Genomic DNA, 121,490 nt, shown 5'->3' on the forward strand with positions numbered 1-121,490 from the left:
GGAATAGCGCCCCTGCATTGTCATCTGCTCAGCAGGGAGCCTGCTCCCCGCTCTCTCTCTGCCTGCCTCTCCCACTACTTGTGATCTCTGTCTGTCAAATAAATAAATAAAATCTTAAAAAAATAATAAACAAACAAACAAAAAAACCCTGGATTCAAATCCATCTGAGATTGTGATACCCTGTACAAAATTCCCAACCTGTCTGAGATTCAGTTTCCCTCTTTATGCAGTAGAGATAAAATACATGTTTCATAAATGTGTAGCAGACACAGAGTAGCAGCATAACAGCTGTTATTACAGCTGAGCCAAGAAGAAATCTGTGCAGAACTAAACATGCCAACTTGAGTTACATACTTCAATTCTCTGAGTTCCGGTTTTCTCTGTACCATGGTTGTTGGGAGAATCCAGATTTTGTTAAGTTCTCAACAGATAGTAGGAGCTCAATAAATTGTGGTTTATCCTCATCCACTACTACAAAATGGGCCAACTACCAAAGAATAAGAAGGCATTGCCTATTGTAAATGGTTACTCCTTTACCTTAAAAATACTCATTTTTACATTTTTTTTTTTTACTCAGAGACACAATGCTCACTTCTTGGTTTTTCATCTTATAAACATTGCTACCTTTCATGAAAAGCAAATAATTAGCTAATAGACTAGAGATCATTTATTCATCTAAATGAAATGCTTTCTAGTATGCCGCATCATCTTTTTTCATGTTTAAATTGTCCTAGAAAATCTAGTTAATGGGTGAAGAACTTTGTGAAAATTCATCTTTCAGATATCATGGAGTTTGGCTGGGACCCAAGAGAAGCCAGGAGTGAAGTAATCTCTCAGTGGGACATAAACATGTTGTTGTTGTTGTTCTGTGGCTGGTTGTGGGCAGGTTTTGTCTTTAGGATTCAATGAACTTGAATTGATCACTGCTTTTGGGGGGTTATTGAGATGAGTTCTCCTACAAAGGTACAAAACCTAATGATGAGTATTAGGCTTATGCTTCACAGGATTGGTCTAATGGTGGTAGAGTGGGGATTTGCAAGGAGAGAGAGAGTTGAGAGGGGTGGATTTTTAGGGGGGTTGGGTACTTCCCAAAAAATGGTGGAGCATACTGGTTATCACATTAGGATGCTTAGGGCAGCCCTTTTGGGTCACTGATTAGAGAAAGAACTTGTTTTTAGAGAAAGCTTTTGTTTTTACTATCTGTAAATGTTTCAGAGTGAGCCCTGGAACGATTTTCCTAAATCATCCCTATCAGCCCATCCTCTGATATAATCTATATTTCCTCCCTCCAGACTAAGAAAGGCCACTCATCTTCCTGTAACTGGCATGGTGCAGAGTCCAGGCCATCTCCTTCTGAATATCAACAACAGATACCCCAGAAACCCAGCTGGAGACCTTTTCATCTAAACCCCAGTCAGGGTTTCATGAAGTGAGATAGCCATAAGATGGCTTTTTTTCAGTTTGGTTCTATTCAGTTCCTCTTTTGCTCTAGCACGGGGCAAGTTCAGGTTTCCAGGATCGTGGCTGATGCCAGCGTGGTCAGTATCTCTTTTCCAGAATATACATTTCCTACCTACCTTATGTCCTCTACCTACCACTAACCCTGGGAGCAGTGGCAGGACTTGGCCCATCACATTCTTCTCTGCTGTTGGCTTTAAGATGCTCAGGTTGTGGCTAAAGGTATGTTTGGAGGGAGGGCTTGGTTAAAACACAAATAAGCCAAATGGTAAGGGAGTAGCAACAGAAACTGCCCAGAGTTTGAGAAGCACCAGAGGAGAAATCTTGCCTTTCCTTCATGCCACTTCTCTCTGTCGGAAATGTGGGATTTGGTCAGACAGTTCTGTGTAGTTCTTTAACACTAAGCACTGAGTGTGTTGGGCACTTACATTTCAGAAAAAAAGAAACCTTTAGAGCAGAAACACTTATCCCCATGCCTTCTTTGCCCTGTTGCAGTGAAGGGCACCACTATTTCTTACTGTGATCATCAGAAATCCAAAACCATCCTTGATTCTTCCTTCTCTTTTACCCCTCTTTATCAACTGACCACCATATCCTATAGATTTTCACTTCTTAAAATAGTTTTTAAGACATTACCTGGTCAGTGGTTTTCAACTAACAGTGATTTTGCCCCTAGTGGATGTTTCACAATGTCCATGGACATTTTTGATTGTCCCAGCTGGCAGGGACACCAGCCCTCCAATCCAGATCCAAATGCCAATAGCAGTAAGCTTAAAAACCCTCCTTTGCTTCCCTTGTTAGGACCATGAAATGGGCTCCTAACAGATCTTCCTATTTCTATTTTCTCTGCCCTCCTACCCAGTTGGTAATCTTCCTCCAGCCAGAATCTTTTAAACACATAAATTTGACCATGTCATTTTCCTGCTTATTTAGTGTGTTTGCATTGGCTCTTAGGAGAAAAACAGGAACTTGGCCTTTATCTGACCTGTGGCTCCTTCTCTAGCTGGCTCTTCAATATTTTCTTTTCATCTCCCTCTGTTCCAGTCACACTACCCTTCCTGGTCCATCCAATCTGTTGTCCTGGCTTCACACCTTTACGAAAATTCTCCTCTGCACATCCTATTCCCCTGACCCTTACCAGCCCCAGCAATCGCTCTTCATCTTTCTGCTCTCAGTGAAAATGACACATGCACACAGAAATCACCTCTGACTGCCCATCCAATTAGGTAAAGACTGATATAGGAAAGATATTGGGATTCGGAGCTGACGGCCAAGAAAAATTTTTTTGAGACATCTTTGGTGCAAAAGGTGGTTTTACTAAGGCACACCGATTGGACCTGTGGGCAAAAAGAGCTTCACTGTGGTCATGAGCAGTGGCCAGTTGTATATTTTCAAGTGGGGAGGGGGTTAGGGATAGCAAAAGTCTCTAAAAAATTTGCAAGCAAGGTTTCCAAGACCTTGAGGGGGCTAGCTATTGTTAGAAAAAGGTCATTTATTATTGTCCAATAAAACCTTAGTCATGAGACCCTTCAAGTGTATATCACTGAGTTATATGTTTGGGAGGTGATCGCCAACACATATCTTGGAGGGTAGAGATATAAGAGGTTTCCAAAGGAATTTTCATATATTAAAGCAGACTTACAGGATCCAGAGGTCAGGCTAAGGTTGCATTTTGCCCTTAGCAAAGTACTAACATTGAGGCAGCTGAGTTTCTAGAAGAATGTCACTCTGCCTGTTTCCAGGACTTGTCAATGGGCTGTAAGTAATAAAGAAATTTAATTTTTCTATTGCCTTTGTTTCCCACGTCAGGGACCTCAACATAAACATTTACTCACAGTACCATACCCCTCTTCTTCCTAGTTCAGTCTATAATTCTGTGTTGGTGTAGTGAAGTGGACGTCAATCCTCCCCTTCCTGGATTCCCAACGGTCTCTAAGTTCCAAGAAGGAAGAGATTTTATCTGTTTGGCTCATTATGTTGTCTCAAGTGACTAGTTCAATGCATGGGAGATATTCAGTAAATATTTGTGAATGAAAAGAAGGAGAAAAAGTGGCCAGACAGGAAAGAGAGACCAAGAAGAGAAGGGGAGGGCAGGAAAGAGGAGAGGAATGGAAGGGGGAGGAGGACAGAAGGGAGGGAGAGAAGAGAGGGTACATGAGGGAAAGGAAGAAACCAGGACTAGATGCGGGCCTTTCGGTCAGGTTGCTTCCTGAAGCTGTCTGCCTCCTTGAAGTCGCGGAGGACCGATTGGAATGTAATACAGTAATTAAAGGCTCGGGGCTCTAGATTTAGATAACACCCGGCTTTAAGTCCCCTCAACTTCGCAGCCTGGGGCACGTTCCCTCTCTCCACTCCACTTTGCTTATCTGCAGATGGGACTGATGGGTGATTTGAAGATTAAATGAAATAATGCCTGCGTGTCGCTTGGAACAACGTCTGGCGTGGTCAGCACACAATATTAATCTCTGCTATTGATATTATTAATATTGTAATTATTTGGCCGAGACTAGGCTTCTGGGGCGCCTACGCCGAGGGGCCCGCCCCTCGCTTCGCTCGCCGCTCTTCCATTGGCTGAGACGCGGCAGCGCTTCCACCAATCCGCTAGGCTCGAGACGAAGCAGGGCTACGGGACAGAGCCAATGGGAGCAGGGGTTCCAGTCTCCCGGATACCGTGGTAACGGCGGACGCTTTGCGGGCGCCGCGACTGGACCTCCAAGTAACGGCTTCAGAGCGGAGCAGGGCTCGGACATTTCCTACCCAGGACCCGGCTGAGAGAAACACGGCTCATGTCGCAAGGCCGGGAGCGAGAGGAGAACGTCTGCACCACCGTCGGCGCGTCCCTGTCTGTGAGGTGCGGCCGTCCGCCGCCGGGCGACTGACTGGGGTCTCCCGGAAACTTGCTTCTGACCGAATCCCCTCACTACCCTCTTCTTCCTCCTGTTCTTTAGACCTGCTCTCCCCGAAGCTTGGACCTCCTCTTTACCCCCCTCCCCGCCTCCCCCCCCCCCGAGTTCTTCCTGCAGACTGCCTGGGTGACCTCTTGTCTGCATCCCCCGTCCCCCTATTCAGGGACCACATCCGGCTGTGTGCTCACACCTCCTCCCCCTTTTCTGCGACCTTCCCCCTCTCTCCCTAACCCCTAGTTGTCCTCCTCTCCTCGTTCCTGCCTTCTCTTTCTGGCTCCGTACTCCATTTCCCCCCGACCTTTCATACATAACCTTCCCCCCCACCCCACCCCCCCGCACACACACACACACACACCCCCATCCTACCATCCCGTCCCAATCATCTTTGATGAGCCCCCGTCCCCCCCCCCATCAATTTAGGGCCGTCAATCCCTTAGTCCCTTCCTTCACTATCCACTAACTTCGGAGTTATTTGCACTTTTATGGTTTTTGAAAAGCGTAAAGAGCTGCACAGAGCGGGTATTTCTTGGCTTCCACAGCTGAGTTTCCTGCAGTAACTTCCACCGGCCCCGGCTCTGCTCTCTAGGCTCTGGAAGTCGCTCACCAGACGAGTGTCCCTTTCTTTCCTTCCCCACCATCTTGAAGCATAAATTTAATATATTTTTAAAAAGATTTTATTTATTTGAGAGAGAGAGACAGTGAGAGAGAGCATGAGAGGCGAGAAGGTCAGAGGGAGAAGCAGACTCCCCGTGGAGCTGGGAGCCCGATGTGGGACTCGATCCGATCCGGGGTCTCCAGGACCGTGACCTGAGCCGAAGGCAGTTGCTTAACCAACTGAGCCACCCAGGCGCCCCATTAATTTAATATTTAAATAAAAGTAGAATCAGGCTTTCCTTCGGAAGCATACACCCCCCACACATCCCTTCCTTGAAACATGCGTTCCTTTTGTGTCCTAACCTTTTGACTCGTGTTGACTTGATTCCATTTATTGTCTACATTTATCTGTATTTTTTCGATCTGAAATAACAGCATACACCCTTCATCTTGGTAAAGAAACAGTTTTTTATGCTTGGCTCACAACTACAAAGCAAGCTGCCCCATTCAAAGTTGTGTGTTTTTTTTTTTTAAAGTTATGTTTAAAATCAAAACTAATGATTAATAGAACAACCTTAGCCTGACACGCTGTTTTCTATTCTATCCAGATCTTTTCTCTCTTTCTGTGGCTTTTACTTTTTCAACACCCCAGAAGTCCTTCTGAGACTTTCTCAGGTTTGATCAGAGGATTTGCTTCACTGAAAAATTTCTCTGAAGAAGGCTGTGAAGACCTAAGACTAAATTTCTGTAGTGCCTGCGTTCAAAGCGGTCTCACAGCCAATATATGTGTTCTTTTATCTTAGAGATGGTTTTGGGCACAAAGTGTGTGGGAGTAGAATAGATGTGTTTCAAATATTTTAATGCCTTTTTGTTCACTTTGTATAGAAAAAAAAAAAAGTATTGGAAATGGTGACATTTTTTTTTCCCCCAAAGATGGGTCCAAGGATTCCCTAAGCAGAATGTTCATTTTATCAACAAGAGCACCATCTGCTACCCTTGTGGGAATTTTGTAATATTTATTAATATCGAAACCAAGAAAAAGACTGTACTCCAGTGTATGAATGGAGTTGTGGGTGTCGTGGCAGCTAACGTTCCTTATGAAGTTGTGGCTTTTTCTGACCGGAGGCTCAAACCTGTCATCTACATATACAACTTTCCTGGATTGACCAGAAGGAACAAATTAAAAGGTAACCTGCAAGACTCTTCATCTGCCATAACTGAAGGGTTTTGTTATGTGATGAAATCTAGTTCTCATAAATGAAAGAAGGGTGTTTTATGCGTACTTTTGTTTTTCACAATACACACTTTTAAAGAAGGTATCAGGCTGATCAGAGAGAATTTAACGAAGTGGGCTACAGCCTTACCACTCAAAAGTCTATGGTCTCCTTACCTTCAACATTGGTGTCACCTAGGATGCCTCTTATAAATGCAGAAATGGCTCTCATCCCAGGTCTAGTGAATCAGAATCTGCATTTTTTTTAAATATATTTTTTTAAGATTTTATTTATTTATTTGACAGAGAGAGATTACATGTAGGCAGAGAGGCAGGCAGAGAGAGAGAGGAGGAAGCAGGCTCCCCGCTGAGCAGAGAGCCCGATGTGGGACTCGATCCCAGAACTCTGGGATCATGACCTGAGCTGAAGGCAGCGGCTTAACCCACTGAGCCACCCAGGCGCCCCCAGAATCTGCATTTTAACAAGATTCCCTGGGTGAGGAAGCATGGGGCTAGAAGACTATTACAGCACTAAATGCAGTTTAGTGCTTTTTCAGAATACTTTTTTTTTCCTTTTCTGATGATTCATTGAAAATCCAAGTAAACTGATACCATACAAGTTCTAAAGTCTCTGAGCCTCAATTTCCTTAGGTGTGGGGATAATGGTAGGATCTACTGTTAAGGCTTTGGTGATAAATGAAATTATGTATGAATATATAGGTTACATATATATTTGATATATCAATTATATGTCATTTTGACACATATAATTGATATGTCAGTGTGACACACACACATATATATCAATCATTGTTACCCGCCACTTATTATTATTGACTTATTCATGGATACAGCTGACCCACAATGGGCCATTGCACATACTGGAGTTTCCATCTAATGATTCCCTCATTTAACACATCATGGGTAGAAAGCTCAGGAGAGCTTGAGGCTGGTCTTGGTTATTTAATAAGCCTTATGGGTCAAATAAGTCTTTGGATTAAGCCAGGGAGTTTACATATAATTTATAACATCTATGGGGAAATTTGTGTTCTCAACATTAAAACATTAAAACAACTTTTTTTTTTTTTTTTAAAGATTTTACTTATTTATTTGAGAGAGAAAGCATCAGAGGGGAGAGGTCAGAGGGAGAAGCAGACTCCCTGCTGAGCAGGGAGCCCGATGTGGGACTCGATCCCAGAACTGCAGGATCATGACCTGAGCCGAAGGCAGTTGCTTAACCGACTGAGCCACCCAGGCGCCCCTGAAACAACTTTTAAGGCATATATTCATATATTCATATGTTGGTAGCTGTCCAGATGGACTGTAATTACTCTTCATCTTTAACATTTTGCTTATTTGACTGTAGCCCTGTCCAAGCATTTAAAAGTTAATTCAAGGGGCACTTGGGTGGCTGGGTGGGTTAAAGCCTCTGCCTTCAGCTCAGGTCATGATCCCAAGGTCCTGGGAACAAGCCCTAAATCGGGCTTTCTGCTCTGCAAAGAGCCTGCTTCCTCCTCTCTCTCTCTCTGCCTGCCTCCCTGCCTACTTGTGATCTCTCTCTCTGTCAAATAAATAAATAAAATCTTTAAAAAAAAACCCTAATTCAAACCAGTAGCAAACACTTATATTTATAAATAATGAAACACTTATAAATAATGAAACTCTGAAGGTATTCACAATAAAATGATGATTAAGTCATCAAGGATACCTATTGTTACCACAATTATTTAGTATCAACCTGAAATTTCTAGCCAATGCAATAAAATATGGAACAGAAAAAGTATAGCTATGGAAAAGGAGATTATGGGTAATGCAAAAGTCTACAAGGACTAATGAAAGAATGCTATTAAGATGCTGGTTTCAAAACACCCCCACAAGTAGATAATTTAAATACTTAGAAATGATTCAGGAAGAAATGTGAGTGACCTCAGTGAAGAAAACTACAAGAATATCATTGATTTAAAATATTTAAGTATATACAGATATATTCCTGGATGGAACGCCTAATATATAGTTCTTCACAGAAAATGATTCCTAAGTTTATCATGTTTTAGAGAGCAAGGAGGACTTAAATGATACTGAAGTTCATCTAGAAGAGCAAAAATTAGAGAACAGGAATAATTGAAAAAAAAAATGATGGTAAGACAGGGTCCTTTAAATATTATGCTATAGGGATTAAAAGTGTGGTATTGGTGCAGAGATCACCACATCAGTGGAAGAGTTGAAGACAGGGCATGGGCTTGAATATTTAAAAGCTAAGTATACTCTCCCCTCCTCCCCAAAATAGATAATATAGATTATTTAATAATTTAACATTGATGTTAAGAAAACTGGGGGCACTTGGGTGGGTCAGTGGGTTAAGCCTCTGCCTTCAGCTCAGGTCATGATCTCGGGGTCTTGGGATGGAGCCCCGCATCAGGCTCTTTCTGCTCAGCGGGGAGTCTGCTTCCCCCAGCCCGGCCCCCTGCCTCTTTGCCTACTTGTGATCTCTGTCTGTCAAATAAATAAATAAATTCTTAAAAAAAAAACTATTTGAGGGGCGCCTGGCTGGCTCAGCTGATGGAACATCCAACTCTTAATCTTGGAGTCATCAGTTCAATTCCCATCGTGGGTGTAGTGATTACTTAAATAAATAAATAAATAAATAAACCTTTAAACAATTATTTGAACAAAAGTATCAAGTTGGATATTCATGTTATACTGTACATCAAAACATACATCAGACAAGAGTTCAATATAAACAACAAACCCATTTGAGAAGCAGAGAGTATGGGAATATTGAAATGATTTCAGGATGGGGAAGAACCTTTCACACAAAGGAAAAAAAAATAGAAAAACTGACTGATTACATGTCAATTTAAAACTTAAGAACATCAAAAATACCTTGAAAAATTAATGGGCAAAAAATAAACTGAGGAAGATATTTGGGACAAATACGATCAAGTATTTTCAGAGTGTTTAGGAAACAATAAGAAACAACCAGACATCCCATTAGAACAATGGAAAAAGTAACTGCCCAAACTACAAAACTACATATCAAAAAAACTAATATCAAAGATATTCTCTCAATATTTACTTAAAAACTTAATGTTTGAGCCAAGATCAAGTTTTTCTGCTTATCAAGATTACGAATTTTTTTAAAGGTTTTATTTATTTATTTGACAGAGAGAGGGATCACAAGCAGGCAGAGAGGCAGGCAGAGAGAGAGGAGGAAGCAGGCTCCCTGCTGAGAAAAGATAGCCTGATGCTGGGCTCCATCCCAAGACCCCGAGATCATGACCTGAGCTGAAGGCAGAGGCTTAACCCACTGAGCCACCCAAGCTCCCCAAGATCATGATTTTTGAAAGCTGATAACTGCTAGGCAGAGTGCAGTGAAATTGGTAGCACACTTTCTTGCTGAAAGGGGGAATAATTTTTTTTCTTCCAAGTTTTTATTTAAATTCAAGTTAATTAACATACAGTGTAGTTTGGTTTCAGGAGTAGAATTTAATAATTCATCACTTACATGTGACACCCAGTGCTCATCTCAAGTGCCCTCCTTAATACCCATCACCCATTTAGCCCATCCCTCCAAAGTGGGAATAATCGATATGATCTTCCTGGGAAGTAAATATTACCATATTTAACCCAGTTAAACTCAGCTGAGGAACTAGAATTCAATTTTAAGGAAATCAGAAATATAGTCAAAGATTTGTATGTGCTGGAGTTAATAGCACTCTCATAATAGCAAAAGATTAGGAACTTCTACATCTCCAGTAATATGGATATGGTTAAATAAGTTAAAATATCTCATAAAAGAGTATTATATAAACATTAGAAATCACATTTTTGAAGAATTATTATTGATAAAATGCTCAATATAATGTAAATAGGAGTGACACTGTATGACCCAAGTCTTTTAAATGAATTGTTGTATATAATATTTAATCCATAACTGTTACAGTTATAAAAAGCAACATTTTTTTCAAGGTTATATTTAAAGAAAAAATATACATTTACAGGTAAACACAGAAGAAAATACGAGAAATTTACCAAATTTTATAGTGATATTACAGAGGATATATTTTCTTGTAAAGATTTATTTTTTTATTCAAATACCATGTATTTTTTAGAATTGAAAATAATAAAATGAAAAAGTAATAATATTCAGTCATGAGATGAAATATCTATAGGAAGGATAGAAAATTATTCTATTGAGGCCTCTATCCCATAGAAAAATATTTATTTTTGCACTGAATGCTCAATAAATACAAGTTTTCTATGTTGATCAGACTATGCTAAATGAATTCAATAAATGATGAAGTTTAGAATTTTATTACAGTCAGTTAAAGTGAGAAGGGCAAAAAAGCAAGAAACAACCATTAAAAGTACATAGAATAAAAAGAGATACGAATGTCAAAAGACAGACATGGGAGAAGACAGAGCTGGGAGCTATGGAACCACACTGAAGAACAGCAGATAGAGGGCAAATCAGATCCTCATACGCAGGAGGGCAGAAGCATCCTCACGATGCACATTTTAAACATGTTGTTACTAAGACTTGAATTTCTGTTTCATGTCTTCAACTACAGGGACAAATGTGAAAGAACTTTTTATAGCTGTTCCAAGAACTGGAAGATACTGAACAAAGGGCCAGCTGTGGCCCAAGGTGTAGAGATCAGGAAGTAAGCTAGGATGATTACAACACCCCAGAGTATTTAAAGTTGTTTGAGTAACTCTTCTAATTATAATGTTTCATATATTTATGGAATACATAATTATTCTTGGGTCATTTCAAATCACACTGGGACATACACAGTACAGTATGCTCAATTTTGATTAAAGTCTAGAGACAGTGACCTTATGGTCTTAATTCATTTTAGTATATTTAAATTTTTTTTTTTTTAGGTAATCTCTATGCCCAACATGGGGCTTGAACTCACAACCCCAAGATCAAGAGTCACATGCTCTACTGACTGAGCAAGCTAGGCACCCCAGCTCTAATGCCTTTAAAAAAAGAATCTTAAATTTGCTCTTAGTTTTTGTTCATAGTCTTAGAAATCAGGTAGGAGATCTGTTATTCCAAGAGCTAAATGCCTTTGAATTATGTGAAAACCATTAGATAAGGGAAATAAACTGTAAGACTAGTTAATCTGAACACTATAATTAAATCCTTGTAATGGATTTTATATTTTAGGCAATGTTCTTCTAGACTACACTTTACTTTCATTCAGTTACTGTGGCACCTACCTGGCTAGTTACTCCTCTCTCCCAGAATTTGAACTGGCCCTTTGGTAAGTTACAGCATGCTGTAGAATTCCTTTCATTGGATTTCATTTTAGTCTTGTCCTTCTAGGTTGTATTAAAAGACATACATGTGAAAAATCTGGAATGAGGGAAAAAAGTGGAAGGAATAGAAGTTCTGTTCAGAAGGCTGAATAACATTGCAACTTTGAGACATAAAATTTGGCAGGGCAAAAGCTATATGAGAGCAAATTATAATCTTTTTGTTGATGTGTTATAATGTTTCCTTTGTTGGGTAAAGAATAATAAAGGCATAAAGTTTCATCTTCCCTTCAAATAAATGGTAGCTTTGAGTGGTTTGCCTGTTTTCTACTAATGATGAAATTAAGATGTGTTCTCTATTAGAGCTAAATTGGAAGTAATTGTTTTTAGAGACTTTAGAACAGTTATATGTTCAGAGAGTGGAATATTACACCACATTTGCCAGCTGCATAGGAAATACCTGTGGATAAGACACATCTGTGGTCTTTGCTGGGCCTTTCATAGGGCCAACCTCAAAGCCGTACTCACTCTTCTGTCTATAATATAAACTCCTGTGGGAGGTATAGTTTTTCTTTTAAGGGGAAGTACAAACCATTTTGGGAATGATTGAGGATATACCTTACACACCTGCATTTCTTATCCCAAAATATAATAATCTAGGTTCAGAGAACCATATTCAGTTTATGTAGTTTCTTTTCTAAAAAACAGCTTCCTCAAGGTATAACTGACATATTAAAAAACTGTTCATATATAAAGAATATCATTTGGTAAGTTTTGACTTGTGTACACACCCATGAAACCATCACCATAATCAAGATAATAAATATATCTGTCACTCCAAAGTTTCCTTGTGTCCCTTTCTGATCCTTCCTTGTAGGCCCTTCCACACACCCTTACACCATTCCTGCCCCATCCCTCAACCCCTGCCTCCAAGTAGCCATTGTTGTATTTTCTATCACTCTGGATTTGTTTGCATTTTCTGGAATTTTATATACATGGAAGTCATCCATTATGGACTTTTTTTTTGGTCTGTCTTTTATGCTGCATAATTACTTTCTTTATGTAGCATAATTATTTTGAAATTCTCTTATGCTGCGATATGTATCAATAGTTCATGCCTTCCTATTCATGGAATGAATATACTACAGTTTATTTATTCACTCACCTATTGATGGATAGATTAGTTTGCTGGGACTGTCCTTAACAAAGTCCTACAAATTGAATGGACAAAACAACAGAAATTTATTGTCTCACAGTTCTGGAGTCTTGAAGCCTAATATCAGGGTGTAAGCAGAGTTGGTTTCTTCTAAAGGCTATGAGGAAGAATCTGTTCTAGGCCTTTCTCCTTGGCTTGTGAATAACTGTATTCATGTTCACATGGTGTTTTCCTTGTATATGGGTCAGTCTCCATATTTCCCCTTTCCTTTCTATAAGGATGCTCATCCTACTGGAGTAGGACCACACTAAATGACCTCATTTAACTTAGTAAAGACCCTATTACAGTCACATTCTGAGGTACTGAGGGTTAGGACATCAGCATATAAATCTGACACAATTCAACCTATAACAGTACTGGAAGGATGAGTGGGAACCAACCTGTGAAGATGAGGAAGAAGATTCTAAGCAGAGAAAAGGTATGTGCAAATGCCATGAGGTCAGAGAAAAGAAATGGCAGATTTGAAGATTTAATTAAGAGATCATAATGATGGCAACCAGAGATTAGCTGTGAGAGGCAAATACCTAGAAGTTGCAATTGCTGGGTTATAGGGTAGTTCTATTTTTAACTTCCTAAGGAAGCACCATACTGTTTTTCAGAGTGCCTGCACAAGTTTGCATTCCCACCAACAGTGTAAGAGGGTTCCCCTTTCTCCACATCCTCACCCACACCTGTTTCCTGAGTTGTTATTTTTAGCCATTCTGACCGGTGTGAAGTGGTATCTCATTGTGCTTTTGATTTATATTTCCCTGATGCTGAGTGATGTTGAGCATGTTTTCATGTGTTTGTTGGTTATTTGTGTGTTTCCTTTGAAGAAACACACATGTTCATGTCTTCTGCCCATTTCCTGATTGAATTATTTGTTCTTTGGGTGTTGAGTTTGATAAATTCTTTATAGGTCACGGATACTAGCCCTTTACCTGGTAAGACATTTGCAAATATCTTCCCTCATCCCCTCAGTTGTCTTTTGGTTTTGTCAACTGTTTCCTTTGCTGTGGAAAAGCTGTTTATCTTGATGTAGTTCCAATAGTTCATCTTTGCCTTTGTTTCCCTTGCCTTTGGAGACATGTCTAGCAAGAAGTTTCTGTGGCCAAGGTCAAAGAGATTGCTGCCTGTGTTCTCCTGTGGGATTTTGAAGGATTCCTGTCTCACATTTAGGTCTTCCATCCATTTTGAGTTTATTTTTATGTATGGTGTTAGGAAATGGTTCAGGTTCATTCTTTTGCATATGGCTATCCAATTTTCCCAGCACCATTTGTTGAAGAGACTGTCTTTTTCCATTGGATAGTCTTTCCTGCTTAGTCAAAGATTAGTTGAGACAAAGTAATACTTTTAAAACACATAGGTATTTTGCTTTCTTAGGTACAGTATAATGATAAGCATAATCATTAATAAATTTTATGTTTAACACCATGGATTAAATAAATTGTATTGTGAATTAAGATTGTTTTCAAATAATTAGATAATTGTTCTCAAGATGTGAAATTCAAATGAATTATTTTTTTGCAAAACAACATTTCCCTCTAAGGAACTGGGAAGCAGGTGTCATTTTGTGTAAGAAGTCACAACCTGGTGTAGATGTAAGCCAGATGACTTTTAACCCTATGAACTGGCGCCAGCTGTGCTTATCAAGTCCAAGTGCAGTGACTGTGTGGACCATTGAAAGATGTAATGAAGAGCATCATCTCAAAGCGAAGTAAGAGACTTAGCTATTACAGAGCAAAGTGGAGATCTTAGTTTGCATGCATGTAATGTTATTGCATCAATTTGATGAATTAACTGGCTTTACATGTACATATTAAACATCTTAAGTTATAACATCTTTCTACATATATAATTACGGAGTGGTTGTTTGCATTTTGCAAGGATTCTTTATGACTTGATCTCTTAATGAGTTTCTTTTAAATCTCAAGGCATTCCCAAGCTTTTCCCAACATGGTTTAATTTGTCAGAATTTTATTCGCTTTTGGTATTTCAAAACATGCCTATTTATAAAAAGGACAGTTATGAATTTTGATCCGGTTACTTTGATGCCCAATTGTAATCTCAAAAATAAACTTTTAGATACGGAAAGCATATATTATTCCTTCAGCCACATAATCTATAAACAGAGGGCAATTGCATATGGTGGCGTCCTGGGAGTTACCTGTTTAAATAGCACTGGGTCAAAAAGAAAATTTATGACCAGTGCCATGGTGATTGATGATAATGGTGTGTTTTTTAAGGAGAGTTCAAAGACTCAAGGTGCCTCTAAACTTACTATTCCCAATATATTCCACCATGTTAAAGACTAATTTGATATTGGACATGTATATTCTTGAAATCGCAATTTTTGAAAAGTTGCCTTCTTAAGAAAAATTTGAAGTTGTTTAACTGGAGAGCCCTAAAAAAGACACATCTTTGTGTTCAGTACTCTTCATGTCTCAATTTCTTTTTTATAAGAACCCAGCGAGTAGTCAAATCTGTCTTTAGGCAGAGACACTGATAAAATGGGTAATGTCTCTATCATATCCTTGCCAGGTGGGCAAATAATTTATCTTGGCATTCTCTCCTTTTGCTTGCCTTAAATATTCTCCTCTAGTTCTGAATGATGAGTTGTGATTTTTCTATAAGCGACTGAAATGAGAGGCAAAGTAAGTGGACTGTCCTTGTTCAGAAAGCAAGCAGGATTAGAAAACACTCAAGCCTTAATTGGGACATAACCCCATCATAAACCTAGGAAGATCTATAGGTTTATTTTGGCTCACATTGATTTTTATTTGAACTAATTGCAAATTTTAGTATTTGAGAGATTTCTCATGAATATCCAGACTATGATAGATTCTTGAAATTTTGGAACCGGAATTCTCAACAAACCCTCTTAGTTGGAACTGAGTGGTACCTCTACCACCTTTAGGAGGGAACGTACTTTCCCATTTGTCACAGTCCCCCACCTGGCCACAGCTCATTTGCCTGGTCCTGCCAGTGTTCAAATGTATAGTTCCTGCTTTAGATTTTAACTTTGAAAATTTTGGAAAATTCCTATGTACTTAATTTATAACTGCACTATTGTCCTTTTGTGATATATATTTTTATATCTATTTTTTGGTGTTTAACTGGTTTGTTTGCTTGTTTTTAATAAGTTTTAATACCTCCCCACCTTATTTATCACCAATATGTAGTAGTTACATCCGTGACTCGTTTTTGTTAATCTGATTATTCTGATTTCTCTTTTTTTAAAGGTCAGTAAAACTTCCTATGGAAGATGGGTCATTTTGTAATGAAACAGATGTAATTTTCCCCACCTCATTGCCCAAGGATCTTATCTATGGACCTGTGCTCCCACTGTCAGCCATTGCTGGGCTAGTAGGAGAAGAGGCAGAAACTTTCAGGGTAATTACCTGGCACCTCTTCCTGTTTGCTTATTTGATTCTCATAACCATCCCGTGAGACATGCGGGTTAGAGAGGATCATCCTGGTTTTCAATACAGATTAGCCTTGGCAATGATAAGAAATGAGGACTTTGAAGTTTTGAGTTTGGTTAACTGGAAGAATGGCAATGATAACAGAAAGAAGGGGCCCAGATCTGATTTCAGCTTTAGACATATTGAATTTGGGGTGCTGGGAGGGCATAGATGCCAGGTGGAAATTGGGCAAGCAGACCTATTGCTGGGATGGAGAAGGTAGGACTGGAGACTCTGATGCCAGCAGAATCATTACCCCAGAGGGGTTAGTGGAGCACTGGAATGGGAGAGGGATGATAGAAAAAAGACTAAAGATGTCAGGGGAGAGAGCCAGAGAGGAAACTGATTTGCTAAGAATCGAGAGTTAGAAGACAGCTCTGACAAGGAACACACAAGTAGGAAAAAAATCCAGGAGAGAAGGCGGCCTTGGAAAATAGTGGAAGAAAGTTTCAGTGGGAGTTTATTAACAGCTATACACTCATTCATTCAACATATTTATCAAGATTTAAAGGACAAGGAAGCTCAGTGCTACAAACCGGTCAAGAGTGGTCAGGCAGAGGGTGCTGTATATGCAAAGGCCCTGAGGGAAAGAAAATAAATCTGTAGGTTTGAGGAGCTAAGAAAACCTGTGGGGGCTGCAGCAAAGTAAATGAGATGGAGTGGGGTGCAGGTGCAGCGCAAGGGGTAGGCAGGGAGCAGAGATAGCACATGAAGGTCCTTTGGGAAACAGGAGCTTGATTCTGCTGAGCCTCTTGAACTTATGTTACGCTAATATTTGTGTTAAAACTCTAAGCCAAGGAAGGAATTAGAAGCTCCCAAATATTTTGGCCACTGCAGAGAGTTAAGCCATAAATGTTAAAAATAACTCAGTGTTGTAATTAATTTGTTTAAAATTTCTGAGAGGCAAGAGATTAGGTTGTGTATGCTCTTAGTATTTCCTCTAAAGCTCTAAAGGATGATCATTGTTCACTTTTTTAATACAGAAAATGACTGAATCCTTTTCATAGCACAAATCGCAGCCTTAGAAATACAACCAAACTCAGCCACAATGGGGCAGCAAAGTAAATACAAATAGATCAGCCATCAAGGTTTGCAACTTGAAAAAAAAATGCTTCTATGTTTAGTCTTTGATGCCTAGGAACCCACATTTTCAACTATCTAAAATCTTTTCTTCGCCATAAATTTCGTAGGCGCCCTCATCTTTCACAATTTGCACAACAGGATGAACCCCACCTAAAATGTGTAAAATTCAGTCATCTGTCTTTGTCATTTGAAAAATGCTATGAAATGCCTTCCTTAAATACTTGAATGTGGAGTAAGCATTTTTTAAATGCTCATAATAGACAGACATCTTTGTTTCCTAGGATTTTTGGTACTCAGTGCATTTTAATCTTTTTCTGAAAACAGAAATTTAATGCTAAAGTTCTACATTTTAAAATCACATGGGGAATATTAATAAAGCCATATAGTTTACATTTACATTAGAAATTAATTTTTCCAATATTTATTTTTTACCTTATAGATAAGTAAGGTGAGAAAAATGGCTAAAATACTGATTAATGTCTGTACAGTTAGTGAAAGCATAACCAAAAATCTCAAATATCTTGATTCTGTTCCTTTGAATGACATTTCTTGTGACCTGGGTATCAATGAATGGCAAAGAAATCAGTACTAAACTAATGCATATAAGAGTCTTAAAAATTGACAGGCTGTGGACTTTCACAAGACTACAAACATTAAATACTCCCATTATGTCTCTCTTAGCTAACACTATAAAGGCACATTATACGCCTTTAAATAGGCCTGCATCACATTATACAACTTATTTAAGGCAAGTGAAACAGTATCTAGCAGTAGCATGGGGGAAATCAAAGGCAGATGTTATCTGGGGAAAAACAAGATCCAAGATAATGAATTTGATCTCAAGTGTACGGTTTTCTTTTTCCATCTACCTTTTTGTTTTTTAACAGAAGTCACTAAATAGGAATTTCTTTTATAAACTGAAATATGTTGAAGCATATTTGGATACTTACATTTTTTTAAAGCAATAATATTAAATTGGATTCTAATTTTTCATGTTCAGTCTTCAAGTGATCAGAATGTTTGATTTATGAGTCCGGAGAGCTAAGCAAGGTGGTGTTACCAACAAATATGTTTAAATACTCTTGGCACATTTTTCTTTTAAAAGTTTTAGAATTTTTAGAGTTAAAAATTATTGCTTCTGCTCACATAATCCATATTGTATCACTTTCATTTTTAAATAGCTCAATAGAACATATTTATTGATGAAAGAGAGTAATAGAAAGATAAGCCCATGTTTATCTTAAAATAAGAAAAGTCAAACACAATACCAGTTTAACATTATATAGCCAGAGAAGTCCAAATTTTAAATCTTCACCTTCTGTTGCATACACATAGGTCCACTGGTGTGAGAACCAGATATGTGTGTTTTTAAAAAGATTTTTGAATCTGTTGCCATAATGTAAGAATCTGTCCCCTTGTGATATATAATCTAAGGTTAGATGTCATCAAGACAGCCCAAGAAACTTTTAAATAATGGCATCCAGTGAGTAACTTCCCTGTGAGTCAAATCTCAATTAGATACCACAAAAATGTTATTAATCAGCAGTAGTTTAATCCTCTTGGGTTGTTTTGCCCCCCTTTCTTGGCCCATAGGGTGGCCAGATTATTAATCAAGTATTTGTTTTCTAACAATCCAAGACTACCAGGGCGTGAAGTATGTCAATCATTGACCAAAGTTAATATATCCTTTAAAAGAATTATCATGGTGATGGCTGCTGTATATGATTTTTGCCTTAGTCATATTTCAGGGTCCATTCCAAATGGTAATTCTCTCTCCACCCTTTCTTCATGCCACCAAGAACCTAGTGCTTTCTCATCAATGCTCCCATAATACTTAACACCCCTCTACTATGATCTACCATGTTTTCTGATTCTGTTATTTGTTCATACTTCTTTTCCCTCAACAAGTGATTATCCTATTGAGAAGAGGGATCACTTAAGATGTTACACAATGCCTGATATATAACCAACATCCCATAAATATTTGTTTAAATATAAGTTACATAACAAGTTTATATTTGCTGAGAATCTAGTAGAAATGGTTACTTTGGCAGCACCATACCTGCTTTACCTTGAATCTACAAACCAGTCCTAAATGAATAGTATATAATACATTATTTAAATTATTGAGTATTTATTAGAAAGATGGCTTGCATATATTGAGGAGTTTTTAATTGAAAAATGATTGGTTATATATATTTGCAGTATTCCCCAACTTCTGGTTTATTTTTCTCCATAGTGATTTTCAGCATATGATCTTCTACATATTTAACTTCTTTTTTAAAAAATATTTTATTTATTTATTTGACAGACACACAGGGAGAGAGGGAACACAAGCAGGGGGAGTAGGAGAGAGAGAAGCAGGCTCCCCACAGACCAGGGGCTGGATGCAGAGCTTGATCCCAGGACCCTGGGATCATGACCTGAGCTGAAGGTTGATGCTTAATGACTGAGCCACTCAGGCACCCCTATATTTAACTTCTTAACTTATTTTTATTCTGTTTGCCCTGAACAGGATGTAAGCCCCATAAAGGCAGGGATTTTTTTTTTTTTTTTTTTTGGTCTGTTTTGTTCACTGCTACATCCCTGTGCCTAGAACAGTGACTAGAATGTAGTAAGTGTCCGATAAATATTTGTTAGGTGAATGGAAGGGTCAACAAAAGAATGCAATAAACATGGAGCTCTCAGGGGACTTAAAAATTCTGTTAATTTGGCCAATAGCTTATTAAAGATGTTTTCTGTTCCAGTGGGTATAAGGATCCTAAAGAAAGCAAAGCATTATGTTATAGCTAATGTAATTCTAAATAATGCTATAGCATAACAAAAAGCTCAGATGGTTCTAAATGCTATGTTCTCAATATAAAATAAGTAAACTAGTACATTTGACTTGTTTAACTAAAAAGGAAGAAGTGCTATTATTATGATATCCTGAATTCAGAATTTTAATCAGTGCTGTGGGGAGCAAATGCCCTAAAAAGCTGCCAATGACAGGCTTTTGTTTGGCCCCAAGCTAAGAATGTTCTTGTATACTTTTTACAGAGGTGTTTAAAAATATAATAGGGACATGTGACAGAGACCTATGTGGTCCACAAAGCCTAAAATATTCACTGCCTTTTCCTTTACAAGAAAAGTTTGCTTTAGATCCTAGATCCTTGTTATTTTTACTCCCCAAAGCCAACTTCTTTGAGGTACATTGCATAGATTTTCTGCATTTCTCCTTGAGTTTTCCATGATATCAAAACCACAGAGGATGTTTCATGAACCCCATTAGAAAGGCCCCCAGAATCAGACGAGTGTCCTCTTCTCATTTCCCGTAAAAGCTAACTAACCAAAGGATCTAGGCCAATCTCTCCATAACCACTCCAGAAAAATCATATCCAGGGCACCTGGGTGGCTCAGTGGGTTAAAGCCTGGAATAGAGCCCTGCATTAGGCTCTCTGCTCGGCAGGGAGCCTGCTTCCCCCTTTCCCTCTGCCTGCCTCTCTACTTACTTGTGATCTCTCTCTCCCTCTCTGTGTCAAATAAATAAATAAAATCTTGAAAAAAAAAAAGAAGAAAAATAATATCCACCCTCTCCCACCGCCACGCAGATGAAATGTTAACAAAAATCTTCCTCAAAAAGGGTGATTTTAGCTAGACAATGACTTCCTTAGACTCAAGACACCAAAAAACTCTACCAAGAAACATTGTAGATGTTGCTACTCAGAATTTTCATGAAAATCTGTGACACTAGAACTCCACATGTGCTGACAAGACTATCTTATATATTCTTAGTGAGTTAAAATATAGAGAGATAAATGGAGAAAGGAAGGATAAGCTCTCTTAGATCTTGGCAAATGGCAGGACCAATGAATGTATATAGGTCCATATTCATTTATTTCTTTTTGGAAGTTACTCTCTTAGGTATTTCTCTGGCTCTTAAACCATGTATGCTGTCTTAACACAAGGTTTCTTATCTTTCTCTGAAGCCTAAAGATGATCTATATCCGTTGCTTCACCCATCTATGCATTGCTGGACTCCAACAAGTGACATATATGTTGGCTGTGAAGAGGGTCATCTTTTAATGATTAATGGAGAAACCTTGAAGGTGACTGTACTTAATAAGATAGAAGACACAGTACCAAAGGGTGAGAAACTGCTTTACTTCATTATTCCTAGAAGTGTAGCCACTGGTGATCGTCTTACACTTGAAGATGGCTCTTTGTTCCCTATTTTTCTCCTCCTTAGAGCCATCTTTGATTCTTTCTTTCCTCTATCCCACAGTTAGTTACCAAGTCCTGTGGGTGTTCCTCATAGCTAGTGTTTATTGACTATTCTATGCTCTAGGCATTCTCCTGTACTCTGTATGTATATTTCATGTAATCCTCAAAACACTTTATAGAAAGATATGTTTTCATTTCCATGAGACAGGTGGGAAAAAATGGATGCACTGAGAGAATAAGAAAAAATGCCCCAATTCACATAACTAGTAAACTGTAAAGCTGACTCCTAAACCCAGACAGTAAAGACAGTAAGACTTCAGAGTCCAAGTTCTTAGCTCCTATGCTGTATCGTTTTCCATACATAAGCCTGTTCTGTTTAGTCGGCAAATTATGCCCTTTCCTAACCTCCACCTTTCTCAGGGCCTTTTTTCACAGTGACTTTTTTTTTAACTGCCATCTTGAAAATTACCTCTCTGTTCCTTGGTTAGAAACATGGTTAGAGTTTGATCTATTCTCCTTAGATCTGGTGTCCATTCCTGGTCCCATCAGCTGTGGCCAGGGTTGGGCCTTAGTCACAGAAGCTAATGTCCACTCAGTAGGGCTTAGGTGTAGACCTTTTGAGAAGGAAACCTTACAGGGAAAGCTCCCCAATCTGTCCAATGTCCTCTCCATTCCAGTTCCTTTATTATTTCACAGTTTGATTTCTGCACCAACCTTAGGACTGACCTCATTGGCCTTAATCTATAGTAACCCAAAACAGGCATCTCATTTGCAAACAGGCATCTCATTGCAATTCAAGGAGTGCTCTGCCTTGATTCCAAGCCCTCTCTAATTTGTTCCCACCTGCTCTATTCATATTCTTTCTACTCCCCAGGATGAGTTTTCTGATCTAGCCAGTCATTTCTTCTTGTCATTTCACAGACCTGCCTCCTAGCTCACTCTCTTGCCAGTTTTCTCTCTGAATCCTTATGCTTCTACCTCAATGCCACCTTCTACAGCAAGTTTTCTCCAGGACAGTGCCCCTCATCTACTCCTGCTCCCATTCCCTGGTTATGACTTCAATGGGGCCATTAGGTTTGACTTTCCTGCCCCCACCATGGCTTCACTTTACTGTCACTTATACCCTCCAGGCTAAATTCTCTCTAATCTTGCATCCACAGTGCCATCCTAACCTTAGGGCAAATTTCTGTGCCCCTGTGTGGGATTCCATTAGACTCACTTCCTTCTTACAGCCTCAGCCTTTGATGTCACAATTTCCTGTGTGCATGTCTGTCTTTCCCACCAGGTATTAATTCTTTGAAGTTAAGAACTGTGTTACTCATCCTTGGGCTCCACAGTTTAATCCCAGAGACAGCTACAGAGTAAATTAGTGCCTATATGTCTTTTGTAAAATGAATTCTAAAGCAATGTTTCTCATTTCCAAGCTGCTGTCACATCTGTGATAGATTATACACAATTTAGGACTTATTCATGTATAGTCTTATATTGTTTACTATTTCCTTCTTCTATACTATTCCTAATAATTTTCATGGTACATTATAAATGCTTTAGTGTAATTATCTGTCTAACCTCTACAATGTGGAAGACACTAATCAAGGTTCCTCAGAGGTGACGTGAATGGCAAATACGTGATCTTATAATTTTCACCCTCGAGGGATTTATTTTTATTAAAGAGAATTAAACAAGTAGATAATTATAGCCAGGTAGATTAAGATCATTTTATTCAAGGGAAACTGAACAAAGTTCTGTGGGAATTCAAATGAGGGAAACAGGCCAGGTTAAGTCATTTTGAAGATGGCATTTGAAATGGCCTTTGCAGGATGGGTTCACAGGCAGATGAGGGTAGGTAGAGTTTCAGTCAGTGGTGTCTGCAGAGACAAGAAAAACTGGAGAAGGTTAAGACACAAGAAGTGTCCAGTCTGTCTGGAGCATTGAGTGTTACATAGGGTAGTGGGAAACAAAGGGACATACATACCACGTCTGACCTTGAATGTCCAGCTCAGATGTTTATACTCAATTCAGCTGACAGTGGGCAGACATAAAAAAAACTCCTGAATGGACATGTACCCCAAATGGAATTGTGTATGGGCAGATTACTTTAGCCATCATTCAAGAAAGGATGACCCTAGAAGCAGGTGGCTATAAGCATCAGGCTCCTAGACTAGGCCTTGAGTCATAAGAACCTGGATTCTAGTGGTACTTGGATTGGAAAGGAAGGAACTTCTGGGAAGTAAATAGTCTTTGAAGGAAAGGACAGTATGCTTCTGAGCATCTGGCATGATGCCAAGCACGTAGTATATAGTAAGCAAATAATTTGATGGTTGCTCTCTGAGCTTTTGATCTTGTAGTTCTTATGGTTTAGCTACATAAAAGTTATTACTCTTTTGTTCTTCTTCCCCAGGGACAATATTTTATTAATAATGATTATTCTTATAGAAAATTTTTTCTTTTTACTTTATTTTTATCCATTTTTATTTATTTACTGAGGTTGGAATTTACATACATAAAATGTATAGTATAAATCTTAAGTATGCAGCTTGACAACAAGTTTGGTTTGGTTTATTTTTTCCTGGCGTCTTAAAATCTCTGACAATGCTTTCCTAAAATAAGAAAATATATTAGCTATATAATTCTGTAATGTTAGTTACATGGATCTGATGATACAGAACTTTAAAAAACTCATGTGATTTACATTAGTAATCAATGCTGAACAGTTTTATTATTCATTGTTTGGAAGGCATGATAGCACATATTCTTTTTTTTTTTTGATAGCACATATTCTGATAGGAAGTTGATTTTTGGAAAGTGTTACAAAGAAATGAATAGTCCTAGGAAAGCAAAGAGATTAGTTACTTTGTATTGCACTTTTAATTATGTGTCACCTGTTTTACCTTGCTTTTCTTTTCCAAAAGAGGGAAGAAATCTTATCAGTCCAGTCACCATGGTATATCAGAAGGGAGGCATGCTGATTTCTGGAATTGTAATGTATTTTTGTCTTCAAAATTAATTGCTTTAAAGAATATATACAATTTTCATTTGCTGTTACTTATTATTATGCGTCACAATTTGGGATGTCAGGTTCTGTCAGCTTATTGTTTTCTTTTTGGATACTATTATAAAACTTTTTATATGAAGAATTTTTCAAATGTATATAAAAGAAAGAACAGTATAATGGACTGCCATATATCTAGACAATTGCAAAAAATAAAAAATAGAATTAAAAACTCTGGAACCCCAGAATACCCAACGCCATGCCTGTTTGTACACTTAATATATTAGGTTGTCAGACACAAATAGAACCTTTTGTCTAAGCTTCACTTAACCGCTTGTGCATACTCATTTAGCTTACCTGTATTATACTGTTATTGTTAATACTAGAATTAGCATTAATGGCCTTCATTTATTTAGTCCTTACTTTGTACCAGGCACCATGCTAGGTGCTTTGCTCGTATTATCTTATCAGTTCTCATAATGACACTATCAGTACGAATATTGACATCTTCCTTATACAGAGGAAGGAGCCAAGCCTTACAGAGTTCACCATCCAGTAAATGGAGTCACTGAGGCTTGAACCCAGCTGTGTAAACTCCAAAGTCTTTGCTCTCATTTATTAGAGCATACAGTCTCAGTTAAGTATGAAAAGGGGTCAGACTACAATGGTTTTACAAGGTATTATAGCAATGCTAAGGTTTGGAGCTCACCCACACTAAAATCTCAGGTCTACCTGTAGATGTCCCAAGACGTACTCTCAGCTGGTAATCCATCCCCCTCCGCTGCAGTCTTGCAACAGACCATCATCGACCATCATCTTGCCCCCCTCCCCGCCACTGCCACCATACTTCCTACATTTAGTTTGCATTTATGGCCTTTTATGACTCTTGTCCTTCTCAAAGTCACCCTTGGCATTTTTTACTTTTATTTTCATTTATTTATTTATTTATTTATTTATTTTCAGAGACAGAGCCATAGGGAGGGGCAGAGGGGAGAAGGAGAGAGAGAATCTTAAGCAGGCTGTATGCTCACCACAGAACCCAACACAGGGCTCCATCTTATGACCCTGAGACTATGACCTGAGCTAAAATCAAGAGTCAGGCGCTAAACAAACTGAGCCACCCAGGTGCCCCTCACCCTTAACATTTTTTCAAACCTAGTTTAGGGAGGTCTGGCTGACTCAGTCAGTAGAGCATGTGACTCTTGCATTGGGGTTGTGAGTTCGAGCCCCACATTGAGGATAGAGATTACTTAAAAAATAAAATTAATGGGGCACCTGGGTGGCTCAGTGGGTTAAGCCTCTGTCTTTAGCTCAGGTCATGATCCCAGGGTCCTAGGATCCAGCTCCACATCAGGCTCTCTGCTTAGCAGGGAGCTGACTTCCCCCTCTTTCTGCCTGCCTCTCTGCCCACTTGTGATCTCTCTCTGTCAAACAAATAATCTTTAAAATTTAAAATTAAATTAATAAATGAATAATAAATTATAATTCTTTCTTAATTTTGTAATTAATATAATAATTATATACCATTATAATTTAAATTAAAATAAATTATATTGATCAAATAGTTAATTTTATTAATTATTAAATATTTAATAAAATAATTATTAAATAAATGAATTAATTAAATTAAATAAATCAAGTTAGAAATAAAATAATTATAATTTATAATAATTATAAATATAAAATATTATAATAAATATATGATAATAAAATTTTAAAAACCCAAACAACTAGTTTAAAGGAATTGTTTGAGCATCTACTCTATAAGAAATGGAGAATGATGATGAGTTTGGAGAAAGCACCTTGCCTGTTTTATCCGCCAGGTCCCAAGTATGTGAACCCAGCCACCTCACTAATGCATATACTTTAGTTACAGTGGGGTCCAATCTAGAAATGATGGATTAATTTGTCCAAAGCTTCTTCACTACTGTGAAAACTATTCAAATTCCTCTTGAGAAGAGTTAAATGAGCCTAAATTTGTTTATGGCCAACCAGCTGATTTTTACTAGATACTTGCCCTCCTTCTAGCACTATTAAAGAAATACAAAAGGAGGATATAAAAGGAATAAACAGCACACTCCCTACCGTTGGGTCATTTAGGGAGAAAAGAAAGACATATAATAAAGATTAAATAATATACATTAAGGCCAGTATTCCTTGAAGTAAGGAGACTGCTATATATAAGCCACATAATGAACTGCTTCATTCGCCCTACCTCCTGTATAATGAAGAAAGTGGTAAAAAGATAGACGCTAGGTGGATGGAACTAGAGGGTATTATGCTAAGCAAAATTAGAGAATGACAAATACCATATGATTTCACTTTTATGTGGAACTTAAGAAACAAAACAGATGAACATGGGGAAGGGAAAGAAAAATAAGATGAAAATGGAGAAGAAGGCAAACCATAAGAGACACTGAACTCTAGGAAACAAACTGAGGGTTGCTGGAGGGGAGGTTTGTGAGGTAAAAGTGATATGTGGGTAATGGGCATTAAGGAGAGCACTTGAGGTAATGAGCACCAGGTGTTATATGCAACTGATGAATCACTAAATTCTACCTTTGAAACTAATAAAAAAAATTTCTAACTTTATTAAAGGCATTACTTGGGAATTAAAATATAAATGTTAGGGAAGTTCAAAGAAAGTAGAGATCCATAAATTTTAGCCACAAAATTTTGTGTCACAGAAGAGATAAAATTGAAACTTGGCCAGGAAGGGTGGTTAAAAGTTGCCTAATAGAGATAAGACTAGGCATTCTAGATAATGTAAACATTGAAGATGATTCCAAAAATAAACTATGGATGGTAGTCAATAAGTCTTAGCTCATTTGACATGGAAATTACACTCTGCATTGACTGAGACTGATTTTCTTTGTTTATCTCATTGTTTTTGGTCTCTAGGATGGCTTTGTGTATTCTTTTATTATTAAAGATTTAACTTACAAAGTAGAGGATTTTCTAGAGATTGAAGATCCTGTGGTACATATGATGTTTTCTCCAAATTACTGCATGTTGCTGATTCAAACAGACAAGGTATGCTAGATGGTGATTTCTTTCTTCCTTTTTTTTTTAAAGATATTTATTTATTTATTTATTTGACAGATCACAAGGAGGCAGAGAGACAGGCAGAGAGAGAGAGGGGGGAAGCAGGCTCTCCTCTGGACAGAGAACCTGATGTGGGTCTCGATCCCAGGACTCTGAGACCATGATCTGAGCCAAAGGCAGAGGCTTAACCCACTGAGCCACCCAGGTGCCCCAGATGGTGATTTCTTGATATACAGTTTTCAAATATTATTATCATTGCACTATGGGAATGAAGGGCATAGTGCTTCATAGTGATACTCTACTATTCAGGACTCTTAGTCACAAATGAAAAATACCTAACGTAAAAGATCTAAATAACAAAAAGTGTTGTGTTTATTCATTTTTTTGTTTGTTTGTTTTTTTTGTTTTTTGTTTTTTGTTTTTTGTTTTTTTTTGTGCATGTAAGTAAAAGGGCAAGGAGTTAATCTGAATCTAGTGGCTCCTGACATTTTTTTGTGACCATCTCTTGGTTCTGTTTTCTCTCTGCTGTCACCCTTCTCATGAAGATTCTCCTGGAAGGTGTGCAGAGAGCCTCCTGCAACTCTAGTTTATATTTCTACCCTGGTGGTGACCCTAGTGGAAAGACACCATGAAAAAATGTCCTGGAATTTAGATTCATTGTACTTACTTGGTCACCTCTCTACCCCTGTGGCAATTACTATGTCCAGGAGGATTCTAAGCTGTCATTGGCCAGGCCTGTGTCACATGTCTACACTTGAACCCTGTATAGAGTCAACCCAACCAAACATTGACTGAGATTGGGGTCATGGATGGTTTTCTAAGGAAAATATGGGTTCTGTAAAAGAAGAAGGGAAGGGGAATAAATGCAGAATAAAATGAAATGTCCATCTCAATTATATTGTTAGACTCCTAATTAATGGAATGACTCTCAAAAGTCAGGGTCAACAGTAGTTTATATTGTTAAGCAGTGACTTTAGATGGATTATAAGGAAAGATCAATGATTTTCTGCCTAAAGGAAACTTAAATTTAACTATGGAAAGATATCATTTGCTGGTAAATACCTGAAGTTAGAACAACTGGCTAACTGTGTTTTAATAAATAACAAATAAATGAAAATCCTAGAATACCTATAATGAACAGGAATCAACAAAAAAAATGTAACATAACGTAAGGGAGAAAGACTAAAATAGGACTTCTAAAAGAGAAAATATACTGAAAAAGTAAAAATTAAATGAATATGTCTGACAGAAGATTGGACACAGCCAAAGAGAGAATTAGTGAATTGGAGATAGATCAAAAGAAGTTATCTAGAATATAGCCCAGATACACAGGAGGGTAGGATATACAGAAGGGAGGGTACAGTGTATGTTTGATTAGAATCCCAGACTGGAGAGAGAGTGAGGTATAGACAATATTTAAAGAGAGATTTTCCAGAACTGATTAAAAACACGAATTTACAGATTCAAGAGGTCCAGTGAATCTCAAGCGGAATACCTAAAAAGTTAAACACACTTAGATTTAACAAGGTGAAACTGTTGAAAATGAAAGACAGAAAATCTTAAAAACAATCAGAAAGAAAAACAGATTATTTCAAAGGAATTTCAATTAGACTAACAACTGACTCCTCTGTGACATAATGTAAGTAAGAAATAATGGAATGCTACCTTCCATGTAGAGCAGAAGGCATCAGCAAACTATGGCCCTGTAGGCCAAAACCAGCCTGCTGCTTGTTCTTATAAATCAAGTTTTATTGGAACACAGTCACACCATTCATTAATGTATTGTCTCTGGCTGCTTTCACACTACAATGGTAGAATTAAGTAGTTGTGAGAGATCATGTGGCCAACAAAGCCTAACATATTTACTGTCTGTCCATTTATAGAAAAAGTATGCTGATGTAATGAATGAAATAAGGTAACTACCACCTGGAATTCTATACCCAGTGAGATTACTTTTCAGTATAGGGGTGAAAAAAAGATAATTTCGATGTTCCAAAACTGAGAGTTTGTCAGCAACCGACCATTACTAGAGAAAATTCTAAAGAATGTACTTCAGTCAGAAGGAAAAGGATCCCAGTTGGAAGATTATGTTGCAGGAATGAATAGTAGTGTGGAGAAATGAACACTGCCTGTATAAAACAGCAAAAATAATGTGAGGTTGGGTTTAATAATAACATTGAATTAAAATCCCAGACAGAAATAATGTAAACTGAGGGGAAAGAGTAAACGGATTCAAGTGTTTCAAGTTCATTATTTACTTTTCCTGGGCAGAAGATAAAGGTTTTAAGTAACCTTGTGGTATTTATAAATTAAGTATGCATATTGTAACTTCTAAGGTAGCCAATAAAGAACTGAAACAGTAGATGAAATGTCTATGCTATAGATGGGGAAAGCGGAATGTTTTTAGAAAGCAACCCAAAACAGAGTAAGAAAGGAGAGAAAAAGAAAAATAAAACAAATAAGAAAGCAGAAGCATAAATTAAAATGTAATATTTAAACTCAAATATTAGTAATTACAGTAAAAGTAAAACAGATAATAGATGTAGTTAAAAGGCAAAGTTTGCAATACTGGATTAAAAAAAAGCAAAACCCGGTTATGTACTGTTTACAAGTGACACAGCTAAAGCATAAGTGTACGGTAAGATTGAAAGTAAATTTAAAAAGTACAGTAATGTTGAAAGTAAATTTAAAAATTGAAAGTAAGTAAAAAGACAGAAAAAGATCTAACATGAAAACATTAATAGAAAGCTTTATTAAATATCAGATAAAATAGACTTTCTGGCAAAAAATATTACTAAAGATAAATGGGTTTATTTCAAAAATATTAAAAGATTAAATTCAGTAGGAACATATCAACACTTAATATATATAGGTACTAAGTAAAATAGTCCCAAAATATATGAAGCAAAATGTGGCAAAATGACGAGAAACAAAGTTGTAATCTCAATGGGAGACTTTAATACACTTTCCCCAGTACATGATGGAATAAACTGTATCCCCAACACAGCAGGCAAAGTGAGAACAACTTTTCCATTTTCTTTTCAGAAGCTTCCAGTGATTCCCCATGTTATTCTGACCAAGAGCCAGCATCTTCACTATGCTTTACACTCCCTTCATAATGTGGATTCTACTTACCCCTGGGCCTTATCTCCCCCCTACCCTGCTTTCTGTTCACCCTGCTCCAGGCATGCTAGCCATCATACTGTATTCTTTTTTTTTTTGGTAAGATTTTTTTTTTTTTGTAAGATTTTATTTATTTATTTGACAGACAGAGATCACAAGTTGGCAGAGAAGCAGGCAGAAAGGGAAGAGGAAACAGGCTCCCTGCTGAGCAGAGAGCCCAATGATGCAGGGCTCAATGCCAGGAGGACCCTGGGATCATGACCTGAGCCAAAGGCAGAGGCTTTAACCCACTGAGCCACCCAGGTGCCCTGTCACGCTGTATTCTTTAACTCACCCAGCATGTTCCTCCCTCTGTGCACTGGCTACTCTCTCTGTCTGGAATGTTCTTCCCATAGACTCCACATGGATCCTTTCTTTCCTCATTTCCTTCAAGTCTTTTAAGTCATCTCTGTAAAGCCTTTCTTGGATAACTGGTTTAGAATTTCATGTTCTTATTTTGCCATGTCATATCCTCTTAACCTGCTTTATTTTTTGATTCTTAGAATTACTGCTGTTTATTTAGATAGCTTGTCCATTGTCTGAATCCCTCAGCAGAGTGTAAGCTCCATGAGGACAGGGAATATTTGTCTGTTTTGTCCTCCGATATAGGCCCAGGATCCAGAGCAATGCCTGGTGCAGTGTCTCATTCAATATTTGTTGAAGGAATGAGTACAAGGTAAAATCAGTGAATATCTGTCAAATTTAGACTCTACAAAGTTGAATTTTTTTAGATAAACAAGAACAGAAATACTCACACTTAACTCAAACTTGAAAAACTTGCTGTTAGTTGAAAACAGACTTATTGCTACTTGTGTGCTCACACCATATTACAGTTACTTGGCAGAGAGTCCCAACTGACAGGATAGTTTTGTTTTGTTTTGTTTTGTTTTGAGGTGAATTGGCAGCTGAGAATTACAAAAAATCATGAAGTAACATCTTCAGCTAAACCTCCACAATTTCCTCAAAGGCTTATTTAAAAGTTTGTATCAATGCTCACCATGGTCTAGTATGTGATGACTTAGTTCGTCTCCACAACTTTCCAGGTTTTCCACACTTTCCAAGTTTTTTGTATAAATAGACATTATTTTTGAAGTCTGAAAAGATGTTTTGTTGTGTTTTATAACTTAAAAACCAAGTATTTGGATTTGGAGAAAAGAAGAAAGCCCCATTTATTGATTATTTTAAATGATAAATGAATGAATGAATTGATAAACAAACAAATTAAGCATCAAGATTTTAAGCTCCCCAAGGTCAGGGCCTTACTTAAGTTAATCTCTAATTTCCAACACAGTGCCTTGCTCACAGTGGACATTTAATAAATACTTGTTGAACTGCATATATAACAATTACATCTTTTCTTTCTTTCTTTTCTTTTTTTTTGGTATATTTAACAGGGATCTGTTTATATTTACACTCCTGGTGAGAAGCCAACCTATGAAAAAGTCCTAGAGGCTTGTGATGGGAAATTTCAGGCAATTGACTTTATCCCACCCGGAAATGAATACTGCATGGTAAAGAATACTTTATTATCGCACAGTAGGATTTTTAAAAATGATTTTTGAAGATCTTGTGCAACCTTATACAAATAGGAGGCAGAGGGAGTTCTTGAGGATGTGGAAGAAATGCCAACCACTTCCATCATCAAATATACTCCCCAGTTAGATGACATCATTGTATTGTGACTTCATAATATTAAGTGTCTGAAAACAGTCAAAGCAATTGAAATCTTAGGAACCATCCTGTTTATACTCACCATCCAAGTTTTTCAAGTCACATCTTTCAACACATTCATTGCCAATGAGTTATCAAAACTCATTAAACAATTACTGCTTACCCTCTTTCAGAGTAGTACAGACCCTCTGAGGATGAAAATGAAATGCAATACCAGTCAAAATCCTAGCAAGTTATTTTACAGATATCAATAAACTGATTCTGAAATGTATGTGAAGAGGCAAAAGACTCAGAATTACAAATACAATAATAATCTAGTCAAAAAATTGGGCAGAAGACATGAACAGACACTTCTTCAAATAAGACATACAAATGGCTAACAGACACATGAAAAAATGTTCATTATCATTAACCATCAGGGCAATTCAAATCAAAACCACATGGAGATACCACCTTATGCCAGTTAGAATGGCAAAAATTGACAAGGCAAGAAACAACAAATGTTGGAGACATTGTGGAGAAAGGGAGCCCTCTTAAACTGTTGTTGGGAGTGCAAGTTGGTATAGTCACTTTGGAAAACAGTGTGGAGTTTCCTCAAAAAATTAAAAATAGAGCTACCCTATGACCCAGCAATTGAACTACTGGGTATTTACCCCAAATATACAGATGTAGTGAAAAGAAGGGCCATATGCACCCCAATGTTCATAGCAGTAATGTCCACAATAGCCAAACTGTGGAAAGAGCTGAGATGCCCTTCAACAGATGTGTGGATAAAGAAGATGTGGTCCATATACATAATTGAATATTACTCAACCATCAGAAAGAACGAATACTCAACTTTTGCATCAACATGGATGGGACTGGAGAAGATTATGCTAGGTGAAATAAAACAAGCAGAGAAAGTCAATTATCATATGGTTTCACTTATTTGTGGGATATAAGAAATAGCATGGAGGACATTAGGAGAAGGAAACAATCTGAGGGTTTTAGAAGGTGGGGGGTGTGGAAGGATGGGTGAGCCCAGTGATGGGTATTGAGGAGGACACGGATTGCATGGAGCACTGGGTGTTATATGCAAACAATGGATCATGGAGCACTACATCAAAAACTAATGATATACTGTATGGTGACTAGCATAACATAATAAAAGAAAAAACATATACAATATTGAGGAACAAAGTATAAAGCTAACACTACCCAATTTCAATATTTACAAAGCCACAGTAATCAAGTCAGTATAGTGCTGGTGAAAGACTAGACAAATAGATGAATGGAACAGAATAGAGGATGTAGAAATAGATCCGCATGAATATAGTTAACTGACCTTTGGCAAAGGAGCAAAAGCAATTCGATTGAGAAGGCTTAGTCTTTTCACCAAATCGTTGCAGGAGCAACTGCACATCCACATGCAAAATCATCATCATCATCATCACCATCTAGTCACAGACTTTATACCTTTCTCAAAACTTAACTCACAATGGGATATAGACCTAAATATTATAGACCTAAATGTAAAATGAAAAATAGAGAAAAAGATCTAAGTGATCTTGGGTTTGGCAATGACTTTCTCAATACAACACAAAACATAATCCACAAAAGGAAAAATTGGTAAGTTGGACTTCATTAAAATAAAAAACTTGTACTCTGGGAAAGACACCCTTAAAAGAAAGAAAAGAAAAGCCACAGATTGGGAGAAAAGTCTTTGCAAAACCTGTATCTGATAAAGGACTGGTTTCCAAAATGTAAAAAGAACTCTTAAAACTCAACAATCAGAAAATAACCAACTGCAGTAAAAAATGGGCGAAAGATCAAGCACTTTGCCACAGAAAATATACCAAAGGCAAATAAGTATATGAAAAGGTGTTTAACAGTATTTGTCATTAGAGAATTGCAAATGAGATGACACCACACACGTATTAGAATGTCTAAAATCTAAAACACCAGCAATATCAAGTGCTAGCAAGTATACGAAGCAACAGAAACATTCATTGGCTATAGGAATCAAAATGATACAGCCACTTTGGAAGTTTGGCAGTTTCTCACAAAACTAAATACATTCTTACTTTATGATTCAGAAACTAAGCTTCTTGTTATTTACTTAAATTATTTGAAAACGTATCCCCACACAAAAACCTTCACATGAATATTTATAGCAGCTTTATTCATAATTGCCAAAAGTTGGAAGTAACCAAGATATCCTTTAATAGGTAAATGGATAAACTGTGGCATATCAATACTATATTATTAATAATATATTTCAGCACTAAGTAATAGTGCTGAATATATGTAATATTATTCAGCACTAAGAATAAATGAGCGATTAAGCTATGAAAAGACATAGAACAGCTTTATTTACATTAAATGAAAGAAGCCAATTTGAGAAAGATGTATGATTTCCTCTATATGATATTCTGGAAAAAAGAAAATCTATGGAGATAGTATGGGTCACCAGGGGCTCAGTGAGGGAACGGAGAATTTTTAGGGCAGTGTATTGGTATGATACTGTAATGGTGGATACATATCACACACTTGTCAAAACCATAGAATGGATATCCATAGGATGGGTAACACAAAGGACGAATCTTAATGTAAACTATGGGCTTTATCAATAACAATGAATCAATATTGGCTCATCAATTCCAATAAATTTACCACACTAATGCAAGATCAAAATAGAGGAAATAGTATGCATATGTAGGGGGGAGGGTATGGCAACTCTCTAGTTTCTGCTCAAATTTTCTTTAATACTAAAACTGCCCTTAAAAGCAAAGTCTGTTAGAGTCATCTGGGTGGCTCAATCAGTTAAGTGTCTGACTTTTTTTTTTTCTTAAGATTTTATTTATTTATTTGAGAGAGAGAGAGTATGAGAGGGGTGAGGGTCAGAAGGAGAAGCAGACTCCCTGCTGAGCAGGGAACTGGATATGGGACTCGATCCGGGACTCCAGGATCATGACCTGAGCCGAAGGCAGTTGCTTAACGAACTGAGCCATCCTGATGCCCCCCGCCTTTTAAAGATAAGTGTCTGGGTGCAGCCACTCTGGAAAACATGGAAGTTCCTCAAAATGTTGAAAATAGAACTGCCCTATGACCCAGCAATTGCACTATTGGGCATTTACCCTAAAGATACAAATGTAGTGATCCAAAGGGGCACATGCACCCGAATGTTTATAGCAGCAATGTCCACAATAGCCAAACTATGGAAAGAACCTAGATGTCCATCAACAGATGAATGGATCAAGAAGATGTGGTATATATACACAATGGAATACTATGCAGCCATCAAAAGAAATGAAATCTTGCCATTTGCGACAACATGGATGGAACTAGAGCATATCATGCTTAGCGAAATAAGTCAAGCGGAGAAAGACAACTATCATATGATCTCCCTGATATGAGGAAGTGGTGATGCAACATGAGGGCTTAAGTGGGTAGAAGAAGAATCAATGAAACAAGATGGAATTGGGAGGGAGACAAACCATAAGTGACTCTTAATCTCACAAAACAAACTGAGGGTTGCTGGGGGGAGGGAGGTTGGGAGAAGGGGGTGGGATTATAGACATTGGGGAGGGTATGTGCTTTGGTGAGTGCTGTGAAGTGTGTAAACCTGGTGATTCATGATTCACAGACCTGTACCCCTGGGGATAAAAATATATGTTTATAAAAAATAAAAAATTAAAAAACAAAAAAGATAAGTGTCTGACTCTTGATGCCAGACTCTTGATCTTAGGGTCTTGAATTCAAGCCCCATGATTTGCTTTTTTTTTTTTTAAACAAAGTCCGTTAATTAAAAAAAATACACATCTAATTTCCTATTTCTAGCTTTATTCATTAAACAATAATCCTGTTCAATTTCCAAGTAACTCAATTATGTTATATGGGAAAAAATTATTTTACTTTTCTAATCTTAGTCATTATGTTACTTAAATTGTATTAAACATACTAGTTTAAAATAAGATAATAGTTATTTTTTGTTCAAATCAGAAGTACTAGTGTTGTGAGTGTCATTATAATCCATATGAGTGAAATGAAATTTTATACTAAATCATCAGAGTTACTGACATACCGTAAAGGGATTTAGAACATGGTTCCATAACAGAGTCTTATATTCCATTTTGAGTTTTCTTTTTCTTTTTTTTTAATAGACACTCACACATTCAGGGGAAGTTTGTGTTTGGTATACAGAAGATGGTACTTGTGCCAGCAGGATTTATCTGAATACCCCGGTAAGTGTGCCTTATAAACGGATTAAAATATTAAATTCTAATCCAATTTGTGTTTTCATAATTACATGTCAAGTCTGTGGAAATACTTGTTGCAGGTGCCTTATTGCATTTTTACCCTATATATTTAGAATAATTCTTGTGTATAAAATGTATTCTACAGCCCAGAGGGTAGAACATAAGGTGCTGAGTTGGAGTACAGGAATGTTTTTCTGCGGGGGAAGCTATTTTCGAAGTCCTAGTGGTTTATAGCTCACTCGTGCTAAAACTTCATTGTGCAGTAGCAGCGTCTCTGCTCCAGAGTCCCTCTCCCAGGGAGCCAAGCTGAGGGAGGGGCCACCACCTAATAATAGCTCCTAAGAGGGAAGGAGTGCCAGAGAGTCTTGAACTAGCAATTAGTTGCTTTTCCTCAGACATAAATCACCCCCTTGGCTATAACTAATTAAATGGCCCCATCTAACCTCAAGGAGGTCAGTTAGAAATGAAAGAAAATTGCCACTCTAATCAGCTTGAGACAAAAATAAAAAAGTGGGGGTTATTGGCTTAATCAGCTATAAAGTATAGGACTTGTCTGGCCTCAGATGTTACTCAGTCCAGCAACTCAAATGATATTACCAAGGATCTTGTTTTTCTCTCTATGTCTCTAGTTTCATCTTAGGCTTCTTTTCGCGATACCCAAATGCCACAGGTGTCAACCTCACAGGTGTCAGACCATCAGAGAAGAAAGCCTCCTCCAGTGGGAAGAGGAAGAAAAGAATTTTCTCTTTTCCATCAAGCTAAATGTCTTCTAATGTCTTAATAACATCTCTGAACTAATCACTGTGGACAGGGGAATGAGAAATGCTAATTGGCTTAAGCTCAGCCTTGAAAATGGGAGTCAGATCTGTTCCTCTGAACTCCCAAAATAGGAGAGATGGTTTCTCAGTAGATATTCAAGAAATTTTTCCAGAAAGAAGGTGTTTGGATACTGGGGAATAAACCACAGTTGTTCACAACACTCGCCAAAGGGTGATACCATTATTTCTGCCACGTTCATAATACATTTTACATAAAATAATGCTTTAAATTAAAACATGAAAGAACCAAGAAATGATGGCAATGCTGTTTCCCCCTTATATTGTCATCATTTGTTGTATTACACAGTTGTACATGAGGTATGGATCTTGGATCTTGGTAGTAGGTATGGAAGTTACAATCCTTTCCCTTTATAAAATTAAAATCTCAATTATAAAACAAGAGGAAGCTTCATACCTCACATAAGAAAATTATAAGACACAAAAGATACACAGTTCAATGGGATATATAAAACTCACCTTGACAAGTAAATATAAAAATTCTTATACTCTGGTGACAAGAGCTCCTATGTATTCATTTCTATTAGAACTACTAGAACTATAAGAAGTCTTAAAACTCATCTGATCACACCTCCTTTCACAGACGAGAGACATACAAATGGTTAACAACCCACTCGAGAGTTTCTACAGTCTGGACTTAACCTTGCTCTTCTTGGCTAAGGAGAGAGATAGGCACCATGAGAAGGTCTGCTTTCTGCACCAGAGATCTTGTCTTCACCTGAGTGAAGGGGTGAAGCTCAGACAGCTTTCATACTTAATTTAACAAACCTTCATTGAGCTCCAAACCAGGCATGGTATACTCATGTGGATCAGCCTGAGTTGGGGATAATGGCTGGTTTTTCCTTACTGGAGAAGACTGATGCCTTGTGGGATATTGATAAGTACACTTGACCCAGCAATGCTGAGGCCAGATTTCCCTGCTATGCCTGGGACTGTGTTCCTCATGAACATTTCAGGCAGCAGGCTTCAGAGAACTTGGCCCAGTACTATGATGGGAGGATATCTGGGCACTAGCAGCTTCCCTTGATGGTATTTGCTAAGGTACATAAGACCCTTCCAGATACTGCTGTCCATGGTTAGCCTTAGCCTACTATTGCCCTGAAATAGAAGATAATTTCAACAGATTATTTTGAGAAAACACACACACACACACACCCCATTAAAGACTTCCAGTTTAAAAAAAAAAAAAAAGACCCTTGCCATTTTGTTTACAGTTGCGCATGAGATACCACTGAAGACTCAGGCTTTAAAATTCATCTTGAAAATCAAATGAAAACCTCCTTGGTTGAGCAACTGTGCATTTTAATGAGGCTGGATACCTGAGTTCTCAGCTTCATCATCAGCTACAGGATCCTGAGGCAAATTGCTCTTCTTCTCTTGGCCTCCATTTTCTCTTCTACAAAAATGATTATCTCTTAAGGTCTTTTCTATTTCTAATGTTCTTTGATTTTACTCAAAACAACCTACAAAGTATGATTATAGAGAATGAGGCCGATTGCTTAAGTGTCATGAAAGCAAATGTATTCTCTTAGACATCATGTTCCATAAGTGATTGTGAGATGAGTGGGAATCTGTGATGCAGCGCTTTGGTTCCATAGTGTGGTAATACGGTTATTTTCTTGTCTTCCTCCATCATACCAGCCTCCCAGGGTCTACTACTATCCAACAGATGAATGCTGATTTTTAAAAATCACTAACATTCGGTAACTATGTCCAAAAGATGCTACGAATGTATTTTAAATTTTGTTTTTTCATTATGGTTGGTATAATCATTTCATAATCATTTGGGGATAAAAATGAAGTCATGGTTTAAGGCTCAAGAAATGTCTTTATATTTTTGTGATTCTAATGTTAGGATAAAAGAATAACATGTAGAGAATCGTGTGACTTGTGCAGTCGATTAGCTCAGGAATGCTGCATGTCTAATTTGTAATACCATACAATACTTGCTGTGCTCCTCGTTCAGAGGACTTTTCAAATAAACCGTAGGTTCTTATGTGTGGTAAAGCTTCATGTTCCGGCACAGTGAAGTTAAGCATCTGGAGTTATTTTAAACAGGCAACAGTGTTGGCTTGCTCTCCTTCCTCCCTCTCTGCGGCTGTGGGCACCACGGGGGGCTCCATCCACTTTCTCGATGTCAGGGATGCTGAGGCCCCTAAGGCGGTTCACAAGGCCTTCCCCTCAGAATGGTCTGTGCAACACCTCCTGTAAGTACTTCCTGCTTCCTACTTCCAGCGATATTGTAGTGGTTTGTCTGTCAAATTCCAGTAAAGCCATAGCTTTTTTTTTTCTTTTTTTTTTTAAGATTTATTTATTCACTTGAGGGGAGAGGGGTAGAAGGCAAGGGAGTTTTAAGCAGACTCTGTACTGAGCACAGAGCCCGATGGGGGAGCTCTATCTCACAATCCTGAGATCATGACTGGAGCTAAAACCAAGAGTTGGACGCTTAACCATCGGTGCCACCCAGGTGCCCCAAGCCATAATTTCTTTCAAAAATAAGTTTTATCTGTTTTGTTTTGAAAATGAACACATTGGCCAGAGGAGTGCATAGCAAAAAGTCTCCCATTCTTGTCCCCAGACACCCAGTACTCCTCCCTGGAGACAGCCTGTTCCCAATTTCTCATTTCTTCTTTCCAGAGATAGTCCACCCATAAATAAGCAGAAAGGTTACACTTCCTTTTAATTACACAAATAGCTGTCAAGCACTTAAAATGTGCTATATAGTTGGTTCTATCGACCATGAGATGGATGTTCTTGTCTCCGTTACAGAGCAGGAAGATGAGACACAAAGTGTTTAAATGACTTGCTTCATGTTACACATTGGAAATGGCAAATGTCAGGAGCAGACCCAGGCATTGGGCTCCAGAATCACTGCCCTTGCCTTTATTTTTTTCAAGTTTTTATTTAAATGTCTTTGCTTTTAAACAGACAGCAAACCATATACAATGTTCTATACCTCTTTTTCTTTCTTTTTTTCACTTCAGGGTTATCTCTTGGACCATGTTTTCTCTTCACACATAAAGACCTTCCTTATTCTGATTTATGGCTATATAATATTCCATTATATGGATATACTATAATTTTTAATTTTTAATTTTAATTCCAGTATTGTTAACGTACAGTGTTATGTTAGTTTCAGGTATACACTATAGTGATCAACAATTCTATTACACACTACTCAGTGCTTACCATGCCAAGTGTTCTCTTTCATCCCCATTACCTGTTTCGCCCTTCCCCCACTCATTTCCCCACTGGTCACCATCAGTTTGTTCTTTTTAGTTAAGAGTCTGTTTCTTGGTTTGCCTCTCTCGCTCTCTTGTTCCTTTGCTCATTTGTTTTGTTTCTTAAATTCCACATATGAGTGAAACTATATGTTAATTGCCCTTTTCTGACTAACTTATTTTGCTTAGTATTATGCTCTCTAGTTCTATCCATGTTGTTGCAGATGGCAGGATTTCATTCTTTTTATGACTGAGTAATATTCCATTGCATGGACTTACACCACATCTTTATCTACTCATCTATCCGTGGCACTTGGCCTGCTTCCAAAATTTTGCTATTGTAGATAACGCTGCAATAAACATAGGGGTGCCTGCATCCCTTGAAATTTGTGTTTTTGTATTTGGGGGGTAAATACCCAATATACCATAATTTTTAAAAGATTGTATTGATGGGCATTTAGATGATTTCACATCTTTTGAAGTAATACTTTCTAGAAGACAGCACAAAGACATTGGATTTAAAACCCTATGTCGCCATTATTCATTCTTTTGTTAATTTATCGAAATAGTAAGTATTATCAGAACTGACATTTGTGCCCTGCTTTACAGTTTGAGGTGCTAGCAGACAGTGTAGCTTATTGAATGTGATTCTCACTACACCGGTCAGAAAGGTATTAAGCATGTCCCTGTTCCACAAATGAAGGAATGCAAGTTCAGAGAAGTGAAGAGAGAAGCCTTTGGAGAATTGCCCAACAAGCACCTGGAGGAGTGGGGTTTCCACCCACCTCCTTGTTTCCTACAAGAGGCCTCCTCCCTCTCAGGGGGAGAGGATCCTCACCTGCCTCCATCTATGCATTTGTTGCCTCAGATCCTCTTCTATTATTCTAATTTGGATCTTCTCATTTTTCTAATTTCATGAAGGTGCTGGAACATTTCCCTACTTTCTTCCTCCCCTTGTGGGGCACTGGTACTGCAGAGGGCTGCGATGTCACACTGATCACTGGTGTGAGAGCTGTTTATTTCCCCTGGAAATACCTTTCACTTATGATGAAATGCTTACCCAGTGCTACTGCATCTTCTTGACTGTGCACTTACAAGCTACAGTTTGGAAACCGCATTAACCTAGAATGTCATGATTGCATTTATATGTCATCACTTAGCTTTTTTTTATAAGATGGAATAGTATTAAAAGTCACAAATCATAAGAGTGACTAGCTTTGAGTGTATCTCCATGCTGTCATCTAGTAAATTTGTTTACCATCTTATTAGTGAAACAAAATTGGATCCTCAGATTTCTTTTCTTTCTTTTCTAGTTATGACCAGCAAGGGATCTATCTGTTAGCTGGGACATCAGAAGGCTACATCTTTGTTATCAATGCCAATCCATCAAGCTCGTTCCAGATCCTTGGATTTGTAGGTACTACGTGAAGTGCTTATTAATTTAAATTATTGGTCACTTCATTCCAAAGAATTTAAAATTGTGGAAATGGAGCTCTAGTGAAACAATTATTTGTGGTATATTTTCTAAAAAAAGAGACATTTAAATAACAGTTGTAAGTTACATAGGAGAATGCCTACATCATATTTAAAGGGTTTTTGGTACATCTACTTGGTTAAATAGATGTTAAATAAACCTTCTTAAATAAATTAATGAATTTAGATATTTCTAATGTTAGACATTATATATAGTATATATATATGCATATTATATACATTATATACTGTATAATATATGTGTATATTATATGCATATATATAATGCTAGATATTTCTAATGTCATTACAAAATGAAGTTTGGTTGATTTATCCATGAAATATATTTTTAAATATTTCTATTTAATAAAGATATCTAAAGAAAGCTTTAATACATACATCTTTAATATTTCCTCTTTAAACAAGATTATATCCAGCTTTTTCAGTAATGCCATCCCCATGCGCAGGGAAACTATAGACCTGGCAGGTGAGGTAACACTTATATGATAAATAGTAAGACCTAATACTTTTTTTTCTGACTTAAGGACCAAATATACATGTATGTTTTCCCCAAAACATATTATTAAATTTATTATTGACTTTTTAAAATTAGGTGTGTTAGGTGTAAAGTTAGATGACTATTAGGTGTAAAAATGCCGAACCTAGGCCAGTGGTGGGATGGGAAGGTTGAGGAGTCAATTTAGTGCTGGAGGAATAAGCAGAGTGCCGTGTGGTCTCAGAGGAAGAAATAATTAATTATGCCAAGTGTGAGGGAAGGAGTAGGGGTAGAGGAGAATACAGATAAGGAGGTGTAGAGGATTGGGGGTGAGTTCTCTTAGGTTGTAAGTTGTGGAAGATAGGGCATATTAGTAATCCAGCTCAAGATAAAAGACTGAGCAAAGGCACTTGGAATGGCAGGAAGTCTGGTATGATAGGTTAACAGAAAAGTTTACTAGATGATGAACATGGCAATGAAGTCTGAAAGAAGACAAAGGTCTTGAATATCATTCCAAGGAGTCTGGACTTTTTTCTGTGGGTAATGAGACACAATCAGAAGTTTTCAAGATGAGACAGGTATGATTTGACTTGAGTTTTAAAGGACGACTCTGCCACAAGTGTGAAGGATAGAGAGAATGGAATAAAAAAAGATGAGTTAAGAAATAATTAGAGTAGCTCAGGCAAGAGGTGATATGAATCATAACAACAGCCAACATTTATTGAGGGATTCCTTGACATGTGTTAGTCAGTGTTCTAAAAACTTGGCATGTGTTAATTTATTTAACGCTTACAGAAAACTCTCATGAGGTAGAGACCATTACTATCCCAATTTACAGATGACAACTGAGGCACCATCAAGTACTTCTTCAGAGTCATGTAGTTCAGTAGTTGTGGAGCCAGGACTCAAAATCAGGATGTCTGTCCTCAGGCTTTTGCTCTTCTCCACAGTGCACACACCGAGCAGCAGTCATAGAAAGAGAAGAGAGGGGACAGCTCTAAGGGATGGAATTGAGAGAATTTGGTGCTCCATTAAATGTGAAAGGGGAGGGTCAGCAATGACTCCAAAATGTCTAGCCCATGATTTCATCAAATGAAGTAAAAACTCAAGACAAAAGTTTGAGGGTTAGTGTGAGATGACAAGCTCCATAGAGTTGAAACTAATAAGCTCTTTAGTGGGGGATATTTAGCTGATGTTTGGAAATGGAGATTTTTAGTTCAAGTCTCAATGATAGAATTCTGATCTTGAAATTATGAAAGCTGATGAGATGGCTTAAGAAGACAGAGAAAAGCAAATCCAATTGCTTAATGGGACCAAACAGTTAAGCTAAATATGTAAATTTGAAGGCCTAGAGCATGGTAGGACCTATGGCTTACCTCAGAGTGAATGCACATCCCGCCTAAATATTCCATTTTTTAATATATCTGGTCAGTCAGAGTGTGGGATGGGAAAAGCAACTTCCACTGAAGTATGGACCAAGGAAGATGGCGCCGTGAAGCAAACAGGACAGACCAGAGTAATGAGAGCACTGGGAGTCACCCACTCCAGAAAGAGCTTGAGCGAGGAAGGCTGGATGAGGGTGTGGACTGACATAAACTCAACTGCAGTGAGGGCTGGCGGTCAGAAAGTGAAGTCAGGAAGTAGCAACTCCTGTTTTAAGGAGTTTGGGGCAGAAAAAAGAGAATTGACATAGATGGCAACTGTGGTGGGAAAGCAGGCTTGCAGCAAGGACTCAATTTGAGAACCGGGGAGTCTTGAGAGCTGAATAGAAGAAACCATAAAAGACACAAGAAGATGTGATCCTTGAGTGCACATGGTCTAATAGGAGATTGGTGGCATGGACTCAAAATAAGAGATGCAAAGGACTGCATTTTGTTTGTACAAAAATGCCTTTCGGATAAGAACATTGAGGTCCACTTTATGTCAGATTTCTTTGGTCTTCTTTGCTATGTCGGGGGAAAGATCATCTGCTGAACACCTGAGGGGAGGGGCAGATAAAGTGGACACATATAAAACAGCCCCTGTGGGAAGGGGGAGTAAAGACTTTGGAGAGAGCTGAAGGTGTGCCCCAGGCATGGCACCTTCCAGAGACCTGATTTCCAGGGGGGCAGACTCATCATGCCATGGTCATTTCCACCACCCCTGCAATATCTTGACTACAGATGCAAAGAACTCTTGATGCCTGAGTTGACCCAATATCAGGAGTGGACGAACAGGCCACAGAGGAGCATCGAGGGGCTGGAGCATGGAGGTGCTGCTGATGGGGTGAACATCACAGACTCCAGAGGTTTCCTTGACAGGGAAAGAAGCTGAGTCGCACTGAGTGGGCTTCAATCTGCCAACCCAGATATCTAATCATGACAGTTCCTCATCATTCATCAAAAATGTCCCCATCACTTATACTTAAAGGTCACTTTAAATATGCAGTAAATAAATTAAAATCTAAAGATTTATGGAAGGCAGTTCTATAATGTGGTATCTTACTTGGGAAGATAAAAGATCCTTTTAACTTATGAAAGTTCACTTAGGATGATTTCTGTTTGCTTTCAGAGGTGAGCAAAGACATTTTACAAATATCCACAGTGTCTCTTTTGGAAACAGACATAGTAGAAGTGATGGTGCTTTCCCCACTTCCAGAAACAGGAAGAAGCAGATTGGAAATATTTACTCTGCCTAAAATACTACCGCGAGGTAAAGAAAAATCAAGCAAACAATTTTGTGCTAGGCCCAGATGAGTAGTTGCTTAACTTTTTTTTTTTCACCTTGTAATTACATTTTTCTTCCATTTACCATGTGAAGAGGTAAAATGGCCATCTTTTGTGCATCTTACAAAGTAAAATTGATGTAGCTGCTAACAATGTGAAGTGGACTTTCCTCTAGGCCTTGTCATTCGTATGAACATATCTTATTACAAGAGAAGAAAAACAGGATCAACTGGCACTTTTGTCAGACTGATATGTCATTTTGATGTCATTTGATATTTGATTGATAACTCTTGTTTTGTGGCTTCTAATATACATAGTAAACTTCAGACAGGTTACTGTGTAGTTACTTCTACTGATAGAATTGTAGAAAGCTTTTTGGATAAAGAGGTCTGATAAAATAGAGACTTTTAAATAACAAATATAATTGGGTAGCTAGTTTGCAAATACATAATTATAGAGTATAAAAGAGTGGAAAACCTCCAAGTATTCTTTTGTCTTAATTGAGAATCTCAGTATCTTTTAATATGTCTCTACTTAATTGAGTAAATTAGCCAAGGCCTTAAAAAGGATATTTTATGCAGTATCAGTCATTTAATACTCAAGTAGTTCTTTTTTTTTTTTTAAAGATTTTATTTATTTATTTGTCAGAGAGAGAGCGAGCGAGAGCGAGCACAGGCAGAGTCAGAGGGAGAAGCAGGCTCCCTGCCGAGCAAGGAGCCCGATGTGGGACTCAATCCCAGGACACTGGGATCATGACCTGAGCCGAAGGCAGCTGCTTAACCAACTGAGCCACCCAGGCGTCCCGTCTTTTTTCTTTTTTTTTTTTTTAAATACTCAAGTAGTTCTAATGAAGTTCTAATGAAGTTGTTTTGAATCATTTATCCTCTCAAGAGCCTCTGCATTATTGATTGAGCATTTAAATTTTTATTTCATTTTGTATTCATAATGATTACAAAATAAAATCAATGTACAGTGCAAATGATCTTTCTTCTTCTTCCCCAGATCTTACAGTTTCTGCGAGCTTTACTGATGAAAGAGGGAGACTGAAAGATAAGCTCATTCACAGGTTCCAGTATGAGATAGAACACAGCCTGTCCTCCGCCGTGCTGGACTTTCAAAGTCAGCAAGTATATGGCTTCTGTAGCCAAGTGTCGTACATCTGCAGCTACCTTCTTCCTGAAAAAGTACGCCAATACTTAAGTGTGCTCTTATTTAGCTTAGAAACCAAGATTCACACACTTTGCTAATTAGACACAATCCCTGCTTTAACATTATAGTCCATTTAACAAATGGCTTTATTATAGTAGCATAATATTCTTGACTTAGATACATTGTTAGTATTATTTGTTAATCTGTCATACATACCTTTGAGCACCATCATACTTGTGTTACATACATCCTACTTGTCAGATTAACATGCAGGTAACACTATTATTTTAGTGTAATTAAATACAACATAGCCTCAGAACATCTCTTCCATAGGGGTCAGGTGTCGGCAGTTTTCCATGGAACTTTGCACCTGAGCCATATGAAACTTTGCACAAAATAGATAAACTATGTTTCTGCCATCCTTACATTACACTCATTGCAAGCATCTCTCATATGATACCACTCCTGCTACACACACTGGCCCAGACTATCTATCCCCCTTCTCTCTAAACTCTCCTCTCCAGGGTAGCCAATGTCAGCAAGGTAGGAGACACAGATACACCAAGAACGAAGAAATGTTTGTGGCAAGGAGAATTCAAGGAAAGCTTTACAGAGGAAGTAGTATTTGAATTGGCTTTTGAAGAATAGGTGAAACTTAGACATGGAGAAATATTGTGTACAATCTTGGCAGGAGATGGGAGTTGCTGTAGAGGGAGACAGGTTGGTGGAAATGGAGTGGGGAAGGGCATTCCAGACAAAAGTCATGGCATGTGTAGGGGCTTGGAGGTGGAAGTACATGAGGGAATACTGACTCACTTAACTGCACTTGAGCATGGGGATATGTGAAAAGAATTAGTAAAAAATAAAGATTGTCAGGGATGCCTGGGTGGTCCAGTCAGTTGAGCATCTGCCTTCAGCTCAGGTTAAGATCTGGGGGTCCTGGGATCAAGCCCGTGTCAGGCTTCTGCTCAGCAGACAGTCTGCTTGTCCCTCTCACTCTGCTCCTCCTCCCTGCTTGTGTGCTTGTGCTCTCTCTTTCAAATAAATTAAAAAAAAAAAAAAAAAAAGATTGTTGGTGTGGGCTGGGATATTTAATGGTAGCTAATGTATAAAGACTCTCTTAGTTGGTTAGAACAAACTTTAATTTGCCAACAGATGAAAATGTGGTGCAAGAAATGTGGTATGTTGGTTTATTTCTATTGGCAGTGTTTGCAGATTTGAATCTGACCATATATGCACAAGTGCAAGCTTTAAGTGCAAGCTTGCTGCTCCCCTGATCTTTTCTATAATGGGGTCATGTTATTTAATTGGCAGGTACACAGTGGTATTTGCATTCTTAAGCCATACCAAAGAGTGCAAAGCAAACACTATGGACCCGGAATGCTCTCTCTGTCTTCACATGGGTTGTGGCTTATAACAATAGCTAAAGGTGGAATTCTGTGTATCCGAGATGTTCATACTTTGGTAAGCTACCCTTTTTTTTTAAATCTTGGGGTGCTTATCTTAATCTCATATAAAGAACAAAGGCCATCGGGGAAGGAATTTGGCTTCTTTATTAATTTATTTAATTAAATAATTTAATTTGTTAATTAATTCATAATTAATTTGTAAATTAATTCATAACTTATTTATCACTGGTGGTAGTATTGACGTAAACATTTTATAGGTGATTTTATGTACTGAGGTTCGGGTTTCCAAGGGAGGAAACCAGTAGGTCAAGATCTGCCAATAAAGAGCTTGGGACAGAGATACTGTAGGTGAGCTGCAGCCCAGCTCCATCACCACTTGGTTGTGTATCTTGGAGACTCACTGAGCTTCAGAGGCTCATCTGTAATATTGGGGGAACCGTCTATGTTCTCAACCTGTGGGATTCTGATGAGAGCCGGGGAGAGGGTATATGCAAAACTGCTTTGGAAATGGTGCATTGTGGTGCAAACCTAGGGATTATTACTCCTGTCTCCCTGGCCTAGAGCGACTCTGGACTGATTGCTGCTACTCTCCCTCCCCCAACCCAGTTCTTCAAGGGATGCTGGAAGAGCTTAAGGGAGAGGGTGTGGCCCTTACTGAGCTTTCCCTCATCACTTGGAAATCTCAACATCACCCATAGTGCTACCAGTTCTGATTTCCATTGAGAAAATGAAAATAGTTTCTTCTCTCCCAGATGCGGAGGATCCTTTTCTAGGTTTTGAGACCAAGTTGTACTGGTTATCAGTATACTTTAATGAGGTCAGTGATTCTTACCCAGGGTTCTGCCCCACACACCTGAAACCTTGCAACTACTACTTGAAACTCTCCTTACAGATCCACAGATAAACTGGGCCCTGGTATGCACATCTGGCTCTCCTTGTGCATCTGTGTAAGAAACCATATTTGGACTACAACTGGGCAAAACTGATACCATTATTACATGGGAAAAATCTTGAATCATTTAGAGATTATTTTGAAGTTGACAATTTGCAAACTTTGCTACATTGTCTCTTATTCAAATGATTTATAATAGATGTTACTGCTGATGGTGGCATGGCATCAGAATTCTTCTGGGTAATTCTATGTAAAGCACCTCATATATGAGGTTATTCATGGCAGCACTGTTTATAAAAGCAGCCTCATGACTACCAACGGAGGACTGGCTAAATAAATAATGTTATATAAACAATATATAAAGAAAATATGGAATATTATGCAGACTGAGAAAATCTTTATGCCACAATATGAAAAGAACCTCAACATCTACTTTTAATAAGGAAAAGCAAGGCGCACAATAAATTATGCTACAACTTATGTTTAGAATTATGTCTACGTAAAAATTTGTTCATATACTTTAAAAACATCTGAGAGGATATTAAAAGTATTAATTATGCCGATCGGCTTTGGGAGGTGGCTGGGGAATGGAGACAGGAAGGAGATTTCACGGCATACTCTTAGTTTTTGAATCTCGATCCATTTGAATGTATTACCTATTTAAAAAGTTAAATTAAAATAAAATCATGGTTGAGAACCAGTATGACACAAAAATCCCAATTTTTAGTCAAGAAACTTAAACTGTTGCTCTGTGTAACAGATATGTGATATGTTTTGTTTGGGTTCTATGTGAACTGGTTTAGCATCCTCCATGGGGGGCATATTACCCTCCATTCTTCACAGTGCCTTTTCCTCTCTCAACCACTCATCACACAGAAATGAAACCCACCTTACTCTTGAAGGCATCTGAATCTGCCATTTCTGCTCACTCAAGTCCCCTCCCCTAACTTCATAGTCCTCAGCAAGTTGCTTCTGTGTGTCTAGTTTTCCTATTACAAATTGGTGATAATAGTCTCTCTCCCTCCATTCAACACAGATGAGAAAGTAAATCAGTATCAGTGAGCATGTTTTGAACTAGGGATTTTCAGTACTATGTATTACTAAGAGACTACTTCCATGCCAAATAAAAATTTGCTGTTAGCAAATACAAAAAGATTTATCCATAAGCAAAAGTACATGTGACCCTCTTAGAAAAACCATATGGTCAAATTGCATTTGTAATTTCTGCACTTTGTTCCTAAAACTATTAAGGAAATATTTGCTCGAAGTCGGAGTCATTCTCACCAGGGGCATGGTATTCAATCAGTGAGAATTTCAATGGATGGACAAAACATTCTGGTGAATGGGAGAGATGATGGCACCCTTGTTTACCTAAAATGGAGGTGTGTATGGTATACAGTAAGCAATATTATGCGGTATAGTGTTTTAAAATAAAGATTTTGTTACTATTTATGTATAGCAAGGCCATCATAACAGGAGACAACTGCCATAGAAAAAATTATTATATTCACTGCCCAAAAGAAGGAGGTTTGCCAACATATGTGGCAGAGGAAGGCACCTAGGTGGATAACGAGGCAGAAAGAACAAAGGACATATGGGCAAAAGCCTTATTTTGGTTTCCACAGGAAGGAGCAGACAGGTTTAGCATTAGTTAGTTTGGTTAATTTCCGCTGGTTCTAGGGCATGGGTGCTGGCCCTGGTTGTCTGATATTTGGTCCAGGGGTGAATAAGGTAGGGAAATGGCAACCCTGAGTTGGAGGTGAGGGCTCTGGATTGATTGGCTTGCCTTTGAGAGGTGGCTCCAGGTTGAGTGGTTTCCTATTTGTACCAATTGGTGGGTCTTGGAAGGGGCAGTCCCACCAGGGTCAGCAGGGCCACAGATGTCAAAGCATCAAAATACAAAAAATAACAAGACATAGTACATATGAGATGATAGTCCTCCCTTTCATAACACCTGTTGGAGGAGTACAATGAATGAGGACCATCGTGAAGAGTAGATCATTTTTTTAAAATCTGACATAGATTTATATGCATGTTCACACACAGGTAGATCTACTTCCCTAGCAGGACTTTGCTTAGACAATATCAAATTATGTAGAATTTGCTTAGGTTAAAATTAAAATTCTAAGTAAAATACTGCTTGAGCATATAAATGATGACCAAGGGATAGAGAGCCTAAAGATGACAATCTGGACTTTATATGTTGTCTTGTTTGGCCTATTGATGGATATCATTAGTTAATGTGCAATTTATTGCTGAAAAAAAAAATCTCATGGTGCTTCCTATGATTAAAAAAGTAACAAAACAGGGGTGCCTGGGTGGCTCAGTGGTTTAAGCCTCTGCCTTCAGCTCAGGTCATGATCTCAGAGTCCTGGATTGAACCCTGCATGGGGCTTTCTGCTCAGCGGGGAGTCTGCTTCCCCCCTCTCTCTGCCTGCCTCTCTGCCTACTTGTGGTCTCTCTCTCTGTGTCAAATAAATAAATAAAATCTTTTTAAAAAAAAGTAACAAAACATGGGACACTGAAAATGTTAAATATTTGTAAATGTTAAATAGAAAAGTAAATGAGATTTTACATCATAACAGTTTTGGTCATCACTTATTTCAGAGACTCATTTGAACACTGCATCTTCATGCCCATTTTTTGCATGGAATCTGAGTAAAATACTAACTTGTCTCTCATATATAAGTCCTAACACATCCTGTACAGTAAGTGAACAAACAGCATCTCCAGCAATAACGAACAAATGCTGGAGCCCTCTTTCTAGAAGTAAGGACATTTCCATCCATGGGTCATTAATCATGTGGACTTCTGACTCAAAACAAAGTAGAGCTTGAAACCTTGGTCCAGGACTTACTAACTTGTGACCTCAGGCACATAATAATACCCTCTCTAAATCATCTATAACAATGTGCCCAAAGATGGGGTCTGCAGCAACTGTAAACTTGTTAGAAATGCTTATTTTTGGTCCTTTCCCAAACTTTCTGAATCAGAATCTCTGTGATTGGGGCCCAGAAATCTGTTTTTAACAATCCCTCACCCATGCAGTACTGATATGTCTAAGGTTTGCAATGCCCTGGCATATTGCATGGGAGTGATGCTTCCTTCAGTGGCGGGTGGGGGTTATGAGGAACAAATATGACAGTGTGATTATGTATGGGAAGCAGTAAAATGCCTAGTATATTCTAAGGCTCCACCAGAACAATGGCTCTTCTGTACAGCGGCCAAGGCAGGTAGGTACAGAGGATGTGTAGGGTAAGGGTCCAGGGACAGTGTGAGAAGAGGTCACCTCAGAGAGGTCAAGAGGACTATCATGTCCGGGAGCCTATGAAAGGACTCACCTATCTAAGAAGTAGAGTCCTAATAACTACAGGGCACTGTGGAGAATTAGCCCCATATTTCTTTGTGTAGAAATGGTTAGGTATCTGGAAATAATGCTGCTAAAATGTGACTTTTTAAAATTGGATTTTGTAGTCCTTTTCTCTTCTTTTATTAATATAGGCGGCTTGGAGGAAACCTAGCCAATGACATTATCCATTATTCCCAGAAACTTTCAATTTCTCTGAGCAACACCATGAATGAGGAGAACGATTATTTAAGTATACAACAAGGACAGTCCTTGAATTTGGAATCAAAATCTGAACATCCAGTTGAGTTCCAATACAGCGTTTGTCCTTCCTTCCTTCCCCTTTTCCCTCCACCCCCTCTCTCTTCCTTTCGAAATCAGATATCAGTTTTCAAGGAGGAATGGGGGTGCCTGGGGGGCTCCGTGGATTAAGCCTCTGCCTTCGACTCAGGTCATGGTCTCAGGGTCCTGGGATGGAGCCCCACATTGGGCTCCCTGCTCAGCGGGGAGCCTGCTTCCCCCCTCTCTCTCTGCCTACTTGTGATCTCTCTGTGTCAAATAATAAAATCCTTAAAAAAAAAAAAAAAAAGGAGGAATGGATGGTGCAGGAGGGCAAGAGGATTTTTTTTTTTTTCTTTTAAGTGTAAAGACCCCAGGCAGGAAGAAAAGACTGAGATCCTAAGTACAAATGGCAGGGCCAGGCTTGATAGGCAGGAGCATGTGGTCTGCAATGACAGGAAGGAAGCAAAGAGTGATTTGGTGAATGTGTGCCCTGTCTGATCATTTTTGTTTTCTCAGTGAAAGGTGTGACTGACCTAAGGACAGACTGATATGAATTAAATTAATAAAATATTACATCTTGGGCAGGCAAAATTTTGGGTATTATTTTAAAAATGCAACAAGTGCAAAGAGATCCAAAGCAATTATATGAAGTGGAGTGGGAGGAAAAGCATTTTAATTTTAAGAAATGTCTGTCTTCTTCTAAGATAAATGAGACTATGAAGCCAAGCATTGATTCATCACAAGAGGAATTAGTCCAAGTTGATAACATAAAGGAAATTCCCTGGATACAACAAAAAAGTGAAGAGGTATTTATAAAACATAGGAGGACATTTGAAATAATGCTCCGTATTTGTGCCAAATAGATTAGTTTCCTATGAAAACCCATTGGAAAGTTAGAAAGTAGAATGAGATACCACTGGGCAGAACATTACATCATACAAGTGTAATAACTTTCCTGAAAGCAAACACCCTAATCTAGCCCAAGCTTTTAGATGAAGTTATTAGCTTTAGGAACAGTGCTTAAGCTAATATGAAACAAAACAAACATGTCTAGGGAAGCCAAAGTGAAGAATGATCAGATACTTCATGTCGGGGTGAATGTTGGGGGCTGTTGCAAAGTTGATTTGAAGAAAACAGGTGAACCAGGAACAGGAGAAAGGACATGGTGGCTTTAGATGTGCAGGAAAGTGACAAAACTAGCAGCTCGTGTCTGAATTTAGCTTGTTAGTTTCACTCAAGTTCCCAATAAAATAGCTGACTGGTTGCTTTTGTCAGCTATTCTCTATTTAATTTTTTCACTATTTATCTTCTTTCCTTTGGCCTTTGAAATGACATCAGTTGCAAGTTGCTTCCAGGGTCACTTGCACAGCAGCATTGGACTTAAGCAAGGCAGTGCAGGGGCAGTATTTCATGCACACTCCATATTCTTAGTCTTTACAAAAGTTGTTTCCAGAGAAGTACTACCTGTGTATCTGTGTACCTCTGTGTGCATCTATCTGCCTATCCGTCGTACAACTATAATTTCTCTTGCCTGCTTAAGTGATGTACTTGTTCCATTTCAGGCCATCAAAAATGAGGTGAAACGGTTTTCCAGAAAAAGGAAAGAGATAAAAACAGGAATCAAAGCACTTGCTAAAACTGTAAGTGGTGCGAATTCATAAATGAATATACTGGCCCTCGGTCTAAAATTCCTTTTTTGAACTTCATTTTATCCAACACCGCATGAGGAGCTGTACTCCTTTTTAGTAAGCTCGGTCTTCTGAAGTGCTGTAACATGGTGGAATCTGTCCCATTCCACACCATATGTAAACAGTGGTTTTCTTCTTGGGCTTTCTGACGCTGGGTCTCCCTTCTTTTTTTTTTTTTTTAAATACATATTTTTATCAAAGTTACATGTATACACTTTTACAGGTTAAATAATGAGTTATATAATTAAAAATAGTGTTTTTAAAACAGCACCTGCCCTACTTTTCTTCTCTATGATTCCTGTACTCCCGAGATAAGTGTTTTCAATTCTTTCATCATTTTTTTTGTTTGGGTATTTACCTTTATCTTTCTAAATGGTTTTTTTAATCCTGTTTTTTCTTGATATTTCTATTTTGGCACTAACTGTGGACTTCCCGGTATGGAAGATGAGTAGGTTCTTTTACACCCCTTCCCTACAACATACACATAAATCCGTATCAGTATGCACACTAGTAGAGTTACATAAATACTCTCAAAGCTGAGCCACATGGTATGTTATGATTACATTTCCGTTTTTACAATCATATTTTCCCTGGAATAATTGCCTTTGTTTTAGAGTAAGCCTTTCTATGTACCTACTCACTGATTTAGACCCTCTGAAAATGCTAAAAACTCTTCTTAACACAGTCAGATACCTGAGGTAGTCAAGCTGTCAGTGGTTTGTTTGTTTTTATGACCTCCTTTTCCATCTTCCAGCTCTAGTCTAAGCACCTTGCTCCCTAGACCAGGTACATGTCTGAGGGAGCATGAGTCCTAGGAACTCCTCTTGTCTATACGTCTGGGAAATCCTCTGCCCGCTGAGTTGGAGCCCCTCTTTCCAAGGCCCAATGCATTTTTCTTTGTTTTCTTGATGTACATCTTCTAGTAGTGTCCTAAGCAGGACTGCTGTGTTGTTGCCTGCTGGTAGCTGTGCTTCTGGAAAGGTAATGCAGTGTGGATGATGCCTGTCCCCTTAGAGTTCTACAATGCTTTGTCTCCGTTCTTGGGAAAGGGCATGTGGGAGGGATATTTTTGAAACTTGGCTTTTCTTAAAATTTCTTTATCCTACTGTCACACTCATTTGATAGCTTGCCTCAGTGTTCCTTGATTTTCCCTCAGAATTTTGAAGGCTTGCTCCATCATCTTCTAGCTCTCAGTGTTTGCTTTAGAGAATCCAGTACCTTTCTGATTCCCAGTTCTTTCTAGGTAACCAGGTTTTGTCTCTGCAAACTTACAGGATCCTTTATCCCAGCTGTTAGGAAATTTCACAATTATGTACCTTGATAGATTTGATGGATATTTTTGGTTTGCTGGTGCAGATATATTCCCCACCCCCACCCTTCTCAGCCCCAACAGGCTGGCCTTTGTGGATAGTATCAATGTGCTATCTTGTCTCTCGCTTCCGGCTGGGCATAGTCAGTGAGGAGCAGCGGCAGATCAGAGGGCAGGGTCTTTATTCCTTCAGTGGCCTCTTTGTAGTATTATGATTTGGCAGTGACAGCCAGCCCTTTCCTGCAACTACCGATCTCTCCAGGTTCCAGTAACTACTCCCAACCCTACGCTTCACACATAGGCGTAGTAATCACTTCTGTGTTGCTACCCTGAGATGCTTTATCATGCCTTGTTGGTTTCCTTTACCCTGACAATACTTTTATAAAAGTCCCTCTCCCCAGTTATCCCATTTGGGTGTGTCATCTGTTTTGTACCAGGACCCTAGTTCATTTGCTAGTTTTTGTCTTTCTTGAGTGCTAGACATTGGTGAGCACTTTCTATAAAAAATCTTTGTCCTTCAGTTCTGGGAAATGTCCTCAAATTTTTCTTTGGGAATTTCCTTCTCTTTGTTTGATTTTCCTTATTACTAATTGGGTTGACTATCCTCTCTTAACTCTAAGAGACCTTCCTCTTCTGTGAATTCCTTATTCATATCTTTTGCCTATTTTTCTATCATGTGGTTGGTCTTTTTCCTTTCGATTGGGGAGTTCTTTTTTATTTTTATTTTTAATTTATATTTGTCGTAATTAAGGCTAGTTAAGCTGTGATAATAACTAAACTCCAAAAATCGAGTGTCATAGGGATTGGAAGTTTATTAACTGGTCCTTAACTGCTCTATTCCATGCAGTTGTTCAGAGACGCAATGGAGGAGATCCTGCTGTCTTCAGCAACGCCTTCTGAGGTTGCCTTTTTTGAGCTCAACACAGTCAGCTGGGAGGGAGAACAAGCACAGAAGTGTGCAAGGGGAAAATCTAGAGCTGGCTTTACTATCAGGTTGAACCATGTGAAATCACAGTTTTATATGGTTCAACCTACAAATACTACAAATATTTTATGTCTTGTGCCTTACCTTTTACAATGTGCCTTTTAAAATGCAGAATTTATAAGTTATGATCCAAATGTACTGATATTTTATTTAGAGGTTTTGTTCTCTATATCTGATTTTAAAAAGGTCTTCCAAAGTCTCACAATTTTTTTTCTAATACTCCTTTTATTTCACCTGTAATTTATTTTCATGAGTGGTGTGAGGTATGGATCTAAATTTATTTTTTCAAATGACTAGCCCATTTCGCCTGTGCTTTTTATTGAATGTACCACCTTTTCTCCAATGACTTGGGAGTACTTCCTCTGTCAGTCCCTAGATTCCCATATATGCACTATTGTTTCTGGACTCTCTATTCTGAAATAGAGTATTGACCATTTCCCAGGAAAATTCCAAACTATTTTGATAGCTTTGATATCACATTATAAAATATTTTTATGCCTTGAAAGGTAATTCTCCCTTTACTCTTCTTTTTCAAAAAAGAAAAATGTTGGCCTTTTTAATGCACATTTCTTTTTCTTTTTTTTTTTTTTTTAAGATTTTATTTATTTATTTGCCAGAGACAGAGGGAGAGAGAGCGAGTGAGCACAGGTAGACAAAGAGGCAGGCAGAGGCAGAGGGAGAAGCAGGCTCCCTGCCGAGCAAGGAGCCCGATGTGGGACTCGATCCCAGGACCCTGGGATCATGACCTGAGCCGAAGGCAGCTGCCTAACCAACTGAGCCACCCAGGCGTCCCAACACATTTATTTTTCTATTTGAATTTTAAGATTGGTTTGTCAAGCTCAATGTAAAACTCTGATTTGACTCTGAGAATACATTGCTTACCTTTGATTTGGGTAAGAATTTATTTGCTATTTCTGAAAGTTTATATACACAGAATATATATAAAAATATATGATATAAATCTTTAAGATATTTTATTTAAACTCAATCTAGTTAATACATAGTGTATTATTAGTTTCAGGGTGGAATTTTGTGATTTATCAGTTGCATCTAATGCCCAGCACTCCTTACATCAAGAGTCCTCCTTAATCCCCATCACCCAGTTATCCCATCCTTCCCCCAACCCCCCTCCATCTACCCTCAGTTTGCTTCCTAGAGTTAAGAGTTAAGAGTTTGCCTCCCTCTCTGTTTTTAAAATTAAACAAACAAACAAAATAATACATAAATAAATATTTTTATGTATTACTTTATTTATTTATTTTAAATATTTTATTTATTTATTTGACAGAGAGAGAAATCACAAGTAGGCCGAGAAGCAGGCAGAGAGAGAGGGAGAAGCAGCCTCCCCACTGAGCAGAGAGCCCGATGTAGGCCTTGATCCCAGGACCCTGGGATCATGACCTGAGCTGAAGGCAGAGGTTAACCCACCAAGCCACCCAGGTGCCCTCCCTCTCTGTTTTTATCTTATTTCATTTTTCTTTTCCTTCCCCTATGTTCAACTGTTTTGTTTCTTAATTTCCATATATGAGTGAAATCATATAATTATCTTTCTCTGACTAATTTCTCTTAGCATAATACCCGTTAGTTCCATCCATGCCATTGCAAATGGCAAGATTTCATTCTTTTTTAAAAAATTTATTAACATATAATGTATTATTTGTTTCAGGGTTACAGGTGAATCATCAGTCTTACACAATTCACAGCACTCACCATAGCACTCTTTAGATGGCTGAGTAGTATTCCATTGTATATATACAACACTTCTTTATCCATTCATCTGTTGATGGTCATCTGGGCTTTTTCCATAGTTTGGCTTTTGTGAACATTGCTGCTATAATCATGGGGATGCATGTGTCCCTTCAAGTCACTATTTTTGTATCCTTTGGATAAATACATAGAAGTGTAATTTCTGGGTTATACAGTAGTTCTATTTTTAACTTCCTGACGAAGTTCCATACTGTTTTCCAGAGTGTCTGCATCAGTTTGCATTCCCACCAACAGTGTTAGAGGGTTCCCCTTTCTCCATATTCTCACCAACACTTGTTGTTTCCTGAGTTGTTAATTTTAGCCATTCTGACCAGTGTGAGGTGGTATTCCATTGTGCTTTTGATTTGTATTTCCCTGATGCTCGTGATGTTGAGCATTTTTTTGTGCGTCTGTAGCCATTTGTATGTTTTCTTTGGAGAAATGTCTGTTCCTGAATTCTCTCCATTTCTTGACATCTGTTTTTTGGGTGTTGAGTTTGATACATTCTTTATAGATCATGGATAGTAGCCCTTTATCTGATAAGACATTTGCAAATATCTTCTCCCATTCCTTAGGTTGCCTTTTAGTTTTGTTGTTTCCTTTGCTGTGCAGAAGCTTTTTATATTGATGAAGTCCTAATAGTTTATTTTTCCTTTTGTTTCCCTTGCTTTTTGTTTAGCAAGAAGTTGCTGCAGTCAAAGTCAAAGAGCTTGCTACCTGTGTTTTCCTCTAGGATTTTGATGGATTCCAGTTTCATATTTAGGTCTTTCATCCATTTTGATTTTATTTTTGTATATGGTGTAATAAAGTGGTCCAGTTTCATTCTTCTACTTGTGGCTGTCCAATTTTCCCAACACCATTTGTTGGAGAGACCATCTTTTTTCCATTGGATAGTCTTTTCTGCCTTGTCCAAGATTAGTTGACCATAGAGCTGAGGGTCCGTTTAGGGGTTCTTTATTCTGTTCCATTGATCTATGTGTCTGTTTTTGTGCCAGTACCATACTGTCTTGATGATGACAGCTTTGTAATACAGCTTGTAGCCTGGAATTGTGATGCCTCCAGCTTTGGTTTTCTTTTTCAACATTACTTTGGCTATTCAGGGTCTTTTTTTGTTTCCATACAAATTTTAAGATTGTTTGTTCCAGCTCTGAGAATAATACTGGTGGTATTTTGATAGGGATTGAATTGAAGTGTAGATTGCTTTGGGAAGCATAGACATTTTAACATTTATTCTTCCAATCCATGAGCATGGGAAGCCATCTGGCCCTGGACTCTTGTTTGTTGGGAGATTTTTAATTATTGCTTCAATTTCCTTGCCAGTTATGGGTCTGTTCAAGTGTTTTCCTGGTTCAGTTTTGGTAGTTTGTATGTTTTTAGAAATGTATCCATTTCTTCCAGATTGCCTAATTTGTTGGCATATGATTGCTCATATATTCTCTTACAATTATTCACATTTCTTCCATATTGGTTGTGATCTCTCCTCTTTCATTCATGGTTTTATTAATTTAGGCCCTTTCTCTTTGCTTTTTGGTAAGTCTAACTAGGGGTTTATCAATCTTATTAATTCTTTCCAAGAACCAGCTCCTAGTTTCATTGATCTGTTCTCTGTTTTTTTTTTTTTAAGTTCCTACATCATTGATTTCTGCTCTAATCTTTATTATTTCTCTTCTCCTGCTAGAGTTAGGCTTTATTTATTGTTCCTTTTCCAGCTCCTTTGGGTGTGAGGTTAGGTTGTGTATTTGAGACTTTTCTTGCTTCTTGAGAAAAACTAGTATTGCTATATACTTTCCTCATAGGTACACCTTTGCTGCATCTGAAAGATTTTGAACTGTCATGTTTTCATTCTTATTTGCTTCCACATGTTTTTTTTTTAATTCTTTAATTTCCTGGTTGACCCATTCATTCTTTAGTAGGATATTCTTTAACCTCTATGTACTTATTGTCCTTCCAAATTTCTTCTGATGGTTGACTTCAAGTTTCATTGCACTGTGGTCTGAAAATATGCATGGTATGATCTCAGTCTTTTTGTACCAGTTCAAACCTGATTTGTGACCTATTATGTGACCTATTCTGGAGAATGTTCCATGTGCACTCAAAAAGAGTGTGTATTTTGCTGCTTTAGGATGAAATGCTCTGAAGATAACTGTTAAGTCGATCTGAACCAGTGTGTGATTCAGAGCCCAACTTTCCTTATTGACCTTCTGCTTAAATGATCTGTCCATTGCTGTGAGTGGGGTGAAAGTACTCTACTATTATTGTATTATTATCAATGGTTTCTTTAATTTTGTTATGGATTTGTTCATATATTTGGCTGCTCCCAAGTTAGGGGAACAAATATTTACAATTGTTATAATTGTTATATCCAAGAAGAAGTTCTGGGATAGACCCCTTTATTAGGAGATAGTGTCCTTCTTCATCTTTTATTACAGTCTTTGGTTTAAAATCTAGTTTGAGGTAAGAATGACTACTCCAGCTTTCTTTTTATGTCCATTAGCATGATAAATGGCTCTCCACCACTTCATTTTCAATCTGGAGGTGACTTTGGGGCTAGAATGAGTCTTTTATAAGCACATATTGATATGGGTCAGATACCCTATGCCTTTTGACTGGTGCATTTAATCTATTTACATTCAGAGTAATTATTGAAAGGTATGATTTTAGTCCCATTGTATTACCTGTAAAGTTGCTAATCCTGTTGATTGTCTCTGTTCCTTTCTGGTCTTTGTTACTTTTGGGATTTCTCTCTGCTAAAAAGGTCCCCTTTAATATTTCTTGTAGGACTGGTTTAGTGTTCACAAATTACTTTAGTTTTTGTTTGTCTTGTAAACTCTCTCTCTCTTATTCTAAATGACAGCCTTGCTGGATAAAGTATTCTTGGCTGAATATTTTCCCCATTTAGCTTGTTGAATATAGCATACTAGCCCTTTCTGGTTTGCCAGGTCTCTGCGGACAGGTCTGCTGCCAGCCACATGTGTCTACCCTTATAGGTTAAGGATCTTTTGTCCCAAGCTGTTTTCAGGATTTTCTCTTTATCTTTATAAATTGCAAACTTCACTATAATATGTTGAAGTATTGACCTTTTTTGGGGGGGGGCGGTTGATTTTGAGGGGAGTTCTCCATGATTCTGGACTTGAATGCCTGTTTCCTTCTCCAGATTAGGGAAGTTCTCAGCTATAATTTGTTTAAATAAGCTCTCTGCCTTTTTTTCCTGCTTTTCATCTTCTGGGGCTCCTGTAATACTTTATGGAGTCACTGAGTTCCCTAAGTCTGTCTTCATGGTCTAGTTTTCTTTCCCTCTTCTTTTCAGTGTCATTATTTTTCCATAATTTTATCTTCTCTATCACTGATTCACTTTTCTGATTCATTCATCCTCATTTTTATGGACTCCACTTAGGACTGCATTCAGTTATAGCATTTTTAATTTCAGCCTGACTAGACTTTAGTTCTTTTATCTCTGTAGTACTGGATTCTCTGGCATCTTCTATGCTTTATTCAAGCCCAGCTACTATCCTTACAATTGTTGCTTTAAATTCTTGTTCAGACATTTTACTTTTATGTGTATTGATTAAGTCTCTAGCCATCATTTCTTCCTATTCTTTCTTTTGGGGTGAATTTCTCCATCTTCCACAGTTCATTTTTCTGGTTTATAGATGTACAGCTTTCTTCTCTATAAGACTTCTGACCAGTTTCATAGATGTTCAGAATGATCCAATCTTTATCTCTCTGTGTTCCTCTGTGAGGAAGCAGGTTAGGGTCACCCTACTATCCACCATCTTACCACTCCCCCTATAATATAAATCTTACATATAATATGTATTATATAAATTTAATATTTATATGTAAATAAATATATGTCTATTCAATTAAAAATTCTTCAGTGACATTTTAGTCTAAAAGTGACTTTGTTTAATTTTGTTTTTAGGTTTCTTTTAGTTTTGGGTTTTTTTGCTTTTGTGAATGGAATATTTTTCTTTTACAGTTTCTTTTTATGTTCTTTCTTTTTTAAGATTTTATTTATTTGACAGAGAGAAAGAGAGAGAACAAGCAGGGAGAGTGGCAGGCAGAAGGAGAAGCAGACTCTCCACTGAGAAGAGAGCCTGATGCAGGGGTCAATCCCAGGACCCTGGGTTCATGACCTGAGCTGAAAGCAGAGGTTAACCAACTGAGCCACACAGATGCCCTCTATTGCATTTTCTAATTGGCTACTACTAGTATATATGAATGTTACTGATTTTATTTTTTATATTTGATCACCTTGCTAAATTCTCTTTTTAGTTCTGCTCTTTTGTCAATTGTTTCTCTTGGATTATCTAGGTAAACTATCATATCTTCTGGAAATCATGTCTCTTATTAATTTTTATGCTTCATTTATTTCTTGTCTTATGCCAAGGGCTTCTAATAGGATAGTGGTCATGAGAGTGGACATGCTTATCTTCTTCCTGAACTTAATGGGAAAGTTTCTAACTTTTAAGTGTGATACTTGCCTCAGCATCTGTTAGATATCCTTTCACAAGTAAAATTTCTTTCTATCCCTTGTTACTTAGGAGTTTTTATTGTGAATTTTGGTGCAAACTTTATCAAATACCCTATATTCCTCCCATAGACATTGGTCATTTTACACCAGATTCCATTTGCTAATATTTTGTTTAGTATTTTTGTATCTCTATCACAAGTAATATCGTTTTCTTGTACTTTCTAGTTATGATATCAGGCTTATACTAGTCTTAAGTGATTTGAGTAGCTTTTCCCCCTCCCCATGCTTTGGAACAGTTTGTATAAAGTGTGCATTTGGGGGGCCTGGGTGGCTTAGTGGGTTAAGCCTTTGCCTTCAGCTCAGGTCATGATCTCAGGGTCCTGGGATAGAGCCCCGTATCTGAGTGAGCCCCGCATCTGAGCTCTCTGCTCAGTGGGGAGCCTGCTTCCCCTTCTGTCTCTGCCTGCCTCTCTGCCTACTTGTGATCTCTCTCTCTGTCAAATAAATAAATAAAACCTTAAAAAAAATGAAGTGTGAATTCTCTTTTTGTTTTAAGATTTCATTAAAAAACAAAAACTCATACAAACATATAAAACCATCTGTGCCTGGTTTCTGTTACAGGAGTTGATTCTTTGTTTCAAGTTTTTCTGCAATAATTAATTTTGTCAGGTTTTCTATTTCTTTTTCTTTTGAAGTATAGATTTGATAAATTATGTTTTCTTAGAAAATTGTCTCATCTAGATTTTAAAATATATAAATGTGTATAATATTCTAATCTCAAGTCTTTCTGATTTTTCAGTTATAGCTTTCTATTCCTAATTGTATATTTATGCCTTTTATCTTTTTTTTTGTTCACACTTTATAATAGCATTTCTATTTTATTAATATGGCACAGTTGTGTTTTTATGGGACAGTTTTTATTGATGTGACTAGTATGATAAGAGAACATTATATATAATTTTATACCAATACATTTGACTCTTTTAGGGTTTTAGCAATTGAGAATTTTATTTGTTCTTCCCTAGTTCCATCAGGTTTATTTGTCCTCATTTTGTTACTTTTTTGAGTTGAGAACTTGGTTTATTTCCTATTGTTTTCCAATGTGTGAAAGGCTATAAATATACCTTTGAGTACCACTTTGACTATATTGCATTGATTTTGATAATTAATTTTCTAATCTTTCCTTAGTTGTAAACATTTGTAATTCCATTTTGAACACATCAACCAAAGATTTTCTTAGAAGAGTGTATGCATCTGTCTGTTTCCATTTTTCAGATTGCCTTGTATATTATTATAGATTGTTTTACATATCTTTTTTTTTTGCTAACTTTGAAATTTATTTCACTGTAGTCAGTAAATAAAACTTGTTGAAATTATCTTTTTAGCATTGTATCCAGTTGCTTTTTGTAACCCTGTAACTATTCCATGTGCATTGTAAAGAATGTTTTATTCTCTGGGGGGGGTTTTGTTTTGTTTTTTGTTTTTTAATTTCCTATTAGATCAATCTAATTGTGTCAAGTTCTTTATATTTATGTTTCTGCTATTTGAACTGCTATTTTCTAGGATTTGATTAGCCGTGTGTCAATTTATCCTTGTATTTCTATCAATATTTATATTAGATGCCCAAATGTGCATAAGAGAGCCCCTCAATAAATTATTCCTTTTATCCTAATGAAATATCTGTCTTTTTCTCTTTTAATGTTCTTAATCTACATTTTGGTTTTTATATTAACTTTTGCTGTATTAATTTTTTTGCTATGTATTTCACTTACTTATATACCTTTTTCCATTCCTTTATTTCCAACTTTCTTTTGTCTGGTAATTAATATACAACTGGATTGGTTTTGTAAATCATGTCTGAGCTTTTTAATAGGTGAGTTTAGGCACATTTATTGTGATTATTGATATGCTTAAAATTATTCCATTTTATTTTTGGTTTTCTATTTAACATATTTTAAACTTATTTCTTTTCCCCTTTTTTCTATCTTCTTGGATTGTTCATACTTTTTTTTTTATTATTGTTCTATTTTTCTTTACTATTTTGGAAGTCATAATTCTATTTCTATCTTTAAGATTCTGACTCACATACTTGACTTTCTATTTTTCTGTGTGATCTGGTGCCTTCCTAGTCCATGGAAGAGCACAGCAGCACTGATGTCACCTGGAATCCTAATCCCATCCTGAATGTCCTGAATCAGAATATGTTCTTTAATAAGAGACCTCCAGGTAATTTTTGGCACATTAAATTTGGAGAAGCTCTGGTTTAGAGTGTATCATACCATATTCACTCTTCATATAAGACAAGACCCTCCGTGTATTATTATTAGTTTTTACTTTTTTAGCTTCCTCTGTTTCCCTCACCTTCTCTTAATAATATCATTTGGAATGATAGCTCTAAATTGCTAGTTTTTAAGACTCTTAAAAACATGTCAATCTTATTTGGATTTAAGTCTTTCTACCCAACCTCCTCTGTATTAAGTACATCCTTAATAATCCTCTCATAGGTATGGGTATTGGTGAACTTTCTGAGCCCCTGACTGTCCATAAATTTTATCAGCCTTGCACATGAACTATGGCTTAATGACTATAGAATTACAGATTCAAGGTTTTTCTTCCCCTGAAAAATTTGATCCAAAACTATCAATCCAGTGTATTTTTGCATCCAGTGTTGCTAAGGTGGGTCTTCTATGAGACAGATTCTTCTACTTGGCAAAATTCTTTTCCGCTTTAGAAATGTTTTGGATTTGGTTCTTAAATTTCACAACATTTCTGTGTCTAGACCTGGCCCTCATCCACACTGGTTATGCCCTTTCAGTCTCGAGTGTTGATGCTATATTATGTCTTCGAAAATTCTCTCATCATTTCTTTCAACACTGTGGCCCCTATTCTCTTTATTCTCTTCTTCTGAAGTGCATTTATTAGCGGTCCTTCAAGATGTGTCATACAAGTAGCTCCAGTTTGCTTTCACACTTTCTCTTTATTTATTTATTTTTTGTTTATACTTGGTAGAATTCTTAACTGATTCTTGCAGATCACTAATTATCTTCAATTGTGTCCATCCTATTCATCCTATTCATCCTGTCCATTCAAATCTATTGAATTTTTTTTGTTTCAAAGATCAAACTTTTAAGTTCTATAATCTCTTGATTCTTTTTTTTTGAGATACAATTATTTTTGCATCCCTAGTTAATGTGAAATTCCACTTCTGTTTAACTAACTCTCTCTGTTTGTGTAACAAGTCTTCTGTTTATTGAATTTATTGTCTCTCTTCAATGGTCTTATTGTTCCCCAAATATTAGTTGTCTATTATTATTTTTACTATTCTATGCTTATCTTTAAAATGGACACACTCCATTGTAATTCCACCACACCAGCTGAACCTGCTTGGGAAGATGTGTAGGAGTGTGACTTCGGCAGGTATTCTGGTCTAGTCAAATGAGAAGGGGTGGGTGGTATTGGGAAGTGGCTTGGCCACCTATCTTATGGCAGGGGGAGATGTTCTCTAATTTCTTCTAGCCACTAGCACACTCCTTGTCATTGTCTTGTCCTTGTCTCCCACCCAGATATTCATTCCAGTTCCCTCCACTTGGCAGCAAACCCTTATGTTGTCATTGCTGGGCCCCCGGGGAGTTTTATCAAGTGGCAGTGCAGATACATACAGTTTCTGTTGCCTGTTTCCGATATAGTACCCCAACTAATCACTCTGCCAGTTACTTCTAGTTTACCCCGCGCTCCTATATCTGGTGTAGCTTCTGCATTTTCTCAAGTATTGTCTCGTGGGCACTTGGGGCTATCATGTATTATTTGGATCCATCTGATTTTCACCTTTTAGATGTTATAGTTTCCATGGTACTAAAGGATACTTTTTTTCCTCATAATTATAATAATAGATTTATTTATTTATTATACATGTCTTTCCTCTTAATTTATGGATTGAAGCAGGAAAAGATGATTGTAAAGCCCATTCTTAGTCAACCATTTTGAAATTGAAGTCCTAAATTTTTCTATTATATTTTCTGAATTTTTTTGTTGATTTGTAAGAGCTCTATGTATATTGAAGATAATACTTTGTCATATATGTTACAATGTATATCCTTTGTCCCTGAATTTTCCAAAGTTATAAACTTTTAAAGATAATTTTTAAGGTAATTTTTATTTTAGAAATGTTCAAATATGTAGGAAAGGAGAGAGAATAATAAAATAATAAATCCAGTGACCAATATTATTTCATCTACACCCTTACCCACTATCCCTTCTCCTGATCATTTTGAAGTAAATCTCCTGATCATTTTGAAGTAAATGATATCATATCATTTCATCTTTAGTTAAGTTTGTACCTCTAAAAGACAAGAACTCTTTTCTTTTTTTTTTAAAGTAGGCTCCACATCCAACATGGAGCCCAGCAGGGGGCTTGAGCTGACAACCATGAGATCAAGACCTGCACTGAAATCATGGGTCAGATGCTTAGCTGACTGAGCCACCCCCAGGCCCCAAAATATGAACTCTTAAAACATATAACCACAATACCACCAGCACACCTAAATATCAATAATTCCTTAATTTCATTCAATGAAGTGATGAATTTTTAAATTTTTCTTGTTTTTTAATTAATGAGTTTTTAAGGATTAAATCTGAAAACTTAAATGACCACAATAAACCCATAATCTAATGCTTTACTTGATAGTTACACTCAGATAAACAAAACATCTCTTTTTTACTGACTTCTGTCTAAAGAGACTCAGAAAAGCATGTCTATAAAGTTTAATTCTTTACTTGTCATCATTCTTTCTTATTTGAAAAATTCAGGTTCTGGCTATGATGGAAGAAAATGAAACAGTCGATAATATTGCAAAATTAGACCAAAAGGAATTTGGCCTAGATCTTGAAGAACTGGAAAGGCTTCATGATGAAAATGAGGAAGAAGTGGCAAAGGTATTGAAAAATCTAATTGAAATATAATTAAAGAAGTAAAAAGAAAATGAGAAGGAGAACTTTTCTAGGATAATGTGAACAAAACCTAGTGCATATAAATGCAGTGAGTCAGAGAATTATTAAGTTTGGGAGTTGGAGGAGGGCACCTGAGCGGCTCAGTTGAGCATCTGCCTTTGGCTCAGGTCATGATCTCAGAGTCCTGAGATTGAGCCCCACATCGGACTCCCTGCTCAGTGGGGAGCCTGCTTCTCTCTCTGCCTGCTGCTTCTCTCACTTTTGCTCTCACATAAATAAATAAAATCTTTATAAAAAATTGCAGGGGGATAGGAGAAAGAGGAGTGTCTAGGCCTGCCACACATCTGATGTTTGTCTCTCCTTCATGACTTTTGTTCCAACCATCTTCCACCATACGTTTAAACATTTTTAGAAATCCTCTCAGCCACCTTATGCCAACTTTGGACCTTCCAGTTTAGTGAGCCTGCCCTTTCTTTCTTTCTTTCTTTCTTTCTTTCTTTCTTTCTTTCAGATGTGCTCTACACCCAGCATAGAGCCCAATGCAGGGCTTGAACTCATGACCCTGATATCAAGACCTGAGCTGAGATCAAGAGTTGGACACTTAACTGACTGAGCCACCCAGGCACCACTAGCCCTTTCTTAATGACAGTTGATATCTTCTTCTCTTTATTTACTGACTTTTCCACCCTTTGAGCATCATCTACTCTATGGCCACCCTTAAAATAGAGAAGATTAACAATTAGCATGTTCCCTATGTATCTTCTCTCATCTATGCTAGTGATTCCAGGTCTTATGGCCATCAAATAAGGTAGTTTTAATAACTTCATCATCATCATGCATTTTCCCTCTGGCTTCATTTCGTTGAGTATGGCATCCACAAAAGAATTTCAAGTATTTTCTGTCCAGTTTAGAGAAAAGTATAAACTGAAACCTTCAATTTCTCGGATACTATACTTCTATTACTATAGCCTTTGTATCTCTTTCTGGTGGTGACATTACACTGTTTACTTGAATGGATTTTTTTTTTAAGGTAAAAGTCCTAATTATGTTTTTACACACCGAATGTTCTTAAGCTACCTTTTTCTCAATCTGCACATCATATTTGATTTTTTGAGTGTGCAAGTATAAAAACACTTTTTTCTAAACAAGAGAAAGAAATATGGTTGGATTCAAAGGCATTTAAGTGAATTATAATTGGTTAAACAACTGCATCAAAAAGAGGCTGATAATTTGATGCCTGTAGCAGAGAAGCTTCCAGTCATGTGCTCTCCTGTTAAACATGTTAATTAGTTAATTAAGATCTAGAAATGAGGCATATTTGTCAAATTAGTGAATGATGTGAGGCTGAGAATGAAAGGGAACAGACTGGATAACAGAATCAGGACCAAAAGGACCTTAACAGACACAAAGAGGTAAAATTTACCTTAAGGAGGTAAAATTCGTCTATCTATTCATTCATTCTGCAATGTTTATTAAACACCTCTTACATGCCAGGCACTATTGTCAGTGCCTTGAATACAATGACTGAGTCATATAGATTCTGCCCTCATGGGGCTGATCTGGCGAAGACAGACCCTAAATAAATCTCTCTATATTGCATGATGTAAACTGAATTCTGTGATAGATGTGGGGCATCTACTTCTGTGATCAAAGACAGTTGAAAAAGGTGACCTTTCATTTGGAATTCAAAAGGAGAGGAGTTAACTATGCAAAGAGTTGGGGGAAGAGAATGGCAGACTAAGGAAGCACCATGAATGAAGGCCCTGAGGCAGAAATGGAGAAATCTAGGAACAGAAAGGCCAGAAGGGCAATGGCACAGTGGACAGAAGGACAATAGCACAGTGGACAGGAGAGAGCTTCATAGAATGAGGTGGGAGCAGAGGCCAGCTCTAAAGACCTTGTACATCACAGTAAAGAATTCGGCTTTTGTTACGGTCAACAGAAAGCTATTAGAAATGATCCCCAACAATGTGAATGCAACTAGAGGGTATTATGCTGAGCAATATAAGTCAATCAGAGAAAGATAATTATCATATGATCTCTCTGATATGAGGAATTTGAGAGGCAGGATGGGGTGTTATGGGGTAGGGAAGGAAAAAATGAAACAAGATGGGATCTGGAGGGTGACAAACCATAAGAAGACTCTTAATCTCATTAAAAAAAAATGTGGGGGCGCCTGGGTGGCTCAGTGGATTAAAGCCTCTGCCTTTGGCTCAGGTCATAATCTTAGGGTCCTAGGATCGAGCCCCACATCGGGCTCTCCAGAGAGCCTGCTTCCCTTCCTCTCTCTCTGTCTACCTGCCTCTCTGCCTACTTGTGATCTCTGTCAAATAAATAAAATCTTTTAAAAAAAAAATGTGGATTGCTGGGTGGTGGTTGGTTTATGGACATTGAGAGGGTATGTGCTATGGTGAGTGCTGTGAATATGTGTAAGACTGATGATTCACAGACCTGTACCCCTGGGGCAAATAATACATTACATGTTAATAAAAATAATTTTTAAAAGAAATGATCCCATTTTATTATTATAATAAATAGGCACCAATTTAGAGGCTTTTTTGAATGTTATTTATTTTAATGGTTACGCCCATCCCAAAAGGTAGGTTGTTGTTGTCCTGACTTAAGGAAACTAAGGAATTAGACCTAGAATCACTTGGCTAAGGTCTTATAACTTGAATAAAAGCCACGAAGCATTCCCAGTCTGCCTACTAGGGCTTTTCCCCTTTGACCTGGGCTTCACCCAAACCTGGAATGCCTCCTCCCATTCTGGTACCAGGTTCTCCTAAAAGCTTCTCAGCTTGACCACTCTGCAATGAGTTTGGGCTGGATACCTACCCCCTCACTCTAACGTTGCTTCTCCCTCCAAGCTCAGGTGTGACCGTTCATCCGCGCAAACCTGCTCCTCTGGCCTGTTGACCTACAGAACACTGATAAACCCACCCTGATTACCCCCACCCCATGCCTCTGCTCCAGATGCTTCTTGCTGCTTACCAAATTCCTGCATATTTCCCCAGAAGCCTTCTTAATCCTCTGAGGCAGTCTTTGGGACAGAGAAAGACTCTCCATATAGTTATTTCCCCAATATTATTACCTTTGTTAGAGCTCTGGACTTTAAAGAAGTATCGGTCTCAGATTGGATGTGATAGTGAAACCAGATGGTCCAGCACAGAACAGTGTTAGCAGATGGCACATACCCAGGCACATTTGGAAGAGAATACTAGTCCCTGGGAAGAGTCAGTGGATCCCAGTCAGGGACCCCAGTCCTAAAGGGAGAAGAATATTAGTTAGCCCTGGTCAGGATCTCAACCATAGGAGAAAGACCAAAGCCCAGTAATGATAACCCGGACACAGAACTAGGGACCAAGTCTGGAGGGGTTGATCAAATAACCTCAGCAGTGGAGAGGAGAGGGCAGGGTAGGCTGGGAATCAGACAGGTTCTGACAACTGACAGGCCAAAACAGCTGTTTATTTAAGGAAAAAATAATTTAAAACTGTATTAGCCATTAACTCAATGGATAAAAAAGAAATCAAATACAAATTAAAACAAAGCCTTTGATCAGACAGTGAATAAAAGAAACATGAATGATTGAATGAACAAATAAGACATTTTCTAATCCGGGAGATATTATTCTTAACTAGTTTGCTGATAATTCTGCCAACAAAGAGAAATGCAAAAGAGGTTCTGAAGTGGATCCTAAGGACTAGCAATTGTTGGTCCTCACTTTCATATTAGGTCTTTCAGCAAACTCCATTAAAACAAGAACTCCTAATCACTTAAAGATCAAGCAGTTGGCTTACTTAAGCGGATAAAACCAACTAAGGTAACATATGTTTCTAAATGAAAAAAGGTCAAGCATATGATCCCTTTGAGTCACGGAGCATTTAATTATGGTAGACATAAATAATAGAAGAATTAAGTGGCCCCCAAGACAGAGGTCACAAACTGGCACTTCAAATATGCATTGACAAGAATTAAGCCAACATTTAGATATCTGGTAGTTTCATTAAAAATACATATTTTTAAACTTCTCTAATAAAACAGGAAGATCTGGCATAGTGGGTTTGCTGCCCAGCCCTGCACCAACCCACCAGACCTGTGATAGTGGGCATTTTAGCTGTCCAGTCCACCATGCAATTGGCCTCATACCACCTTGGCTCATGTTTAGCACCTGCCTGCCTTTAGAGGTTTCTGTGTTGGCACCCTGGTCCTCTAGGAAGGAAATTCCAAGCCTCCAGACTAAACTTTAGGAAAGGTCCTTGAGACAGGAAAGTGTCCCCAGGTGCATCTCCCAGCACAAGGCAGTTCCGTGTAATGGGGAAAGAAGACAGCCACTAAATGTGCAGCCATGACTGATTAGTGAATTTGCAATTCAGATTATTTTTTAAGAAGCTACATATTTGTGCTCATTGTTTCCCTTCATCTACGTTCTGCAAGATAAGAAAGGATGCAGAGATGCAAAACCTCGCCAAGGCCTATTTGGCTGAACTTATTAAAGAAGAATGCTGGAATTCGATGGCTGTGAAAGGTCGAGCTCTTAAGGTAACAGACATAATTCCAGGTAACCACACCTTAGCCAATGAGAACTTTCATTGAAAGTCTCATGGCAGAAAGATTTTTAAATAATTTTAAGAAGATTCACACATGGAAAAACATTCAGAGCATCCTCACCCTCCCTGTACTAAATTCCACGAACTCACGCCCCCATCTCTCTTGTTTTCTTTCTTCCCGCTCTGCTCATTCCCTGTGCACTTCCAAGCCACCATCTCTTAAGATTTCCTTTCCTCTGTGAACTACCTGCCTCTGCTCTTCCTATCTGTCCCTTCCAAAAGGCCACCTCAATCACATTCACACAGATTGAAAACTAGATATAATATTGCTCACAGTTCTACCTGTGCCCTCTAAACATTTGGGTTATTAATGCTTTTTCATTGAGATTCCTCCCAACACAATTTTCTTCTTTGTGTAGGGGGATCAGAAGTCCCAGTTTATGCTGGTGGTCCTTAAGTAACTATTAAGAACACCCTTCTCACTTTCAAATCTGCCCCCCCCCCACCAATTTGGATAATGAAGTATATAGCCGCACTACATATCTGTGATTGAGTATTGCTCTTAAACAGGGTTTTGTAAGACTGGCATATTTGGGGCTGGATAATTCTTTGTTGTGGGGGCTATTCTGTGGATTTTAGGATGTTTTGGCCTCTAGCTACTAGGCCCCAGTAACATCCAAAATTCCCATTAGTGAAAATCAAATGTATCTCCAGACATTGCCAAATGTTCCTGGAGGGCTGGGGAGAAGGAGGGGAACAGGGCAAGCAAAATCACTCCTAGTTGAGAACCAGTGTTCTAGAAATAAATCCTTCACAAAAGCTTAGTAATTCTACCCAAAGTTTACACCAATACTAATGGTGTACATTGTTTTATTTTAGAGAAAGTTTCCACTGTCAATTCCACTCATGCATGATGACCTATGAATTAATTTTGGTCAGGGATATCCCTCACTCCAACTCTGATATGCACAGTTGTACTACAAATGAATTTATTTCATCTTGCCTTTTTTTTTCCCAAGTGCTTTCACCTGCCCTACGTAGTTGAGAACTTTCCAATGAAAGAGCGCACGGAAGAAGAGTTGAAAGAATTAAAGAGAGTTTTGCGGCAAAAGAAGATTGAAACAGAATGTCTTAAAGTACAATTTTAAATATATATGTGTTTAATTTTAGGATCTCCATACAGATTTGAGTTAGGATACAACTCAAGATAATTTATATATTATTTATATTTTCATTTCTTGTTAATTGTAGAATATATTTTAATAAATATAGGAACTAAATCTACATAATAAATCAAGACACCTATAGTCCTATACAATACTAGCTAGCCCTCAAATAAGAGGACATAATTTTTAAAAATTAGATATAGGGTTTTGTTCTTGCTCTGGTCAGAACTGGTCTTCATCTATCCTACTCTTTTTATCTTCTTGTATCACGAGGCATTATATTTTTAAATAATTGACCAAAGATTAAGTAGTATCTGTTTTGGTGGAATTATGGTTTTCCTAGAGCAATTCTAGCTGTTTGTTTGTTTGTTTGCTTGCTTGTTTTAAAGCAGCAATCTCTATCAGATCTCTAGAAAAACATTGCCCCATCAATGTAGTTTTGGCCAGAACCTTGCATCCATTTTTTTTTCTGAAACATAAAATGAAGGCATATTTCAAGTCTTCTTAACCTACACTCACCAGTCCTCTGTGAATAAGTTTCTTTGTAAACATGAACAGAAGGTATATTTTTTAATGTTTATGTTCCAAGAAAAACTCAAGATATTTATAAGAAACTGTCATCCTGACAGAAAGATAAATATTACATACTATCAAGGACAATTTTTACTTTCTTGACTTATCTGCACTTTGTCAATTTCCAAAGCTAAAATCTCTTCTGAATCAGTTTCAGGATCTATCCATAACTTTGAATTCAGTTGTTGGCAAGACAATTTAACACCTAAAATGACTGAAATATTTAAGTTGTCGCAAAATTGCCCTTTAGAGAATTCTTATTATTGCATAACTTTCGTGTCACCTTTTTCTATATTTAGGTACGGAAAGAAATTATAGAGGCGCAGTCTGCAATTACCTTGGCCAAAAAGCATCATGAAGAGGAGGATGAAGAAGAAGAAGAAGAAGTGGCAGTAAAAAATCCCAACTTGCCCAATTACCTGCTTGGCAGTCTCAGTACTGATTTTGGCGTACAAGCCTCTTTCTTGTCAAGCCAATTGGAACTTCATTCCCGAGAGGAGAAAATCAACCAAATTATATTACTGAAAGTGGGTGAATTTTTTCTTTATCCTCTAAAATCTTTAAAAGTCCCTATGAGGCATCTTGCAAAGGCTCAAACTTAAGTCTAATGCTAATTTATGATGTATTTAAGGTACATAGAGAAATATCCAGTGGCTAGTATGTCCATGTTCTTCAAAAGGAACTTGTGTACAGGAGTTACTTTCATCTATCTGGACTGGGTTCTATGATAACAGGTTTTCCAAAGAATACCTACCCTGGCTGACACCACAAACTTTTCTTCTGCTTAGATCTTCAGGAAGCTCAAAGATAGAAGAGGTTCTCGAATGCCATCTTGTAGGTAAATCAGATGTCCCTTAGGACCTCCTTGTAAGATCAAGACATGATTGCTACATATCCCCTCAACCTGGAGAAATACAATTTCCTCTCTAAGACTTCCATAACTTCTCTTCTGGGATTCAGGAATAAGGTGCAGCATTCCCCAAGCTCTAAGCTCCTACTCCTTACTCTCCACTGAACGAGTCGGTCTCAGAACACAGCTGTTTATGCCTACCAGAAGTTTTTGAAATTTCGGTGACAGATTGCACCAATGTGGATGGTTCTAGATGTAATGTTGGCTCTTCCTATTCCTGAAAGTCCTCCAACCGTATCTGCCATTTGAGTTCCAGCCTCCTACCTGCTCTCTCTTGCTATTGTTTTTCTTTTCTTCTCCTCCACCCCCTGAAATTCCTGTGCATTTCTATCCAAAACTGTTTCGTTATCTCTCTTGTGGCTCAGCTTTTGCTGACCCACACCCTCAGTGCCTCACCTTTCTGCTGTTCTATTAAGACGTTTTCCTATAAGCAGGTTAATCTCAGCCCAAGAGAGATTCTCTTGTCCGCTGTTAAGATCATTTTTCTACCTGCTTTAATGGTTTCATCTTCAATAGGATAGATATATAGACTGAATCTGATGGTAAAATAAAGACAACTTTGAATTGACCATCATCCCGCTCACCCGCGCAGGTGGGAGCAGTCCATTCGGACCCACTGCCATCTGGACAACTGGCTGATGCAGCTAGCCAGCTCAGGTCCCCTTCCTAACTGAGAATGATATGACCATACGGAGGAAGAATATTGTGTGTGGTGGTGCTTTTCTGGGAAATTCTCTAAACAACCTCTATAGGCCATCCTTTCCTTAACACATCTCCCCCAACCAAGGTTTCAAAGAAAAGCCATTTCCCAATTTAAATATCACGTATCACTTTTTAAATATTTTATGATGGGGGGAGCCTGCTTCCTCCTCTCTCTCTGCCTGTCTCTCTGCCTACTTGTGATCTCTGTCAAATAAATAAATAAAATCTTAAAAAAAATTATTCCTAAATATTTTATGATGGATTTTTTTCTTAGAACATATACAAAAATTGAGAGAATAACCCAAAGAGTCTCCAAGTATCCATCATCTACTTCAGCATCTATCAGCATACCTGTATAACTGAGTTACAGCTTCCATTTCGGGAAGTAGATTGTGATATAACGGTTATGCCATTGCCTTAATCCTACCCCTGGTAGGAAGCCACTGTGGATCACTGAACTAATCAATGACTTAATATAAACTAAAATATAAAGTATTTTAGAAATATTAACTTCCTAATGATTTCTAAATTGATTTTGGAAGGAAAGTAAAGCCGTGGGACCTCGTTACTAGTCATGACCTATAACATGGCATGTGTTCTCAGTGTCACGTTGGTATTTCAGGATGTCATTTACAAGGTAAAAACTGCTTTCAACCGTGAGTTTGATGCTGCATATAAACAAAAAGAGTTCGAAGTTGCACGTGTGAAGGAAAGAAATGTAAGAATTCGAGAAATTATTTTAGATCTAGACTTAGAAGAAGTGATCTGGCAACCAGAATTTGATGATTGTGAGAAGCCAGAGAGAACCCTCGTTGTGGAAAACAAAGAGGTACTGGCTAGCTGTGCTATCCCTTCCCTTTTCTCTCAGGACATTTTCCCACATCTTTCCTACTCATCTCCTCATGTGCGCTACTGGAAGTGACTGTATCAGGTGGTATCCTTGGTCACAAGAAACAAAAACAATTGACATTGCCTTAGCAATAATGAGAATTTCTTTTGGAATCCTGTGGAATCTAGGGAAGATTAGGAAACCTAGAAAGAAACAGGGAACCAAAGACCGGAATCCTGCGGGGAGTCAAGAAGTCCACTTTCTTTATCTCTTAGCTCACTTCTCTCTGCATTTCGCTTTTAGCAGTTTCTACTTTGTTTCTCCTTACTCAAGTAGATAGCTGGTCCAAACGAGAATCTCTCAGTCCTAATTCCACATTTGGGTAGGAAGACTTTCCTTGACCCAACCTAGGTCCAGTACCTATATCGGAAAAGGTTGGATCACATTGTAGAAGAGAGCGTGATGAAGCTCCAGTAATTATCTGGGTCATTAAGGCAGTATGGATCCCAGAGAAAGGGGCCTCAATGGTTAGTTAGTCTTTTTCTTTTTAGGAGAGAGTATGAGGCAGGGGCAAGGGGCGGTGCTGTGGGAGAGGGAGAGAAAGAATCTTAAACAGGCTCCATGACCAGCCCAGGGACCAACATAGGGCTCAATTTCACCACCCTGAGATCATGACCTGAGCAGAAGTCAGGAGTCCGTTGTTTAACCAACTGAGCCACCCAGATGCCCTGCTGTTCAGCCTTCTTAAAAGGTGTTTAGCTGGAGGCACCTGGGTGGCTTAGTCATTAAGCATCTGCCTTCAGCTCAGGTCATGATCCCAGAGTTCTGGGATCGAGCCTCACACTGGGCTCTTTGCTCAGTGGGAAGCCTGCATCTCCCTCTCCCACTCCCTCTACTTGTATTACCCTCTACTTATATTATGTCTTTCTCTTGTGTTCCCTCTCTTGCTGTGTGTGTGTGTGTGTGTGTGTCTGTGTCAAATAAATAAATAAAATCTTAAAAAAAAAAAAAAAGGTGTTTGGCCCGAAGTGGTTACAAGTAAATGCTTAAAGAAAATAATTAAAATATAGCCAAATGTAAAATACTAAAAAAAAAAAAAATCCTTGCTTGTATGAAACCAGCTTGATTGCTTTGGGACAAACGCTAATAGTGTTGCTTAGAAATAATAACAAACTCTTTTATAGTCCCTGTTAAAAGCCAGTTCCTGTTCTAAGTGCCCTAGATCGATGGAAACTAATTTATCATTATAAGACCTTACAAGGTAGGTACTAATAACACCTCTATTTTACAGGTAAGGGAACTAAGGCATAGAGAGGTTAAGTAGCTTGACCACAGTTAGAAAGCTAAAAAGTGACACAGTTGGGGTTTGAACCCAAACCCTATCCTTCAGAGTATGTCTTCATCTCTACAGTCTACTGTACTTGTTTAAGGAAATTATTTCATCCAGAGCCAGACTCCTGCCGTGTAACCTAAGACTCTGGAGCACAGTGAGAGCAAGGACCCCACTCTGCGGCTGTCACCAAAATCCTACTGTGGGCAGTCTTTGTATGTGCATAAATAACCTCACCACACTTGCTTCTTCTCTAATCCCTTCTACATCAGGAGAGTGACCTTGTTACAAGCCAAACTTACATTATGTCTTTCTCTTGCTTAAACCCCTGCAGTGGTTGCCCATTTCACTCTAGATAACAAGCTCCTCTGTGACTGCCAACCATGGCTCCTTTCCTCTTCAGCTGCTCTCATTACCTTGCTCTGGGCTGGTCACACTTGTGTTCCCACAATTCCTTGAATGCTTCAAGCTATTAACCTCTCAGGACCCTCATCCTACAGGATTTGGCTTAGATGACACTCCTTTAAACCATTTTCCTGCCCCTCTCATCTGAATTAGATCCCTGTTACAATATCTTCAATGATGGAGAAGAGCTTTGAGAACTAATAGAGAAGTCACGATCAATTTTCCCAACCCTCTCATTCTTTATTTCAAGATAGGAAATTGATTATGAAATCTGGATGGTTCCTTTATCCTCATAATGCCTTTTAACCTCCTCCCTGGTGTGTGAAGGGATATTTGGTTTAAATTTTGTAAGAACAACAGCAGAAAACCACATTTTCTCTTTCTGAGTCCAGGGTGCTGACCATTACACTATGGGGCCACATTTTCTCTTTCAGATTACAGCTCAGAAATTTATTAATCCATGGCTGAAAGCCAAAGCAGGACTGACCGTGACCCATGAAATGGAGCGATGGCTTCAGACACGGGTATGCAGTTTTGCTCAAACTTACCTATGACCCTCTTTCCTTTAGGGATATTTGTTCCTAAGTTGGTTGAATAGTCTTGTACTTTACTCCACTATAGAAACACATCGGGGCATTTGTTGTGGTCAGAAGTCCCGGGAATCTCAGTGGTCTCTTTCTTCTCTTCCCTCCATGCCATTTACCATCCTGCCCAATTCTAATGCAGTCATTCTAACATTGGGTGGGAGACTGCCTCTGGTTCTACCAGAGGGCCAGATCTCTGTCCTAGCTGCCCTCCCTGACCGTGGCTCTTCTCTAGGGGCCCAACACAAGGCACCGAGCCCTGATGGACATGATGGGAGGAGTTCTGGAAGTCAAGAAGGAGGATATTTTGAGAATGGTAAGACTTCTGGACGTTCTTATGGAAGATGGAATGGGGGTAGAGAGAGCTACACAAATTTGATCATTCTTGTCTACATTGGCCCAAGTTTTAGAAATTCTACAACAACAAATATACAACCTCCCTGTACTTCATAAATATATCACATTAGGTAAATTAGAAATTTGAAACCTTGGACTTGCCTCCCCATCTTACATAATACAAACGAAAGAACAAAACAACCAACCATAGTGGTTCTGGTCTCTGTAGAAAGCAGTGATAATGTTGCATCTGTAATTCTCTGGATGTAGCAAGGAAACATTCCTTTTGATACGTGTCTTACATGTCCCTGGAGCCCAGGTGTAGTTTTATGAACGCATGTGAAGTTATCGACTTCATATTTATGAAGATATCAACATACATGTCTGAACCTGTCACCTAAGAGTCTCTGTACATCCCAAACTGCCCACTCTTGCTTGTCACAGAAAAACAGTTGTAACGTTTTTCCTATCTTTTCATCAGAGTGTCAGGCCATTGTCTTGCCAATCTGAAGAACTATATCCCTTGAAAGGGTTCTTTTACTTTTTTTAACTGTAACAATAACTCTGACCTTTTACTGTACTGTTATATTTATGTTTGAGCCACAGTGTATGCTTTCCTTTTTATCTTCAGGTGATTCCTCAACCTGCTTTCATGGCAAAACCTGATGCTCTGTGGTCTGAAGAAGAGAGGAAACAATTCAAAGACTATGAGAAGAAAGTCAGAGAGTTAAATGAAGAAAGAGATAAGTACAGAAAGGTCAGAAGAGCAAAGAATTAATACACCCTGCCAAGACTTTGTTTCAGTATCTCTTCAAATTAAGTGTTCTTTATTCCCTCAGTGTTGTTAGTAGCTTAAGGGTACTGTTTCAACTTACATTCTTTTTTTTTTTTTTAAGATTTTATTTATTAATTTGACAGACAGAGATCACAAGTAGGCAGAGAAGCAGGCAGAGAGAGAGGAGGAAGCAGGCTCCCTGCAGAGCAGAGAGCCCAATGCGGGACTCGATCCCAGGACCCTGGGATCATGACCTGAGCCGAAGGCAGTGGCTTAACCCACTGAGCCACCCAGGTGCCCCTCAACTTACATTCTCAAGAGAATTTGGGGAATTGGGTAGAGATAACTTTGAAGAGCTAACACAAATTATTTATTTGTTTGTTTTTAAAGATTTTATTTATTTATTTGACAGAGAGATCACAAGTAGGCAGAGAGGCAGGCAGAGAGACAGGAGGAAGCAGGCTCCCTGCTGAGCAGGGAGGACCCTGGGATCATGACCTGAGCCACACAGGGGCCCCAAGTTAACACAATTTAAAACAGAAAGAATGTATTACAATGTGTGTTTTTTTTTTTTTTACAGTTCTTATTGATTTCAACATTTCCCAGATTGTCAGAGTTCATTTGGTCCTCCATTCATTCTTCAAATGTTTAATGAACATCTATTAGCATACATTCTAGGCACTGCTCTGTATCTTCTACATCTGTTAGAGTTCAGTAATAACTCTTGCTTGATTTCCTCTCAGTCTCAGGGAAAGGACTTGACCGAAGAATAACACAATCAATAGCACATACTTTACAGTTCTAGCCTGAGATATTTGCGAAGCAGTTCTCCTGCTGTTATCTCCTTGCATCACAAAGAGACGTTCCCACATTAAAATTCCCTAAAATTTGGGGTGCCTGGGTGGCTCAGTGGGTTAAGCCGCTGCCTTCAGCTCAGGTCATGATCTCAGAGTCCTGGGATCGAGTCCCGCATCCTGAGCAGAGAGCCTGCTTCCCTCTCTCTCTCTGCCTGCCTCTCCATCTACTTGTGATTTCTCTCTGTCAAATAAATAAATAAAATCTTAAAAAAAAAATTCCCTAAATTCACAGACCTGTATTCCTGAAACAAATAATACATTATATATTAATTTTTTAAGAAGAAAAAGGAAAAAATAAAATTGTTTACAATTATAATAGATATATAAAAGCTGATGGTATACAACCAAATAAAAAACATCTATTCCTCTGTGAAGAAGGTAAAATCATGGCATTGTCTGAGGCAGGGCAGTTTTTCAGCCTTATTGTGGCTGTGTATCCTGAGCAACTTCTTTGGACCGAGTGTAACCTGTTCCCATTTTTATTCACCACAGTGCTCTAACAGTGCCCTCACATTTCATCCTAAGATGGTATTTCCCGAAAAGCCAAAATGAGCAGTCTTGAACGCAGTAAAAATTTCAAGCAGTTAGGAAGTGTAGATGGCTAAGGTGGTGGGTGGCATTTACTCCATGGTCTCATATTTTGAAATAGTCTGGTGCCTACACTCTCACCTCCCTGCTCTGTGGTCGCCCTCAGGTAGAAGCCAGCCGTGGCAAAGCCAGTACTCAGCCTTCTTTCTCTGCACCTGCACCAGGCACCACACAGTGGGTAAAGAAAAAAACACAGCTTTCCCTCTAATGACCTTATCTTTACTGGGTCTTTAGGCTGTTTGGTGATTCTATTCCATTTCCCTACCCCCAGCTTAGTCCATACCACCTGGGGGATCTTGTCAAAAATGTTGATTTTAGGGACGCCTGTGTGGCTCAGTTGGTTAAGCAGCTGCCTTCGGCTCAGGTCATGATCCCAGCGTCCTGGGATCGAGTCCCACATCGGGCTCCTTGCTCCGCGGGGAGCCTGCTTCTCCCTCTGACTTTGCCTTCCACTCTGTCTGCCTGTGCTCGTTCTCGCTCTCTCTCATAAATAAATAAAATCTTTAAAAAAAAAAAAAAAAAGAAAAGAAAAAGAAACTTAAAAAAAAATTGTCGATTTTATTCTGTCCCTTAAGTTGATAATGTTATTCGCACCGAAGGGAAAAGAAAGGATTAGTCCAAATAAATTCTGAATATAATGTGCAGATGACCTGCCCTCCATGATATATATCCTAAGAACAAGAAGAGGTGCAAAGAAATCTTTTTTTTTTTAAAGAGTTTATTTATTTATTTGACAGACAGAGATCACAAGTAGGCAGAGAGAGAGGAGGAAGCAGGCTTCCCACTGAGCAGAGAGCCCAATGCGGGGTTCCATCCCAGGACCCTGGGATCATGACCTGAGCTCAAGGCAGAGGCTTTAACCCACTGAGCCATCCAGGCGCCCCAAGGTGCAAAGAAATCTTAAAACCTGCCATGATGTTTTGCTTTTGGTAGAGGTATTATATGTATATTGTAGGACTGAGCAAATGAATAAATATACATAGGTATGGGGAACTAGAGCTTGCATTGGAAAGGAGATCTAAGTGATAAATTCTTGGTCTAATGGATTCCGCATTGTTCATCCATACCCTCCTATTGAGTCTCCCACCTTTCATCTCCCCTGCTTCTCATTTTGCAGCATCTGATACAGTTTTAGTTAAAATTAGATTTTCCCAGGAATGTTTGAAGAAAAGTGACACCCAGTTGTTTAACAAATATTCCTTTGGTTCCCATTATGTGCTGGCCACTGTGTCAGGTCCCAAGGAACACTTGCTAAATAGACAGACACAGCCCTGCCCCCTCCTGGTGCTCATTGCCTTGAGGGAAGGATGTTACACATTAACTGGACATTCACAAAATAGTTCTTTAACTGCAGTATGATGAATCAGAATGGACAAGTTCAGGTACCATCTATGACAGTAAACATAGAGGCACAGATGTAGATTGGGGCCATTGGTTTTCATGAGGTCCCCTTTTCAGGCTGGCATGCCTGTCCCCTCACTGCGTGCATACTGCAGCTAAAAGCTCAAACCTGAGAACTCTGATGCCTTGTCCTTGGCTCATCAAGGGGGCATCCTTGTTAGAGCATACCAGGTTATACCTACTGCCCCTATCCAGAAAAGCCTGTAACTGACTGAAGAGATGAGGATAGAGAAGTCCCGCCCAGTTGGCCCAAATTGGGACAGCTCAGCAGAGCTCTCCATTGCCCTTGAGCCCTAGGAATCAGGTAAAGACTGGGCCATCTAAGAGACATTGATGCTCAGCTCCTGCCCCTTCCCTGCCTGCTTCCCCTTCCACATTTTACAGGTGTCTCTGAAAAAGTACTCCCTCCTATAATTGCATACACTGGAATCCTGTTCCACGTTTTGCTTCTAAGACTCAAGGTAGTGCCTGAAACAGGACCCAACGGAGGTTCACTTGAAAAAGTGGCTTTTATGCTCGAGTTGGAAGAATGAGAAAAATGACAGGTTGAAGAGCAGAGAATGGAGATCAGCCAGATGGAAAAGCACATGAGAAGAGCCTAAGAGAAGCAGGGGGACCCCTTCCAATATGAACACCCCTTCCAAATGCAGTGGCATTTGAAGCACAGAACAAAACGCCATTCTAACACTGAGAGAGTTCCTTTCAGACTGGAGAGAACGGTGGGCTTTGGACCCTTGGACCATCTGGTCTCAGCAGGCTGAGCCTTTGGTCATTTGCCATGTGATGACGCTTCCATTGTCCAGGAACACATGGCCTTGATACATAACTACTGGGCCCACAGTCTTTGGGATTTTTTCCATTTCTATGAGATTGTGTCATAAATTGTGAGAAGCAAACTGACCCTGCAGTGTGCTTTTCCTGTATTTGTTTTATTTTAATGTTTTCTCATTGCTTAATTAGCTTAATGTGAGTGGTGTTTATCCTTGTGTCAAGTGCCTCTGCATTTTGCTAAACTCATTCCATCACCTTCCCAGAATTAGTCCCTCTCTCCATTAAACCAGCATAGACAGAACTTGGCTTTTTTTTAACTTAAAGAAAGAGAGAGAGTGGGAGAGCACACATGCACACACTTGTGTGCAAGAGGAGTGGGGGAGGGGCAGAAGGAGGGAGAGAGAGAAAATCTTAACAGGCTCCACACCCAGCATGAAGCCTGATGCAGGGCTGTCTCATGACCCTGACATTATGACCTGAGCTGAAATCAAGAGCTGGACATATTAATGATGTACTAAATATGGGCTAATTGAACATAATAATAAAATAATTTTAAAATAGAAGTAAATAAAAATTTTTTAAAAGAGTTGGACACAACCACCTGAGCCCCCCCCCCAGGCACTCCAGAACTTGGCTTTTTAAAGTAAATTTAAAATAATAATATTATTACCATTATCTTAATAATTTATTCAAGTAAGTATTATCAGTGGACGCTAAAACTGGTGGATAAAAGTTTGATGAGGAATGAGATTTTTACATGGTTTCTAAGTATCCTCCTACAAATTAATTACAAGTGGAAAAACAGTAACTGTACAGTAGAGAAACTGGCAGACACTACTTAACCAAGTGACCACAGTTAACATCACCAATAGTGAAACAAACCAATGTCATATCTCCTCATGTGGAGCACTGAGGATACAACATGATTCATGTAGTGTTCCTGTCAGTGATGTACCACCAGAGATTTTGTTTTACAGGCCTATCTCTGCCTGCACCATTAGCCATGGTTAGTTATCCCCGCCCCCCCAATGTAACCTTCTTAAAACAAAAATCTCAGATTTGGGGCACCTGGGTGCCTCAGTGGGTTAATGATCCCAGGGTCCTGGGATCGAGCCCCCAAATCAGTCTCTCTGCTTGGCGGGGAGCCTGCCTCCCCCCCCATATCTCTGCCTGCCTCTCTGCCTACTTGTGATCTCTGTCAAAAAAAAATCTCAGATTCAAAATATATTAGAGATCTAAGTGAAACATCTCTGATTAAAGAAGGTGAAATGTACCCAGGATTCTTCCCAAGGCCTATCCTCCCCCTGCCCCTCCCTCACAGCAAAATATGAACACCCCTTCCTTGGAGCATTTGATGTTCCTAAATGTTAACTTTGTTATCGACTTCTTTTCAGTCATTGGAGGCAGAAATGAAGAAACTTCAAAACTCCATTCAAGAAAGCACACAGAATTTTGATGAACATTTGAAAAGACTCTTTGAAAGGAGAGTGAAGGCGGAGATGGTTGTCAACCAGGTAAGTAAAAGCTTTACTTACAGGGCCCTTTCTTTTATGGAACCTCCAGGGCCCCTCTTTGTTCTTAGGAAAAAAACCCAACAGCCTTTCTGGCACCATGTTCTAGCTCATGCTGACCTGTTTCCTGCTCCAGCCTCTCCTGTGCCACCCTCCCCCTCACTGCCATGCTTCCTCCTCTGGTGCCTCAAGCTCACGTCAGTGCTCCTTCCTTCCAGCTCTGCCTCCTGGCCTGTCTACTCAACTGTGTACGGCAGGCCCCAGCTTACAAGCCAGCTCCTCAAGACTAGGCTGGAGCCTCCTAATATATGCTCTGCTCTTTTACTTTCTAAAACTTACTGCAACTGAATTTTAATTTATGTGAGATTACTTTTTAATGCTCCCAAAACTATCAGTTCCATGAAGTCTGTCTTATTCATTCCTTTATCTCCAGCAAATAACAAAGGACTGGGCTCATACTACATGTTAAATGAATAAATAATCTACTTGCCCCCCAAAAGATACGATGAGAAATCCTGACTTAATTTGATCCGGCAGGAAGAATATAAAGTGAAGTATACAGTAACTAGAAGCAAGAAGATCAAAGACTAAAGCCTCTAAATTCTGAGGAAAAATTATTCCTAACATTGGCTTCTATTCCTGGTCAGATATCAACTGAGTATAAGAGGAGAATAATGATATTTCGAGAAATACAAGATTTCAAAAATTTATATGTCTCTCCCAAAGCAAGCGGGTCAGGCAAAAAAGATGAGAGAAGAGAGAGAACCTCTAGGTTCCCAACCCCTAGGTTGTTGTCTCTGTCCTCAGGGTCCCAACAGGAATGGTACATTGAAAGAGTTACATTTAAGAGGGTTTAATGAAAGGACTCTCAGGGTTGAGGGGAAACATCAAGGAATGGTGAAAACTTAGAAATTAGAAATAGCAGGAAGGCAGTTATCTAGAGCTAAAGAGGCAAAGGAAGGGATCTGCTACCAGGACCCAGCAAGACCTGTGGCCTTGAGAGAGGGCCTGCCCCCTCAGGAGTCGTGACCTTAGACAGAACATAACCATTGGCCCCACAGGGAACGAGTGTGTATATGGTAGTTGAGTGGGAGGACATTGGGAATAAATGCCCTAGCACTAGTCATAAGGACCACATTAGTCCTAATGCCCCCCAAAATAGAAACAATCTAAATGTCCAACAACTACATATAGTTAAATAAAATATGGCTTATCCATATAATGGAATATTATTTGGCAATAAAAAGTACTAATACACAGTACAACATGGATGATCCCTGACTTGTATGAAATGAATGATTTATGAAATATGTCTTAATAAAGCTGTTATTTTTTTTACATTTTTAATTTTTTTATAAACATATAATGTATTTTTATTAAAGCTGTTATTTTAAAAAGATGAGCTCAGAACATCTTTTCATACAAGATAATGAGGAAACTGTCAAAGACTAGCAGGTATTATCCAAAGGATATCCAAAAGCTCCCCTAGGGCACCTGGGTGGCTCAGTGGGTTAAAGCCTCTGCCTTCGGCTCAGGTCATGATCCCAGGGTCCTGGGATGGAGCCCCACATTGCATTGGGGGCTCTGCTCAGCAGGGAGCCTGCTTCCCCTACTGTGCTCTGCCTGCCTCTCTTCCCTACTTGTGATCTCTCTCTGTCAAATAAATAAATAAAAATCTTTAAAAAATAAAAAATAAAAGCTCCCCTAAAGGGAATAATTTAAGATTCAATAATGATAGTCATTGCCATTATCTGAAACCCACAAAAGTTGTTTAAATTTGTTAGTTTGTGATTATTTAAAAAATAAGAATGCCTATAATTCACCTGCAGAGGATAACAACAAATTCATTATGTAAAAACTAATGAAGAGAGACCATCAAGTACTGATTCCACCTTCCTATGTGAACTGTACTACTAGGTAACTACATTGCAAATAAGGAGAAGCATCGGTCTATTTATAAAAGAATTTTAATAAGTGAAAAAGGAATGATAGGAATAGAATATCACCATCCTGCAATTCTCCATAGATTAATGGGCCTGGGCATGGAGTGTCTACAGTTACTAACATCGCGAATATTATATGTGTACTGATCAAAGAACATAGTATCACCTACAGTATTGCCAAAAGGATCAAATATGTGTCTGATCAGGCCTCTGATCAGCTGCCAGTTTTCAGGAAGTACATGACAGGAAGGATACTGATGAAATCACTGTAAGTATGCAGATTTCAAAACCCAGCCTAGGTAAAACTGCAAGAAAATGTGAGGAAAGGAAGGGGGTGCAAGAGAAATTGGATTATAAGAGATTTTGTAAAATGTGACAATTTTTAAATGAACCAGTGAAGCTGTAGTGCCTACAGAGATCTACGTGGATAATAGAACCATAAAGAAACACAAGGGAGTGATTATTATGAATGTCGGGGAAGTAGTTATTACCAGGGTTGAGACTGTGAAGGGGACACATGGAAGGGACTTCTGGGATGGGAAAGTTCTATTTCCTGAACGGTGTGGTGATCCCAAGTATGTTTTACCTTTATAATAACTCATTAAACTATACATGGTCTTATGTATTTTTCTGTGTATGTTTTATCTTACAATGAAAAGAAGAGTTAAAATAACTGAGTCATTAGTGCCACAGGGTATATTCCCTTTTTCTTAAAAAGAATTCTCTTATTTGTATGTGATTAACCTGTTCGATGAGTGTCAAGTCTATGACCCTCAGCAGAAAATCCTTTCTCAAATAGATGTACTGATCACCTTTTTAAATATTTCTACAGGAGGAACTGAAAATAAATAATCTTGTATTTTCTTTACTGTTGGACGAAGAAATAAGCTCCAGAGAAGCATTCCTAAACAACTACCTTACAAGGAAGCAGGAGGAGAAAGTAAGGATAGGACCTGATACCTTGAATAAAAGGATTTTCTGACAGACATGCTCCTTGTTTAACAAGCTCTCAGGAGCGCCTGGGTATCATAATTGGTTAAGTGTCTCCCTTTAGCTCAGGTCATGGTCTTGGGGTCCTGGGATCGAGCCTGGGGTTCTGGGATCAAGCCTTGTGTCCGGCCTCAGGTCAGGTGGAGCTCAGCACAAGAGTCTACTTGTCCCTCTCCTTTTGCCCCTCCCCCTGCTCATGTTCGCTCTCTCCCAAACAAATAAATAAAATCTATATATGTTAAAAAATAAACACACACGTGCGCGCACACACACACGCACGCACACACACACAAAACAAGAAGTCACACGTCTAGACCCTCCCTTTCTTTCACATTCCTCTCAGCTGGGTGTGTTCCTTGGCTCCCGGTCAGGGACTGGGCTCCAGGGTCCGGGAAAGCACCCGCTCTTATCTGTTACTGAAGTTATGGGATTCTGCATCTGTCATCATTTAGTCAAAAGAACCATGTGGCTTTCATATGACATATGGTTTATAAAATGCCACATAGCTTCATGGTTGAAAGGACCCACTTTTAACCACTGACTGGCTGTGACACTGTGGGACCTTGGACAAGGCGTAAACCTTTTAGGTTATGCAAGCTCTGCTCTGGGAATATTGTTCTCTCTGGATCATTTGGAACCCTACGTTTTACTAAACATGTAAGTAATGTGTTAGCTTATAGAATGAAAAACTGTTGTATTCAGGAAAACTCTAGTAAATAGCATGAATAGATATGTTTCATTAAAGATGAAATGAATGCAAAATGCTTGTCACATAATATTTTTCAAAACAATTTTGGACACCTGGGTGGCTTGGGGGGCTCAGCTGGTTAAGCAGCTGCCTTTGGCTCAGTCATGATCCTAATGTCCTGGGATCAAGTCCCTCATCGGGCTCCTTGCTCAGTGGGAAGCCTGCTTCACCTTCTGCCTGCCACTCCCCCTACTTGTGCTCACTCTCTCTGATTAAAAAATAATAATAATAATAAAACAAAACAAAAGATTCAGCTTTTATTAGTAGTATTAATAAAGAACATTTATGAATGAATGATTTAAGGTATCATATATATGACATATGAAGTTAGTTTTTGCTTCAAGTTATGAATGCAGCCCTACTCATAACAACCCTGTAAGGAACCAGATTTCTTTCATGGGTGAGGAGACCATCTCAGAGATGCTGGTAACATGCCTGTCACCCATTAGAGCAGGAATTGGAACAGTGAAAATAAATAAAGACCATCCAAATAAGAATAAGCAGACTATTTATTCAGAACTTGATAAGAGTTTAAAAGTCAGCCACCATCACTTGTGTTTGGTGGACACTGAAAGGCAGACACAGGGCTGGGAAAGCTATAAAATGGAAAGAAAAGAAGGCTTCAGGTTCACTCTGATTAGAAGTTGCTGGCAGGGGGGTGGGAGGGCGCCTGGGTGGCTCAGTTGGTTAAGCATCTGCCTTTGGCTCAGGTTGTGATCCTGGGGTCCTGGAATCAAGCCCCAGGGGGCTCCCTGCTCAGTGGGGAGTCAGCTTCTCCCTTTCCCTCTGCTTCCCCTGCCCCCACTCATGCTTGCTTGTGCTCTGTCTCTCTCTGTGAAATAAGTAAATAAAATCTTAAGAAAAGGGGGGGGCACCTGGGTGGCTCAGTGGGTTGAAGCTTCTGTCTTCGGATCAGGTCATGATCCCAGGATCCTAAAATCAAGCCCCGCATCGGGCTCTCTGCTCAGCGGGGAGCCTGCTTCCCTTCCTCTCTCTCTGCCTGCCTCTCTGCCTACTTGTAATCTCTGTCTGTCAAATAAATAAAATCTTAAAAAAAAAAAAAAAAAAAAAGTTGTTGGCATAGGGAAGCCAGGGGCGAGTTAGTTAGAAGACAAGGCAACCTATGTGATTAATCTGAGGAGCATATTCGGTTTTCTCTGTTTGGTCGTAACTGGAAATTGTGGCAAAAATTAGGAAAGGCTGAAAGTTACTGATGAAATCCTGACAGTCTGGTATTGATCGCTGCTGAGGATATGGTTTAGTTTCCCAGCTAGTTGCTACAGGGGTTGTGGGTCAGAGTTCTGTTTGTATATATGGTCTGGCCATTATCTGTTTATATATTCAATTTCTCAGATGCCAGGCCATGTGAATCCCAAGTCTGTGCAATTTCATCATCAGACTTCCTTGCTCCACAGTCACCTACACACTCACATAGCTGGTTGTACTTAGAAATAGGTGATTAGGGGCGCCTGGGTGGCTCAGTGGGTAAAGCCTCTGCCTTCATGATCTCAGGGTCCTGGGATTGAGCCCCACATGGGGCTCTCTGCTTGGCGGGGGGCCTGCTTCCCCCTCTCTCTCTGCCTGCCTCTCTGCCTACTTGTGATCTCTGTCTGTCAAATAAAATCTTTAAAAAAATACATTATATAAAAAAAAGAAACAGGTGATTAGATGTTTTTTCTTTCAAAGTCTCCAACTGATATATTTTCTGCTATAAATGTTATCCGTAATGGATATCTCACTGATACATTTATCTTGTATTAGGAAATTTCTTATTCTTAGTATCCCAGTATGTTTGTTTATCCTGAAAAAACTCAGTTCCAATTGCCTCTTGTTGATGTTATTGTAGAACCAGACTTCAGAGGCCATCCAGAAAGCCAGAGAAGACCTTGATGTGTACAAGGAACACTATGACAACTTGTTGGCAGAAGACAAAGTGAGAACGCTTGTCTTACCCATTCACCAATGCAATAGCATTGCTGCTTCAATTTAGGGAAGATTAAAAGGAATATAATTTAACTTCCTCATAGATTATATCCTGCTACAATTTTCAGTTATCAGTGAACTTCACTCTGAGCCATTGTATATTTCTGATAATCAGTATGTAAAATAAATTTCTGTAACTTGTCTGGTTTAAATTTTCCCTTGTACAGAAAAAGAGAGCACTCATCTAGACCTTAGGGCTTCTCAAACTTTAAGTTGCGGTCCCCACTAGTTGGTCATGCAATCAATTTAGTTGGCTATGAACAGAATTTTTTAAAACTTAATTCCAGGGGCACCTGGGTGGCTCAGTAGGTTAAGCCTCTGCCTTCAGCTCAGGTCATGATCTCAGGGTCTTGGGATCGAGCCCCGCATGGAGCCACACATTAGGCTCTCTGCTCAGCAGGGAGCCTGCTTCCCCCCCCCTTCTCTGCCTGTCTCTCTGTCTACTTGTGCTCTCTCTATCAAATAAATAAAATCTTTAAAAAAATAAATAAAACTTAATTCCAACATAATTAGCGTATGGTATTATATTAATTTCAGATGTATAATATAATGATTCAACAATTCTAATATTGCTCAGTTCTATGCATTATGTATAGGTCATGATAAGTATATTCTTAATCCCCATGACCTATTTCACCTAATACCCCCCACCCATCTCCCCTGTGGTAACCATCAGTTTGTTCTCTATATTTAAGAATATGGTTAACAAGATGGGATTGGGAGGGAGACAAACCATAAGTGACTCTTAATCTCACAAAACAAACTGAGGGTTGCTGGGGGGAGGGGGTTTGGGAGAAGGGGGTGGGATTATGGACATTGGGGAGGGTATGTGCTTTGGTGAGTGCTGTGAAGTGTGTAAACCTGGTGATTCACAGACCTGTACCCCTGGGGATAAAAATATATGTTTATAAAAAATAAAAAATTTAAAAAAAAGAGTATGGTTTTTCATACTTTTTTTCTTTGTTCATTTGTTTTCTTATTTCCATTTATAAGTGAATTCATTCATCTTTTTCTGACTGATCTACTTCACTTAGCATGATATCCTCTAGGTCCCTCTAGGTCCATTTGTTGTTGCAAATGACAAGATTTCATTCTTTTTATGGCTGAGTAATATGCCATCATATAATATTTATCCATTCCTCTATTGATGGACACTTATATTGCTTCCAAAATTTGGCTGCTATAAATAATGCTGCAGTAAACATAGGGATGCATATATCTTTTTGAATTAGTGTTTTCATATCCCTTGGGTTAATATTTTAGTGGAATTATTGGATCATATGTATGACCAGTAGTTTTATAATGGAAAAAAACAGGATAGAAAAAACATAAAGAATAGAATAGAATCCCTTGCATATTTTACTGGTAAATATTATTTTGTGAAATTTTAGTTCTGAATGATTTCTAGAACCTTATATGAAATAATATTTGTAATTCACAGAGATACTTCCTATTCAAAATAAATCTTTAAAGATCCTTGCATAGCAAGTATGACCCTCAAATAAGTCTACTTTACAAACCAAATTTTCATGGATTTTTTAAAATCAAAGTGATTCAGTCCTATATTTTGAAAAGTATTGTCAACAAAGAAAGGGCTTCTGAAAAGATTGCAATCCAAGCAATAATCTCTCTATCCTTAGGTTCTGGATCGCAGCTTTAAAAAAGAATTTTCCGAAATTCCCAGCCATCAGGTGGATACACTCTATAAACTTTTTAAACGCCGGCCAAGGTTTGTTTCTCCTTTACTATCATTTTTCCGAGAAAAAAAAGTTCATAAATGAAGAGAAGTGTTGTTAGATTTTGGCTTTTTCAATCCCAACTAGATAGAAATATTCAGTGTAACATCTTTTATGTGAAAACGTTCAAGTGTCTTTATTATAACTCAGGGGTTTTTTAGACTATTCATACATCTTAAGGTAAACAATGAAGTAAAATAATTTCATTATTCAAGAAGTTAAGTATCTAAGTAAGCATTGTGCTATCATACTCCTGTGAAATTAATTCCTCTTAAAATATTGATGGTATACAGATCTATAGTTTTTCCCAAGGTGTGTTCTAGCAAATATGAGGCCCTTTTTGTATGAACTGGAATTACATGTAAAAGGCTACCAGGACAAAATGTGTTTGAGAAAATCCTGGGTTAAAAGAAAAGGTTAAACAGTTTACTAAAGAACTTCTCAGAACTTGTTTTTGGCCTTTGGATCATCAAGTATAAAAAATAGAGGGGCGTCTGGACGTCTCAGTTGGTTAAGCATCTGACACCTGATTTTGGCCCAGGTCATGTGATTGAGCCCCAAGTCAGGCTCAGCACTGAGTGTAGGCACTGGGGTGCCTGGGTGGCTCAGTCATTAAGCATCTGCCCTCAGCTCATGTCATGATCCCATGATCATGAGCCGCACGTCGGGCTCCCTGCTCAGGGGAGCTTGATTCTCCCTCTCCTACTCCCCCTGCTTGTGTTCCTTCTCTGTCTCTCTCTCGGTCAAATAAATAAACAAATCTTAAAAAAAAAATTCTCTCCCTCTCCCTCTGCCCCTCCCCGCTCCCACCCATGTACACATGCATGCTCTCTCTGCATATCACATGATTGTGTTCAAGACAAAGTTTGGAAAATGCCAATATAAATGATTGAAAATAACCATTATCAAAAAGCATTCAAAAATTATCAGGGTTTTTTATACTCAGAGTAGCATTAGAATTCATTTCACAGATTTCCAAAGTTTTACATACTCAGATTTCCGTAAATTTCAATGGAAGATAAGCTAGAAGCCATGGAATTTGTTACAAAGGTATAGGCTCATATTTGTCTAAGATACAAACTCATTCTGTAACTTTTAACAGGTTACATGCAACCCAGGAAATTCAACCTAAAACATGATTCATATCTTGGTTTCCCTATTTTTAAAGGTATGAGTCATAATAAGTCTTATGAAGAAAGAAACACTTCCCACATATTGGGAGGCAGCAGTGGAAAGAGCATAAGCTTTATTGTCAAACAGAATTAGCTTTAAATCCTAACTCTACCATCTATCAGACCTGTGGTCTTGGACCAATAGCTTCTCTCAGGCTTTCTTCATCTAGAGAAAGAGGATAACAATAGTAACTTCACAGCATATTGTAAAGCTTCCAGATAATAAGTGTCTGGTACAAATCCTTGGTTGGCTACATCTTTTATTTTTTCTTAAAGATTTTTATTTATTTATTTGACAGAGAGAGATCACAAGTAGGCAGAGAGGCAGGCAGAGAGAGAGGAAGGGAAGCAGGCTCCCCGCGGAGCAGAGAGCCCGATGCGGGGCTCAATCCCAGGACCCCGGGATCATAACCTGAGCTGAAGGCAGAGGCTTAACCCACTGAGCCACCCAGGCGCCCCGGCTGCATCTTTAATGTAGATTTTAAAAGGTGCTTCTCCAGTTTATATCAGATATATTCCAGGCTACTCAGCTGCAAAAAGGATACTAGAAGAGAATATGTGGGACATAACCAGGGATTATCCACACTCCCCTTGGGCATTTACTTGCCTGCTTAAAATACACAGAAGGGAGATTTCTTTAGTGCAGGTAAAGCTGCCAGTGCTGACAACCGTCAGGGACATCAATAGGCCAGCCAAGGTCATACCTGGGCATCCAGGGAGTATGGAAGGTCAAAGTGGGTGCTTTTCTCTTTGGAAAAATCCACCCACCAGCCTCCACTTGCCAAAAGAAAACGTCATACAATGTCATACTGATGCTAAGAGTTGTCTAATTTAAGACTGATTTCTTGTGTGTGAGAATATGAAAGGATGATGGATTTTTATTGGTAATACCAGGATTCACAAACAAAAAATGCACTCAGATACGGCCGGTATTGTGCCTTTTGGAGAGCGACCAGAATCTGGGAAATTGAATAAGGATGCATTTGCCCAGTTAATGAAAGCCATGGATGACTTGGACAATATTAATAACATGCCCGAAGGCTTGGACCCCTCAGTATGGGATCATTTCTGCGTGACCAGACGAGTGAAAGTGGAAAATGAACATAAAGTATATAGTAACATTTTATTTTACTACATTTCAATTTTATTTCACTTAGTGTACTAATATCAAATATGTAGTTTCTAGTGATCACAGCTTCCAGAAATGCTAATTATTTAGGTTTTCCTGCTAGGGTAGTAGTTAGTAATACTAGTAATAATATCGATGAGATAAAATATTAACCTTAATGATATTGAGGGCTACGTATAGGTGTATACTTATAAGCCCATGTTGTCCAAAATAGTTGCCCCTAGCCACATATGGTTATTATTTACTTAAAATAATGTAGCCAGTTCTGATTGAGACATGTTGTAAGTAGAAAATAGACATAGATTTAGCAGTCTTATTATGAAAAAGGAATGGAAATGTCTCAACATTTTTTTTATATTCATTACAGTTAAAATGATAAATTCTATTAAATAAAATGTATTAGTGAAATTAGTTTCACCTGTTTCATTTCACTTTTTATGATGTGACTCCTGCAAAATTGAAAATTAAATATGTGGTTCGAATTTGTGGCTCACATTGTATTTCTCTTGGCCAGCACTGTCATAGATACAACTGCCTTTCTCTCTGCCCTGGTCTTGAGTTGTCCTCAGCCCTTTTTGCACAGATTAGAATATATTTCACTGGAACTTACTTTATATTGCTAGAATATATATTTTTTTAATGTGGCAAATGTAGCAATTTACGAATGTATTAATTAGGAAAAGATTCATTCCTTTTGCTGTTCCTTGATTACCCTGGGCCTCCCCTCGCCCAAAATTCCCTAAATTTAGTGCCACAAACATCAGACTGGCATATTTTTGCTCAGGAATCTATAATTTTATCATTTTATCTGAGATGACGAGAACAAATTATAAAATAAGACATAAGGAAAATTATATTTTCTTGCATATTTAGTTTTTAGTGAGAAGCAAATTGAATATTTTTTAAAATTTTCACAGAATGTGCCATGTAAATTTTAGGTACTGTATATTACATAATGTCAGGGATTTAAATTTTACTACTCTCATAGAAAAATGGACTTGTTAAGGCTTTGTAACTAAATAAAACATCTATGTTTTCTTAAGTTCTTTAAAATTAATTTGGTTTTATCTCCAAAGCCCCATATGCTCTAAGACGGTTGTGGTTTGGTTCCTTCAGGTAAAGCAGAAAGCAGCTGGCTTAATGGAAATGATAACTTTCCTCCGGAGGAGAACAGAGGATGATGAGAAGTTGCAACAGGAAATTGAAAAAGTGTTACATGAACAGATAGTGTAATTTGAACTTTTCATTCATTTACACAGAGTCTAAGCTAGGGCTAAGTTAGTTTGTATTGTCATGGGGAGAGAAAGCCTACTCGCTGCACGGACTGGTCTCTCTTGCTGGGCTTCATAAATTCTTTTTGAAAAAGGGCATTTTGTTACAAAAGACCTTGCTTGAGAATGGAACTTACCTGTAGGTTCCATTGCTCCTATTAGAAAGAGGCAAGTTTGGGGAAAACCTTACTGTTTTTTAACCTGCTCCTTCCACATACATACAGTACAAAGAATTTGTTCCTGCTAGTCGGCACTTTCGGGCTCAAGCCACACAAGCAAACTCTGTGGAAAACTAAGCAGGTATCCAAGAAATTCCCATATAGGCAACTAACCAGCGAATATCTTTTTCTTTAAGAGAGCTTGTATTTTGTTGTGTGATTGGGATACTGTTCTAAGTTTTGCTTCACTTTTTCCATTTTTACAGCTACCTTGATAAATGCTTCTCTGGTGTTTCCAAATTCATCATTATACATCATCCTCAAATTTAGGCTCTTAGGAGGAACAGGACTTAGCCAGATATAAGTAGCATACAGATTAAACATTGTTAATAAAATATCAGAAGTCAATATATAAAGTCAGAACTTAGGGGTGTCTGGGTGGCTCAGTGGTTTAAGCCTCTGCCTTTGGCTCGGGTCATGATCTCAGGGTCCTGGGATCAAGTCCTGCATTGGGCTCTCTTTTCAGCAGGGAGCATACTTCCTCCTCTCCCTCTCTCTGCCTGCCTCTTTGCCTATTTGTGATCTCTGTTTGTCAAATAAATAAATAAAATATATTTTTTTTAAAAAGTCAGAACTTCAATAGCTGTGTTATTTGGTAGCATCTCAATTTTTTTCCACTTACAACCAAAGTTACATTAATTTTTTCATAATCATAAAGTGAAACTTTGTGACTGCATTTCTGTCCATGCCATTCTTTGAGCAGCCCAAGTTAATTCCATATCAACAAGATGAGGTATCATAGAGACCTCCAAGAAATCTCATCATCAGGAAAAGATATTCTGCGTTTATCTTCTGCGTTTTCCTTCAGCTTAAGTTTGAAATTCAAGTTGAAGATTAAGTTTGAATTTTAGGTTCTCAAATAATAGATGAAGTTTGAAATATAAGTATATTACAGCTACTTACTTTGAATTTTTTTCAATGTAGATTACAGGAAGAAAAAGTGAGATTCCAGTTGAATTTGACAATCCAAGTTCTCCTTAAACAAGGACAAGTGGAGCTGGAAAATTTTCAGTTATTGCTGGAGTATCCTGATGCAATTCTTATCAACAAGAACATAATTGAAGACTTGAATTCTGTGATTCGGGTAATTATCACTTTTTAAAAAGATTTTATTTATTTGACAGACAGAGATCACAAGTAGGCAGAGAGGCAGGCAGAGAGGGAGGGGGAAGCAGGCTCCCCACTGAGCAGAGAGCTCAGGGCTTGATCCCAGGACCCTGGGATCATGACCTGAGCTGAAGGCAGAGGCTTTAACCCACTGAGCCACCCAGGCGCCCCATAATTATCATTTTTTAAGAAGAAAGCCAACATATAACCTGCTGTACCAAATTTGTTCATTATTATTCCATTACCATGATAAATCATTTTCATTCAGTTAAATCAGTGTTTCCTAACTCTGGCTGTACATTAGAGTCACCCGAAGAACTTTACAAATGTGTCCAGGCCCCACCCTGAGGCATGGTATTTTTTAAAAGCCTCCCAGATGATTCTAAGGTATAAGAAGTTCAGCACTACAAAGTTAAATTTTCATTCTAATTTGCCATCATTTTGTTAAGCTCAATCTAATTATCTAATGATAATCTTAGATAAGATTAGCTCACTGATTTCAAACCTTGCTTATTTTCTAATATAAGCATTTAATGTTATAAATTTGTCTGTAAGCATGATTGTAGTTGTATTATGCAAATTTTGATATTTTGTGTTTTCATTTTCTTTACATTTAAAATATTTTCTAATTTACCATGTAACTTCCTTTTAGACTTATGGGTTATTTAGAAATGTTATTTAATTTCCAAATATTTAGGGATTTTGTACCGTTTGAGAATTACATGCTAATGTTGCCATACCTTTTACTTTTATAAATACTCCAAACCCACAAAATACTGTCATCATTTTTGCTTTAGATAATTATCTTTTAGAGTAATGAAAAATAAGAAGAAAGCATGTTCAATTTTCTTTCATTTTCACTATTTCATGAGATCTTTGTGCGGAGTAAAGTGTTTATCTTATACCATATATCTTCTGCTTAAAGAACTTCTTTTAACTGAATTGCAAGTTTGCCTGTATTAAATTCTCCTGAGTTTTTCTTTGTCTGAAATTGACTTTGATTTACCTTCATTGTTGATAGTTTGCTAGGTTCCCTGGACTGGCAGGGTTGTTTTTTTTTTTTTTTTTTAATTTTATTTATTTGTCAGAGAGAGAGAGGGAGCGAGAGTGAGCACAGGCAGACTGAGTGGCAGGCAGAGACAGAGGGAGAAGCAGGCTCCCTGCTGAGCAAGGAGCCCGATGTGGGACTCCATCCCAGGACGCTGGGATCATGACCTGAGCCGAAGGCAGCTGCTTAACCAACTGAGCCACCCAGGCGTCCCTGGCAGGGTTTTTTTTTTCTCTTTTTTCCTCATCCTTTTCACTTTAAATGTGTTCATTTTCTTCTGACTTACTGAGTTTCTGACAAGAAGTCTATTATGTATTTTTAAATCTTTGTTCCTCTTAATGTAATATGTCTTCCTTTGGGCTTTTCTCTTTATCTTGGTTTACAACAGTTTGAATATATGCCTAGGAGTGTGTGTATGGGTATACAATTGTTTTAACATGCTGTTGAATTTGGTTTGCTAATATTTTATTGAGGACTTATGCATCTGTTTTCATCAGGGATATGAGCCTGTAATTTTCTTTTCTTGTGGTGTCCTTGTCTGACTTTGACATCAGAGTAATGCTGGTCTTGTAGTATGAATTTGGAAGTGTTCATTCTCTTACATTTCTTTAAGGAGCTTGAGAAGGATTGGTATTAATTCTTCTTTGAATATTTGGTAGAATTCACCAGTGAAGCCTTCTGGTCTTGGGTTTTTTATTTTGTTGGAAGGTTTTATTCAGATTCAATATTTAGTTAGTATATTTTATTCAGATTTTCTGTTACTCTTTGAGTCAGTTTTTGTGGTTTGTGTATTTCTAGAATGTTTTACCTAAGTTTATCTAGTCTGTTGGCATACAATTGTTCAGAGTAATCTGTTATTAATATATTATATATAATATATAATTTTTTATAATCTTATTAAATGCTGTAAGGTTAGTAGTAATGTCCTTGATATTATTTCTGATTTTAGAAAATTGAGTCTTTTTTCCTTTTTCTGATTCTAGCTGAAGGTTTGTCAATTTTGACTTCAAAGATTTTGGTTTCATTCATTCTCTCTGTTTTTCTCCTATTTTCTATTTCATTTATCTCTAATCTTCTATCTCCTTCCTTCTACTGGCTTTGAGTTAAGTTTGGTCTTCTTTTGATGATCCTATAAGGTATAACATTAGATTATTGACTTGAGATCATTTTCCTTTTTTAACATAGGTGCTTATAGCTATAAGTTTCCCTCTGAATACTGGTTTTGATGAATCTCATAAGTTTTGGTATATTATGTCTTCATTTTCATTCATTTCAAAGTATTTTCTGATATCCTTTGTCACTTCTTCTTTGACCGATTATTTCTAAATGTGTCGTTTAATTTCTACATATTTTGTGAACATTCCTCTTTTCTTACTGTTATTGATTTCTAGTTCTATTACCTTGTGGTCACAACAAGTGTTTTATATGATTTCAATCTTCTAAAATTTATTAGGATTCATTTTATGACCTAACATATGGTCTATACTTGAGAATGTTCCATTTGCAATTGCAAAGAATGTGTATTCTGCTATTATTGTGTGTCTGTTCTATGTCTTTTAGGTCTAATTAGTTTATAATGTTGTTTAAATCCTCTATTTCCTTACTGATATTCCGTATATTTGTTCTATTCATTATTGAAAGTGGGATGGAAATCTCCAGTTATTATTATGCAACCATTTCTCCTTCAATTCTAATGGGTTTTGCTTCATATATTTGGGGGGTCTGTTTTTAGTGCATATGTGTTTATAATTGCTATATCTTCTTGAAGATCAGCAAATAATGTGCTTGTGTGGTATTAGTATAGCCACCCCAGCAATCCTTTGATTACAATTTGCATAGATGGTATCTTTCCATCCTTTCATTTTCAAGTTATTTGTTTCACTGAATCTAAAGTGAATCTCTTCTAGACAGAATATCATTGGATCCATTAATCCATTGTGCTTATCTCTGCCTTTTACTTATAGAGTTTAATCCATTTACATTTAAAGTAATTGCTAGTAAAAAAAAAAAAAAAGGGACTTAACTATTTTATTATTTGTTTTCTATCATATTTTCTGGTTCCTCAATCCCTCCATTATTGTATTGTTTTATATATAGTTGATTTTTTTGCAGAGTACCATTTTGATCCCCTTGTCTTTTACTTTTCTATATACATTGTAATTGTTTCCTTAGTGGCTACTATGGGAATTACAATTCACATCTTAGGGTGTTTTTTGTTTTTAAGATTTTATTTATTTATTTGACAGAGAGAGAGATCACAAGTAGGCAGAGCAGCAGGCGGCGGGGGGGTGGGGGGCAGAAGCAGGCTCTGCCAGAGCCTGATGTGGGGCTCGATCCCAGGACCCTGAGATCATGACCTGAGCCGATGAGCACCCAGGTGCCCCACATCTTAGTTTTATGACAAACTAATTCAAATAAGCACCAACTTAGTTACACTAGTATATAAGACTCTACTCCAGTACAATTCTGTCCCTCCCCTTTTCTGTTGTTGTTGTCACAAATTATATCTTTATGCATTATATGTCCATTAACATAGATTTATTATTACTGTTTGGTGCATTTTTCTTTTATATCATAGAGGAAAAAGGAGTACTTAAAAACAAAAAATACAATAATACTGACTTTTATATCTACCTGTATAGTTGCATTTTAAATTTAGCTTTTTTGGGGTGCCTGGGTGGCTCAGTTGGTTGGACGACTGCCTTCAGCTCAGGTCATGATCCCAGAGTCCCGGGATCAAGTCCTGCATTGGTCTCTCAGCTCCACGGGGAGTCTGCTTCTCTCTCTGACCTTCTCCTCGCTCATGCTCTCTCTCACTGTCTCTCTCTCAAATAAATAAATAAAATCTTTAAAAAAAAAAAATAGGGACGCCTGGGTGGCTCAGTTGGTTAAGCCGCTGCCTTTGGCTCAGGTCATGATCCCAGTGTCCTGGGATCGAGTCCCACATCGGGCTCCTTGTTTGGCAGGGAGCCTGCTTCTCCATCCGCCTCTGCCTGCCATTCTGTCGGCCTGTGCTCACTCGCTCTTCCTCTCTCTGACAAATAAATAAAATCTTTTAAAAAAAAAATAAAATAAAATAAATTTAGCTTTTTTAAAAATTTCTTCTTATGACTTTGAGTTACTGTCTAGGGCCTTTTGATTTCAGGTTGAAGGACTCCTTTTAGCATTTCTGCTACAGCAGGTCTACTAATGAGGAATTCCATCAGCTTTATTTTCTCAGAGTATCTTAAATTCTCCTTCATATTTTGTTGTTAGTGTAAATGCAAAAATCATTATCAAAAATGCTGATGGATTCAATGTGAATAATAAAGAGAAGGATCAATAATAAATTTTAAAATGTTGGTTTTTGAGCAACTGAATAGATGATAGTGTCATTAACTGACACAAGAACAACTAGGAGTATGTAGCTTTGGCTGGGACATAAAGAGTTTTAGGCTTTGTTAAATTTGAGATGCATGTAAAACATTCTAATGGAGGGGCACCTGGGTAACTTGAGCTCTTGATTTCAGCTCAGGTCATGATCTCAGGGTCATGGGATCAAGCCCCACATCTGGCTCCTTGCTCAGTGAGGAGTCTACTGGAGATTCTCTTTTTCCCTTTCACTCTGCCCCTCCCCCCTCCCATGCATGCTCTCTCTCTCTCTCCCTCTCTTTCAAGTAATAAATTTTTTAAAAAGCCATTCCAGTTGAAATATCAACTGGACAGAATTTTGAGCTGAGATATAAATTTAGAAGTATTCTAGATACAGATCACATACAGATAACTACATATGAATTATTACATAGAGATATTTACATATGGATAATTTAAGCCATGAACATGCTTGAGACCAGCTAGGATGGGACTTTGGCTAATGTCCAAAGTCCAACTCTGATAGATCTAGCAAAGAAGGAGTCAAGTAATAAAACTGAGAAAGAGTTGCCAATGAAGGAGGAAACCTGAAAACTATGAGAGAAATGGCTCCAAGGACAACGAACTCATGCACTATGTTAGTTACTTGACAAGAGCAGTCTCAGTGGAAAGTTGGGGCAGGTCAATTGGCTATTGTTGAAGAAATAATATGAAGTGAGGTTGTAGAGATGGTAACTATAAATAAATCTTAGGGAAAAAAGTTGACTGAAAGGAGAACAGAAAGGAGATGTGGTAGCTCTACAGCAATATTTTCTAACCTTGGCGCTGCTGACATTTTGGGTCAGATGATTATTTGTTGTGGAGAGATGTCCTGTGTATTGCATAAAGTTTAGTACCACCCCTGGCATCTCCCCTCTAGATGCCAGTAGCAACACCTCCCTCCAGTTATGTCAACCAAAAATTTCTGCAAACATAATCTTAATTTCCTATGGTAGGGAAGTATCTCCAACATTTGAGAAACACTACCCTAGAGAAATTCTTGAACTTAGGATGTTGGAGTTGTGACATACAACAAGATCCCCCAAGGGTATAACTGTGGGATTTGGGTGTCTAAGTGAGATGGATATCATTGAAAGTGAGTAATTCAAGGAATTGAGAGGCTCAGCAGTGATCAGAAGATGGAAATAATTTTTAAAAAGAGTAACAGGTGGTATGATATAATATAATGGCATGAACTTCAAAAAGCTAAGTTTTTGAAGAAGAAAGATATAAAATGTTGACTGATGGAACTCATAAAATTTATTTTAGAGACATAAGAGTTTCACTAATAGCAATCTGGGAGAACAACTTCATGAAAATATTCCTGAACTTCATGCAGGCAATTTGAAGTGAAGTGCAAAAATCTGGGTGTTTAAATATATTTAATCTACTCAATTTTATATATTTAAAAATTTTTTTTTGCTTTTCCACTAGCTACCAACCAGATACTATTGTGCCTAGCTGCATTGAACTACAGTCCTTTGTCTATACTGTCAGAAGGCAGGGTAGACAGTAGGGGTATAAACACATACAGACTGGTAGATCAGTGATGGCAAAAAGAGTTTCTGCCTAATTATTGACATATAAAGTAAACTGGCTATGCCATTGAGATGTATTTTATAATCCTTTCTGTTTTGGCCTATCAGCTTCTTAGTGATCAGTAATTTATTTATTTATTTTTTTAGTTTTTTTTTAAGATTTTTAAAAATTTATTTTACATAGAAAGAGAGAGAGATCACAAGTAGGCAGAGAGGCAGGCAGAGAGAGAGGAAGGGAAGCAGGCTCCCTGCTGTGCAGAGAGCCCGATGTAGGGCTTGATCCCAGGACCCCGGGACCACGACCAGAGCCGAAGGCAGAGTCTTTAACCCACTGAGCCACCTAGGCGCCCCAGATCAGTAATTCTTTAATATCTGCTACACTTTTAAAAAGAAGGGGCACTTAGATGATCAGGCTGATTCATCATTTCAGCTCAGGACCGTGAAATCCAGCTTGGAGTGGGGCTCCATGCTGGCCATGAAGCCTGCTTAAGGTTCTCTCTCCTTCTCCCTCTGCTCCCCCCTACTCAGCCATGTACTCCTTTTCCTTAAAATTAATTAATTAATTAAAAATAATTTTTTAAAAAAAGATAGAATTACCTCCGTGATTCCAAGTGTTTCCTAAGAAGAGCATTCAGTTTCAGATATTCTGTATTCTGTATGCAGAGTCCTATGAATAGCAAAATGTACTTTCTTTTTTCAAGACTCAAGGACAAAAGAAAGTTGCTAGCATGATGGAAAGTAAAGATGTCCACAAAGGAATATTTCAAATTGAGTGGGAACATAGGAAAATGGAGATGGAAATGGAAGATCTAAATCAGAAGGCTTGGGATATTCAGATGCTGTTTTTTTCAAGAGATCGTCAAAAGGTGAGTTCTCCCTGCCTCACTATATAATTTTAATTTCATTCATACATGTTTTCTTTCATTCAAACAGTGTTTAATAAGATGCTTCTGCAGTATCAAGCACATTATAAGCCAGTAGTTTTTCTCCATGTGTCTACAAATTCTTTGTCTTCTGAGGATTTCCTAATTGTCAAATCTAGTGGTCTCAGCCCCAGGCATCACCATCCCTCAACTCTTGGTAGCATTTGACCACCTTAATTGCCCGACTCTCTGACTTTTATCAATCCTGTTTTCTGCTATTTTTCTTCCAACATGTCAGGCCACTCTGCCTCTTCTACTGAATTTTCTTTTGCTTCTAACCCCCCCACCCCTTTTTAAAGAGTTATTTATTTATTTAAGAGAGAGAGAGGGGACAAGGGGGAGAGGGAGAGAGAATCTCAAGCAGACCCCGCACTGAGTGGGAAGCCCCACTTGGGGCTTAATCTCACAATCCAGAGATCACTACCTGAGCGGAAACCAAGAGTCAGATGTTCAACTGACTATGCCACCCTGGTGCCCCCTAACTCTTAAATATAACTATCCTTTATGATCCTGCCTTTTGCTCTGTTTCCTTCCATGCCCTCTCCTTTAATGATGTCAATTTTTCTAACTTCAGTGATCACTTCTAAAAGACTGATCCAAATTCTCTGTTCCTGATCTCCCTCAAGCTCTATTTCTACATTCCCTTTTCCCAACACCAACCCTTCTTAATGAACTTATTTCTGTTCTTTTCAACCCCTTACTCAGGCTTATAGTTGTAGTCATCTTTGATTCCCCTCTCCCATCTTCCAAGTCTTGCCTAGTTTATCTGCTTATTCCCTCATTCTTTGACCCCACTGCCATTAGCCTGGCTCGGTTTTTCTTTTCCATGATTTAGACTGTTGTATAATAATCCAGCTGGGGGCACCTGGCTGGCTTAGTTGGAATACATGCAGCTCTTGATCTCAGAGTCATAAGTTCAAGCCCCAAGTTGGGTGTAGAGATCACTAAAAAAAATAAACTTTTACCAAAAAAAAAAACCCTCTTATCTGGTCTCTTGACCTTTGGACTCTTACTTATCTATACTATATGTTGCTATCAGATTAATACTGATGTTCAGCCCTGATAACCTTACTACGCAGCTCAAACATTTTAAACTGCAACCTCTTACCTAGCAAATGAATTATGAAATTTTTAGGTGCGTGATCTGCATCCTTCAACTAACTTTTCAAACTCATTCCAACTGTTCCTCACATTGGTATTCTCAAAATAAACTGATTAATATTTTTCAGATTTTACCTCTGTGCCTTTCCTCCTTACTGGTTCTTCAATCTGAAATCTTTCCTTACATTTTTCACATCCCAAGTCTATTTTTCAAGGTCTAGTTTAAATGCCACCTGCTCTAAAAGCCTCTGGATTTTCCTAGTCCAGAAAAACTGCATCCTTTTCCAAACCACCTTTGAATTTGCATGTCATTTTACATATTTTCTGGCAACTAATCATATCTACATGCTTTTTTTTTTTTGAAAGCTAAAGTCATGTTATCTATCTTTGTTTCTCCCTTAGTATCTTTAACTAGAACAGTATTAATATAGGGCTCAAATGAGACACTTAATAAATATTTGGGGAGTTGAATAAATGAGAAAATAAACTCTAGGCATTTGTGATTATTAAAATACAAGTGAGTGTATCAATAGCTAAATACAAGTAAACATTATGGCATGAAAGTCAAATCAATCTTAGATAATTTTTATGATAATGGTAACTTTGAAAACTAAGAATGTTTTATAAAGTTGTCTATTGTCTATTGAAAGAGTAAAGTATCTTACATATTTTGTGGGGTCTTTTTCTTCTCCAAGTACCTAAATGAACCAAACTATGAGACTCTGATTGCCATTCAGATTGGAATAATGGAGCAAACCATTGCTGTTTTAGAGAAGGTAGGTCTCAAAGATATTGTTCATTATAATCCCAACAGTTGTGAATTATTTGAACAAAGTAATAGTATTCCAAGTCATGTATTCAGAGAGAACCTAATAAAACCGTGGTCCACTATTCACATTCAGGATCTAATTAGAGGTCCTAAAATAGTATCTTTGCAACCATAACAAGTATGGTAGACTGAAGTACTTCTTTTACTATTAGAATTAATCCCTTGGGAGATATCTGAGTATACATGAATTTCTAATTTTACATTAAGTTGTGATTTATGTAACAGAAGTGTTGATGGTCTTTCTTTGGCTTTGTAAAACCTTTGTTTTTTCATTACTGCTTAAGAAATGCTCAGCTTTAAAAAAAATGCTCAGTTTAGCTTGTATAACATATATAAGATGGAAAAAAGTAATCTCAAGGCTTTCTATTTTTTTAATCTCTCATTTTTAAGAATATACAAGATTTTTTCTAAAATGTCATATTAAAATACCATTCTATCTTTAAACAATTTAACTACTATGTTCAGGCATTATGTTAGGCAATAGGGATATGGGGATAAGATGGTATCTTGATGATAATGAATTTAAGTTAAAAAAATAATCTTTGTAAAAATACTTTTTTTCAAAATTATTTTTGTGGGGTGTCATGGGAACAAAATCTCAGACCCACAAAAAGAATGTGGAAAATTGCAAAAAACTACTAAAAAAACTGGGAAGATACAGCAATCAAAAAGATGTAGCAAATTATACTCTAAGCTGCAATTTACGAGAAGAATTGGTGGCTGTCTCAGAGAGAAAAGACATCTGTAATGCAATAGGTAAGAATATTTTTTCTTTACTCAACTGTCGGTCTCTTTGGTGACTAATATAAAATAATAAAAAAATTATTCAAAAAAATAGTAATCACTATTCCTGAAATCTGGTTAGTAGTTATAAAGTTACCAGCATTTTTTCCAAATATTTAATTGATTCTGAATTCTATTTCTATAATTTGAAAGTATAGATGATAATCCAACTAATTCTTTCCTTCTTCATTTTTGGGGTAGGGTCTAAACTGACTTGTGAAAAGATTGCCAAAGAACGATATGAAAACATGATGCAACACCAAAAGCTAACAAAAATTGCAAAACAACAAGCTGAACAGATTTCAATACTGCAGGCTGAAGTTGAACGATTAAGGATGAAAACATTCCCTGCTCTTGTTCAAATATAAAAATGCTGGTGGGAAACACCAGGCAATCAATCATTTAAAAAATAATTTCATTTTATTAAAATGATTTCTTTTTCCCCCATATCAGGAAATTTAAGTAGAGCTGCTTCTTAGTTGCATATTTTTAATAGCAAATTATTTCATTTTAACCTTAATCGTTATAAAAATGTGTCTTGCATGAACGTGTAAAATATCATGAATTGTTTTCATTCAGGAATTAACTGAAAATATTCAAGATGTATGTATGTCTCTCTTACTCATATAGTCTTAGTTTTTGTCATAAAGACAAAAAATTCTCCGCTACTCCTGGCATTTCTAATTTTATAAAATTACCAGAAAACTTAAGAGTTAATGGATGACTTTTATATTTTTTTCTATATTTCTCAAGTTTTCTTCAGCAGAAAAAATACAATCAGAAAAAAATTTCTCAGAACATTTAGGACATTTCTCAGAACACTTCTTCCCAATTCTAGCAATGAGAACAAAGTGAACCATTTCCTTTTACTAAGCCTTAAATCATTTGAAAAGTACAACATATTTTTTCTGCATAAACATAACATAGTCTTCTACATTGCATATTCTTTGTAATACATGATGATAATTAAACAATGAAAAGATTAAATGCTCAGAAAACTGCTTCCCCCTTCCATAGCCTGTGAACTGCTACATTCCAAGATGATACCATCAGGTTCATTGACCAGTCCTTACAATCTTTTCACATGTCATGGTCTCATTCTTCTGAAATTTGTGAAATAAATGTTAAGTGTAATCTGCAACAGCATATTCAGTGTGCGTAGATGTAGGTAAAGCAAGAGAGCTATTATCATAAAAAAGCTTCTATTTAGAAAAAAAAAATCTTTAAGAGATTTAAAATATTCTAGAGACTGCTCAGGTAGTACCATGATTGATCCCCCATATACTGATAAGTGCTGGATGGGAATGTAAGAGAAGTGATAGGCCCAACATCACTTTTGATGGCCCTCCTTAGTACCAGAATGACTCCTCAAGTAGTCAATTTGGCTGACAAGTGCCCACTGGTAACATTCTCTACATCTTGGATCCTTCAAAATTATCTTTGAGAAGGTGATTGTTGGGGGTGGGAGCCTGGACCCAAGGGTGAAGTGTGTGAAGAGTACAAATGCTTTGTACTTAGGATGAGATCATCAAAGTTCTCTGTCCTGCTGGTTTGAGTCAATCAAGATTCTGCTAGGTGTTTTTTTCCTCTCCATTTTTTCTGGTGATATAAATTCCAGATGACCAGGATTGGTTGCCTTATTAGGCTCCATTTGCTAATAGTCAATGCCACAAATTTCTCCGTGGGTCCTAGATCTTAACAGCCTATGTAATTTTTTTAAACTTTTTTATAAACATATAATGTATTATTGGCCCCAGGGGTACAGGTCTGTGAATCGCCAGGTTTACACATTTCACAGCATTCACCATAGCACATACCCTCCCCAATGTCCATAACCCCACCACCCTATTAACAGCCTATGTAATTTCTATTTCTTAGTAGCTACCCTGGGAGACTCTGACAATTCAAGCTTTTTGCTTTGAGACATGGATAGAGTGGAGGTTAGCAGAAATCTCTTGGTCTGCAAGCTATATTCTACTAGCAGCACTTTTCAACAGAAGATATCTTCTGGTTTCAGGGCTTGGTTTTGGAAGGGCACCTGGGTCATTCACACCAACTCACTCTTGATACTGTCCATGGTACTGATTCCTCTCAGCTTCTGCTGAACTAACAGCAATTGTATTTTTATAGTTCTTTAAATTATATTAAATAGTAAGATAATTAACTGGGTCAAATATAGCATGGTTCTTAATAGAGCTCTCTTGCTGGGTTGCTTGGTTTCAAATCCTGGCTCTGCCACTTGAGCTTTAAATAACTATTTAGTTATTAAATAACTATCTTAAATTTTCTCATCTTTAAAATTGGGATGCCAATAATTTTAATACTCAAATGAGTTAACATAATTTGTAAACTGGCACAAAGCAGTTGCTAAGTGGTAGTCTTCATTTTTGTGAATAAAAATATAGTATCCAGTTATTTTTAAAACAAATGCATCCCATTAAATAGAGGTGAAATTCAACAGAAATTATATAAAAAAGGGTCCTGCCTCATGGGCATCTTGAGCATTAAACTTTCCCGAAAGCCTGATCCATGTTCCATGAACCATCTCCTGTTGCAGGAGTGTCCACTGTGCTGCTAGAGCCCTTAGCACCCAGTCAGTGCTTTGGAAATGTCCATTACTATGTCCCCAACTGCTCTCCCCAACTCTCCCAGAACTCGAGTCCCACTGATGCTATAGTTCCTCCAAGTGGACATGTGAGGGTGACTCCAGGGATGTGCTAATCAACAATAAGTAGCTGCAACCAAATACCAGCACCATCACTAGGGAAACCACTTCCCATGCCACATTTACACCTTCTAGCTGTGCAGCAAGCAGCAATGGAGGCTGATAGGCTCCCAACAGCACAGCTTCCTAGGGATACCCATCTAGAAATCTCAGGGTCAGAGGCCCATGTTAGGCCTGGGTCAGTCCTCTTGGGTTCATGGCATCTAATGACAATACCAGTGTCTAGAAGGTAGGAATTTGTGTATGGTAAGAGGGGAATGTTTGGCAAGGGGGAAGAGTAGTACCAGTATGGACACTAACAATTATAATGGATGCAAAAGCAGCCATCTTAATGTCCTGCTAGGTCAAATATTGATTTGTTAGATCATGGGATGGGACTGGGCCAAAAACAGGGTATGCTTGGAGGAGGGGCCTCAGGGTAGTGGCTCTTTATCTACTAGTAGAAAAGTACTTTCTTTCAGGATTTTTTTTAACTAAGTAAAGCTGTTTTAGCCTTTAACCCAAAAGCAGAAATCTAGAAGGCCCTCAGGAAGGACTGGAGGATAGAACCAGGAAGCCACTGATCCACCAAGTTCTCTCCATCTAACATCTTGGCCTTTCTTAATAAGGGCACATACTATCCTTCTAGCACACCAGCTTTTGTGCTTCCAAATTTGCCTACAATAGCTTTAGCCACAAAAAGAGATGGGGTTTCTTTTCCTGAGCACAATTCCAATTCTCAGACTGAGCCAGCTTGGGTCATATTTCTGTGCACAACCACAAGGAGAGGTAAACTTTGTACAATATAGCAGCCCGAAACACAGCCTTATGAAAGTGGCTTTCTAGCTGAGGAGTCACTATGAACTGAATGGATGATAAATGTGAAGGACCTTGTATGCCTTGAAAGGGGGCGATGAGGATATGTTGTTTTTAAGAGGCAGATGGTCATTTCACTAAATGAGATGAAGAATAAACAAATTTGAAAAGACAGGGAAGAATAAAATGACATATGGACAAGTTTAATTACCTGCTACACCATCCAGATGGAAGTATGTGGTAAATGGATAGAAACACGGTCCATAAACTTAGGAGACAGGCATTTTTAGACCACTTTAGGTTTAGACATTCACCTGACTGAACTATTTTTTAACATTTAAAATAAAACCTTAAAAAAAAAATAGAACTTTTTTACCACAATAAACAATATATTAAAATTGACTTACAGAAATGACCAAACTATTTTTTAAACATGATTTAATTTTTTTTCACATTTCTTTAAATATGAAGTTTTCTTTGGCAAATTTATCCAGACTACTAAATTTTCATTTTAGATCTTATTTTATATTTACATAATGGTTTCTACCTTCCTTTTAAAATGTATTAAGTATCTTTTAACTTATCATTCTCAAAAATATTCTGGGGAAATAATTATGAATTAAACATCCATAAATTCTTCTTCACTTCTGTTATAGTGTAGCAACTTATCGTCTAACCCATAGTGGTCTATCAACTGAGTAAGGCTGAGTTTCCTGTTCTCCGCAGACATGGCTGACTGCAACTCATAAAGCAACAGCTGGCTACAGCTTCTCCACTTCTGTATTAACAACTGTAACTGAGACAGGTCATTCTAAAAGAGAAAAAAAAAATAAGTCAATACCTAGCTAAGCATCTATTTTAACTTAATAAAAGTTTTAAAATTAGTAAATGCGTAGGTTTAAAGAGTAACATACTTGGTCAGGATTGAGACTTCTACCCAGGAAAAAGTAAGACGGTTTTAAGTAGAATGACTGCAATGACACTCAAATTGAGTTCTATGGCTATTTTGTTTGGTCCAACCTCTGGACCATCTTTACCCTCAGGGACAAATCAAATCATAAAATAGGGCAAAACTATGTAGAGAAGAAGCAATATAGATTAAAACATTATATTACATGTACTTTTTATATGTATTGTACATATGTATTATATGTAGTATTATAGCTATACTTTTTAAAAATGAAAATATTCAATTAATATAAATTAAAATATTCAACTTTGTATTTCCAACATCACTCTCTATCTCATAAATCCCGGGTAGTTACATTTAGAAAAATTCTAAAAATTCAAGACAGCATATCAGATCTAATATTCCACCATTTATACCACGCTGCTGGGGAAGGAGCCACTACATATACATGAGTAACCCAGGTCAGTAAAGGTTATCTTCTCCCAAATGCCCAGATGAAATCTAAAGACCTACTTTGTATTTGTTGTTTTATCAAATCAAGTACCTGGAACATTTGAATAAGCTGGAAGAACACAAACTATTACTAAAAATATTTTTTATTGGGGTGCCTGGGTGGCCCAGTGGGTTAAAAGCCTCTGCCATCATTCAGCTCAGGTCATGATCCCAGGTTTCTGGGATCGAGCCCTGCATCCGGCTCTCTGCTCAGCAGGGAGCCTGCTTCCCCCTCTCTGCCTGCCTCTCTGCCTACTTGTGATCTCTGTCAAATAAATAATAAATAAAATCTTTTAAAAAATATATTTTTTATTGTACTTTGTGGTCTATTTTTAGCTTTTTTAATCATTCACTGGCAGCTGTCACTTTTGTTCTCACTGTACTGGATTCTATCATTTGATACTAATATTGCTACAGGCTGGAAACTAGAGAGAAAAACTTCAACTGCATATTAAATGAGAGCTGGGACTTTCTAAAGTTGTATCTGGTGTGTAGGAGCCTCTTCTACTCGAAATCTATGACTTACATTTGAGTTACAGTTGTTGGGAGCCAGGTTTCTCAATGTATGGCTTATTGCTTATTATGCTTAAATATTTTCTCTTTGAAATTACTTTCCTATCGCTTATTTAAATATTAAGAAGTGGTTCTGAAATTATTCTCACCTTTGATCTATACATTTTGACCAGTTTTAGCCTCCGAAGAAGGTCTTCTTTCTCTTCAATCTGCTTCATCAATTTTGTTCTTTCTTCACTTAGTCCCTGTTTGGGAAGTTCCTCATTCACAAAGTCACTCTGGAGATCACTGCATGACTCAGTATCAAGAGACTTAGATTCACACGCACTGATATTCTTGAAGGTATTTTTCAAATATGTACTTTCTTTGAATTCACCATCTTTGTGTTTAAAATTTTCCTGAAGTTCCAAACAGTTTTCTTCTGTTGAAGATGCTGGTTTCTCAGGAAAAGTCTGATCGTTTTCTTCATTCTCTACTTTAAGCCGTTTTACCACATTGTAATGGGAATTAAATGAAGATCTAGTTTTCCTCAATCGTTCTCTAAGTGTTGCACTCATAGGCTGAAAAAAGCACAAAACATTAATCAAGAAAAACATTCCTGTGTAAACAAACCCACTAATAATAAAAACCTTGTATTTATTTGACAGAAGTGGTTGACACCACTAGATGGCTTTGTATCTCCACTTATCTGAAGTAACCGCCACAAAATGTAATTCCTGCAAGCCCTGTTAATTTCATTTTTGTTTTAGAAACGTCAGAACCCTTCTAAAACAGTGTTGAGACCCCTATCCTTGTCATCACAAATATCTGTTCAGCAACTAGCACATTCCTGACGCTAATGATTATTTCAGTTAAAAATTAAGTAAAAGACCTAGATCCCTTCCACCAAAGACCTTCAGAATACTGCAGATTCAAACATCCTCAATTTGGAATTTTGTAGTAACCTGATCAAAACTAAATGAAAATAACTGATTCAAGATGAAAATGGCGTGGGGGGGGGGTGGTGGAGTGGAGGGGGCGGGGATTATCTTAGGATAAAGACCTAAAATTATTTAACAGTTCGGTTATCTATTTACTGATCTACACATTACGTTATCTGACATTTTTCTGTAGAATTAAACCCACTACTGGCACAATACGTAGAAATACAGTAGCTCCAGCGAAAGAACGAAGATATTCATACTTGTTTTCTTAAACTGCTTGTACGGGGAGATGGTGGGCTGGCGCAGGCCCGTGGAGTGCTAGGTAAAGTCGCAGCTGAGTCGGACGGGCTTTCCATTTTGGAAATGAAATCTTCGCCTACCTCTAGAGAAAAAAAAAAATCAGAATGTAAATAAAACTAACTGATAAGGCGATATATTAAGTTTTTGTGAAAGAACTTTTCACTCTGGTGCACATAACATCCACAAATACGCCAGCAACAACTTCACTTAGTTGTGATTCATTGTTGCTCTTTTTGCAGTTTCCCGTTTACTTTCCTAAGTAAGACTGTTGGTCCACGTGACTCCTGGTTTTTTCAGGACAAATAAGCATTTCACATAAATCCGCCATTTGGGGGTATCGAGAATAATTCTGTAATTCTTCGGGAATTCTTTAATTTCGTTACGCCGGCTTTATAATGAAATACAACCGAAATCTTGACTCGAAAAACATCATCAGACGTGTCACAGTACCTTAAACCCTACAAAGCTGTGTGACTAGCGCCAATGACCACTCAGGCCTGACGAACAAGGAACACAAGCGCAGATAAACATACGCCCGTGTGTGTCGTTTAAGTGGCGAAGAGACCCTAGAAAAGAGTTGGCTTAAGCCGTCTTCCTCAAAGGCGTCCACTGTAATGGGGTATGAAGGGGAGCTGCTTCCTACCTCCCACCACTGCAGAACACCCACACTAGCCCTCCAGAGAGTCCAGCTCACTCTCGCCCCCAGACCGCAGAAAGGGAGCTCTACTCGACTCCACCACAGACATCCGAAGCAGCCCCACTCTCTCAGATATCCACTCACTAGCCGAGACTCCACCACCCTCCGCCATCCCCAGAGCACAGAACCTGCGCGCTGCCCCGGCGGGGCGGGACCGCGCGAGAGGCGGAAGAGACGCGCGATTGGCTGAATTGACCGACGCGCGCAGCTCCGCGGGGCTGGGCGCACTAGAGCGGCGAGACGGCGCGCGCCCGCACGCGCGGCCTCCGGAGACCGCGAGGAGGCGGAGGCCGAGCGGGGTCACGCGAGGTCCGTAGAGACGCGTGATTGGCCCGGTGGACTGACGTTCTCCGCTCTGCTCCGCCCAAGGGCGGAGCACGGCGGAGGGTTAACGGCAGCTGTCTGCGCGCGGCCGCGAGCCTCAGCCGCGTTGGGGGCGGGCCGGGCAGAGTCACTGAACGCCAGACGGGTGGATTTTCAGTGCGCTGCGCTTCTCTTCCCGGCTTTCCCCCACCTCCTCTTTCCAGGCCTTGCCTTCCTTGTTTTTGTGTGTGTGAACTACGCCTGGGCGTGCCCCTCCCCCTTCCCTAGGTTTTCCTGTCTTCGCTGCCCCCCCTCCCCCGCCGTTAGTCTCTGTCCCCCCCCCCCCCCCCACGAAACCTCCGTCTTCACACCGGGCAGGACCCGAAGCCGCAGACCGGGCTCCGGGTTAAATGTAGGGCGCTAAACTCTCGTAAAGCAGAGACCTCAGAAGAGGAGAGCGCTGGCTTAGCCGGCCTGTTGAGAGAATCCGACATGTTAGACATCGCTCCAAGAGGCCCGGCGGATGGGTCGAGCTCTTCTCCAGTCACTGATGTCGCAAACGGCGCTTCTCTCACAGGTTTTCTACCGCATCTACCCCCACATTTAGATTCTGTAGCTTGGCTTCAAGTCTGGTCAGATTTGGGTCCAACCCCTTTGGGCTACACGGGAAGCAGACCAATCACTGAATGGTCTGAATTCAGATGTTTGTTTCTGTTTTTTCCAGAATCCAGATGTTGGAGGCAGATCTAGCCCGTGCTGAATACTGGGCAGCGCCTTCGTCGAAAATCGTCGTCCTGCGGGGCCTTTGCCGGATCTGCCGCAAGAGCGAACGTCTTGAGGAGGAGGGGGCGGGGGGAGCTGAGTTCGAGCCCCGCCTTAGCTGTAGAGATTACTTTTAAATATAAAACATTAAAAAAGAAAAAAAAACACCTCGCTTCCTGGTAGCAATGTTCGGTTGCTGCGCAACAACAAAGTTAAATAAATCGGGTGGAGCGCTGGGTTTGGGGAACGACAATTAGTAATTTCTGAGTCACCTGGAAGTTGGGAATTTTAAGGAGCTGGTGTTTAAAACCTAATGAATGGCTTTTTTTTTTTTTCTTCAGGTTTTATTCCTTTATTTGACAGATAGCGATCACAAGTAGGCAGAGAGGCAGGCAGAGAGAGAGAGAGAGAGGAGGAAGCAGGCTGCCCCCAAGCAGAGAGCCTTATGCGGGGCTCGATCCCAGAACTCTGGGATCATGACCTGAGCGGAAGACAGAGGCTTTCACCCACTGAGCCACCCAGGCGACCTGAATGTCCCCACCCACCCACCCTGAATGTCCATTTTAAACGTTGATACTGTCTCTTTGCAAAGAGCTAATAGCTTAGAGGTGCCAGGACCCTGAGGAATTAACTGAGCCCTAAGTAGTCAGATCCAGAGAAACTGAAGACAACCCCGTGCAGTGATTAAGGACCTAAACCTTGGAGGCGATTTGCCCAGGTTCGAATCCTGACACCATTATTTTATATGCTTTGTCAAGTAGTGTCTCTATGCCCGGGTTTCCTCATCTGTAAAAACAGGTATAATAATATCAACCTCCTAGGGATTGGAGGATTAAATGAGAATTCATGAGGGGCAAGGAAAACAGCAGTAGATATTTAGGACCCACTCCATAATTGTTATTTTATAAATGCTTCTATATTCACCATTCCTTAATTGATATAACAGTATGCATGGTAATTCTTTTATCCTTCTGCTTTATCTCCCCCAAAAAGGCCAGATTTTTTAAAGATGCTGTAATCCATAAAACCGCACACAATTTAAGCTGAAAGTAGCAGAAAACTTGGTGGCTCCATATATAATTAATATATATTCCCCTTCTAAATTTTAAAAAATTGAGTAAATTAACCTCAAGGAATTTACAAAATGAAAGAGAGAACTCACGATTTTCTTTTCTTTTTTTTTTTAAGATTTTATTTACCCACCTGACCGAACACAAGCAGAGGGAATGGCCAGGGCATAGGGAGAAGCAGACTACCAGTTGAGCAGGGAGCCAGCCGAGGGGGCTGGATCCCAGGACCTGGAACCAGGACTGGAGCCAAAAGCAGACACTTAACCATGACCAACCCAGGTACCCCAAACTCATGGTTTTCTGACACAAGTGTTACCACATCAAGCCACAGGTCTGTCTGTACATTTATTTCTCCCTGAACTCATCCATTGGCATCAGTTACTCACGCTGAAAAGAGCAGACTGATTTGTCCTGACACTAGAAGCACAATGCAGACTCTGCATATTCTTTATACCTTGGGGCATAAGGTTGGGTTGTTTTTATGATTCTCTAAAATCAGCTGCTCCAAAATCCTTTTATCAGGACAGCCCAAGCTTAGAGCTGTGTTTTTGCTGGCTGCATAAAGGAAAACAACATCTTGCCTGGCAGATGTTCTGACTTGCTTATTATGTGAACTGCTATATTAAATGGGATTGTTTTGGCCAGATTTTCAAAGAACTTCAGAATAACTATTCAGAAAAACCTGTATTTTAGAAATGTGCGGTTTTTGACCTACATCTCTGGCTTCTATGTGTTGTTACAACTGAACGATCTTCCCACATTTAAGTTTGTATTTTACTTACTCCAGTGACATCCACAAGTGGAAACATAGCTTCCACTCTCGACTTGGTATAAGGAATCTGGAATATAGCCCTCATACAGTTTTCATTTTATCTTTAGATAAAGCCTCGCAAACACTTCCATGACTTTAAGTGCCCAAAATCTATGTAAGTAGTTTGTTGTTTGTGGAAAAGGACATTGTATGTTATTTGAAATTTTTCAGGGTGGGAAAAACACTACCCTAGAGAGCCAAAAGGCAAGGGCTCCTTATTTTACCATAGAGAACAATTTGAACAATAGAATTCTATGATAATAGTAATTAATATTAACCTAAGGCAGGCTTTCCCTGTGTTTTTAAATTTCTCCAATACCCAAGGCTACTGTTAGCTACTTTGTTATTCATTAGGGAGTGGTGAATGTTTCTTCCCTTAGTCTGTGATTATTGTCAGTGGGATGATGACATAGGCCTAAAAATCTTTATGAGGCTTTTTTATTCTTTTTTAATGACAAGAAGAAAATAGTCTTTCTCTCTTTCTCCATATAAACCACACACACACACCATGGTTAAGGCACAATTTAAAATTTCATTGCATTGGGTTTCTTTATTTTAAAATTCTTAGGTGTAGCATTATTTTATAAATCTTAACGGTAATCTCAGAGTGACCTAAATTCCATTCCATTGACTTTTCTGTATTAATACCATTTTTATATTAGGTAGATATACCTAGTATCCATAGATTTTTTTAACAACTAAAAATACACATTTGTGGGGCACCTGGGTGGCTCAGTGGATTAAGCCTTTGCCTTCGGCCAGGACATCCTGGGATCGAGTCCCACATCGGGCTCTCTGCTCAGCAGGGAGCAGGGAGCCTGCTTCCCCCTCTCTCTCTGTGTGCCTCTCTGCCTACTTGTGATCTCTCTCTCTCTCTGTCAAATAAATAAATAAAATCTTTTAAAAAGTAAATAAATATAAATATAAATTTGTAAAACATGATTAAAATCTAATTGGGTGAGGTATTATGTAAAATCCACATGCTTAAGTTGATTTATAATGTTCATTAGGGCAAGTTAAGCAAAATTTAATACAAATTTATAACACTCACAAAAACTCTCCTAAATTCTCTTAAGTGGCTTTCAATATTTCTTCTGACATTTCTATATAAGTTGAAAATCAAAAACTCTCCTCTATGTTTCTCTTGCCATGAATTCAACTCCTGCAGACCTATCCATGGTAAAGAAGATGTGTTTTAGTGTTGTCATCTTATACATTTCCCTTTAAGTGACTGACAGACTATTTCTATTTCTTTTCTTTAAAGACCTCCTATGGAATTCTATAACGTATAATTGATTGATTTGTAGAGACTGCTGAAGACTTTTTTTTAAATCCAAGTGTGACCTTTGTGGATAAACTGTTTAATTCTCTCTAGCTACATTAAGCAAAAGCAATTTTATTTTCAACCTCAAGATGAAAGAGCCCTTAACTTAGCTACTAGGCATCCCTGAGAGGTTGCCTTACTGAGTAGGATGGCTACTTAGAGTGTGAAGACATGGGAGGGTCAATAGCATTTGGGTAATAAAAACTTGCCCACCACTGGGCAACTAGAAAACTTATCTGGTAACTAATACTGAGGGTCATATACTGAACAAGAACCTAAAGAGCTCCTTTCACCTGGTGTTCCTGTCCTTTTATTTTATTAGACCTGGCATTTTGTCAAGTCTATTAGAGACTAGAGGAGCAAGAGCATCTGTGATTCATTGCTGTCACTGGGGTGTGTTCTCTTGGAGAAGAATAGAGTGATTCAGGTTAGATTAATAATGGTGAGGAAGGGGGTAGGGTGTGTGTGGGAGGGAGGGTCGTGGCACAGGAGTTAGACTGTGGAAAGGTAATGGTAATAAAAGTATAGCTAAAGGCGACATCTTTCTCAGATCCTTAATTAACTCAAATGTCACTGCTGCATTCATTTGGGGAAAAAAAGGCATTAGATTTCAGCAAATCCTTAAGCAACAGAACATGTCTTATAATCATCCTTAACTACCTGAAGTTTGAGAGATAACAACTCCCAAGATAATTTCACAGTATTGAAATCTGTTTGAAGTGCTGGCAGAGAAGTCAGTGTAGTTTTCTACCCTTGACTCTCATTATTGTTTCAGTCTTGAGAGTATAAAAGCTTTCTTTTAGATGGAGAAGCAAGAATGTCTCATGATACCAGGAAAATAAGGAGTGAAGAGACAATTCTGCCATGTTCTAGGATGCTACTGATCTTTTTTCATATATTCTTCTAGCCCCTTGGCAACTTTGATGATAAGCATAGTAGTAGAGAAAATCTGTGAATCAGCCTATAATCAGGAATTTTCTGGTCCAGTTCAGGATCTGACAGCAAGATTGAAGCTTCACCCCTTTCCCACCATTCCCAAAGGCAACATAAAAATGTCTTAGATTTTCATCATGGGCCTTATGAGCAGTACCAAACCCTCCAAATGCAGAGAGAGCCCCTGACCAAGAGATCGGAATCCCTAGGGTGGATCCGTTAGGGAGGCATAATCAAAGATGGGGGAGGTGGCTTGAGCAAAGACCTCTCTTCCTTGATCTTCTTTCCTGCACCTCCAAGACTCCCTCACGCCCATGTCCCCCACACCATGCCTAACTTGTCAGTGACATCAACATTACCCAACTCTCCACTCTGTCACACCTCCGTTGCCGCCAAAAAATAATGTGTGAAACTTGATGATAATACTGGTGATCCTCAACTGACGAATGATACTGCCATATTTTTATAGCGAAAATATGTGTTTCCCATGGATAAGATCTTGGGAAGGAAGCATAGAACATGGCTACATTCACACTGACCTGGTCCTCCAGGACTTCACTCAGCTATTTAAATGTCCTTAACACAAAATTAAGACAGATAATACTTATCCTTCGACAATGTAGACCTTTAACTCAAACTTCCCAAACCTCCCACCTCCCAAAATTTTCCCTTACGTGCCCCTCTGGTTATTATTATAGCAGCTATCAAGTATATTATCTCAGTTATTTTTCAGTTTTTGATGTGACATCGTAAGTCATATTATCCTTTCCTTAGAACCATTTACAGACTTTCCTTTTATCTTATTCTTAAGTCAAGAGAAGGTCATTCAGTTGTTTTCCAGTAGTCCACAGTGCATGGGAATGATGGTTTAGTCTACCTCCATCACATTGCTTACCCTCTTCCTTATACTGTGTTATAACTTGTGAATCTATGCTTTTCTATGAATGCTGGATATTGAAAACTCAACTTCTATGTTACCAAAGATCTACTGTGAGTGAAATTCACACCAAATGCAGGGATAACACTCATCAAAAAACATGGTCTTCTCAGACTTTTGAAAGCCTGTCATTGGGTAGATAGCATACCATGATACCAAAGAACACAGGCTTGGGTTTTGGAAGGCAGGCAACTAATCACGTCCACATTTGTTAAGCAAATTCCTATGAAACTATAAATTATAAACTGCCCATAGGTTAAAAAAAAAAAAAAAAAAAAAAGCATTACTGTAGGTTGCCATTATCTGAAATGCTTTCCTAGCCTAACTCTGGGCCATTGGAATAGGGTACTTTAAACCTGCACGTACAAGTTTAAGATTTTTGTAAAGATGCCAAATCTTTAACATAACAATAATTAACATAAAGCTTGTGCAATTAAGCTGCCCCAAAAGGAATGAGTTTGAATCTTTGGCAAGATGTTCCTCTTTTTTAAAAAAGCAGCTTCACCAGTACATATTATCTTTACTCAGAGCTGTTTCCCTTAGGTTTGTTTAGCTAACTTTGTTTCATTCCAGTAACTGTCTATAGGGATAGCAATTTATTTTCAGTCACTAATTTTCAGGATGAATCAATCCTAATCAAACCAATTTTACCCACCAATGTAATCTGCTATGTGTATTTCCATGTTTATAGTTTGAAAGAATCAGACTTGCTGATCACCTCAACCTAAATAGAATTCTTCTGTGCTGAGAATGGGATTAAGTTCCCAAAATAAACTCTTAAGAAGAGAATTCATTTCAGAAAAATAAAATTCACTGATATCCTTGCGCAGGGGCCATGCTAATCTTCTCTGTATCGTTCCAATTTTAGTATATGTGCTGCCGAAGCGAGCACGAAAATTCACTGATATCAAACCGTGGATGTAGTGAGCCGGTACCTGAAGTGACTTGACTTTAGGGAGTGAAAATAGCATATTATTACAGGTTTGAAAGTCTACAGCTTAGAATTATGTGGACAAATGAGAATATAAATCTCCCTCTACTTATGGTGGAGTTACATCCTGATAAACCCACTGTAAAGTGAAAATATCATTAAGTCAAAAATGCATTTAATACACCTAAACTACCAAATATCCTAGCTTAGCTTAGCCTGAATCAAATGTGTTCAGAACACTTACATTAGCCTACACTTGGGCAAAGTCCTCTACTTCATAATAAAATGTTGGATATCTCATCTAATTTACTGAATACTGAAAAGGGTAGACAGAATACTGAAAAGGGAAGATTTGTATGGGTACAGAATAGTTTTAAGTGTAGGAGTTGTTTACCCTCATGGCTGCATGGCTGGCTGCGAGC

The 121,490-nt window shown here is 38.3% G+C and overlaps 2 protein-coding genes, 1 long non-coding RNA gene and 1 pseudogene across 13 annotated transcripts; 2 read left to right on the forward strand and 2 right to left on the reverse strand.

The window, feature by feature from the left end:
• Nucleotides 1-4,118: 4,118 nt before the first annotated feature.
• Nucleotides 4,119-107,783, forward strand: CFAP43 (cilia and flagella associated protein 43). Of its 8 annotated transcripts, XM_004749308.3 has the most exons (38): nt 4,122-4,309; nt 5,892-6,145; nt 11,348-11,444; nt 14,181-14,348; nt 15,874-16,024; nt 21,147-21,306; nt 24,294-24,361; nt 27,275-27,406; nt 31,975-32,091; nt 36,394-36,474; nt 39,384-39,532; nt 41,860-41,963; nt 45,066-45,206; nt 46,223-46,404; nt 47,684-47,833; nt 49,922-50,052; nt 52,172-52,319; nt 53,003-53,104; nt 53,861-53,938; nt 67,307-67,432; nt 71,883-71,987; nt 73,015-73,131; nt 74,034-74,261; nt 75,969-76,175; nt 78,345-78,434; nt 78,730-78,810; nt 79,462-79,587; nt 84,617-84,736; nt 87,509-87,616; nt 90,261-90,347; nt 92,038-92,126; nt 94,200-94,413; nt 95,551-95,663; nt 96,848-97,007; nt 103,708-103,872; nt 105,726-105,806; nt 106,462-106,615; nt 106,844-107,783. In XM_004749308.3, exons 1-38 carry the CDS (start codon nt 4,245-4,247, stop codon nt 107,008-107,010), a joined length of 5,016 nt encoding a protein of 1,671 aa, XP_004749365.1. In that variant the 5' UTR covers nt 4,122-4,244; the 3' UTR covers nt 107,011-107,783. The 8 variants fall into 8 exon arrangements, 7 of the variants coding, with proteins under 7 accessions (XP_044924462.1, XP_004749365.1, XP_044924461.1 ...); XM_045068526.1 differs by lacking the exon at nt 75,969-76,175; XM_045068524.1 differs by lacking the exon at nt 53,003-53,104.
• Nucleotides 107,784-110,346: 2,563 nt separating this feature from the next.
• On the reverse strand, nt 110,347-114,238 carry SFR1 (SWI5 dependent homologous recombination repair protein 1). Of its 4 annotated transcripts, none has more exons than XM_004749317.3 (4): nt 114,126-114,238; nt 113,261-113,382; nt 112,227-112,637; nt 110,347-110,973 (listed from the first exon to the last, which is right to left on the reverse strand). In XM_004749317.3, exons 2-4 carry the CDS (start codon nt 113,354-113,356, stop codon nt 110,782-110,784), a joined length of 699 nt encoding a protein of 232 aa, XP_004749374.1. In that variant the 5' UTR covers nt 113,357-113,382; nt 114,126-114,238; the 3' UTR covers nt 110,347-110,781. The 4 variants fall into 4 exon arrangements, with proteins under 4 accessions (XP_004749374.1, XP_004749375.1, XP_004749373.1 ...); XM_004749318.3 differs by having other exon boundaries at nt 114,082-114,226; XM_004749316.3 differs by having other exon boundaries at nt 113,944-114,172.
• Nucleotides 114,205-115,348, forward strand: LOC123388659. Its single transcript, XR_006603134.1, has 2 exons — nt 114,205-114,877; nt 115,025-115,348. It is a non-coding gene; the product is annotated as an uncharacterized LOC123388659 (long non-coding RNA).
• A 5,588-nt stretch (nt 115,349-120,936) lies between these two features.
• Nucleotides 120,937-121,029, reverse strand: LOC123388802 (annotated as a pseudogene).
• Nucleotides 121,030-121,490: the final 461 nt, after the last annotated feature.

Source organism: Mustela putorius, unplaced genomic scaffold, assembly GCF_011764305.1.
Source record: "Mustela putorius furo isolate JIRA1106 unplaced genomic scaffold, ASM1176430v1.1 tig00003909_pilon_pilon_pilon, whole genome shotgun sequence".
In the NCBI taxonomy this organism is placed as follows: Eukaryota; Metazoa; Chordata; class Mammalia; order Carnivora; family Mustelidae; genus Mustela; species Mustela putorius.

What these genes read in the sequence shown, in the direction of transcription:
- CFAP43 (XM_004749308.3), top strand. Translation starts at nt 4,245, where the DNA reads ATGTCGCAAGGCCGGGAGCGAGAGGAGAACGTCTGCACCACCGTCGGC. An exon ending in AAGAGGCAGAAACTTTCAGG is followed by an intron (nt 16,025 to 21,146) that starts GTAATTACCTGG and finishes CTTTCTCTGAAG; the next exon opens with CCTAAAGATGATCTATATCC. An exon ending in GGATTTATCTGAATACCCCG is followed by an intron (nt 36,475 to 39,383) that starts GTAAGTGTGCCT and finishes TATTTTAAACAG; the next exon opens with GCAACAGTGTTGGCTTGCTC.
- SFR1 (XM_004749318.3), bottom strand. Translation starts at nt 114,109, where the DNA reads ATGGCGGAGGGTGGTGGAGTCTCGGCTA. An exon ending in GGGTGGTGGAGTCTCGGCTA is followed by an intron (nt 113,383 to 114,081) that starts GTGAGTGGATAT and finishes TTTTTTCTCTAG; the next exon opens with AGGTAGGCGAAGATTTCATT. An exon ending in TCAAAATGTATAGATCAAAG is followed by an intron (nt 110,974 to 112,226) that starts GTGAGAATAATT and finishes TTTCTCTTTTAG; the next exon opens with AATGACCTGTCTCAGTTACA.